Source organism: Wickerhamomyces ciferrii, contig 00090, assembly GCF_000313485.1.
Source record: "Wickerhamomyces ciferrii WGS project CAIF00000000 data, strain NRRL Y-1031 F-60-10, contig 00090, whole genome shotgun sequence".
In the NCBI taxonomy this organism is placed as follows: Eukaryota; Fungi; Ascomycota; class Saccharomycetes; order Phaffomycetales; family Wickerhamomycetaceae; genus Hansenula; species Hansenula ciferrii.
Window position 1 is genome coordinate 1 of NW_011887650.1, and position 119,121 is coordinate 119,121.

General features: G+C 30.7%; 46 protein-coding genes across 46 annotated transcripts; 25 read left to right on the forward strand and 21 right to left on the reverse strand.

The window, feature by feature from the left end:
• Positions 1-678: 678 nt before the first annotated feature.
• On the reverse strand, positions 679-2,358 carry LYP1 (amino acid permease; the record flags this gene model as incomplete). Its single annotated transcript, XM_011276008.1, has 1 exon — positions 679-2,358. One exon carries the CDS (start codon positions 2,356-2,358, stop codon positions 679-681), a length of 1,680 nt encoding a protein of 559 aa, XP_011274310.1.
• A 1,885-nt stretch (positions 2,359-4,243) lies between these two features.
• Positions 4,244-5,932, forward strand: CAN1 (amino acid permease; the record flags this gene model as incomplete). Its single annotated transcript, XM_011276009.1, has 1 exon — positions 4,244-5,932. One exon carries the CDS (start codon positions 4,244-4,246, stop codon positions 5,930-5,932), a length of 1,689 nt encoding a protein of 562 aa, XP_011274311.1.
• A 411-nt stretch (positions 5,933-6,343) lies between these two features.
• Positions 6,344-7,095, reverse strand: BN7_3344 (60S ribosomal protein eL19; the record flags this gene model as incomplete). The annotated part of the gene is made up of 2 exons (XM_011276010.1): positions 6,344-6,892; positions 7,090-7,095. 2 exons carry the CDS (start codon positions 7,093-7,095, stop codon positions 6,344-6,346), a joined length of 555 nt encoding a protein of 184 aa, XP_011274312.1.
• Positions 7,096-8,496: 1,401 nt separating this feature from the next.
• On the reverse strand, positions 8,497-9,432 carry BN7_3345 (C2H2-type zinc finger protein; the record flags this gene model as incomplete). The annotated part of the gene is made up of 1 exon (XM_011276011.1): positions 8,497-9,432. The coding sequence occupies one exon, from the start codon at positions 9,430-9,432 to the stop codon at positions 8,497-8,499; it is 936 nt and encodes a 311-aa protein (XP_011274313.1).
• A 448-nt stretch (positions 9,433-9,880) lies between these two features.
• Positions 9,881-11,143, reverse strand: BN7_3346 (uncharacterized protein; the record flags this gene model as incomplete). Its single annotated transcript, XM_011276012.1, has 1 exon — positions 9,881-11,143. The coding sequence occupies one exon, from the start codon at positions 11,141-11,143 to the stop codon at positions 9,881-9,883; it is 1,263 nt and encodes a 420-aa protein (XP_011274314.1).
• A 1,325-nt stretch (positions 11,144-12,468) lies between these two features.
• Positions 12,469-14,058, forward strand: RAX1 (Rax1p; the record flags this gene model as incomplete). Its single annotated transcript, XM_011276013.1, has 1 exon — positions 12,469-14,058. One exon carries the CDS (start codon positions 12,469-12,471, stop codon positions 14,056-14,058), a length of 1,590 nt encoding a protein of 529 aa, XP_011274315.1.
• Positions 14,059-14,246: 188 nt separating this feature from the next.
• Positions 14,247-15,404, reverse strand: BN7_3348 (uncharacterized protein; the record flags this gene model as incomplete). Its single annotated transcript, XM_011276014.1, has 1 exon — positions 14,247-15,404. One exon carries the CDS (start codon positions 15,402-15,404, stop codon positions 14,247-14,249), a length of 1,158 nt encoding a protein of 385 aa, XP_011274316.1.
• Positions 15,405-16,431: 1,027 nt separating this feature from the next.
• On the forward strand, positions 16,432-17,598 carry SVF1 (Svf1p; the record flags this gene model as incomplete). The annotated part of the gene is made up of 1 exon (XM_011276015.1): positions 16,432-17,598. One exon carries the CDS (start codon positions 16,432-16,434, stop codon positions 17,596-17,598), a length of 1,167 nt encoding a protein of 388 aa, XP_011274317.1.
• Positions 17,599-17,782: 184 nt separating this feature from the next.
• Positions 17,783-18,470, reverse strand: KEI1 (Kei1p; the record flags this gene model as incomplete). Its single annotated transcript, XM_011276016.1, has 2 exons — positions 17,783-18,342; positions 18,428-18,470. The coding sequence occupies 2 exons, from the start codon at positions 18,468-18,470 to the stop codon at positions 17,783-17,785; spliced, it is 603 nt and encodes a 200-aa protein (XP_011274318.1).
• A 229-nt stretch (positions 18,471-18,699) lies between these two features.
• RIO1 (protein kinase RIO1) lies at positions 18,700-20,166 on the forward strand (the record flags this gene model as incomplete). Its single annotated transcript, XM_011276017.1, has 1 exon — positions 18,700-20,166. The coding sequence occupies one exon, from the start codon at positions 18,700-18,702 to the stop codon at positions 20,164-20,166; it is 1,467 nt and encodes a 488-aa protein (XP_011274319.1).
• A 107-nt stretch (positions 20,167-20,273) lies between these two features.
• On the reverse strand, positions 20,274-21,983 carry RTC5 (Rtc5p; the record flags this gene model as incomplete). The annotated part of the gene is made up of 1 exon (XM_011276018.1): positions 20,274-21,983. One exon carries the CDS (start codon positions 21,981-21,983, stop codon positions 20,274-20,276), a length of 1,710 nt encoding a protein of 569 aa, XP_011274320.1.
• A 373-nt stretch (positions 21,984-22,356) lies between these two features.
• Positions 22,357-24,366, forward strand: ESF1 (pre-rRNA-processing protein ESF1; the record flags this gene model as incomplete). Its single annotated transcript, XM_011276019.1, has 1 exon — positions 22,357-24,366. The coding sequence occupies one exon, from the start codon at positions 22,357-22,359 to the stop codon at positions 24,364-24,366; it is 2,010 nt and encodes a 669-aa protein (XP_011274321.1).
• A 252-nt stretch (positions 24,367-24,618) lies between these two features.
• On the forward strand, positions 24,619-26,535 carry CTM1 (cytochrome c lysine N-methyltransferase; the record flags this gene model as incomplete). The annotated part of the gene is made up of 1 exon (XM_011276020.1): positions 24,619-26,535. One exon carries the CDS (start codon positions 24,619-24,621, stop codon positions 26,533-26,535), a length of 1,917 nt encoding a protein of 638 aa, XP_011274322.1.
• A 1,465-nt stretch (positions 26,536-28,000) lies between these two features.
• BN7_3355 (Cell surface glycoprotein) lies at positions 28,001-28,999 on the forward strand (the record flags this gene model as incomplete). The annotated part of the gene is made up of 1 exon (XM_011276021.1): positions 28,001-28,999. One exon carries the CDS (start codon positions 28,001-28,003, stop codon positions 28,997-28,999), a length of 999 nt encoding a protein of 332 aa, XP_011274323.1.
• A 480-nt stretch (positions 29,000-29,479) lies between these two features.
• ERP5 (Erp5p) lies at positions 29,480-30,039 on the forward strand (the record flags this gene model as incomplete). Its single annotated transcript, XM_011276022.1, has 2 exons — positions 29,480-29,695; positions 29,755-30,039. 2 exons carry the CDS (start codon positions 29,480-29,482, stop codon positions 30,037-30,039), a joined length of 501 nt encoding a protein of 166 aa, XP_011274324.1.
• Positions 30,040-30,554: 515 nt separating this feature from the next.
• Positions 30,555-31,844, forward strand: UBA4 (Uba4p; the record flags this gene model as incomplete). Its single annotated transcript, XM_011276023.1, has 1 exon — positions 30,555-31,844. The coding sequence occupies one exon, from the start codon at positions 30,555-30,557 to the stop codon at positions 31,842-31,844; it is 1,290 nt and encodes a 429-aa protein (XP_011274325.1).
• Positions 31,845-31,957: 113 nt separating this feature from the next.
• On the reverse strand, positions 31,958-33,727 carry TFC6 (transcription factor TFIIIC subunit TFC6; the record flags this gene model as incomplete). Its single annotated transcript, XM_011276024.1, has 1 exon — positions 31,958-33,727. One exon carries the CDS (start codon positions 33,725-33,727, stop codon positions 31,958-31,960), a length of 1,770 nt encoding a protein of 589 aa, XP_011274326.1.
• A 236-nt stretch (positions 33,728-33,963) lies between these two features.
• Positions 33,964-35,137, reverse strand: BN7_3359 (putative cystathionine beta-lyase; the record flags this gene model as incomplete). The annotated part of the gene is made up of 2 exons (XM_011276025.1): positions 33,964-35,036; positions 35,128-35,137. The coding sequence occupies 2 exons, from the start codon at positions 35,135-35,137 to the stop codon at positions 33,964-33,966; spliced, it is 1,083 nt and encodes a 360-aa protein (XP_011274327.1).
• Positions 35,138-35,505: 368 nt separating this feature from the next.
• Positions 35,506-37,827, forward strand: ESC2 (Esc2p; the record flags this gene model as incomplete). Its single annotated transcript, XM_011276026.1, has 1 exon — positions 35,506-37,827. One exon carries the CDS (start codon positions 35,506-35,508, stop codon positions 37,825-37,827), a length of 2,322 nt encoding a protein of 773 aa, XP_011274328.1.
• Positions 37,828-38,026: 199 nt separating this feature from the next.
• BIG1 (Big1p) lies at positions 38,027-39,079 on the forward strand (the record flags this gene model as incomplete). The annotated part of the gene is made up of 3 exons (XM_011276027.1): positions 38,027-38,124; positions 38,192-38,604; positions 38,664-39,079. The coding sequence occupies 3 exons, from the start codon at positions 38,027-38,029 to the stop codon at positions 39,077-39,079; spliced, it is 927 nt and encodes a 308-aa protein (XP_011274329.1).
• Positions 39,080-39,327: 248 nt separating this feature from the next.
• On the forward strand, positions 39,328-40,140 carry PEP12 (SNAP receptor PEP12; the record flags this gene model as incomplete). The annotated part of the gene is made up of 1 exon (XM_011276028.1): positions 39,328-40,140. One exon carries the CDS (start codon positions 39,328-39,330, stop codon positions 40,138-40,140), a length of 813 nt encoding a protein of 270 aa, XP_011274330.1.
• Positions 40,141-40,235: 95 nt separating this feature from the next.
• Positions 40,236-41,261, reverse strand: CIA1 (iron-sulfur cluster assembly protein CIA1; the record flags this gene model as incomplete). Its single annotated transcript, XM_011276029.1, has 1 exon — positions 40,236-41,261. One exon carries the CDS (start codon positions 41,259-41,261, stop codon positions 40,236-40,238), a length of 1,026 nt encoding a protein of 341 aa, XP_011274331.1.
• Positions 41,262-41,467: 206 nt separating this feature from the next.
• On the forward strand, positions 41,468-42,943 carry CYC2 (oxidoreductase; the record flags this gene model as incomplete). The annotated part of the gene is made up of 1 exon (XM_011276030.1): positions 41,468-42,943. One exon carries the CDS (start codon positions 41,468-41,470, stop codon positions 42,941-42,943), a length of 1,476 nt encoding a protein of 491 aa, XP_011274332.1.
• Positions 42,944-43,444: 501 nt separating this feature from the next.
• Positions 43,445-44,328, reverse strand: BN7_3365 (velvet factor family protein; the record flags this gene model as incomplete). Its single annotated transcript, XM_011276031.1, has 2 exons — positions 43,445-44,256; positions 44,322-44,328. 2 exons carry the CDS (start codon positions 44,326-44,328, stop codon positions 43,445-43,447), a joined length of 819 nt encoding a protein of 272 aa, XP_011274333.1.
• Positions 44,329-55,789: 11,461 nt separating this feature from the next.
• Positions 55,790-58,938, reverse strand: DSS1 (exoribonuclease II; the record flags this gene model as incomplete). Its single annotated transcript, XM_011276032.1, has 2 exons — positions 55,790-58,763; positions 58,829-58,938. 2 exons carry the CDS (start codon positions 58,936-58,938, stop codon positions 55,790-55,792), a joined length of 3,084 nt encoding a protein of 1,027 aa, XP_011274334.1.
• A 239-nt stretch (positions 58,939-59,177) lies between these two features.
• On the forward strand, positions 59,178-60,284 carry MSW1 (tryptophan--tRNA ligase MSW1; the record flags this gene model as incomplete). Its single annotated transcript, XM_011276033.1, has 1 exon — positions 59,178-60,284. The coding sequence occupies one exon, from the start codon at positions 59,178-59,180 to the stop codon at positions 60,282-60,284; it is 1,107 nt and encodes a 368-aa protein (XP_011274335.1).
• An 87-nt stretch (positions 60,285-60,371) lies between these two features.
• On the reverse strand, positions 60,372-62,954 carry HIR2 (Hir2p; the record flags this gene model as incomplete). The annotated part of the gene is made up of 1 exon (XM_011276034.1): positions 60,372-62,954. The coding sequence occupies one exon, from the start codon at positions 62,952-62,954 to the stop codon at positions 60,372-60,374; it is 2,583 nt and encodes an 860-aa protein (XP_011274336.1).
• A 295-nt stretch (positions 62,955-63,249) lies between these two features.
• Positions 63,250-64,005, forward strand: CKB2 (casein kinase 2 regulatory subunit CKB2; the record flags this gene model as incomplete). The annotated part of the gene is made up of 1 exon (XM_011276035.1): positions 63,250-64,005. One exon carries the CDS (start codon positions 63,250-63,252, stop codon positions 64,003-64,005), a length of 756 nt encoding a protein of 251 aa, XP_011274337.1.
• Positions 64,006-64,204: 199 nt separating this feature from the next.
• ATG32 (mitophagy protein ATG32) lies at positions 64,205-65,431 on the reverse strand (the record flags this gene model as incomplete). Its single annotated transcript, XM_011276036.1, has 1 exon — positions 64,205-65,431. The coding sequence occupies one exon, from the start codon at positions 65,429-65,431 to the stop codon at positions 64,205-64,207; it is 1,227 nt and encodes a 408-aa protein (XP_011274338.1).
• A 1,286-nt stretch (positions 65,432-66,717) lies between these two features.
• Positions 66,718-70,464, forward strand: SLN1 (histidine kinase; the record flags this gene model as incomplete). Its single annotated transcript, XM_011276037.1, has 1 exon — positions 66,718-70,464. The coding sequence occupies one exon, from the start codon at positions 66,718-66,720 to the stop codon at positions 70,462-70,464; it is 3,747 nt and encodes a 1,248-aa protein (XP_011274339.1).
• Positions 70,465-70,978: 514 nt separating this feature from the next.
• Positions 70,979-71,542, reverse strand: RPL40A (ubiquitin-60S ribosomal protein eL40 RPL40A fusion protein; the record flags this gene model as incomplete). The annotated part of the gene is made up of 2 exons (XM_011276038.1): positions 70,979-71,332; positions 71,525-71,542. The coding sequence occupies 2 exons, from the start codon at positions 71,540-71,542 to the stop codon at positions 70,979-70,981; spliced, it is 372 nt and encodes a 123-aa protein (XP_011274340.1).
• A 1,518-nt stretch (positions 71,543-73,060) lies between these two features.
• BN7_3373 (uncharacterized protein) lies at positions 73,061-78,826 on the forward strand (the record flags this gene model as incomplete). Its single annotated transcript, XM_011276039.1, has 1 exon — positions 73,061-78,826. The coding sequence occupies one exon, from the start codon at positions 73,061-73,063 to the stop codon at positions 78,824-78,826; it is 5,766 nt and encodes a 1,921-aa protein (XP_011274341.1).
• Positions 78,827-79,042: 216 nt separating this feature from the next.
• On the forward strand, positions 79,043-80,907 carry MCM10 (Mcm10p; the record flags this gene model as incomplete). The annotated part of the gene is made up of 2 exons (XM_011276040.1): positions 79,043-79,117; positions 79,207-80,907. 2 exons carry the CDS (start codon positions 79,043-79,045, stop codon positions 80,905-80,907), a joined length of 1,776 nt encoding a protein of 591 aa, XP_011274342.1.
• Positions 80,908-80,991: 84 nt separating this feature from the next.
• On the reverse strand, positions 80,992-82,200 carry BN7_3375 (putative lipid kinase; the record flags this gene model as incomplete). The annotated part of the gene is made up of 1 exon (XM_011276041.1): positions 80,992-82,200. One exon carries the CDS (start codon positions 82,198-82,200, stop codon positions 80,992-80,994), a length of 1,209 nt encoding a protein of 402 aa, XP_011274343.1.
• Positions 82,201-82,664: 464 nt separating this feature from the next.
• Positions 82,665-83,686, reverse strand: BN7_3376 (uncharacterized protein; the record flags this gene model as incomplete). The annotated part of the gene is made up of 2 exons (XM_011276042.1): positions 82,665-83,497; positions 83,581-83,686. The coding sequence occupies 2 exons, from the start codon at positions 83,684-83,686 to the stop codon at positions 82,665-82,667; spliced, it is 939 nt and encodes a 312-aa protein (XP_011274344.1).
• Positions 83,687-84,272: 586 nt separating this feature from the next.
• PCC1 (chromatin DNA-binding EKC/KEOPS complex subunit PCC1) lies at positions 84,273-84,581 on the forward strand (the record flags this gene model as incomplete). The annotated part of the gene is made up of 1 exon (XM_011276043.1): positions 84,273-84,581. One exon carries the CDS (start codon positions 84,273-84,275, stop codon positions 84,579-84,581), a length of 309 nt encoding a protein of 102 aa, XP_011274345.1.
• Positions 84,582-85,450: 869 nt separating this feature from the next.
• Positions 85,451-89,227, forward strand: BN7_3378 (uncharacterized protein; the record flags this gene model as incomplete). The annotated part of the gene is made up of 1 exon (XM_011276044.1): positions 85,451-89,227. The coding sequence occupies one exon, from the start codon at positions 85,451-85,453 to the stop codon at positions 89,225-89,227; it is 3,777 nt and encodes a 1,258-aa protein (XP_011274346.1).
• Positions 89,228-89,386: 159 nt separating this feature from the next.
• BN7_3379 (uncharacterized protein) lies at positions 89,387-90,301 on the reverse strand (the record flags this gene model as incomplete). The annotated part of the gene is made up of 1 exon (XM_011276045.1): positions 89,387-90,301. One exon carries the CDS (start codon positions 90,299-90,301, stop codon positions 89,387-89,389), a length of 915 nt encoding a protein of 304 aa, XP_011274347.1.
• A 3,456-nt stretch (positions 90,302-93,757) lies between these two features.
• Positions 93,758-95,878, forward strand: SFL1 (Sfl1p; the record flags this gene model as incomplete). Its single annotated transcript, XM_011276046.1, has 1 exon — positions 93,758-95,878. One exon carries the CDS (start codon positions 93,758-93,760, stop codon positions 95,876-95,878), a length of 2,121 nt encoding a protein of 706 aa, XP_011274348.1.
• Positions 95,879-97,195: 1,317 nt separating this feature from the next.
• ARP8 (Arp8p) lies at positions 97,196-99,481 on the reverse strand (the record flags this gene model as incomplete). Its single annotated transcript, XM_011276047.1, has 1 exon — positions 97,196-99,481. One exon carries the CDS (start codon positions 99,479-99,481, stop codon positions 97,196-97,198), a length of 2,286 nt encoding a protein of 761 aa, XP_011274349.1.
• A 630-nt stretch (positions 99,482-100,111) lies between these two features.
• Positions 100,112-100,354, reverse strand: BN7_3382 (uncharacterized protein; the record flags this gene model as incomplete). Its single annotated transcript, XM_011276048.1, has 1 exon — positions 100,112-100,354. The coding sequence occupies one exon, from the start codon at positions 100,352-100,354 to the stop codon at positions 100,112-100,114; it is 243 nt and encodes an 80-aa protein (XP_011274350.1).
• Positions 100,355-101,657: 1,303 nt separating this feature from the next.
• LSC1 (succinate--CoA ligase (GDP-forming) subunit alpha) lies at positions 101,658-102,629 on the forward strand (the record flags this gene model as incomplete). Its single annotated transcript, XM_011276049.1, has 1 exon — positions 101,658-102,629. One exon carries the CDS (start codon positions 101,658-101,660, stop codon positions 102,627-102,629), a length of 972 nt encoding a protein of 323 aa, XP_011274351.1.
• Positions 102,630-102,924: 295 nt separating this feature from the next.
• On the reverse strand, positions 102,925-103,719 carry PNO1 (Pno1p; the record flags this gene model as incomplete). The annotated part of the gene is made up of 1 exon (XM_011276050.1): positions 102,925-103,719. The coding sequence occupies one exon, from the start codon at positions 103,717-103,719 to the stop codon at positions 102,925-102,927; it is 795 nt and encodes a 264-aa protein (XP_011274352.1).
• Positions 103,720-104,486: 767 nt separating this feature from the next.
• MDM32 (Mdm32p) lies at positions 104,487-105,887 on the forward strand (the record flags this gene model as incomplete). The annotated part of the gene is made up of 1 exon (XM_011276051.1): positions 104,487-105,887. The coding sequence occupies one exon, from the start codon at positions 104,487-104,489 to the stop codon at positions 105,885-105,887; it is 1,401 nt and encodes a 466-aa protein (XP_011274353.1).
• A 384-nt stretch (positions 105,888-106,271) lies between these two features.
• FMP52 (Fmp52p) lies at positions 106,272-106,943 on the forward strand (the record flags this gene model as incomplete). Its single annotated transcript, XM_011276052.1, has 1 exon — positions 106,272-106,943. One exon carries the CDS (start codon positions 106,272-106,274, stop codon positions 106,941-106,943), a length of 672 nt encoding a protein of 223 aa, XP_011274354.1.
• A 213-nt stretch (positions 106,944-107,156) lies between these two features.
• On the forward strand, positions 107,157-108,830 carry BN7_3387 (alpha-mannosyltransferase; the record flags this gene model as incomplete). The annotated part of the gene is made up of 1 exon (XM_011276053.1): positions 107,157-108,830. The coding sequence occupies one exon, from the start codon at positions 107,157-107,159 to the stop codon at positions 108,828-108,830; it is 1,674 nt and encodes a 557-aa protein (XP_011274355.1).
• Between the last annotated feature and the right edge of the window lie 10,291 nt (positions 108,831-119,121).

Consider the following 119,121-nt stretch of genomic DNA (forward strand, 5'->3'; position numbering starts at 1 on the left):
AATAACACAACAAAGTGGTTGTATAGTGTAGTGGTTATCACCTTCGGTTTTGATCCGGATAACCCCGGTTCGAATCCGGGTACGACCTTTTTTTGGTGATTTTGACCAATTTCTCGTTTTTTTTTGCTTTAAATCAGCTAATTATGATCTCAAATTAATATTTTTTGATATTTGTTGAATACTGTTTCTCTGTGCTTCATTTTCCAGTATTTGATCTCTCTTTATGGCATTTTTGTTCTGTTGACGTAGCTGATTGATGGATAATTATCGAGCGCATATAAATTTGACTGGTCGCGGAAAACTTATCTCTATACGCTAGCTGGCTCTGAGTTCAACAACGTCATGGATTTGGTATATAATTAATTAAGGATGGATTATAGTTATTTCATCAAATCTTTAGCTGATATTATAACGCTGTACATACGTGGTAAATTGATATACTAATTATATTATAGATTACAATTATATAACAATTCTTAACTCTAAGAAAGTTTATGACAATAATTTATATATACATAACGACATTAAAAACACAAAGAATAGTTAGAGATAAATATCTATATGATAATCTCCCAAACTATTAAAAAAACCAAAATTAAATCAAAAAATTGAAAACAAATATTAATTAAAATTAATGCAAAATGAATGAATGAATAATATTAAACGCTTTAAAAGTTCTTAAGCAACATAAGCCCAAAATTTTTCCCATAAATTTTTTGGAGGTTCATCTTCCCAAACAATAGCATCAATTTCTCTTCTATCAGTATCAATATCAACATCTTCAGTCTTTAATAATAATGGACCTCTAAAGAAAATAAATTGGAAAAACATCCATAATGCAACAAATAAAATGACTGAAACATAAGCAGTAAAGAAATCTTCAACATGGAATCCACCAATAAAAGCAGGGAACCCATTAATGAAAATAATAACAATAACGAAAAATGCAGCATAATAAGCAGCCCATGGCATGAAATGTGCCTTATATGGTAATTCATCTCTTGAAATTCCACGTTTAGCTAAAGTATGCATGAATCTAATATGAGATAATGAAATAAATAACCATGCGAATAAACCAGCAATAGCAGTGATGTTTAATAACCAATCAAACACGGTGGATGCACCACTTGAAATTGCCATGAATCCTAAAAACCCAAATGCAGAAATCATCAAGACACTAACGTATGGAACACCATGTTTTGAAGTGATTTTAAACCATTTTGGTGCTAATCCGTTTTGTGCTAATGAATACAAGATACGTGAACCGATATAGACATTTGAATTACCAGCTGAAATAATTGTAAGTAAAACAACAGCATTGAAAATATCTGGTAAGATTGGTGTACCTGAGTTTTGAATTGCAATGATAAAAGGTGATGAAGAAACATAAGAATCTGTTGAAGTAAATTTTGGATCATTATAAGGAACTAATAAACCAACAAAGAATAATGAAAGAACATAAAAGAATAAAATTCTGAAAAAAACTTTGTTGATAGCTTTTGGTACAGTTCTTCTTGGATTCTTGGATTCACCTGCAGAAATACCAGTTAATTCAGTACCTTGATAAGTGAACGCAGCATTAACTAAAGAAGAAACCCAACCCAAGAATTTACCCTTTGCAGTACCTGGGAATAAATAACCTGGACCCCAAGCACCTGGATTTCTCCAATATCTAAAACCAATTGGACCATGTTTACCACCACCAACAACCATGATGAATGAATAAATAATGAAACCAACAATTGCCATAATTTTAACACTTGCAACCCAAAATTCCACTTCACCATAAAATTTAACAGGAAACATATTTGAAGAAACTAAAATAACCCAAAATATAGCAATCCAAGCTGCTAATGGGACAGCATCTGTCCAATATTGAATAATTTGACCCACAATTGATAATTCCAAGGCAAAAGTTATACACCATGTAAAACAATACATATAACCATTTGCAACACCTAAAGCTGGTGATAAAAATCTTTGAGTGAAAACGGTAAATGATGAAGTAACAGGTATAAAAGTAGCCATTTCACCTAAAGATTGTGTAACAGAATAAGCAATAGTAGCCATAAAAAGATAAGCAATTAATGAATTAACAGGACCAGCTTGAGAAATTGGAGTTGAAATACCAATAAATAACCCAGTACCAATAGTACCACCAAGGGCAATCATAGTGACATGACGAGGTTTTAAAGATCTTTTAACTTGAGTTTCCTTGACGGCACCTTCTGATTCTGATAAGTTTAATTCTTCATGATCATCACTTATATTTGTTAATTTAACATCATTCTTCATATCATGAGAAGTTTGATCTTTTGATGATGAGCCATTTTCTAAGTCTTTTAATTCAAAAGACATTGTGTGTGATTATAGATTTATATGAGAAATGGTTGGATTGATTTGAATGGATATGGAGATTTGGATGTATATATATATGAAATCTTTTGATGATATTCTTTAATCAATAGTTGATCTAAAAGTAACGACTGATTTAACTCAGCGGTATTTGATCTTATTCGCTTATTAAAACTGCGATAAAATGAAATATCTCCACACCAAAGTAAGTTTGATGATTGATGATCCTTGAATTGATGATCTTTGAAAAGAAATGAATTGATAATAGTAATAATTAAATGATCTTTGTTTGTTTGTTGTGCAGTTGAAACAGTTTATATAAAAGCAGTTTTGATGAGTCGAAAATTTTTGATAGTGGAAATAGAAAAAAAAATTTAAAATTTACGCACACGCCGTTTACAGATTGCAGCATGACATATAATAAACAACCATATATCATAAGAGTATAGTATAATGGGGTATAAAGGTATAAAGGAGTTGTTTAATGGAGATTTAAGGATGATATCTTATCTTATCACAATTCAGCGCACATATTATCATTTCAAAGCACTTCATTTGACCTAGTTTTAGGTGTGGGAGTGCTAATTGTGATGTTGTACCCTAAGTACTAGTTATAGCGTAGAAAAGGTCTTTAAGTACTGGTATTAGCGACAAGGGCACCAGTTAAACCACAAAACAACTGGTAACACGCCGTTTTTGCAATTTGATTATTGTAGAATCTAGGGATCTTTTACAAATTGAATGGTGTTATATTAAGCGAATAGTTGTTTTATACTCATGATGAGTTGATGATGATTATACCATCATCTTAAATTCAAACTTCATCAACAGTCACAATTTAACGCTGAAATATACTCTTCAAGCTCATGAATTCTCTCAGTGAGGATGGGTACCAGTGAAGTGAATCTCAGCGATATCACTATGTTTGCCTTGCAGTCTGGTTGGTTGATGGTGAATGCCTAAACGGCATTAAGTATAGTCTGAGAGGCATATATAATAACCTGGAAATCTCCTAGTACTCTATTCAGACCAACTGATAACGTATAAACAAAGTAGTCGATCTTACTGATAACAATATAAATTAAAACAAATTGGCTGCTTTTCATGTTTAACTTGTTATACAGCTTACTAGTTAGCTTTTCTTTAAGTTTAAGTTTCTTTTGGGATATGAAATTTTGACATTTTCAAGCAGAGTGGGAAGATAGGATGGAGTACAGAAAATCATTAAAGTACAACCACAACAACTTGAAAGTTAACACTATTGAAACTATGAGTAGAATGTCACACTACTCTTCAATCACCAGACCCTAAACTCTCACAGTCTTCAACTTCACTCTCTTAGTCTCTTCCTATGAATCTTCTCAGTCTTCTCCCTTCTCAGTAATTTCCTTTAAAAGTTCACTGTTCGCGACCCAAAAAGAAAGCCGTTTAAAAATTTAAATTTCTTTTTCTCGAGTGGCACATTTTTTATTTCAAGGACATCTCGAGACTTTTAAATTTGAGTATTTTGAGTTGAAAGAACTACAATTGTTTACTTAAAGTGGATAGATAAAAGATCGTATATGGTTAATTGAATACTTGGACAAGTTTATCATACATAACTACATAACCAGTCAATTCAATTCCAATTACATTCAATAAAGGGGTTGTTATATACTTAATTATAGAAGGTATAGAGTTGGTGAAGTTTGCGCGCACTTATACATACATTTTTTAAGAAAAGTAAAGTTTTTATTTCACCGTTTTACGGATCCCACCAATTTAAAACTTTTTTTTCAATCGAGTCATACAATTAAATATATTCATTCATTCTTATAAAACTAATCAATAATCATCAATATCATATCTAGTCAAATACCATCCATCACACATACACACATAACTCACAATGTCATTTGATAAATATCAAGATGTTGAAAAATCTATACCATTAAATGATGATATAGATCAAATAACACATCGTTCAATTCCAATAGATGATTATAATAGTTCTTCATCACCAAAAGAAAAATATGAAGCTGATGATATAGATCATGGTCATGTTAAAGAAACTCAAGTTAAAAGAGCTTTAAAACCTCGTCATGTTTCAATGATTGCCCTTGGTGGTACTATTGGCACTGGGTTATACGTTGGGATTGGTACTCCTTTATCATATGCCGGTCCTGTTAATGCTCTTATTGCTTATCTTTTCATGGGTAGTATTGTTTATCTTGTTACTCAATCATTAGGTGAAATGGCTACATTTATCCCAGTTACTTCTGCATTCACTGTTTTTAATGCAAGATTTTTATCACCAGCTTTAGGTGTTGCAAATGGTTATATGTATTGGTTTAATTGGGCAACTACTTATGCAGTGGAAATTTCAGTTATTGGACAAGTTATTGAATATTGGACTGATGCAGTTCCATTAGGTGCTTGGATTGCAATTTCTTGGTTTATAACAACAGTGGCAAATTTCTTCCCTGTTAAAGTTTATGGTGAAGTTGAATTTTGGGTTGCATTTTTAAAAGTTGTTGCAATTGTTGGATTTATCCTTTATGCATTCATTATGGTTTGTGGTGCTGGTGATATGGGTCCTGTTGGTTTCAGATATTGGAGAAATCCAGGTCCTTGGGGTCCAGGTATCTTGGTTGATAATGTTTCCACTGGTAGATTCTTAGGTTGGATTTCTTCTTTAATTAATGCTGCTTTTACTTATCAAGGTACAGAATTAGTTGCAATTTCTGCAGGTGAATCTAAAAATCCAAGAAGAACTGTGCCAAAAGCTATCAATAAAGTTTTTTTCAGAATTTTATTCTTTTATATCCTTTCATTATTCTTTGTTGGTTTATTAGTTCCATATAATGAACCACGTTTAAGTTCTGATGAATCAGTCATTGCTTCATCACCATTCATCATTGCCATTGAAAATTCAGGTACACCAGTTTTAAACCATTTATTTAATGCAGTTATCGTTATTACTGTTCTTTCAGCTGCTAATTCAAATGTTTATGTTGGTTCACGTATTCTTTATGGTTTAGGTATCGCAGGTAAAGCACCAAAACAATTCACATATGTTACAAAACAAGGTGTTCCATATCTTGGTGTTATTTGTACTTCAGTTATGGGATTCTTAGCATTTATGGTTTTATCAGATAATGCAAATGTTGGATTCAATTGGTTAATTAATATCTCTACAATTGCAGGATTATTTGCATGGTTCTTTATTTCATTATGTCATATTAGATTTATGCAATGTTTAAGAAGTCGTGGTATTTCAAGAGATGATTTACCTTTCAAAGCTCATTTCATGCCATGGGGTGCTTATTATGCATCAATTTGTATTGGTATTATTATATTAATTCAAGGTTATGATTCTTTTTTCAATTTCACTGCAACTAAATTCTTTACAGCTTATGTTTCAGTTATTTTAATGTTTGTTCTTTGGATTGTTTGTCAATTGATTTATAGAGGTCCATTATTTTTACCTTTAGATCAAATTGATATTGATACTGATAGAAGAGAAATTGATGCTATTGTTTGGGAAGATGAATTACCAAAAAATATTTGGGAAAAATTTTGGTTAGCTGTTGCTTAAACCCTTTGATAATAGAAGTAAAAAAGTTTATGTTTTGGTTTTAATATAATGTATAATAGTTATAATATTTAATTTAGAAGTCATATATATCATAATAATAATAATGAGTTGATGTCGTGCATAGAAAAATTTTCAAGTGTAGTTATTATAGCCAAAATGTACGATCTAGTGCTGTCTATATACAATACAGAGAAATCTATTATAACATAGGTCTTCACACATTAATGATCTCACCCACCAGGATAAGTTGAAATTCACAAATAGTACAACAATCGAAATATAAGAAAGAAACAATCAAAATTCTACAAATATATGACATTAGACCCAGATAATTTACTAGAAATTTTATATAAACATAAATTCAATTTAAATTTTACAATAGAAAACCCATTTAAATTTTGATTATAAAATTTAAGCAGATTCTTCTTTGAACAAAGCGTCTCTCTTTTCAGCAACTCTTTGTTGTCTTCTTTCTCTAGCAGAACGGTTCTTAGCTCTTCTAGCTTCAGCTTCATCTTTCAAAGCTTTTTCACGAGCAGCTTCAGCTTTAGCGGTAATGATATGTTCAACTAAAGCACGTTTATGTTTAAAAGTGTTACCTTTAGCAGATTTGTATAAAGTGTGGTATAAATGTTTATCAATTTTACCAGCATCTCTGTATTTAGCTAATAATCTTCTTAAAACACGTAATCTTCTAATCCAAATAACTTGAGATGGGAAACGAGCTTCTTTAGTACCTTTTCTTTTACCGTAACCAGTGTGACGACCAGCTTTTCTAGATTCGGCTAAACGACGAGCTGAAGCTCTTGAATGAACACGAACTGGTTTTTTAACAATGGTACCATTTTTGTATAATTTTCTAATGGCTTGACGAGAGTTAGCTTGAGCAATTTCTTCAGTTTCATTTGGATCTAACCAAATTTTTCTTTTACCAACACCAACAACAGATGCGGCAAGACGCTTTTGAGTTCTAAGGTTAGCCCTATTGGAATTTGTTAGTATATTAGTTCTTTTTAATGAAAGGTATATATAGATTTATACTGTGGAATCTTTTTCATTGAAATCTTTTGAATGAAAATTTATTGTATGACACTTATGTTTAATATATGGATATATTTGTTTTCAAATTACTAGTTGATCCATCTTCCACTTGATACTATCATTCAATATTGATTGTTATTGATCTTTTAATTCATTGATTCATGATACTTTTGTTTCTTTCAATAATCTTCTATATATAAAATCCCCCTTTTGATTTAAATAAAATTTCAAATTTAACAACAACGAAAACTAAATCTTATAGATTCTATTTCTTGTCCATCTATGAATCTCTATTCCACAGTACATCTCCTTATTATAATCTTCATCATCACTCACATTTTTGATATTGATTATACCTTTGTATTGCTATCTTAACAAAATAGTCAAAATATAACTTTTATTAATTTTGAATTTTTTTTCTATAGCTTGGACAAACCACACAATATTGGAAATTTCGCACTCAAAGCTACTAACAAAAAAAAATTCTTATTATGGATTATGTCATCCCCCTCCCACCAAAGCGTTGAATTTCGCGAAGGGGGAATTTGTTTTTGTTTATGTTTTTGTGAGATTTTGTGTTGCGAAGACCAGGTGGTGTGTGGGTGGTGTATTTAGTTGTGACTGGTGATATTTGTCACATCTGGACATCACTTAGGGCATATATCAGATGACTTTTGATAACGCTTCATGTGACTTTCATGAAGATAAAGCCCTCGATTACATCATCAGATTCTAAAATTTTCTTTTGTATAGAGATGAGATAAATAAATTAATAGTATTACACTATTTATCTTGATTTAGTATTCATTAATTATACGTTAAAACATGGGTTATTCATTACGTTCAAAGCAAAAATTAAGAGCTAAAGCTTTCAAAAGAGGTGGTGAATTTCAAAAAGCTGTTGATGAAAGAACAAAAAGATTACATGAAAAATCACAAGGTTAGTATAGATCAATATATTGTTAGTTTTAGTTTTTGAATACTAATTATTATTATAGAGGAACTTATTAAACAAAAGATAAAAGAACAAGAAGAAGCTAAAGCTAAGGGTGAAGAATCAAAAGAATCCAAAGATGAAGATGAAATGAATATTGATGAAGATAAAAAGAAAGTATCAACTTCAGGTTATAGAACTGCAAGACATCATGTTTATAAAAAAAATAATTCTAAAAAAAAAGGTAATAAAACTGCATTTAAAAATAGAAAATAGAATAATTAATCTTGGTTTTTAACTACTTGGATCTTATATGATCTTGTATATTATGAAATAAATTTGTATATTATTAATAAATTAACAATTTTGTATATTAATTGATATATTAAAATGTATGACATGTATGAAAATGTATGAAATGAATATGCAAATAATAGGTATTTTTAAATTAACTTGAAACCAATAAACCAAGACTAAACAAACTAAACAAAAAAACTAAAACTAAAACTAAGAACTGAAAACCAGAAAAACAAATAAATAAACCCACACCTTTTAAAACCAATAAATTTTAATTGATAATTTCACAATTTCATATTTTAGCTTCTTGATCTAATTTATATTTAGCAAATCCAGTACATTCATCAGTTTCAATATGTTCACTTAACCAAATATTATTATTTTCAAATTCTTTAAAACATCCAGCACATCTACCAGTGGAAGAATTTCTTTCATTTTTAGCAACACCAATTGGATAAATAAAATGAATACTTTTCAAATGAGCTTTAAAAGTATCCTTTCTTGAAAATTCTCCATTTAAATGATGACATTTTGATGATGATTCATTGAAAAAAGGACATTTAAAATCTTTTATAGAATCATGTTTTTTCAAATGACGTGATAAATATGATTTATTTTTGAATTGACGTTGACAAAATGGACATTTATGATAAGTTAATAAAGGTTTTGAAATTGAAGTTTTTGTAGTTAAATCACCTTTTGTATTAAAAGTTGATGTATAAAATTTATGAAATTGTTTTGATTGTTGTTCTAAATGAGATGGATGAGGTTGTAATGATAATGGTTGTTGTTGTTTTGAAGATTCATTTGAAATATCAACCTTTCTCATATAATCATGTTCAATATCACCACCAAATTCCTTAACTGAACCAACAGAAGATTCAACTTGATCATTACTGAAAACACTTGGAGTATAAGAATCTTCAGTTAAAGAACCATCTTCCAAATCATTCACAGTATTTTCATTTTCATTATTTTCATTATTCTCAAAATTATTAAAATCAATATCAAAATTAACATGATTTAAATTATTTAAATTATCATCAACTAATGGTACATAAGTATCCAAAAAACTAAAATCAATCTTGGAAATATCTTCATTCTTCACATCATTCAAATCACTATGATAAACTTGTTGTTGTGGATTAATAATTGGTTCTAAAGTACTATTTTCATTATTATTTGTTAATAATTGACGAAATACTGGATCCCTTAATAAATTATTCATTCTTTATATCTTGTATATCTTTGTATATCTTTGTAAATCTTCAAATGATCAATATCCGTAAATGTGGTATGCGCTTATCTATATCCCTAGCCTTAATGCTTGATATATTTGACACAATTAACCGTTATTGGGTATACGTTATTCTCTCCGTACGTTTAAATGGTGTTTTCTTTAATTTTTTTTTAGTGTCCTACTTTTTTTTGTTTTTATTTAAAAAAAATTCTCGAATTTACAAAAAATTAAAAAATGCTCATTTGAGAAAAAAGAAATGTTTTATTGTGATTATGTCAGAGATGCGTAATCACAATAACCATTTAAACTTGAATTTACTTGATATTTTACACTTTTGTTACACTTATTTCACATTTATTAAAGCATTATTCATTAGGGAGTGTATCTATTCATTACTATCATATTTCTATCTCTTCTTATTTCTTTATATCTATATCTATATCTCTTTAAACTCTTTTAACAATTTTATACAATTCTTTAAATCATCACAATTAATCATATCAACACCTATTTTCAATAAATCCATAGTTATCTCATCTCTTTGATTATTTTGATGATTTGGAATATCCCATATCCTTGTTTTGATCCCCATGGTTTGAGCCGTATGAAATTTATCTTCTAATATATCCAATTGTTCTTGGGTTAATCCATCATTATTTGGTTTAGATCTAATCAAATTTTTCAAAGATGATGATGTGAATATTGATAATTCATTATTATATTGTTTTTGGAATTCAGGGGAATCTAATTTAGAATCAATGAATGTATACCTTTTTTCTTGTGATTTAATTAATTCATAAGGAATATTACCACTTATATGAATAGTTAATGGACCAATTTCCCATTCCTTTGTTGTTGAGTCATAAAAAGTTAAATAATTTTTATCAATAAAAGGTTTTAATTGACTTAATACTTGATTAAAAGTTTCATTTGCATTAGTTTTAATATCAATAATTAAATTTAAAGTTTTTGATGAATTTTTTAAAACTCCATTGAATAAACCATTAGTTATATGTTGTTGATTTAATTCATCTAATAAAGTTTCTAAATTTGATAAATATAAAGAATCAAGTGTTTTATATTGAGATAATAATAATTTTTTATGACCAACGTATAATTCATTGGAGTTTATAGTTGGTAAATACCAAACATCAGCTTCAACTGAATTTATCCCCAATTCCAAGGCATTAAATAATGGGATTGATCTCCAATAATCATTATGGGAATGGATTGGATATGTTTCAGATGATGTTTCATTTGAATTTAAATGTGTTTTATAATTGATTAAATTATTCAGATTATTTGCCTTGAGGTTTTGTAATTGATTATTTGAATGTAAATAATCTTTCCAAAAGATTATTGGTTTTATTATTGGAGATGTTGATTTGATACTTATGATTATTGATATTATGAATAATATTATTAAGTTTAATCCCATTATTAAATATATGTAATTTGATTTTGATTTGGATGATGATGATGATGATTTTGAATTGAAAGTAACCAGATTTTTCAATCTTTGTAATCTTTGACAAGGGAAGCTAAAAGAAGATGAAGAAGAAGAATGTATAACTTCACTTTTAATTAACCCAATATTAGATTCTTCATCAGATGATTCAAATCCATTCAACTCATGTAACTCAATATTAATATCATTTTGTTTAAGATCTTGATCTTGATAAATATTTGAATTCCACATTATTAGTCAGAGATGTCCCAGATTGCACACCACGAAAGTTGAAACGTCAAATGATCAGCAACAATATAACTTCACAAAAGGATATCACCTGTATAAATATATCTAAGCTTCAACAAAAAACCGCTCAAGAGTCAAAACCGTTAAAACCTTTCCTTTATAATCAAAATTAATGGCTGCACGTATTACTAACTTCTAACCAAATAATGTACTATATGCGTACAAATCAGGTGCATTAAATTACCGGTTTTGTGGACTTTGAATATTAACGGCCGCTTTAACCAGTGATGGTATATCCAATACTATCCTTAAAGAGCTCATCATAATAATATATAGTAAATAATTATAAGGATGATATTTTAATGGCTCTGTATGTTTACTTATATGTCAAAGTTTAAAATTAATATTTTAGTTGATCAACACGTTGATTTCGCGTTTAAGAAAACGTTTTAGCACTAATTAATAATGGAACATGGTGCAAGGGAGGACTGATACGAGTAGAAGTATACTATGATTGTAAGAGTATGGGTTATAACTTATAAGAGTGAAGAGAGAGTGGTCTATTGTATTGTCTAATCTTTATGGGTGTCAGTTGTCAGTATTAAGCTCACGGGTATAGGACCGCGTACATAGTATAATATGGCTCACATAAATAACTCATACAACTCATAACCAACCAGTACAATCTATTATAGCTCACATGGGATTATGGGGGATGTAATTCATTTGTCATCTGTATAATAATAATATTCGTAATTATCATCCACCACTAAATATTTATTATTTATTAGCATTAACAGTACTTATTGTTACTATACATGATCGCTATACGAGTACTTAATCCTAGTACTGTGATTGGTTACGACTGTGGTGAGATAACTAATATAGCTATGTACGCCTTTTACCTCACTTATATCCTAATCTATTATCTCCAGTGTGTTTACTACTCTGTATATTACTCTGTTGATTATACTATACTCTATTACTATATCCATGTGTCTTTAATACCAGTTATCTATTTCCTTTCAAACGCAATCAATTAAAAAAAGATTTTCAATGCAAAAATAAAAAAGGTGACAAAATAAAAAACAATGAATTAAATATCAATGTTCCAATGTCAGGGTTCGAATGGAAGTATTCAACATCTGCCATTATTAACTATGCACATTTCACGTGTCACTAATCAAGGAAATTTGTAAACAATAAAATTCTCACTATATTATTTCAACATTCTCGTATATTTTTAATAATGAACTGATATAATAACTATCAATTGAAGTATCAAGTATCAACATCGATTGTTGCTTGTGTGGATATCAAGATAAACAATGGCTTCCCCTTATAAACCCACAACAAAGCAAACATTATTACCAAATTCAAATATTCATGAATTATTACCTGAAACCCATAATTTACCTTATGATTATGATGATGAAGATGATTTAAATATAGAAACTAAAAATTATCAACAAGATATTTATTCAAATCAACAACAACAGGTACCACATAGTACACTATCAAGACTACCAACACTTTATGAAGTTTTAAATAGAAAGACTCAACCACCAGTTGATCTTTGGAGTTTTTATATATTTATGAGAGATTATCAAAATTCTGTTGATTATTTAGATTTTTGGATTGATGTTATTACACATCTTAGACTTTGTAAAGATTATGTTAAAGGTCTTAGAGAAAGTTTATTATTAAGTGAAAAACATAAAAGTTCAAGTGGTGATGATCAAAAAAGAAATACTACATCATCATCAAATTATGAACAATTACAAGGACAAGGACAACAGGGAACACCAGGTCAACAACAAAGAACATCAGTTTCATCTTCATTGTTATTAGAAGCTTTATTAAGTGAAGGATTCTTAGATGATAATGATAATAAAAGAGTTTCATCTTTTTTACAAGGTAATGAATATATAAATACTTCAGATCCAAGAATTAATGCAATTTTAGGTATTAATACAATCCCCATTGAAGAAACCCAGGGTCAAGAACCAGAATTTGAAGAAGCTCCAATAATTCAATCCCAATCAAATATTCAACCTCAAACTCCATCAACCCCTAGATCTTCAAAATCTCCATTGTTAAATCAATATGAACCATTAACTTCACCTTCAAAGACTTATATTCGTGATTCACCAAAGAGAAATTCAGGTCAATCCTCAATAAACTTCCAGCAAAAGCAAACGATAACACCAAAAAGAAACTCCACAAGAATATTACCAGAAAATTTAGAAGCTTATACATCAAATATCAAGAATGGTAATATAACAAGATCAACATTAAAATCTTCATCAAAAAATTTATTAAACACATATTTCCAATCAAATTCATCACATAGATTAAACATACCAGATCGTATAATTCGTAAGATTAAACATGATGTTGAATTACAAGGTCGTGATGATCCTGAAGTGTTTGATGATGCTAAGAATTATGTTTATAATATAATGGAACGTGAATCATTTCCATTATTTTTACAACAGAATGCATTACATAATTTAAATAATAAATCTGTGTTGATTAGATTAATCTTGGGGTTGTTTTTGTTATTTGCAGGGTTTTGGATTAGTTATGTTTTGATTTTCATAAATATTAGACCTAAGTCCATAAGAGCAGTTATTATAGTCCCATTTTTATTAGGTGTTTATTTAGTTTTAACTTTTTTATATAAATTAGATCCTATTATGGTTTGGTTGGGGTTAAGTGATAATCAAGAATTATATCATCCAAAGATTCATGGTTCTAAAGGTTCCAATTTAAAGAAAAATTGGGTTAAGAATTTAAAAGAACCATTTATTAAAAAATTGTTGATTAAGAGATCTATTTGGATTGTTGGGTTAACTTTATTGATTTCTGCGGTTTTAAGTATTTTGTTTGGTTTGGTTCCAGGTCATAGATTATAACCTTTAACCGCCCTGTTTATATATGTTTTTTTTTTGGTGTTTTGAGTTTTTAGTTAGTGTTTTCTGTTTATTTATTTATAAATTACAAGGACCAAGTTAAATAAATGATTTCTTTTATTAAATGCAATTAAATGATAGCTAATAATCCCTTATTCACAGCGCTAAACCCCCCATAAAACACAGGGTTTTCATTGTTGAACACTTTTCCATAATTGTTTTTTCCATAATTCTAAATCTTTATGTAATTCAACTAATCTTTTTAATTCTTTATCAACATTACCTCCTTTTGATTTTTTCAAGATTTCAATTGTTTTATATAATTTTTTATATTCTTTATACTTGGATTTGAAACGTTGTGCTAAATTTTTATAATATTCTTCATCTTCTGATGTTGTTGGAGAATTTGATCGTTGTCTTTTTTGTGGTATTTCAGGTTTGTTAAATCTTTTCAATGGTTTAGGTTCTTCTCTTGGTACATCTTTTGTTAATTTTCTAATAGCTTTTGGTTCTTTTGGAATTTCTTTAACACCTGGTATCATTAATAACCTTGCAGGATGATTTGATGGATATTTCAGATAATCAAAAACTAATTTACAATTTTTTTGAATTAATTTTAAATCTTCATCTTGATAATTCCCAGGTTTTAATTCTTTATAATTTCCATAATTTAATACAAAATAACGATCTTGTTCATTAAATTGCTTTGGTGTCTTGGGGTATTCTTTTATTATGTATTGATTTGGTAATCTTGGTGTATATATCATTGATATTGATCTTAGGTTTGATTCTATATCAGATATGGAGAATTTTGTCTTTTGATGTAATTCATCAATTGTTATTGGACCTAATGATAAATAATAAATTAATTTTTTGGATATTAAATTTGAACTTTTGATGGTAGTTGAAGTAGAAGTTGTTGTGGATGATGATACTGTATTTGAACCATTTGATCTATTCCTTTGATGATTTGAGCCATGTGTTGAATTTGATGGTGGTGGTGATGGTTTTGTTGATTTAGTTTCCACAATTTCATTTTTAATAGGTACTTCTTGATTTATAACAGGATTTAATCTTGAATGTATAATTCCAATGTTTTTAAAAGTTGATGAAGAAAATTGTTTATATATATGAGTTTTACTTTGTTCTTTTAATTGATTAAGATAAATTAATTGATCATCATTTAATTTTAATTTTAATTCACCATTATTAACTATAATTTTCAATTTAATATTTGAATTTGATATAATTTTTTGTAATTCTTTTGAAATTGTTAAATTGAAAGCTATTGGAGTTGATGATTTATTTGAAGATGATGAAGTTAATGGTAATAGTTTTTGTGTGGACATTTGAATACTGATCCTTGATGTTGTATGAGTTATATTTGGCGGTAAGTATTAAACCCTTATATACTATGGAATTTCTTTTTGATCCACAATATCCAGATAAAGAAACTGAAAAGATTTATGAAATGATTGTGATGATGATTATAATGTGATGTGTATACTCTGAGTCAAGTGTTGGTGTATTATGAATAGAATAACGTATGGTTTAAAACAGTTTTCAAAAGGGAAAAGGAAATTAGAAATTGCTTATTACTCGAGAATAATTCAAACTAGTTTAAAATGAGAATTAGATCAATTTGAGATCCTTTGTGCTGATGTCAGCGAATGGTAATCGCAGGGGAAGTTGGAAGGAGTGGGAAGAGAGGGAAAAGAGGGTGAACTAAAGAAGGAGATAGAGAGTGATTGTTGGACTACATGTTGATACTGTGAGTTCCAGGATCATTGTGCAGTTTGAATCGTTTCAATACAACCAATAATGGATCCATGAGGTGAATTTGTACTGCATTGAACTATCACCAGATAACTAAAGTGAGAAGTGGGAAGACTAGAACATTGAGACACTGACTACTATTTATACCGTGTAGAAACACATCACCATCACTATCAAACACATTCTATACAAGTACACCAATACATCTACTCATTAATATTCATAACTATAATATTCCAGATAGAGGTAGTACTTCCTTTAAAATTGTTTCAAATTGTTTTAAATTTAGTCCTTCTTACTTTCCTAAAACAGTAAAATTAAAAATAAAAAATAAAAAATAAATTGAAAATTGGTGAGCGATTACGTAATGATTAGGTAATACATAGGTCACATGATCACTATTTTGATTACATCATCATGACATCATTTTGAATTTAAATTAAACTATCACGTTTTCAGTCACATGACAATATTTCCATCTGTCATTTCCATCGCGTGTCACTAAAATATTCCTAAATCAGCAAAAATTTGATCAAAATCCATCACCCTATTCAATAAACAATAACATCAAAACATCATATTACATATAATAATTATACAATGTTAAAGTGGGTTCAAGGTGGTCTTTCAGCTGTCACTGGTATTGCAGAACCAGAATACGGTCCAGAATATATCCATTCAATCACTGATACTGTTAAAGATAAACAACATTTCCAAATCGCCACTAAACAAGATTTTAAATGGCAATCACCAACTTCAACAAATGTTGAAACTCAAACTTTTTATTTTAATGATTTAACTACTGGAATCATTGGTTTTGCTCAAGTTATTCATTCAAATGTTGTAGGAATTCATACTACGGCTCAATTTACTTTTAAATTATTTAATACAAATACTAAGGAACAAATTTGGACTTCAACAAAATTAGAAGATTTTATTATAAAAGGTGAAAATTTTTATGCTTCAAATTTAAAAATTGAAATAAATGATGAAGGTAATGAATATCACTTAGTATCAAAAGTTAATCCAGAATCAATTGTTGATTTAAAATTTTCCAAAATTGCTCCATCTGTTAAAATTGGTAAAGATGGTGTTACAATTTATGGTGATGATGTGGAAAATCCTTGGGGTACAATGAGACATGTCTTTTGGCCAAGAAATAAAGTTGAGGGTTCAATTCAATCAACCAAGGAAGGTTCAACAGAAACTAAAAATTATGAAATTAATGGGTTTTCAATGTTTGTTATGGCTTTACAAGGTATGAAACCTCATCATGCTGCTGCAACTTGGAATTTTTTAAATTTCCATTCAAAATCTCTAAGTACTGTGGTAATGGAATTTACAACTCCAAAATCTTATGGTTCAACAAAAGTTTCTTTAGCTTTCTTGTCAAATGATGAAGGAATTATTGGTTCTTCAATTAATAATGAAGTTTTACATTTAAATCCTGAAATTGATGAAGTTGGTTGGCCAAAACCAACTTCATTAGAATTTAAAGGTCATGGTATTGATTCTAAAGCTAATGATGAACAAGTTCAATCAGGTTCAGCTAAACCTGTTGAATGGACTTTAAAAGGTGGTTTACAATTAGTTGAAAGAGTTGATGTTATGCATGAAATTCCAAATTTTGTTAAAAATTTAGTTAGTGGAGTTGCTGGAACAAAACCTTATATTTATCAATTTTGGGATAATATGACTATTGAATATAATGAAATTAAAGAAACTTCAATTGGTTATCTTGAAGCTACTTTTATTACAGAGTTATAATAACATAAACTACATTTTGCACATATAAACACATTATAATATTTTTTTACCCGTTCTTTTTGGCTACAGTTTGATTTTTAATATTTGGTTTCTATCTTCAATCATGACTAATGCGTATATCTAATTATTTTATTAAATTATGTAGTTATCATATTATGCTATATTAAATTATTCATAAAGTTCTTTATAAAGTTCTTTCTAAAAATTTATAAGATTCAATTTGAATTTTATAATTCCATCTTTGCCAAAAATATTTATTTTTTAAATTTAATTCATCACCTTCAATTTTTAAATAATCAATACCTTGAATCTTATTAAATTTAATTAATTTAATATAAAAACTTAATAAAATAAAATTAAAATAAAACCTTGATAAATTTATAACAAATGTCATTAAAAAAATCCATCCATATTCATAATTTTGTGATGCACTTTTACTATAATCTTCACCAGGTTTAATCTCAGCTGTAACATCTTCATTAATAAACCATTCTCCAGCAAACCATAAAATAAATCCTAAACTTGTTAAAGTATCAATACTATAAATTATTAAAATAACTGAATGTTCTAAAATTTTGGGGTTCCTAATATTTGAAGCACCCAAGAAATAATATGGTAACATCAAAAGACTTGTTATATATAATAACCATTGAATAAAATCTAATGGATGTCCTGTAAAGATTGATAAAATACCGAAAAGACCTGATAATTTATTTAATATTGCAATACCCAAGATTAATTCAACTCCTATATAAAGTGGTAAGATTCCTAGAAATTTCTGGAAAAAGTTAGTACAAACAATCTCAGAGCAAAGGACAACGATTAATACCTGGACATACATTTGGAAGTGGTATTTGGTTTAGAAAGGACATGATGCTTGGTATTTTGTCAAATAATTGGTTCAATTTTGTGTTTATTGTTTATGTTTTTGTTAAATCAAATCAATTTTTTTGGCGGGAATTTAAAATAATTTATATTTTCGCGGGTCCTTATATAAGGAAAAAAATTTATATGCGATGAGCTTTAAAACTTGAAAGGTATAATTTTATTGGATTTATTGGTATTTTATTAAGAATTTATAGCTGTTATTTGGTGATTAATATGAGTGATTTGGAAGAGAAAGTGGAACAACTAGACATTGTCGATTCAGGCTCTGATTCTGAGGATTCTGGGTTCTCTGATGAGGAAATTAGTACTAGTAATAATGGTTCATCAAATAATAATTCTTCATCAGTAACAACTTCAAAACAAACCGTTGATAAGGCTAAAATTTTACAAAAATATTCTGATAAAATTAAAACAGATGAGTTTTTATTCAAACAGAAACAACTTTCAAAAGATAAAGCTGATAGAGCTACTGTGGAGAATGTTTTAGATCCAAGAACTATTGGGTTCATTATTAAATTAATTAAAAAAGGTACAATTACCAAGATTAATGGATGTTTAAGTACTGGTAAAGAAGCTAATGTTTATCATGCAGTAAATGATCAAACTGAGAAAGAATATGCTGTCAAAATTTATAAAACTTCTATTTTAGTTTTCAAAGATAGAGAACGTTATGTTGATGGTGAGTTCCGTTTTAGAAATTCAAGATCTCAACATAATCCAAGAAAAATGATTAAAATTTGGGCTGAAAAAGAGTTTAGAAATTTGAAAAGATTATATACAATGGGGATGCAAAGTCCTGAACCGATTGATTTAAAATCTCATGTTCTTGTTATGGAATTTTTATCAAGAGGTGATGGGTTTCCTTCACCAAAATTAAGAGATTATAATTTTGCTGATTTAGATGAAATTACACATTTTTATTATTTAATGATTCATGATATAAGGTATATGTTTCAAAAATCTCGTTTAGTTCATGCTGATTTATCTGAATATAATTCTATTGTTCATCAGGGGAAATTATATATTTTTGATGTTTCTCAATCTGTTGAACCTGAACATCCAATGAGTTTAGATTTCTTAAGAATGGATATTAAGAATGTTAATGATTTCTTTATGAAAAAGGGAATTTATATAATACCTGAAAGATTAATTTTTAAATTTGTTATTGAAGATTTTAAAACTTTAGGATTAGATGGTGTTACTCATGATGATAAAGATGAAATTTTAGAATTTATTAAAAATATGCCAAAGAAAACTACTGAAGAAGAAGTTGAAAATGATGAAATTTTTAGATCTTTACATCTTGTTAGATCTTTAAATCATTTAGAAGAAAGAGATTTTGAAAAATTTAGATCTGGTGAAATTGATGTTTTGAAATCTTTAGATGCTGAAGGTGAAAAAGCTGATTCTGAAGATGATGAAGATGAAGATGAAGATGAAGACAGTGAAGAAGATGATGAAGATAGTGGTGACGACGAAGATGAAGAAGATGAAGAATCTGAATCTAAACCTAAGAAAAAATGGGTTGAAAGACCAGTTGAATTAAAAGGTAAAAAACATGAAGATAAAGATGATAAAAAATTAAGAAAACAACAGGCGAAAGAAGAAGCTAAAGAGAAAAGAAAAACTAAAATGAAGAAACACGTTAAAAAGAAACTCGTTAATAAAGGTAAGAAATAGAGCAATGGGGTTTTAATATACGTATGGATTCGAAAAATCAATAACAGTTCATTAAGTAGCATAATATGTAAACTAGTTATGTACAATAATATATAAATTTGAATAAGCTAAACAGAACCACCTGTTTGATGTTGTCCAACTAAACCAGCCATTTCCAATAATGCACGATCTTCACCGATACTTTTCAAATTAACTCCTTGTCTTCTTTGAGCCTCTTGTTGTTCCCATTCCCATCTCTTATTTTGTTCTTCTAATTCTTTTGCACCTCCACATCCCCATACTTCAACATCTCTGATTTGGAAAACATCTTCATATTCTTCCAATAAATCTTCATCATCAATTGATTTGAATTCCCCACCAAGTCCCAAGTTGCGGAACACTGCAAATTCTAATGTTGAATCAATAGTTAATGATACATTACCTGGATTATATCTCTTTATATTGTTTTTCAACGTTGGTTGTCTTGAACCGAATCCTAACCCACCACCAATTGTATTAAAATAGATAAAATTCTTAGCACTTATTGAAGGTTTAAAAATTTTTTGTATTGGTGATAATTGGAAAATTGTAGTTTGAGAATCTCCAAAACTATCTTTATTTGTAATTTTCCATGGTTGAGAAATATAAACACCATAAATTAATTCTTTACCTCCATTTTTTTGTGATGTAGTTAATTCCTTTTTAGCAAATGAAAAATCTTCTTCAAAATTTTTAAATCTTGGATTCTTGGTTTTATCATTATTTACACGACCACCTCTAATCAACAATATTGTTGGTGCATTCCATTTGAATACTTTTGATTCAAATGATCTCATTGAAAACCCAGAATCTGAACCAACATAAAGTTTCCGTATTTTGGAGTAAACAACTTCTTTAGGTAAAACAGTTGCTAGTTGTGATAAAAATTCATCATTAATTAATTTTGAAGTTGTTTTAACTTGTTTTTTCTCAACTTGATTTTCAAATTCTTTTGGATCTGTTATTGGTTCAAATAATAAAATTTCCAAAAGTGAAGATAACGGTTGTAATAAATTTGGTGTTATATATAACATTGTTTTTTGAAATTGATCAAATTTAACCCTTTGGTTTGAAATGTATTTACTTGATATATTTGGATTCATAGATCTCAAGATACTTAATGCATGTTTTTCATAACTTTCATATTTTTCAAAATGGGATTTATATATATCCAATGATTCTTGTGGTTCCAACCTAGTAATGATCAATAAAAAAGTAATAATCTCAAGTAGATCTTCAGCTTCAATATAGATCTCTGAAATATCAATGTTATCAAATGTTTTCACTGCATCTGTATCAGTCCATGAGATAACATTAGTACCACTATAACTAATGGTTTGAGTATCTGGTTGATTTTCAAATTTTTCAATGAACTTAGAGGCACTTTCAATACTAATTGCAAGGAAGATTAACTTCAAATAATCAAATTCCTTCTTTAATATTTTCCCATATCTATCTGTATTTAAAAGTACCATTGAATTCAGTAATCCATCAAAATTTATACCCGATATATCATGATTCATCAATGGGAAATTTGATAATGCCTTCACAGTATTATAGAGTAAATGTAATAATCTTGGCCTATTAGTTGGAAGATGTAGTAATTCTTGAAATTCCATTTCAGAAATCAGTTCATTCTTGTCCTTATCGTGGGCCTTCATATTTTTTTGAATTGACAAAAGTTCAATCGGTTTAAATTGTCTTCTGCATGCTTTGGAAAATAATGAGAGCAGCTCTTCATTTGTTACTGTTTTAGAGTAACTTGTACGTTCAGGTTCTGAACTAGCTGATTGACCCATACTTCACTACCGACTTGTACTTGACTTAATAAACCCTTTTAATTTGGTTGTTCCTGGTTTCCTAGCGAATTGGACTCATCAAACGCAGTAATAGCAACACTTTCCACTGAAAACCAATTGAGCACTGAGTTGAACAGAAACTAAACTATATCCCCTTGGATTTGAATACAGAAAACTCTCTAAAAGAGGCGAAAAACTGCAATTTATGTTTGTTTCTAATTGTTTTTATTAGCAAAAGCCATTCGCGAATTCAAGTATTATTTTGTGTTGGGCCACTCCCTCATCACTAAAAAAAAAATTTAAGCTCTGTTAAAAAGACATTAGATTAAACCAAATTTGATTAGATTTGTACACATTCCAACGATATTACAAGATGGCTAAAGGTTCTAAGAATTCAGGAAACCCAAAGAAATCAGTGGTTACTACTGATGAGCGTTTCAGTGCAATCCATAACGATCCACGTTTCAGATTGCCAAAAAGAGATGATATCAAAGTTGAATTGGATGATAGATTTAAAAAATCAGATCTAGAAGCTATTAAAAGAAAAGCAAAAATTGATAAGTATGGTAGAAAGATTAAAGAAAAGGATAATAATGAACCATTCAACAAGTATTACAAAACCAAAGATGATAAAAAATCCAAGAATGATGGATCTGATTCTGAAGAATCTGGTTCAGATGATGAAGAAGATGAAGAAGATGAAGATGAATCTAAATCAGATGAGGAAAGTGAAGAAAACAACTCCAGTGCTGATGAAACTGCAGATGCTGTTGCTAAAGTCGATCTTGCTCGTGGTGAAGGTTTACCTTCCGATGCTGAATCCTCAAGTGATGAATCAAGTTCTGATGAAGAATCATCTGAAGAAGAAGAAGAAGAAGATGATGACGATGAAAAACCAGAAGAAGGTGAGCCATCAAAGAGATTTGCTGTCGTTAATTTAGATTGGGATCATGTTAAATCTGTCGATCTTATGGCTACTTTCCAAAGTTTTGTTCCTGCAAGTGGTCATATTGATAATGTTTCAATTTTTCCAAGTGAATTTGGTAAAGAAAGAATGCAAAAAGAAGATATGGAAGGTCCACCAAAGGAATTATTCCAAAAAAAATCTAAGAAATCTCAACCAGAATCAGATGAAGAAGATGAGGAATCTGATTCTGATTCCGAATTAGAAGCTAAAGATTTATATGAAGAAGGAAACGGTGAAACTGATTATGATCATAAGAGTTTACGTCGCTATCAATTACAAAGATTAAGATATTATTACGCTGTTGTTACTTGTGACTCTGTACAAACTGCTAAAAATATTTATGATAATTGTGATGGTACAGAATATGAATCAACTGCCAATTTATTTGATTTAAGATATATTCCAGAAGAAATGGAATTTGATGATGAACCAAGAGATTCATGTAATAAAATACCGACAAATTATAAGCCACAAACATTTGTTACTGATGCATTACAACATTCAAAAGTGAAATTAACTTGGGATGAAACACCAGCTGAAAGAGTTAAATTAAGTTCCAAAGCATTCAGTCAAAGAGAATTAGATGATATGGATTTCAAGGCTTATTTAGCATCTGATAACAGTGATGAAGAAGAAAGTGATCATGAAGATTTGAAGAATAAATATAAAAATTTAGTTGGCCAAAGTACCAAGATTGGTAACAAGGATATTTTCAATCAAAATGATGATGATGAAGATGATGTTGATATGGAGATCACATTTACTCCAGGTCTTGATGAAAAGGCTGCTAATGGAGGTGAAAATAATGGACCAGCTGAAGGTCAAGAAGAATCAAGTATAGATAAATTGAAACGTAAAGCTAAAGAACGTCGTAAAGCTAGAAAAGATAAAATTAAAGAATTGAAAAAAGAAGCTGAAGACCAAAAAAGATCTGATAAACCAAATAAAGATAAAAAATCTAAAAAGAAGCAAAATAGAGATGAAGACGATGATGAAAAGAAAGCTGAATTAGAATTATTAATGCTTGATGAAAATAATAAGAAACAACAAGATCATTTCGATTTGAAAGAATTGATGAGATCTGAAAAGGAAAAATCAAAGAAATCTAAACACAGAAACAAAGATAAGATTATTGAAGATGATTTCAAACCAGATTTGAATGATCCTAGATTCAAAGAAATCTTTACCTCTCATGAATTTGCCATTGATCCATCTCAACCACAATTCAAGAAGACTGCTACTATGGCTAAGATCTTAGAAGAACGTAACAAACGTCGTGATGATGGTGAAACTGCATCGTCATCTTCTAAAAAATCATCAAAAGACACAAACTCTAAAAAGAGAAAAACTCCATCTTCTGAAAATGATGATGTCAATTCATTGGTGCAAAGAATCAAGCGTAAGAGTAAGAAATAGACAAGACTTAGTGCTCTTTGATTGTATATAAATTATCTCAATAAAATTTTGCATTTTTGTTAGAATTGTCCTGTAATTAATACGTAGATCTGATATCATCTATATGTATATGGAGGTGTCGGGATGTTGCTCCGAGAAACATTTTAGCAGTTGAAGATGAGCAAGGTAAAGACACCTTCAATTTGAACAATTCCTTTCCTTTCCAATCATATTAGGCCCAGACAGTTGAATAATTAAGAGAGTGGTACAGAAATGGGATTTGATACTGCTTACAGAGAGTCCTTTATCCAATGGGCTATAGACCAGGGAGTGGAAATCAACAAATTTGTCACTATAAAAGAGTCCCAAACTGGAGGTACTGGTGTTTTCTTCAAAGTGCAAGAATTTGTTCAAGAGAATGGTAAAATCGATGAGGATGATCAGATTGTGTTAATGAGAATACCTAAAAAGAACACGATGTCTTTGGATTCTATTGCTACAGATTTGTTAGAACCTCAATTGGCTTATGATGCGGATGCTCCAAAGGACTATATCAAACAATCTGATGTTTTTAAACAATTCTTAGCTGATTTAAGTAGGAATTTTCAAGAAGGTATTGATCCATATTTTAGAGGTGGTCTAAATGAAACAAATATTTTGGTTGGTGAAATACAGATATTGACTATCCTTAAAAAGCTCAGAGATCAATTGTATGAAGCTCCAAGTACAACGGAACATTACAAAGATTTTTTGAAAAAATCACCATTTGCAAAGTTTGATAGATATTTAGATTTACTTTATAAAACAGAAGTCAATTCATTGAAATTAGATACATACTATGAAGTTTACAAAACACAATTTAAATATAATCAAAGAGAATATAGATTTCTAATCGAAAAGGCTAAAAATTTGGCTATTTTCAGTTCATTGCTTTCAATTAAAGAAGATTTGGGCTTCAGCCTTGAAAACTATATTGATACTAAATTCTTACAAAAAATCGAAATCTCAGTTATTTCAAGAATCTTGGAAATACCGGAACCTTATGAAGATCAAGAGCATAATGCATCTCCAAGAGAAAATCGCTCAAATCCTTCATCTGAAGAATCTGAAGAAGCAGAAGTGCAACATGAATCCGATGGATATGTGGAAGATGATGAAGATGATGGTGAAGAACAATATGGCTTTTCAGTTGCCTCAACGATGGTTCCAATTATTGATTTTGTGAATCATAGTAACGATCAGGTTAATGCTAAATTTGACGTGGATGTCAAAAACGGAGATGTGTTATTGAAATATGATAATGAAGCTGAAATAACAGATGAAGAAATAGAATTGTTCATTACATATTCTGAATATGAAGATGTTTTCAATTTCATAAATGCTTATGGATTCATTCCTAAAAGTTCTAAAACTAATCCAGTTTATGAACATGCAATTGATAGAGATTATTTATCAAGTTATGAAATAGAAAATGAGGTTGATGGTGTTAACTATAAACACAATGTTGCAAACTTATTGAAATGGGTTGGTCAAGCTCCAAATATTCAATTCGTCTTGACTTATGATGGTGATGAAGTAAAAGATGTTAAATTGAATTTAGATCAAAATTTCATAATTTTTGGATTCTCTAAAGGTCTAACATACCATCCAGATAGAGCCTTAGAGATCATAAAAGAAACACATGGTGAAAATACCACAAATGATATTGCTAAAGAGATTTTGCAATTGGAAGAAAGTCCACATAGTGATTTAGTTGAATGTAATGGTCAAACACCATATACCCTCAGACAGGTTGATGAAAATGTTGATTTATGGACCATAATTGAAAACACACCAGATGAGGAAGTTGATGAGTTGATGATTGAATTTATTAAATTCTTGCTACCATATTTCAAATATCGTATAAAGGAATTGGATAATGGTTTGTTATTGAAAGCTAAAAATTTCAAATCAATTATTGTTCAATTTGCAGTTTTTGAAAGAGAGATCTTGAAGAAATTCCTTGAAATAGCCCAAGAAAAGGAAACTGAAGAAGATTTAATGGATTTTATTATTGGTGCTGATGAAATTGATACTGAATGGTTAAAGTATAGATTGAATCCAAGATACATTTCTCACTCAAAGAAATTGGAAATTCAAAATAGACATTTGGTATCAGCATTCCACCAATTGGGAGTCGATACAGATTAAATAACTTGTATATACATACCATATAGAGTTCAATGAATATAAAGGGGGAATTGAATGTTTGAACCATCATAATTAAATAAGATAACAACAACCAGCTTTGAATAAGGTTCATCCAATCAAAGAAGATATTAGTAGTTGAACAAGCACAAATACTTGCGAATGTCGAAATTCATGTAGCCATTCATAAAAATATTGATAAATTTTACTCAAACGTGTAACACGAACTTATTGGTCATAATTCAGGAGTCATAAGCCCAATCATACAGTATATAGAAGTTAGAACTTAGGATCTTAGGATGTCAAAATCAAGCGTTGATATATCGATGTTTAAGAATGACAAGCAGTCAAGAAACATATCATCTAAGCTTGAAATCATGATGCTACAAGTTTACAACACTAAAAGTTGTTAAGAGCCAAACAAATACTATGCAACTTCGAGTCTCGACTCTTGACTTACATGATGTTTCTCCATGACCATATATCTATTATTAGCGAACTGTTGATTTCAAATTTCAAGCGGATCTCTAGCATAATCAAAACTTTATCATCATTTCAATCTGATATCAAACACGAGCACGTCTGAACTTATAGACTTGGGTGTTTGGAAAACATGTTAAAGTTCAAATAGCGGCCCTGGGCCCTGGATAAATAGAAGTTATAACCTGATTTGGTACTCCACCATTCACACTTTGAGAGCTTAATTACTCAAAGGGGATATGACTCTTCTATTCTAGGACTGTGCCAATTATTATTATCTATCTTAAGATTCTTAACCGCATCTTCCAAGGCTCCTTGATCTAGGCTCTTTCCGAATATCTCTGTGTTTTTACGAGTTACTTGCAAACCCTTAAATTCAATTGTTGATGCGGGCGATGGAGGAAAACACATCTACTGAAACATAACGGAAATAAGATTTTGACACACCCTAATCTCTAAACATCAACAACAGTGTCGACAAAAAGACAGTATTCAACCGTATCAATACCTATTCATCCAGTTGAATTCTCAGTGCTATAACATACACTTTCCTTGGGTATCAGTATATTTACCTATGGAAGTTGTGATTCCCAATTCAGCTGATTTTTTTGATAAATACTCACTCTGCAGTTGAATGCATAGACTTTCACCTCTAAGAAAACTTTAACTTAGAAAAAACCACGATAACTCCATGAAGAAATAAATTTTGCCCATTGTGAAAATGAGATGATGATTGAAAACCGCTAATGTATGGTTGAAACTTGGGAAGTGGTGTTTAAAGAATTCCTAAAATGGATTGTTTGTACGTTTGTACAACCAAACATGCAGCATCAGTGGTGTTCTTGAACAGTCCTTTGGAATATGGGTAAATACAAATGAATTGGTATAAAAGGCATCCGGGGTCCCACATTCTTTATCACTAGAAAATCAATCGTTATTCTTTTGTTTTTAATAGATTATCTTCAAATCATTCCACTCGCTTTTCAAAATGAAATATCAAGTCTTAACCTCAATCATTGCTGCTGCTTCCTTAGTCAGTGCTAAAGCTGCTCCAGTTGCTGAAGCCTTACCATGGGCCAATGCTAATCCTCAAGCTGCTGCTGCTGCTGATGCTTACGCTGAAGCTTATGCTGAAGCCATTGCTATTGCTCACCCAGATCCAGAAGCTTATGCTTTAGCTGCTTCTGCTGATGATTGTGCCTCAATTGCTTGTCACGCTTCATGTGGTTTATTAATTATTGGTGGTCAAGCTTGTTCTACCAACAGTGAAAACAACTATAAAGGTCCATACAACACCTCTTGTTTATGTACCGAAGGTGGTGACTTCAAAAAATACTATGATCCATGTATGGAATGTGGTTGGACTTTATGGAAATATTATGGTGTCTATGTCGAAGAAGCTTTAGCTGCTTGTGATGGTTTATCAACTGAACCAACTGGTACTGCAAGATGTTCAACCACTTTGACTGATTCTTATACTCCAGATTATAACATTGATGGTTGTACTTACTTAGGTAACTGTCCAGAATCTACTAAAGCTCAAGAAGAATCATCATCAACTCAAGAAGCTTCAACCACTTCTCAAGAACAAACTTCAACCTCTGAACAACAACAAGCTTCTTCCTCCGCAGCACCAGAAGAAACTTCAACCTCTGAACAACAACAAGAATCATCAACCTCTGAACAACAACAAGAATCATCATCTCAACAACAACAAGAAACCTCTACTTCTGAACAACAACAAGAATCATCTGCTGCTGCTCCAGAATCATCTGCTGTTGAACAAACCACTGAACAAGCTTCATCTGCTGATCCATCATCTACTGCTCAACAATCATCAGCCGCTCCATCATCAGTTGCTGAACAAACCTCATCCGCTGCTGAAGCTTCAACTACTGCTGCTGTTTCCACTTTCGAAGGTGCTGCTGCTAAATTAGCTGGTGCCGGTTCAGCTGTCTTTGCTGTCTTAGTTTCATTCTTATTTTGAGAATTTATTAATCAATTTTTTATGATAACATATCTTTTATTCTAAGTATTGTTTGGTGAAGTGTTAATTACTTCCCATTTTTTGAATTCTTTATACCCTAATTTTTGGTGTATTCGTGTTATTTTGTTAATATGGTATAATGTATGGTAATAAAAACATTGGGTAACACCAGCATATGAAGTCGTAGAAACGCTAATTGAAAGCTGAAAATGAGCATTGAAACATCTTAGGCTGTAACATCACCATCTACCCTTACCGACAGCCAATACCGGCACTTTCTGTTATCCTGAAGGCCACCAATCCTGGTCAGTTTTAACTTTCTAGTAGTTTTCAGTTGTTGAAGTTGGCGAAGTTGTTGGCCCTCACAATTGTTTTTTATTGTTTTCGCGTCGCTGGCAAAAAACAAGTAAACAACTTTGACACAGAAATCAAAATCAATTAGATTTGAATCAGTCAATTTGATCAAGATTTATATTCAAAATGGCAAATATGTTAAAGCAAATTAGTGTGATTGTGCTTGTGCTCGTGCAATTGGTCAGCGGTCTACATTTTTACACTTCTCCAGGTGACACCAGATGTTTTTATGAAGAATTGCCAAAAGACCAAGTTGTTATTGGGAAATTTGATGCATATGTCAATTCAAGAGGTAATGAATTCGAATCAGATTCTAGATTGAAGCTATCAATAACAGTTGATGTATGTTGGATTTTTTTTTCTTTTTGCGCTATCTGATCTTATACTAACTCAATACACAGGAAACTTTTGATAATGACCATAGAGTTGTTTCACAAAAAAGTTCTTCAAGCGGTGATTTTACATTTTCAGCTTTAGATTCTGGTGAACATAAATTCTGTATTACACCAAGCTACTCTGATAAAACTACCAAGATCCGTGTGTTCTTTGATTTGGTTCAAGCCGCTGGTGAAACCATTGATAGTAAAAGAAAAGATGAAGTTTCAGTATTGACGAATAAAGTCAAACAATTGAATAACATGATACAAGAAATTCAAAACGAACAAAAATTAATGAGGGTAAGTTGACTTTTTAATATAGTATTATTTGAAGATTACATACTAACAAACTGCTTTATAGGAAAGAGAAGCTTCTTTCCGTGACCAAAGTGAAAGTACAAACTCCAAAGTTGTTCGTTGGTCCATCATCCAATTGATAGTTCTTGTCGGTACCTGTATTTGGCAGTTACAACACTTGAAAGGATTTTTCATCAAACAAAAAGTACTATAAGTTAAAAGAAATTCTGGACTTCAACGCTACCAACCTGTGCATCAAATATACAAATCATATAATCGTCCTTTGAACTCCGTGTAGCACCAGGTGTATCAGTATATATATCATGTATATTATTTCTAAACAAACCAACAACCTTTGAAATACCTTTTCACTAATCTCTTGTTAGTTTATTGAGAATGATTTGATCTGAATAATAGATTATGCGTCCCTTATCAAATCTGCTTATTATAGTGTCAAAAAAAAATTTATAAATGTAATCACCTTATCATAACATGAGCAGAAATTAACCCTTTATCTCACAAAAAAAATGGGTCAAGAAGATATAAAGAATGAGCTTGAGAAGCTTAGACTTGAGAATGAAAGGCTTAGAAAAGAATTAGCTTCGAAAGATTCTAATCAAATCAATGAAACTTATACTCCGAATTCATCAGATTTCACACTTGATGAATACAAGAGATATGGTAGACAAATGATTGTTCCACAAGTTACAATAGAGGGCCAAAAGAAGTTGAAGAATGCAAAAGTACTCGTCATCGGTGCTGGTGGTCTTGGATGTCCAGCGTTACTATATTTGGGAGGGGCCGGTATTGGTAAAATTGGTATAGTTGATGATGATACAGTTGATATTTCAAATTTACATAGACAAGTTTTACATACAACTGATAAAGTTGGTGAATTCAAATGTGAATCTGCTAAATCATATATAAACAAATTGAATCCGCATGTTGAGGTTCAAACTTATCCATTTAGATTATCAACATGTAATGCATTTGAAATATTTGAACAATATGATTTAGTCCTAGATTGTACAGATTCTCCATATTCAAGATATTTAATTTCAGATGTTGCTACCATTACAAAAATTCCTGTTGTTTCTGGTTCAGGTTTGAAAACTGAAGGTCAGTTATCTATATTAAATTTTGAAAATAAAGGGCCATGCTATAGATGTTTTTACCCTAAACCACCACCACCAAATAGTGTTACTTCATGTAAAGACGGTGGTGTTATTGGTCCAGTAATTGGTCTTATGGGTGTTATGATGGCTCTTGAAACTATTAAAGTTATTGTGGGTAGTTATTCAGATGGAAATTTCAAACCATTTTTATCAATATATTCTGGTTATGAACAACAAAGTATTAAAACATTCAAGATGAGAGGACGTAAAGCTGATTGTTTAACATGCAGTGGTCAAATCACAAAAGAAATAATAACAAAAGGTGATATAAATTATGCAGAATTTTGTGGTGTTGTTAATTATAATGTATTGAAACCTGAAGAAAGAATCTCAATTGAAGAATATCATAAATTAGTTGAATCTGATCACGTTCTTTTAGATGTTAGACCACCTGAACATTTTCAAATTATACATTTACCAAACTCTGTTAATATCCCATTAGACCGTTTGAAAAGAATTGAAAGCTTGGAGAATTTAGGTTTTGATTCAACCAAAAACATTTATACAATTTGTCGATTCGGTAATGATTCTCAATATGCTTCAAGATATCTTAATGATACTTTCGATTTGAAAACTAAAGATATAAGTGGTGGTCTTTTCCAATGGTCAAATAAAATAGATCCAAAATTCCCAACTTATTAATGAAATTAATGTCGCCAATTTTATATAAACCTATAATACATCAATTTTTAATCAATTGTCATATAATACAATTCATTTATTACTCGTAATCATCATAATTTTTCACACTATAATTAATTACCTAAACGTTCGATAATCACTAATCCAGATGTTGAAGCTGCTGCATACCATTTACCAGCATTTAAATTTTCATTCCATTTGATAGAGTTGAATGAAACTCCAGTCGGATATATATTTGTAATTGAATTATCAGATGTACTAATAGTGTCAGGTTGAAAGCTATCAACCAATCTATAAGTATCCTCTTTGGCGCCATATTGTAACTCCCATATACTAAGGATTTTATGACTTGCTAAACCTTGTTTTTGACCATTAAATAATCTTCTTGCTATATTTGTAATTTTGATCTTACCTTCTGCACCTCCTGATAGTAACATTGGGTGTAAATTTGATGTTGAAATTGATTCTGTTGATCCTTCATGCTTCACAATTGGTGTATTATAAAATAATGCACGAACAGGCTCTAATTCTGTCATGAAGTTACTTTCTAATTGAATAAATGAATATAGTTGAGGTGAATAGGTAACACTTTTAGTAATGACTCTATTTCTTGCTGTATAAGTTTTAGTGGAAACAATATCCTTTGTAGAAAACAAAGATGAATATCCATCTGAACAAGATGTAAAAACTGTAGTTTCATCATAGTTGGATAATGCAACTCTGGTAGAGAAAATATATCCTGTATGTAATTGATAGACATAAGACGGTATATTATCCAATAAGATAAATTCTGCAACTTCACCTTTATTAGTTCCACATATTATCTTATCATCAATCCAATCATAAGTTGAAATTAATCTATCTGGTATTGAATATTCAAATGAAGGCTCTATAATTTCTGAATTTGGATCAAGATTATTAGGATCTAATCTTAATAATTTGATAGTACCATCATTGAAAACAGCAGATAGCACACCCAACCCGTCGTGCTTTTTCCACTGAAGATCCCATGCGGATCCCCATTCATGAACAAATGATTTAAACAACTTCAAAGTTGAAGTTGATAAATCTAATTGATATATCAATATACCTGAACTAAATTTATTTCCACCATGAACTGCAAATTCTGGTGCGGCTGCATCATCTGTTATATCAGAGATAGCAATTGCAAGGTATTGATCACTCTTTTCATCTGTTTGATTAAGCCAGGCAAGATCTGTAACGACACCACCTGTGTTGAGAATATGTGCCCTTTCATTAGGTTTAATTCCACCAGGTGATATAACACTTGTTGGCGTATCTTTATATTGGAATTTTATCTCTCTATTAAGGTTTAATCTATCGTCTAAATCATTTTTGCTTAATTTCGTAGTTTTGATTATTGGTATATCTTTCAAAGTGACGGAAGTTCTATATTCTTTCAACAATTTTTCATCAAAATCGTAGATTGCACTTTCCCAATCTATTTTATATTCAAGTAGCTCAATTAATTTTTCTTTATTGTCACCGAACAATCTAAATAATTTATCTTTAACATTGGTAAGATCTCTTGCTTGAAATATTTCTTTTCTTTTACCACCGGTTCTTGGTGTAGTAGTTGGTTTAGGAGCTTTAGCATTTTTTCTAGGTTTCTTGGTAGCATTCTTCTTTGAAGATTTCAATGTCTCAATAACAACATCATCATCCAAAGTTTCTGGTTCTTCTGGTTCTTCTGGTTCGTTTTCTGAAGCAACATCAGCATCAAGATCATCATCATCACTATAACCAACTTCTGGAGGAACGACTTCATCATCCTTGTCATCATTGTTGTTATTGTCAACATAATCAACAGGGGCTTCGCGGTAACTCTTAGGCTTTGCTGTGCTTCTTCTTGGTCTTGCCATTGTATAATTATAGATTTCAGGTTTCTTGAATTGAATGTGATCGAAGTCTGTAAACTAAATCCTGTATTGTTTATATTTTATAAACTAAACGCGAAACTTATAACTTTTGAAACTAATTGTTATGGGACGCATAGGTATAGACTTCTACCTTCTACCAGAAAATCGGAGAACATCTTTCAATACAAAACTACTTTTGAAAATTTTATCTATTAAGATGTATGTATATAGTAGTATATTTAATCTCTGCTTAAGGAGGAAAATGCTTGATCTAAATCTTCAATCAAGTCTTGTGGATCTTCGGTACCAATAGAAACTCTTAATAATGTTTTCTCGACATATGGATCAGTAATAGCTCTCCATTCAATTAATGATTCAACACCACCTAATGAAGTAGCATGATGAAAATACTTCAATTTTGATGGTAAATGCTTTGCAGTTTCTTCACTATCGACATTTATAGCAAAAACTGGACCATACCCATTTGATAATTGTTCCTTGACGTATGGTTCTGTTTGTAATGATGAATGATGGATTTTAACTAAACTTTTAAATCTATGTTTGTTTTCGTTAAGAAAAGTAACCACTTTCAAAGCGTTTGAAGATTGTTTCAAAATTCTCAAATCAAATGATCTTAAGGATCTTAACAATAAGTAACTTTCCAAATTTGCGATGTTTGTACCCAAATAAATTCTGTCGTCAACCAATCTTCTCTTTACGTCCTTGCTTTTAACAGCTAAGACACCAGCTAATAAGTCAGAATGACCACCAAAATATTTAGTTGCAGAATGCATAATAATATCAGCACCAAATTTGAAAGGATCTTGTAAAGGTGGTGGAGCGAATGTTGCATCAACAGATAATAATGCACCTTTAGAATGTGCCTTTTCCGCAAAATATTTCAAATCATAGGAAGTACCAAATGGGTTAACAGGGGTTTCAATATGGATCAAATCACCTGGTTGTAATTTTTCCAAATCCTCTTCATTCAATGATAACTGTTTTAATCCACGGTTTCTTGTTTGTATATCTAAGATAGCATGAACTCCATGATAACATTGACCAAATGCGACTTGATTAGGATTGAAGTGAGTTATCAACCCATTAAAAGCACCAAGACCAGATGAATACACAACACTGTGACCACCAAGGATTTTATCGAAAACAGCCTCCACCTTTTCAGAGTTTGGATGTGATAATCTTGAATAGACAAATTCACCTTCTGGATAACCATTTGGTAAGTCTGCAATTGCAGTTAGAGTATTTGGGTCCTCATTATATCTGAATGTAGTTGACACATTTATTGGGGTTACTATGGAATATCACATTGTTAGTATTTCTCGAGCAAAACATGGACTTAAGATCAGGGGATTGATGCTAGTTATCTTTTCTATACCCAGTACTCACCCACATCAGGGACCCTATTATTGCTGTCATCAGCATGAATTAAGAGCGTTGATAATCTTTCTGACATATCTACTTCTCTTTAAGGGGCTTTTTTATTGAATATGAATAACAACTACTATAAATTGACCTTCGAAACCTTTTGAACAATGCCAAATTCCAACTGTATGCCACAATTTGTATTTATTAATCCCCGGTTATCGAGATAAAACCGGAATTACGTAACACGAGACGCGAAAAAAGTTGATTTTATTCTCTCTTATTTATTTTACATTTGATGAGCTTTGAGTTTTGTGAGGTTGAGTCTGAAAGAGCAGGGGAATCTACAGAGATAGGATTGGTATTGGAATAGAGAGAGAATACCGTACAATATAAACATGTCTGACTCTGATATCGAAATAGTGGACGAGAGACCGCTGGAAACGGTAATTTTATTAGACTCTGATAACGATTCTGATGATTTTGTCTATGAAGCTGATGAGAGACAAGAGGTGATTGAGCTAGACGAACCTTTGGGAAAATCAAGTAATGTCCCTAGTCCACAGTCCGATGATATCAATGATCATGATGAAGTCCTTGCAGTAACACAACAAGCTGCTAACGTTACCGCTGGTGGTGAATCAGGACAAAAAGCTGAAAAAGAGAGTATCACAAACATGAAAGTGCCTGAAATTTCAATAGACAAACCATTAAGCAGTCCTCAAAAGAAATCCAATGATAAAGAGTACTGGCTGAGCCTATCAAGTGAACCAAATACTGATAATGAAGCTGATGTTCATAATAAACCGTCATCTCAAGACGAGGGAAAGGGACCAGGAGAAAAAGAATTAATCAAACAATCAGAACAACCAGTAGAGTCACCAGAGAAAGCACCAAAAGAACCAGTGGAAAGCATCGACCTACATGCGAAACTTACAGAGGCCCCTGATCAAGAAGAACAAATCGTGCACAAAGATAGACAAGATGCTATTCTAAGAAGTGATGATTCATTGGGAACAGAAGGAGGAAGGGAATCGTCAAAGAAGGTACAGAAAGATGAAACATTTTCAGGATCACCATTGAAGCAAATCACTAATACTGATACTGTATCTACAAATGAACTTGTTCCTCAAGATGGGAACATTGATGAGGCAACACCAAAAGCTCAAGAATCTTCTAAAGAGAGTAGTGCTCAGCAATCACCAACTAAAGATTCACCTACAAAAGAACAAACAACTAGCTCAGTGCAACCACAATCAACAGCTCAACTTTCCCACGAACCAATTAATGACGAAAACTCACCACTCAAGTCCACTGATCAAAGTAATAATAAAACAAATTCCAAATCATCTGATAAATCACCTTCAAAGGAATCAACAGACACCTTAAAAACTTCGAAGCCACCAGTGAAAGAAGTACCCAAACGTGCAAAACCGAGTATACAAGATGATTTCTTTTCAATGAGTTTTTCTGCACCAATATTAGAACCTAAAAAGAAGAAAAAGAAGAAGCTCAAAAGAAAGCTTTCAGAAGAACCATCAACTGTTCCAGCCGAATCATCAAGTACAGTTACTCCTCAAGATCTACCAAAGCTGACAACTACTGGATCTACAAGCTCGGATCAAACATCAAAGGAGAATCAAAATGAGGGAACACCAAAGAAGAAGAAACGTCTTGCACGTCCACTTACACCACCTCCGATTGATGAAGATATTTTTAAGGAAGAGTTTGCCGCTAGAATGAATCAATTAAATAGACTTACAGGTGATGACGATCCTGCAGAAATGTTGTTTGATGAAGATGATCAATATAAACATAAATTAGCCCAGCTTGAAAAAATGAAAAAAAGTTTCGAAAGCGAGAAACATGTATCAGATTCAAATTCAAGAGAAGATTCTGAAGAACCTTCGAATCCAAATACCAAGTCAAGAAAATATATTTTGCATATTACTTCTTTCCTTCCTGGAAGTCAAAACAATGCATTAGATATTGATGTAAAAGGTAATAAGAAATTTCATGCTGTTATAAGTAAAACCTTGAGTTATCTTTTAAGTTTGGGAATAGTACCAGATGCGTTCAAAGTTCTATATCGTGTTGATCAAATTACGTTATTTTGGGATAAAGTAAAAATTCAAGATTTTATGAGACCTGATTCTCTCAGGCTTCCAGAACCATCATCAGGTGAATCTACCGTTATAGAATTAGGTCTTTATACTAAATCACAAGCTGAAGAAATTGAAAGATATAGATTATTGGAACGTGAAGAATTATATAGAAAATTGGCTCAAAAAGAAGCCATGGAAGCTGAAGCTGAAAGATTGGAAAAAGAAGAGAAAGAAAGAGAAGAGAGAGAGAAGTTGATGTTTGATAAAGAAGAAGAAGATCCTTTCAAAGATGATGAGTTGTTCAAAAATATTGAAGCTGATGTACCAACTAACGCATCAAGAGAGGCTACTTTACAACCAAATAATGAGAAAGAAGAAGAAGGGTTTTTCAAGATTGGTCTCAAAGGTGAAGATAATAAAAAAATTATTGTTAAGGTCCATGCAGAAACTCAAATTAATAAATTAGTTGAGCATTTCATTAACAAGAAAGGCCTTCCACCAACTACTAAATTGAAATTAGTTTTCGATGATGAAGATATTGACCTCGATGGTACCGTCGGTGATACTGAACTAGAAGAAGACTTCACTGTTGATGTTATAGTGATGAAGAAATAGACGTTTAATGACCTTTTTGAGAGACTTGTAGCATTGTTAGTGAATTTTTGTATGAGGTCTAAAATTAATAGTCGCGACTACTATTTTTTTTTGTCAAGTAATTTCTTGATTCTACGTGTATCTAAAATTCATGTCACAAACGGAATCAACGTGAAGAATCCAACAATTTCTAAGTTCTTAAAGTGAATTCAAGGCAAATATGTACTGGAAATCATTCATCGCTCAGATATTTGTTGTATCGCTTTGTTTCCAAAGCGCCTGCTGCTCTGTTCCTTTGATTGTCTATTCACATTTATTGTAGGTTAATGAGATCAAGGTCAAGACTATATTAAAATTTGAGACAACAGTACTAACCACTGGAAAGAGTTCCAAAATTACAAGCATATATAAATAACTTCAAGCACTTAGAATTCCCAATAGAAAGATTAAATGAAGTTACTAAAAAGGCAATTGAACCATGTACATCAGATGCTTATGTATTAGTGAATCATCCAGGTTTAACATTAGAAGATTTACAAGATCCAAGTTTATTTAAATTCTTAAGAACCTATATGTTAATGAGTTCTTCCCTTGGTGCAATTCCAAGAGCTGAAAAGCCTGTTGATTTTGATAAATTGGAAGATCTTGCAATTAGTAGATGTGGTGCTCATAAAATTGAAGTTGATGGGCTTGAAGAAGTGCCGACTTATATTGATTCAAGAACAAGAGTTATAAGAGTTAATTTCCCAAGACTTCCTGAAGATCCTGAAGAAAGAAAAGAAGCGCTTATAAAAGCTGGTATGTAAAATCATCTACATTTCTTTGAAAGTTTGATTACTAACAATTCTCCCATATAGATGAAGCATTAAGACATACATTAAGAAAGTTACCTTCTCCACATCATACCATGATTTATACAAATCAAGAACCAGGGGTTTTGAATAAATTGAAAGAACGTAAATACTCTAAGTTGGACATTTTTGAAGATATTACAAGAGAACCAACAAGACAGTATGAAGTTGAGAGAAACATCAAAGAAAAAAAAGTTGAACCTTACTTCCATGAAAAGAGAACAAATTTGATAGATAGAAAAGCATCTGAGCCACCAAAATTCTTTGATGCAGACTTCCTCATTGAAAACGAAGTTTTAGTACTGGGAATTGTTGGTATTACATTAGTTTTATTTATTCATCAAACTTTCTTGTTGCTCAAATTCTTGGTGAAAAGGGCATTCAGATCTAACAAGCAAGTAGAAGAGAAGAAAAATAAATGAATCCAATCCATTATTTATCACTAAAAGAACCAAAATATTCTATTTAATTTAAATATATATACCAAATGTCTAGAATTGCTTATGTATGTATTATGTAATCTGGTGGTTGCACCGATATGAGCGTGGCAGTAACAGACATTTTAGGACAATTGTACGTATTAAATTTAGGAGATGCCACTAAAAAGTGAAGAAGAAAGAACATTACAAGTACTTAAAGGTTAATAAAACGCAGTTAAAAAGCTATAAATATGTCATTCAGGGATTTGGATGTTGATTTGGAGTCTCAGAGACCATTTTCAGATCATCCAGAATTTGACAAGATCACAGATGAGATTTCTAATCTTTTATTAGATGTTAACAATAATCTTGTGACGTTAAAGAAATTTGTTAGCTCATTAGAAACTAGTAAGAATGATAAGAATAGATCTAACTTGAATCATAAATCCGTCAAATCCATAGACACCATAACAGATCTCTTTAAAAACTTGAGTCTCTTGAGTAGAAGAGTTAATGATTATGAAGAATTAAATCCATCACAAACATTCACAAAGGATAAAGTTACAAGAGAGATCAAAATTTCACTAGAAGAGTTCCAAGATTTACAAGCAAAGTTTACAACGATAACCAAAAGATTAAATGAAGAGGCTAAGGCCGCTTTGGATCAGGATTCTACAACAGCTGGTGGTGAAGTTGGCGGTGGTACAATTGGGAATCCACAACAAGAATTAATCATAGAAAGAGATGTAATCAATACTGAAGAATTCGATCATCAACAAAACTTAATAAGAGAAAGAGAAGAAGAAATAGAGAATATTGAACATGGTATCAATGAATTAAATGAGATATTTACGGATCTTGGTGCTATAGTTAGAGAACAAGGTACAATGGTTGATAATATTGAATCAAATATTTATGATATTTCAAACTCAACAAGATCAGCTGCTGGTGAATTGTCCAAAGCTTTACATTATCAGAGAAGATCTAGAGGTAAGACTTTCTGTTTATTAGTCATCTTAGTTATTATTTTAGTTGTTGTTATATTGGGTATTTTCTTAGGTTAAATCAAATTTTGTATATGTGTTAATGAGGTTTTGCTTTCTTTTACAGGGTGTATTTTAAATATTCCATTCAAAAAAATTTATTGTAGTTCTATATCTTAACGTAAGGGTATACCCCAGATGTTAACATGACCGTCATCACCACCTGTTATCAAATTCTCCACTGAACCATCTATAAAACTTTTTGTCCATTGAACACTATTAGCTTCAAAAACACCATGAGATAATTCTCTTTTAGCAATAATTTTCCATTGGCTCTCACTATCTTCGTTTTTTACTTCTTCATATATAACTAGTTTACCATCTGAACCTATACTTGCAATTCTACCAGATTGTTCACTCCAACTAACGGAATAAACAGCTCTTGTGTGTACTTCAGGTAATGTTGCTTCTAATTCCCAAACTTCAGTAGAATCACCTCTAAAAGACTCTTCGTCTTCACTTGAAACTCTTTTCCAAACTTTAACTGTACAATCATCACTCCCACTGACTAGTCTAATTGAATCTTCAGATTTTTCAAAGTCAGATGCCCAAACTGTTCCTTGGTGACCATTTAATTGTGCAACACATGTCCAGTCGTCGTCATCTTCTTTCCATAGCCTTATAGTATCATCATATGAAGATGAAGCTAATAAATCTTCATATGGATGCCAAATAACATGTTTAACATCTTGAGAATGTTCTTGTAAGACACTGATACATTCAAATTCTTCATTGGCATCATCAGCTTCCCAGATCCATATACTTTTATCTCTGGAACATGATGCAAGGAAATAACCATCTTTGGACCAACTTACACCTTTGACTTCGTTTTCATGACCTTCAATAACAGCTAAAAGAGACCATTCATCGTAATCTTCACCCCAAACTGATATAGTGGAGTCAAAAGAGCCACATGCTAATGATGGATCATCGCCTGTAGGTTTCCATGCAACAGATCTTATACTTCTCTTGTGTGTATCGTCAAGTTCTGCAATTTGTTCTAGTGATTGTAAGTCAAAAATCTTGCAAATCTTATCTGTGGATACAGTGGCCAACAAAGGCAACTTCTTGTGTGCAGCGACGGACCAGACCTTATCACCGTGTGCTTTGATAGATTTGACTAGTTCGATATCGATAGACATCTTTCTGACTTTCCTTTGGTGGCTCCAATTGCTTTTCCAACTAGTATAACCAAAGATGTTTAAATTGTAAGCAGAATCATCGGTACTAATAAACTTTTCTTTCGCGGTCGAGAAAAGTGCTGATTTTCTTCAAAGTGGTGTAAACAAAATAGCTTCAGATCTATGGAGATTAAAGGCTACAAAATAGAGAAAGCAATTGGTTGCTTATGTCGTTCGTTTTAAGGAGAAGCACAGTTTCGCTGGTGAGAAGGTATAGCTCAAGGGGGCCGTGGGGACCTAGCAAAGGAGGGCTCCCAAAGAAGCATGTTCAAGGTCCTAAGACAAACCCACTGAAAGCTGGGGCTAATCCAATGCCAGAATTAGAGAAAACAAAGGAACAAATTGCATTGAAACCAAATTATCAACCTCAAGAAAGTTACCAAAGAGTCAGCTTTGAGTATCCTACAGAGACTACTTCCACAAGCTCGTCCACTCCTCATAAATTGAAAAGATATCTACCTCATTTATTGCTAATCTTAGGTGGTGGTTGGGCATTATTCACAGTTAGATATTTCACTCAAGAGAGTATACCACAAGACTATCTGGATCCTGAAGAATTCATTCCGTTTATTGTTACACAAAAAGTTGATGTTGATAAAGATCATTATTTCATTGAATTGACTCCAAAATATAACCATTGGAAAAAAGAATTTATGAATCCAATCAAGGTATGGAATGGTCGTCGCATATGGAGTGTTGAAATCAAACAACCACAAATTATGGTTGTCAGAAAGTATACACCATTACCATTGACAATTTATAAGCCAAATAAAGATTCAACACCAGTAATAAATATCCAAAACAATGATATTAATAGTCCTGAATACGGGAAATTAGTCTTTTATATTAAGAAATACGATCAAGGTGAAGTTGCAAGATGGATTTCTAGAAAATCAATTGGTTCAGAGTTGGAACTTAGAGGTCCTTTCATTGAATTTGAATTCCCATCTTCACCAAATGATGTTAGTGAAAGACCTAAAATGGAAAATTTACCAAGTAAAGTTAATAATGATCCAGAATATAAGATTAAACCTGATAATTTAGCATTTTTCGGAGCAGGTACTGGTATTGCTCCAATATTGCAAGTTTTACTATCAGAAAATCCATATAAGGGATTTGTTAATGTTTTTTATTCAAGAAGAACAGAAGCAGAAACCCCAATTCCAAGATTACTTTATTTTTTGGAAAAATTAGATCGTGTTAAATTTCATCATTTTATTAATGAAAATAATTCAAGATTAAATTCAAAACCTATTCCAACTCCAATTGAACCACATTTTAAGGCATATGAAGATCAATTAATTAAGAATAGACAAGATGAAGAACAGAAAATTGCAGAAAAATTAAAAGAATTAAGAGGTGAAAGATCTTACACTAGGATTCCAGAGGTTCCAAAAGATCATTCTGCATCACTCGAATCTAAAACTCCATCTACTCAATCATCAAAATTTAAAACAATCTTAGAGAAAATTATTTCTGAAGGTAAATCATCGCATGAAAATCCTTCACTTGCATTAGTCTGTGGTCCTGATGGATTCGTTAGTTATGTTGCAGGCCCAAAACCATTCGAAGGACAAGGACCAGTTGGTGGATTATTAAAAGAGAAAGGATGGGATGAAACCAATGTTTTCAAGTTATCCTGAGACTCAATTTATTAAACATTTTGCACATTAAAATACATTTATTTATTAGATCTGAAATATTAATTTACAATTTATACCATAGAACATATATTTATTTTGACAAATTATTAATTAGATATAAACTTCCTGTATATATAACAAACAATCCATTATAGTACTTTTTAATAAAGAATACAGATATATTGAGAATGCAAATTGGTTTTTTAAAGCAGATATTGTAAATGATATTAGAATTAAATTCAATTTTTAAAGACAACTGGATTTTAGGTCCCAATTAATTTGAACTTTGAACAAAACGTAAAGATAACAGATGCAAACTTTAAATGATATTTATAACTGGAAAGCATACTTGTGCCAAGGTTAATCAAAAAAATTATGATCTAATGATAAGGATTAATGTGATAAGTATTTATAAGATTGTATTATATTATATGAAGTTGTCAAAACTGATAAACAGCTCCTCTATTATATGCTGAAAATGCTGAAAATGCTAAAACAAACTCAATTGTGATCTTTGGTATCTCTTCGTATTGGGATCTTAACACCTTGACTTGCAAAAACTCTACCCAGATGGCTACTATCAACAACACCAGGGAATTTTTTAGCACTGTAAACTTTGAAAGAATCACTAAATTTATAAATCATTTCATCAGTGTTAAGATCAACAAAAGATAATTTTAGTTTGAATTCACCTTCAATACGAACAGATAAATCATGCAAAATAAACCAGATACCTCTATTATTATGTTCATCAAATAATTTGAAAGCATTAGTTACTAAATTTCCAATCAAATTTCTTGTTGGAATATCACCAATACTTCCTTCGGATTCTGAACCACTTGAACTTCTTTGTTGACTTTGAACAGGTTGTGGATTTGGTTTTGGGTATGATCTAGAATGATCATCCATGGCGGTTGCTGAAATTGGGGTTGTTGAAGTTGTAGTGGTTGCAGTGGTATCATTATTCACGGCGGTTGTTGTGGTGAGTTCTGATGGTTTGGCATCATTCTGTATCATCGGTGGTTTATCTTGATCAACTGGTGAAGATGGATTTGAATCTTCTGTGATGATGTTTTGATTTAAACTCAAATCTTCCTTCTCATCAGGGGACCAAAGCTCAACAACAATAACAAATGAAGAAATGTCAACATCGTCAATATTGACTGGTTGGTTGCTATCTTTGTCAAATACCAATAACTTGACGAATGGAGGTGGCGATATTTGTCTTCTATCTTTATCACCAAGCCCACACATACGTGCACGGATAGGCTGCTGAGCTATATCAAGTTCAAATCTATATCTTCCTGTGGAGACTATGTTAGTTAAAATTCCCATTTGATCTCCAGAATGGTGGATTCGTTGATTATCTATAACTTACCTGTCATTGAAAGAGTTAATAGATATTCAAAATTGAATCTGAAATGTGTGTGAATGATTTGAATGCAATTATATTATATGACAAATTATATTATGACGTATTGATTGTTTATATTATAAATTAAAGAAATGGAAATGGAATGGAAAATCACCGTTCTAATTTTTTTAATCTTCTTGTGATAACAATCATCAATTGGGTTCTTGGATTAAAAATGTGTTGACTGTTGTAATATCTCTAATAATCACCAATGCTTCTTCTAATGGATTGATTTGATAGAAATAATATTGCTTATAATTCTTTGAAAGCAAACTAGTTTTCTTTTATAATATAAATGTGCTAGAAAATTCTAACCGCTAAGCTGAGAATTTAATGTAAATGTGATGATGAATAAATTAAGGCAGTTGATATAGCAAGACGAAATGTGGATACTAATATATATTTAAAATATGCCAACCTTTAATACATCAATATAATGTAAAATATATCTGAAACAAAATTGATCTGATAATGAAAAGTTTAATTTTTCAATTTTCAAATTCAAGATGACCTTTTCGTCTCAATTATAAACTTCGTCTAAATTGAATATGTTAAAGATTAATGGACCAATAGCCTTGCTTCACACCACTGAAAATTCTGGGATCTCAATGGGATTATATATCCACAAACAAGTGAAGTGGCTCACTTTGTTTTGAAATTTTAATCGGTCTTTCATCAGTTATAAATAAATTATTTTGTTAATTACAATAGGTGAAGGAACAATTCACATCCCATTTTCGATGCACAACAGATGAAAAGAAAGTGATTAACTGCAATCGACAACTTTAAAGCACAAAAAACGCTTTACGTATATCCCAGGGCGAAATAAAGTTGGAGGTCTAGGTGAAGATTCGTGCACTTGATGCACTTCTAAGCAGGCGTGTCTGAGGTTTTCTGCATGATCATAGACCGATGGGGAGCCTGGGCCCTGAATTGTACGGATTTTCGTAGACTAAACGGACTCTAAAACGGTCTTTCTCGTTTCTTTTGCAATGATTCAACGGGAAGTTATAGGCTGATATCATGATTTTTATGTAAAAAATATCAAAATCAGCTTGCACTTCTGTATTGTTTCTCAAATATCAAATGATTAATTGAAGCAGTTACTCATGTCATGTAAGTTTAGATTAATCAGTATATGACGTATATATTATATTCTTGATATACCACTGCTACAGCCCTGACTCCTGAGCCCACTCTAGTAACATCTACGTTGACGTTATTATAATTATGTAAGTATGCAAAGTCTTTATACAGTCGCTTAAGCTTAATATTATTATTACTAAATAAATAATATGATCACCATATTGATACAAGCTTTGCACGGTCAGCTATCGGTACTCGAATTAATCTTCATTAAAAACTAACTATTAATGAAAATTTATAGCATATTATTAAATCACACAGTAGTTTAATGAATAAGTAGAGTGTATCTTATCAACTTCTTATTCCATACGTTGATGTCATGGTATGGTTTTATGTCTTCTTTGTGATTAATAAACCTACTTATGTACTGATTCTTTAGTCAACAATATCGTATTCAACGTTCAAGCATAAGTGATGACTTCTAATATGTTGAAGTTTTATTCGTAATATGTAGTATGTACTAATGCTAATTTATAGTTGGGCGTATTATTCATGCTTTCCTTTTGAAAAGTACGTACGCTTAAACAAAATCTTTATAAACACATCATCCATCCTTTGGAGTAGTATAAACACTCAAATTAGAACTTTGGGCGGACAAGTCGTATATTACTAATTATAACTTATATCTATAGGTACGTCATATCGTCATATCTTAGTATTTGTTCATCATATTCAAGATGAAGTGAACAAAATCTTCATGAGAATCTTGAAAGTTGATCACCGCAGAAATTCTTTTCTATAAAATATTGGAATAAAGTTAGGTTCTAGCTCATTACATCGCAATACACTTAATTAGTGTACTCATCTATAGCCACACAACTGCTCGAATAGCCTATCAAATTAAACTTTCATATATAATACTCGTCCCTAGTTTGGTTATACGTATGATAAATAGATTAATTAATTGCATATTCGAAAGGTATGTTTAACTTTTAGACCAAATCAATCTAATTATAATTTGAAAATTGTAGATAGTGCCCGGTAGAAAGTACCCGGGTCCCGCTCTATATATATAAATTAAGGTGTTCAAGATTCAAAAGTGTATAATAATTTGTACTAGTATAAGTATTTATATATACAGCTACTTATAATATAGTACCTATGTAGTGCGCACTGCGTACCTACGTTATATAACTGTCGATATAAATTTTAGGTCTTAAAGTTAAGACTAGACTCTTTTGAAATTTAAATCGCATTTGACAGACTTGATCGTGCGTCAAAATTTAATTGTTGAACGAAAACATCGACGACGACGTAATAACAAAATCGAAAAATTATAAAAATTTATAAAAAATTTTCGATCGGCATTATTTTATAATATTTACTGAACACTGAACACTGAAGTGACTGAACACTGAACACTGAACACTGAATAAATTTATATTGCCGGATTGATCATGATATCATAATTAGTAAGCTTCAGGTAATTATAACAATTAATTACAGATATAAGCTGTAATTAGTCTTCGATCTAGGAGTTGACTGTTGGAGTGTTCTGGAAAATTACTTATTTGGGTTACGCGGTACTCCAAAACGATCGTCTTCGATCTTGAATTTTAATCCTAGTTCATAAATCTTAAATTAAATTGAACTGTTATCACCTCTATTTAATATTTGTATACAAAGTTAGCTGTCGATTGGTAAATTATTAATTAACCTTTTGTAAACTTTAATGATAATTATAGCTTGCATACTAAGCTATAGGTCCGCTACAGTTTACAGGAAGATTTTGTGCCTTTTCAAGTAATTAATCCCTTCGCGTACTTCTATTTGCCAGCACTCGTATACGTCGAGTCCAATTTTACTTCCAGAATCCAGATTAATCTCCGGAAGAATTTAAAACTGTACCTCATTCCAAAAGTGATAACTGATATCTAGTAAAATCCAAGATGGGTACTCTAAAAAGTTGTGCCATATATATTGATTTGCATACTGCTGTCATATATTTTTTATAAAAATGACAATATTATAATTTATAACCATGTTGATTTAATTGTGATAATTCATGGATGTATATAGTTTTTTCTAAGACTCAAGAGTCAAGAGTCAAGACTCAACAACCTGCACGCGCCTCTATTAATTTGATTGATTAATTGATCAATATTATTCTCCACAACTTTGATTAGATTGTTCAGAACTGGGTAAAATTGGGACACCTTCCGAAATTTAACCAAGTATACAAGTGAAGTTATACCTGGGCCCTGGGCACTGGCTGCTTCAAGTCAGATCATAAGTAAGGAATTTGAAAGATAATATTTAAGTTGATTTAAAATTCAAACAATTTTATTCACATGGTATCATTATCCATCCGCTTTCAATTTTCCAGATTTTCCAATCTTTTCATTTAAGTTAATTTATCGGTGTATACTTCACGGTAGAATTAGAGATATACGTTTTGACTTCCAGATTCCTTAAGTTGCATGAACACATCTAAGATCGACCTTAGTTAACTATATTTTATTTTTGAACCACGGCCCCAATTGTCATAATCAGTACTCAATATGCTCATTTACTTGATCACTGAAAGTTATTACTGAAACCTAAAAATTTGTTTCCTTGATCGAGTTGTAACTTGTAGAATACTGAATCGCCTCGACGCTGCTTACAGCTTACTTGCGAACGTGTAACTTGAAAGTTAAAAGTTGACAAAATTCAGTGAGGCGTCTATATCCGTAACTAAAATATATCTAGACGTATGACAAGAGCCATTTACTGATCGCTAAAGGATAGCTTACATGAACTTCCAGAATAGATTAAAAAATCTATCAAGTCGAAATATCAGAATCAGCAAGCATAATGCTCGATTATTTTGTGTTTGATCAAGACGTTTTTGAATCTATTATATTAATTGAATAAATTAAACGTTATGTAATATATTATGTAATACTTTAAAGCTAAGGTTAAAAATGCTAATTATTCAAGAACATTTGTACGTAAAGCTGGTCTTTTTTTTATTTGATAGTATAATAAAAACTCTTAAAAATTTACTCATTAGCTTAAAAGACTCTATAACCAAACTTTAAATCTGAAGAAAATGATATTTTTTAAGCAAAGGTCAACCTAAAAAATTTCAAATTCACTTTCAAATTTTTTTTTCTGAAAAAGTCCAAAAAATCATATGATGTTTTCGAAAGATTTGGGGTCATACTAGGGGAAATGATGTCCTAATAAATATCATGAAGTAAAAAAAAATTATTGTTGTCACTAAGTTTTACTGATTTTTGGTTTTATGTCTATTAGATAGAATATAATTTATTATATTATTATTAATCAGTTACATAATCCGAGCAAAATATTAAATATTTTTTGACAGCTTTAGCGGAGATAACGAAAAATAGTATTCATGATACCTTTTTTGGCTTGAAATTTGATCTGGATTTTAAATACATTGCACAGCATACACGTTATTACACATTGAAAAAATTCCACACGCAACTTACAACTTAGAAGTGCTCTAGCTGTACAGCTTGATGTTACTGCTCATGTCATTTTTGGGTCTTGACTCTTCTTGAGTTTTGAGCATTCAACTTGCAAGTTGCAAACGCACCAAATAGGATTTCATTTAAGCGGCAAGCATATTGTGTTGTGGAATGTAAAGTTGTAACTCAAAAGTTATAAGTAATTTGCATGATTTTAATCTAGTTTTCATGATCATGATAATGATCTCATAAATTGGCTAATAGTTAGAGCACCAATTTCCTTGGGAACTATATCGCAAAACTATTGTAAAATGATGACAGAGCAGCAGCTATTCAAACAATAATATTAGTACATTATCGGAATATAGGGAATGGTCCGTAAATATTGAACCTTGATCAGAGTATAGAAATACCTTTCATTTACACGGATACTGAGGGACTGAGTTACTGAAGTATACAAACTAGCAATTCTTAAATTGATTTCAGTTTATAATAATTTTGAAGCGTCTCATTTGCAAATTAGCACAATTAGCTAAGCTATACGCTGCAGTAAATTGTACATCGTACGAGGCTACGAGCCCATTTGAATTATGCTTAGTTGAATAAAGCTAAAGTAAATTCTACTTACCACAAGCAGAACCCTGTATGCATCTTAACCATTTGTTCAATTAATCAAGAAAGCTAAAGGGCCATCATTCTTACACCTAGATAGTTTACACTTTATCAAATCACGATTCACCACAAGAAACAATTTGTTGATACCTATTACCCAAGCTTCGAAGGCTGATTTAATTTAATGAAAGAACGCTTGAAGTTGAACGAATTATCTGGACTCAGTCCCTTTGAAAAATTTATCACAGTGCCCATTTCCCTAGGGTTCACAGATAAATATTGGTTTAATTGAAATTTGGAACGTTCGATGTAAGCTTTATGTTACAGCCTACAGGAAGCATAAATAACTCGATCTTAATTACTCAGGAGTCAGGAGTCAGGAGTTAGTGTCACGTACTGATAATTTTTGAAGGAATCCTAATAAATTAGCCGATTTGATCATTATCAAAAATCAATATTGAAGAGTTACTCAGTTCTAATTCTAAGTTCCAATTGAATGGTTTATAAATGTACATAACTAACAAGGCTCAAGGCTCAAGCACTGTATCACTTACATTTTTAGATTTAAAAGCTATAATCTGCAATGTATAGGCAGCGAACAGTGAGGAGCGAGCAGTGCAAACTTCAAAGTGAGCAGTGAGCACATCAGCGTATATATCTATATATCATCTAGCTGAGTGTACTAGTATCTAGTATCTAGTATCCCCATGTGAGGTGTAAGTACATCAAGCTTATACACTTTGTAATTTATCTTGACATTCAGGACTCAGGAGTCACAATTTAGAAGTCAGGAATCAAAGCTCAGTTGAACTCAAATATCGAATCTATATGTGTGGACATGAACCATTTTGTAGATAACCATTATCAAGCCAGTCACCTTTCTCTATCTTCGATACCATGGATTTCCAGTTACAACTTACAAGTGTGCAATTTGATAATTGTGGATTTTAATGAATACGCAACTTCTCATAGAGGTAAAGCGACGTATTTTTTTGGACGCCGGTATAGATTAGAGTTGCGGATGAAGGTGGTCAAGATCATGATATTCGTGTCATCATATTAAAACGAAAGCCTTGTTCTGAAGCTAATATGATCCAGCTATATCGAGAATTAGATTAATTATAATAAAAAGATTTAGCCCTCAAGAAATAAAACTTAGGGTGTGTTTCCAGGTATAATTTTCAAAGGATCAATCGAAAACTTAAGAGCGCCTATAGTTCACTATAATTCAAATCAAGCTAACTGAACACTTTAAAATATAATGTAGTAGTATATATACTTAACCATATATCAGAAATATTAATGATCAAGTCGTAGTCTTAAAAAAATTGAAAAATATCGAGAAGAATCAAGTAATAATCTTCACATATCGAATATATGGATCGCTTTTTCAGGGTCCAGATCTTCATTGAGCAAAACACATTTTGTTTAAAAAGTGCATGCTAATAATTATACTTGAAGTTGATGGCTCATAAATAGAAATATGTCGACTATTAATTGATTCTTGATCAATAAACTCGAATCATCATACTGATATGTAAATAGTGAATAGTAAATACCCATAATTCCTGTCGAGACTCGAGGTAGCATTATTATACATATATTATTTCAAGAACGATCTTCACCGACAAGTTCCGTGGCGTACTACTTACTACAATTTGTCACCTGCGTGTACTATAGTGTACTAAATTTTAATAAGTAGTATGGTGTACCTTTAATGAATTCATGATTAGATTATATAGACTGAGTTAAAAAATTGAAATACAAGCTTCGACCTTCGACCTTTACTGTAACATGTACAAGAAAAGCATTCCAATTATTACTCCCAAAAAGTTTTAGGACTTCAATGTGTTCTGATAATAGGCAGTTTTTAAGCTTATATGCTCGAGAGTCGATACACTTTAAACGTCTACGTATAATATTTGTTCGAGTGAAACATTATTGCACTAAAGAACTTATCTGTACGATATCCTGCAGCACTTTTTAGTCTTTAGACCCAAGCTACAACCGGCGTACACAAACATTACATTGCAGATCTCTGATCAGCTAATTTTAGACTTAAAGTTTAGGATTAAAATTTAAGCGCTTTAGTACTTTAGCGGCTAGCCTCAATTCTCTCGAGCAGAGCTTTTGGTGTATGGATGTGCAATAGATGGGACTACATACGTACATAAATACGAAAAAACTTGCGTTGCTCCTAGTCGAGTCTTTAGACATCTGGCATCACATCATGATCATTGATTCATAATATTAGTAGAAAATCATTATTTGAGCTTATATTCGTTGATTTGAATTTAATATGATAACTAATTAATAAGTACCGTACTAATTTATAAAGGTTAGAACTCAAAAAGATTCCAACATTCTGTAGCTTATCGGTCCAAACGCCAAGTTTTACATGTGTCAAATACCGAGTCAATTTATACTGCAATAGAATGATGAATCTCATGAACAGCTAGTAGCCACGTAGTACCAAAGTAACATCTAGAGAAAGTATTTATTGTTATAGTACTAATATAATATAGCTAGTGGGGACAGGTGGTCCACACCAGCGCAGGATTTCGAGTCACGTATATTGTAGATGGTAGACACTAAAGAGGCCGGATGTAGGCGTTACATACTAATATCTAATATGAATCAATATATTAATAGGCTATAATTTGAAGTGAATACGAAAAATGTAGTTGAACAATAAAAGTATACGCGTTTTACAATTTACGTTCTAGTATAATTATAAGTTCGTAAAACTGCAATACAAATCATGTTCCTGAGTAAATTTGTACCAAACCTACTTACTGTTTTAGTTTCTTTTAAGTCCCTTTTCAACCGATCAGCTTCACAGCTTAAGTATCCAAACTGTATTGTGTAAACTTAAGATATCTTTAATAGGAATGCTACGTGATACGAAAAGGACTTCGAAGCTTTTAGAAATTGGGTATAGTAACAAATTACATACTATATGTTCTAGAAATCCGTCAATTCACCTGAGCCCATCGAAAAGATCAATACTCCATCCACATATACCAGCTGGTTGAAATAATATTATAACTATAAGAGGGTACTATAAAATTTGTGTATAACGGAATTATATCATCTACTTGATGAGGTAGTATTTTTCGAATTACCATTCTTAGCTTTTGATTTGAGATAAACCACTTGTGACTTGGCCTAATAATAAATCTATGATCTCCTGACTCTGAGGCTAATTCCAACAAAAATTTCACCGAGCCGTTAATATAACTTATTGACCCTTACCTGACTGTAATCATAATCAACAAGTATTGGTTCCACTTTGGAAGTTGGAACCTGCAAAGTTTTCATGCAATGAAAATTTAAAGCAAAATATCTACGACTGTGAAGGGTGATTAAGACTTTATAAACATTGAAAATTGGTTTAGTTATAAATTATACTATAGCCACTAGTGGCCACATCATGTTAATAAAAATAGTATTTTGAGTTGATTTTACAAAACAACATCATGTCAAGCTGTTGAAATATAACATCTTTAAAATCAGGAGCTGGTTTGAAACTTGATCAGATAAATTATGAGACATTTGTGGAATTAATTATCGTACACCGACCACCTGGTTAATCCATGATCTTTTGAAAGTTACAACTTGCCACAGTCTTCAAATATTTTTGACTGTACTATAAGGTTCTTTCAGTTCGTGGCCCTTTTAGGTGAAGAATAATATTTTGATTCAATTCTTCGTAGCTTATTCGAAAATTTCAAGCTTTTCAATACTATGTTGATTATTAAGGTTCACCGTTTTTAAGTTTTAGCATCCTTTTAGCCTTTAAAGATAAAGTCACAGAAGTCTTTTTGATGAACCTAGAGGTACCTTTTGCTTTGCATATAATTAGCTGTTCAATTCTATTATAAGATTTTCAATAGGTTCTGCAACCCTATTCCGCTGGCTGCACTTGACGAATATGAAAAGTTCATAGTTACTCAAACTTGATCAAATGGTTATCAAGTACTCAAAACACCAATCCTTGAAAGTTGAGATCAAATCTATAAATTTTAATTGTACATTTGTAACTTTTCAATTTCCCTATTGAGTCTTCATACCTTATTTTACCCTCAAAGTTCAAAAAAATTCCAACCAATAAAAACATTAATGGTGTACTCGATACAGTACTTGAGATGCAAGCTATGGCGCTGGAACTTTGACCATTTAAAAATTAAAATGGAAGAATAGGTGCATTGAACTCTTTCCAGCTATTTGGCCGGATAAATTAATAAACAAAATTTCTCATCATAAATATATTGTGTTTTTTAATGATATTCTGCTCAAACTTCTTTGTTAAAACAATCACACAAAATTATTGATCACGTTGAGCATGAAGTCAAATAATTTCCAAAAGTTTAATGGATATACCTTTATTGACGATTTTTGGAGCTTACTGAGTTTTAAAATATTTTTTCATTAGCCGTGATATGTATTCAATCATTCAAATGGCTCTCAGACTCAAGCTTCATTCATGTCCAGGGATGATTCCTCAGATATCATAAAAATGCAAGTTGGTATAAAGGAAGTAAATGGGAAAGATTCATTTTAATGACGGTATAATGGACTTGATAAATGATTAGGTACTAAATGACTGAGACACAAGTAAGAGCGGCTGATGGTTTGTATGGTATCTGGCAAATCTAGCGTTCCAACTGATGATACGGTATCATAAATCAGGAAATGGGTGACATATAATAGTTTTAACATATTGAAAAATCATATTTGTGGCTTTATGTTATGGTTTGGTGTTTGGTGCTGATGATATTCTGTCTAGAACACAATGACGTTGAAAATTAAGAGCTGAAGAGGATTACTGGTTTCGTCCCCATTTGAATGAAAAGCAAGATATTGGAATATGAGAATCAATCATTTTAATGTGCATTCTTCAATTGTGTGTGTTGTGAAATGAAATTAATGTTGGTATTTATGAAAAGCCTAACAGCTCAAAAAATGATAATAAGCCGAACATTATTGATAACTTCCAAACCATTTTTGAATTAAATATTCATAGCTAGCTCCTTTTTGAAACCAATGTTGTGATCTGTGACTTTACTGATTTTATTGATGACCATTGAACCGTTTGATCTGATAATCAACATTGAACCATATTATAATATTACTTCTGCTGTTGTCATACCTGTTGATATATTAACCAGACCATTTTGAAGCCTATAAGGGATACATAACAACACTTCAAATAGTTTAATCTGAACATCAGATTGAATACCCACTTTTTAACCACATTGGTATATCATTTTTTTTGTTTGTTATGCTTTTTTTTGTCGTGTTTTATGATTTCAGTGAGCTGGATGGAGTACGATATTCATTATAATTATTGAATGGTGCAGATCATATGGTGATTTGTTGAATATTTCACACAATATTTTGTGAATAACAGTTATAACTTGATCCCTGTTGTTCAATATGATGCCAGCTTCTGCTAAAAAAAGGTCATTTATTGTTATGAGCTGTGGATTGTAAACTGTTGGAATTAGCTCGTTGAGCTTCGAGGCAGCAACAAGAACTTTAAAGAGCTATAAGAAATGTTCACTCTGAAGGAATTTTTATCAAAGCTTTTTATATTAAATGACCAACCGTGTTATTACTAGCTCATGGAAGAAAAATTTGATCCAGTCTTCTTCTTCAAATATTTTGATTAGTCCATCAGACATCAGACTCAAAGATGTACCGAAGACGTGTTGGGAAATGGTCTAAAAAATGGAAGGTTTTTTCAGAATATTCTTTCGCATACTACAAAGATTAGAAAATTTAACGGTACTTAGTCTTCAGATCTTCGATTTCTTCACTCACTTCATGATTGTTTTAACAGCTAAACTGTTGCAGAATGAGAGACAGGGCTTCTTAGGTTATTTTTGCTGGTTTAGATCACAAGGATCTAAAGATTTAGGTTTTTGGGATCTTTCATAGTAAGATCGGTGATTATAAAAATGTGTACTAGATAATCAGATTTTATGACTCGTCAGATTTTGGATTTTATTCGTTGCTTGACTGTAAAATTGAAGGCAGATATGGAAAGATGAGTACACCATTAATGGTATACAGAGTACATTTTCAAAGCCTTGTTGTTTATACAATATAAATAAAATTACACACCGCTTTCAACATATTTACACCATTATATTAATTTCTATTATATAAGTTTCTATATACACAGGAGAAGTAAATTTCTAACTTCTCAATTCATTAATCGTTTCAATAACTTATAACTTATTATTAGTTTTAAATTTGTTTCAATTCAATATCACCAGAAATAGGATCTAAACAATCAATTTCAAAATTTTTAATAACACTACCAACTTTTGGAGGACGTGAATCACGTTCAAGTTTCAATCTAGCGAAAAGACCAAATTCTGGAATTATACCACTAACATAACGACCATTTGGTCTTGACCAAGTGAAAAAACTCAAATCAAGTCTATTTCCCTTTTCAATTTGTTCACTAATATATTTAGTACAATAATAACTAACCGCTCTTCTGCTTGAATATTTCAAGATATCATTTCTAACTTCAATATGAAGAGTCATATAAAACATTTCAGCTTCAGTGAATCTTGATGGTTTAGCTCTTGCCATGTTATGGAATTGCCAATGGTTAACTAAATCACCAAATCTTCTCAATGGTGAAGTAGATGGAGCATATGTATCACAGGCAAGCATTAAATGTCTATTTGGTTGATGAGAATAAATGGCTGGAACGATGAATTTGATAGATCTGGCAATATCTTTCAACATTGGTAATGAACCTTCTTTAATCATCTTATTCATGTTATTGATAACTTCTGAAGCAGAACCAGTTGATTTGGTTTCTCTCATACCTTTATATATACCTGGATAACTATTCTCTTTCAAAACAGAACCACTAATAGTGTTGGCTAAGATCATAAGTTCAGAAACTAATAGTTGAGAATCAGTTGATTTTTGTTTACCAAAGACGATATTATAATCATCCATTGAAGAATCGACATATAATGAATCAGATTCTGCATCATTTTCACTTTTAGGGAGAACTTTAACATCAGTACCAAATGATTCACCAAAGATAACAGCACCTTGTTCAACTCTTGATTCACGTAATTTTTGTGCAATTTTGAAAAGATCATTTAAATCACGTTCTTCATCATTCAAACTTGAAGCATCTTGATATTTAGTTTTCAACAAAGTTTTATCCACAGTGTTATATGTATATTTTGGGAAGCTTGAAACATATGATGGTTGAACTTCAGCTTTTGATAAATCAACTTTACCAGTTTCAAAATTAAATGGAACGCTAAAAGTCATAACTCTTGTCTTTTGACCTTCAATACCTAAACCTGATAGATTGACTAATGACATTGGTAACATTGCTGAAATAGTTTCTGGTTGATAAGTTGTGAAAGCTCTTTCAAATGCAATTTTAGAAATTGAATTTTCTGGTGATAAATATGAAGCTGGATCAGCAATGTGGATATGAATATTTGCAGTTTTATCATCAATTCTTTCAATAGCAACACCATCGTCAATTTCATGTGCAGTTTCACTATCTATACAATAAACTTTCATATCACCAAAATCTTTTCTAATATCTTTTGAAATATCAAAATCTTTGTCTAATGTTTCATCTGACAGTTCATAAAAATCTCGTTCTCTATCAGCTTGTAATGAAACATCTTTGCCTGGCATACATAAATTATTTGAAAAATGAACAGGATTTGTTAATTTTGTATCAATATAACCAATTTCACTTAATAAATTATAAATTTTAGTTTTAGTAACATCTAAATCTAGTAGATTTTCAGGTAATTTAGTTAATTGACAAATAACACTTTCTGAAACAGGATCTGTGATATTACCAACAGAATATTCTTTTAAAAGAAATAATATATTCTCAAATTCTTTTGGAACATTTGTAAAATCTCTTTTTTCAATATAATCAGCAAAACTTTCCCTTAATTCTGAATCAGTTTTCAATGAATGAATTGCAGATTCAGCTCTATGAACGTATTCCAATGGATTGACAGTGACAGATAAGGGGAGCATAGCACTTCTTGAAGTGTATGATGTTGACCAAAGTGTATTTTGTTTTTTCAATGCTAAAGTTATACTATATAACAATGGGACATCGTATGCTGCTTCTGGGTCCAAAGAATTGATACTTTTCCCTAATCCTGAGTCTCCAAAGATATTAAAATCAGACCCAAGATGTTGAACTCTTTTATTTAATGCCTGATAGGAATCTACTCCAGTTATCGCACCACCCTTCATGTTTTTAAGAGGAATTTTTCTCACAGCATGATAAAGATGAAATAATGTGATTTGTTTAGGACCATTCCCTTGACATAAACGATGAATGACTTCTAGTTGTTGTGAAACATCAGGAAGCCAATCCCAAGCATCATTTGTGATTTGTAAAAGTGGACCAACTATAGTTCTTCTTGCTAATGGATTAACAGCATAAAGTTCATATTGATGATCCACAGTTGTTTTGACACTTCCATAACCTGATGATTCTAAATTTGTTCTTTCCACAATACCATTAATCCATTCTTTTGGAATCACTTTTGGAATTCTTAATTTAAAAGATGATTTTTCACAAAAATGTAAAGTACCTTTACGATCCATCACTGTATATCTTGGATCATCATCTCTTGAAGGTAGTTGTACAATGACACTCATGACTGATTGATCAAGGGTTTTAGAAAATTCAACAGCATCACCTACTTCTAAAGTATCAAATATTTCAGTAGCTTTAATGAAAAACTTAGGTTTACCATAATATTTTTCAAGTAGTGAAGTAAATGGTATGTTATCAATTTTTTCAACATCAAATTTATCTCTTAGATCTTGGTGAACTTTTTTCATCCAACGGAAAGTTGGACTTTTGAATTTTTTATCAAATCTTTCAACTTCTTCAGGTATAATTTCTTTTAAAGTTTTACTATCTATAGCTTGGGTTTTTTGTATTTTTTGAAAAAAATCAGATTGTAAAATATTATCAACAGATGAATAAATTTCTTCCCTATGGGACTTGTCATCCTTATTGTTATTACTAGATTGATTTGTTGTATGTTCTTTTCTTTTAAATGCATCATCAACTTTAGATCTAGTGATTGAATTTCCATCTTCTTCTGATAATTGTTGATCATTCAAATTTGAAACCACATTATCTAGTTGTTCCTTTACATATTTTGGGTCATCTGAAATTTCATTTCCAATTCTTTATAGAGTAACTATTAGTATTTATGAAATTTCAAGTTAATCAAATCATTTGAAAACACTTACATATTCTTTTTGGACTTATAATCTTGTTGCAGCAATCGTATGCTGGTACTGAAGCACCTGAGAGGCACTTTTTTAGCCACTGAAGATGTGGAGCAGTATAACCTCAGCATTCCACGATATTCTTCCCCTTTGAAACCTTTGAACTGTGTGAACTTCTTGTGTTTATTTGTTAATTTTAGCTGATGTTTATATTGAATTTTTTCATAAGCCCTCGGAGATGAGATATCTGGCCGGATCTCAATCAAGTCCTTTGAGAAAGCATAATCAATTAATACTCAACGGATATCCATGTTTGAAAAGTGACTTTGGAAGGAAGAAAAGATAGGTTAGAAGAATGCTTAGCTATAAAATGAAACCACAGGCCAGTATTATGGCTCATGCTGCCAGAAATTTGGGTCAAATACGGCTAAATTCCACCGTGAAAACCACTTCTTATGATCCAAGAAAGCAAGAGATCCCAGAACATTCAACTTTGTTCAGTATGATTCAACCTACTGGTATGTTCCATTTAGGTAACTATCTCGGTGCTGTTAGAGCTTGGAAGGATCTTACAGATTATGCTCCTGATTCCACAAAGTTGATCTTTGGTACTGCTGATTTACATGCTATTACTATTCCTAAACCGGCTAAAGATATAAGAAAATTTAGAAGTGAAGCTATTGCAAGTATATTAGCTTCAGGTGTTAATCATGAAAGGGCAATTATTTACCACCAAAGTGCACTACCTGAACATGCTGAATTGAATTGGATCTTATCAACTTTGGCTGGTACTGGCTATTTAAATAGAATGACACAATGGAAATCAAAATCTGAAGGTTTAGATAACTCAAGTTTAGGATTATTTGCTTATCCAGTATTACAAGCTGCAGATATCTTATTATTCAAATCTACACATGTTCCAGTTGGTGATGATCAAGTTCAACATTTGGAACTTTGTAGAACTCTAGCTGAATCTTTTAACAAACAATTTGGTAAAACTTTTAAATTACCAACAACATTATTAGCACCAACTAAAAAAATCTTAAGTTTGAGAGATCCATTGAAAAAAATGTCAAAATCTGATAAAGATCAAAATGCTACAATTTATATTAATGAGACATCTGATGAAATTGCTAAAAAAATTAAAAAAGCAGTTACAGATTCAACATCAACTCATTTTAATTATGATCCAGAAAATAGACCTGGTGTTTCAAACTTAATTAATATTATAAGTGGTATTCAAAGGAAATCAATTCAAGAAGTTGAATCTGATATTTCAGATTTTAAAGATCATAAAACTTTCAAAGATTATGTTTGTTATGTTATAAATGAAGAAATCAATGAACCAAGAAGAAAATTTGAAGAATTAGTTCAAAATTCAAACTACTTGAATAAAATTGTTCAAGAAGGTAATGAAAAAGCTAGAGCTATCGCAAGTGTTAATATTAAAGAATTTAAACAAAAAGTTGGCTTTTAATTGAAACTTTCAAACAATGCCTACATTAGATCATATATATAGTACATAAATTCATCATCATGTATATAATGCATATTTTAAACATACTCATAAAGTCATTTGATCCAATATACCTAAAGATGTAGCAAATTGAACCAAAATTCTTTGAACAGATCTTATATTTGCACATGCAAAGATAATTTCTTTCAATAATTCATGTTTATCAAAATTTAAAATTTTAGAATCCCATTTTTCTTGATTTTGTTGATTAATTTCTGGTCCATAAAGTTCTTTAAAAATTTCCACTAATTTTGCCTTAAATTCCATTTCACTTATTCTTTTACAATAAATAATTAAATAATTTTTAAATTCAGTTGATTCATTTAATTTTTTTGAAATTAAAATCCTATTCTCTAAATGTGCTAATGATACAATTTTTTCTAAATTTTCATAACCTTCCTTCATCAACATTGTTTTAGCCATTTTTTGTAAAAATTTACCCCTACCTCTTCTAACAATTTCATCATTAGTTTTCCTTTCTAATAAATTAACAATATTACCATTTGATTTATCATCTCTTGAATCCCAATATTGTGAACCAAAAGCCCACCATGAATCACTAACTAAAGTCCAAGTTTCCATATCTTTATCAAATAAATAACCATTCCCATTTGATATTGTCACTATAGGAGTTCCAGATGATGATATACCACATAATGTTAAATTTTCAGCTCTTGTTAATAAATCAGGATTTGAACGTGATAATATAGGATATAATGTAGTTGGATCAAATAATGATTTTTTAGCTTCAATATCCCATGCTAAAACTTCACCAATCGATGTAACAGCTAATAAATATTTCCCTTTACTTTCCAAAAAACTTAATGGAGTACCTAGGATTATAGGTGGGAAAATTCTTCTACCACTATCACTATATATATAAAGAACACCATCCATTGTTGAAACAGCCCAAAAATAACCTTCACCTCCAGCAACTAACCCAGCAAGTTTTGGAATGAAATCAGTGAATATGGTTCTTGTTTCATTTTTAAATAATGTAATTTTCGTGGGTTTTTGTTCATTACCATTCCCATTTCTTATTTCAAGCATTAATGAATCATCATTTATAGATTTAAATTGAATAAATGATCTTGCTTTTGGTGTTGATATTCTTACTTTGGAAAAAGAAGTTGAAGGATTTATTATAATTGAACCAATAAATTCTACAGCTTCAACTTCTCTTCTTTTTTTTTGTTGATCTGAATCAAATTCTTCTTTTCTTTTTAAATCTTTTGGTACAGAATATGAAGGTTCATCAAATTCCATTGTTGTATTATTATGATTATTATTATTATTATTTAGGATCCCATTTGTTGGTATTTGTGGAGTATTTGTAAATGTTGGTTTTGATCCATTAACTGTAGAGATTAAAGTTGGAGCTATACGTTTCTTACCATCTTTTGTCTTTGTTGTTAAAGGATGTTGTATTACTTGGGCATCTGATGATTTTGTTGGTTGTGGTGATGGTGAAGGTTTTAATGATTGAGGAGTTGGTTGTTTTGGTTGGTTTTGTTGTTGATTATTATTATCTTTATTATTAGAATCAATTATAGATTCTGGCTTTGGTTCTTTTGGTTTTAAAGGATCTGGAATATTAATTTTTTTCTTTAATTCAATTAATTTATCTTCATTTATAAGATCACCTAATTCACCATTATCAAATTGGAAAATTAAAATAGTATCAGTTGCCACGAAAAGTCCTAACCCATCTCCATTCCAAAGTAAATCATTTATAGTTTTCTCTGAAACATCCGTAGCTGTAAATATAGGTCTTTGATGAGTTGTATTCCATACCGCGATTGATTTATCAATCCCAGAAGATGCAATTATATTAAAAATTTGATTTTTGGAATCTTGATAAATATTTGGATTAAATTTAACAACATTACAATTATGACCATATAAAGAATAATTTGATTTCCATTGTTGTCTTGATACGATCCCTATTGAGGATACTTGAGGATCACAACCAAAATTTGGCACTGCAATTAAATCACCAATTGAATTCCAAGAATTTTTACAAATTTCATTAATTGATGATAAATTTTGATTACCAGTTGGTAATTTCTTGTATAAAATTTGATTTTGGAAATGAGTGAAATGATATATGGATAATTGACGATTAAAACCTATGGACATGAGATAAGAGTTTGTTGGATCCACTGAAATACTTTGAACATCAGATCTTGATGGTATTGAATCCATTTGTTTTGAAGTATCTAAATCAAATGATAAAATTTTATTTAAAGTCCCGAAGAATAAAACATTTGCAGAATTTGTTATATCATTTATAGCAGATGTTGATTCTAATAATAATGTAGATTTTAATGTTTTAATATTTGTTTTGAAAACTTTACCTTTTATATCACCACTAATTAACCATTCATTTATGAATTTTATACTTAGGATTTCTATACCATCATGAATATTTATTGAATCTTTTGGTTTCACTTTGGAGATATCTTCTTGAGTTGGAGATTCTAATGCAGTGACATCAATTAATGTTTTAGAATCCCATAATTGTATTATTCCATCATTAACAGCACTAGCTAAAGTATTTGAATCTTGATGGATAGATAATGAATTGATTTTAATCTTTCTATTAACAGATGGGACCCTAAGAATTCTCATGGTGAGCTAAGTTAACCAGACAGAAATACCAGCAGCAACAGAAACAACGACAGTAACCAAAAGAATGACTTTTAAAAGTATGGAAGAGTACAAAGATCACCACCCATTTCCTTTGTTTTTTGTTTACTTTGATTCAAGTTTTGATTTTTTGAACAATATTAACAAAATATTCGCGAATTTAAAAAAAGGATAGAAGTGCGAAAAAAATTAAAACTTCAATACGTTGATTTAACAAAATTTATAACTTTTCAATAAATCAAATACTTTGAACTTTTACTTTTAATTAATCTTTATCATGTCTAAAGAAGAAGAATATACCAGTGATTCAGGCTCAGATTTCACAGAATTTTGGATTGATTGGTTCTTAGGAACAAAAGGAAATGAATATTTTGTTGATATTGATGTTGAATATATAACTGATAAATTTAATTTAACAGGTCTTTATCAAGAAGTTGAAAAAATACCACAAGTTATTGATGTTATTACAGATGGATTAAAAATAGAAGAATTAACAGATGAAGAACGTGAAATTTTAGAATTTAATGCAAGATTATTATATGGATTAATTCATTCACGTTATATAATAACGGCAAGAGGTTTAACAAAGATGCTTGAAAAATATAAAAATGCAGATTTTGGTTATTGTTCAAGAGTTTTCTGTCAATTACAACATTTATTACCAGTAGGATTAAGTGATACTACTGGGGTAAGTGCAGTTAAATTATATTGTCCAAAATGTGAAGATTTATATAATCCAAAATCTTCAAGACATTCATTAATTGATGGTGCTTTTTTTGGTACAAGTTTCCCAGGAATGTTTTTACAAGCTTTTCCTCACTTGGTACCACAACATTCAACTGAAAGATATGTTCCAAAGATATTTGGATTTAATTTACATGATTATTCTAAAATTGCAAGATGGCAAGAATTACAAAGAATAAAATTAGAAACTAGTTTAATAAATAAAGGTATAAATACAAGAAATGTACCAAATGGGTTTAAAATTAATAATGAAGAAAATGAAATTGATGATGAAATTGATGGAAATTAAGATCCCCATATAATTAATTTAATTTGTATAATAGAATTTGAAACGTAATGAGAGATTTACATGTAAATTATGAAAACATATGTATTAAAACTAAACCTAGACTTATTCCTTATATCATTATTCCTTATTCCTTCTAAAACCTATTATACCCTATAATGTATACCCTTTTCCCTATATAATCCCTACTGACACACGGCCATCAAATAAACCAAATCAATCCATTAAAAACACCATGATTTCTTGACATTAAAGATTCCCAATAATCATTAAATTTATTAATCAAATCAAAACTTTTATTTAATGTTATTTTGGTTAATGATACAACATTTTTTTTCAAAAAAATTAAATTTGTCTTCCAATAATGTGATAATGCAGACATTGATGGATTTGTATCATGTTTTATTGATATTGTATTATTGTTGTTGCTTGGTTTCAAAAAAGTTATTGTTAATGCTGTAGTTATTCCAATTCCTATACCTATTGATAAACTTAAACCTAATAATAAAAATTTCTTGAATTTTAAATGTTTATGATTTAATTTTTTTGATTTATATTTATGATTGTGGTAAGGATGAATTGGGTGATGATTTATTTCATATGATTGATTTTTTAATATAATTTTCTTTGAAGAATATTCTTGATTAGTTTGAATAGTTGGATCAATTTTAATCAATTGATTGAAATTATGATTTGATTCAATTGGTATATTGTTTAATGAACCTAGTAATTGAAATGTATCTAATTCATTATAATGAATTGGTTCCATAATTAAATTAATATTATACTTGTTCAAGATATTATAAATTATATTTTGATTCAAATTTTGATAAATTGGAATACAATATGAATCTGGATGAAATTTTAACCAATTTAATACATTTCCAATTTTGATTAAACCATTAAATAAAATTATAACCATTCTATGATGTTCTTGTTGATTTAATGTGAAATGTGGTTTTAAATCATTTGATAAATTTTCATAAAATAAATGTTTTTTATAACCAATGATTAATATTTGTTCATTATTAATTGATTGATTCATATTTGGTAATATAAATGAAGGTGTATCAATTGATTGATTTAAATCAATTTCAATAGTTTTATCATCATCAATATCTTGATCAATATCATCATTAATATCTTGATCAATATCTTGATAATCTTCAATATCAGAAGAAGAAAGTACAGAACTTGTTGGTCTTGGGATATGATTCATTTGTAGGGATTGATATGAAGTAAAATCATAAGAATTTAAATCTAATGATTGATCTTGTTGATAATCATGTTCATTATTAAATTGTAAAGTTTCTAATATAGATAAATGGGGAGATAATAATCTATTAACTTTGGTATCAGTTGAATCAATATCACTAGTACCACCATCACTTTTCAATTTATTTGGTTTTGGATGATTAATAGCAGACATTTTCCAATGTTATGAATATTATCAACACGTCAATATGAAATAGGTAATAATAGCCCCAAGATCACTAACCAAGTATTAAGCACAGTAGAACACCAAACCCAAGCACACCAAGCACACCAAACAATCAAATAGCACACACACTAAACAATGAACTGAGCGGATGTCATAAAACAATTAGAATATCAAGTTATAACACTGTCAACACTGTCAAAGTAGCTTAATTTGCCACTAAACTATAACTTTATAGATTTAATACTGGTGATCAAATGGTCTTATCGCAAATTTAAAAATCAAATGGTGTCAAATAATTAAAGGGTAGACTTCCCAATATGGTAATGAAAGTGTTTATATAGTAATATTATTTAAAGCGGAGAAGAAATAAGATTTAACGATTACTTTTCTCGTAAGATTTAAATTTTAATTGTTTTTTTTGTTTGTTGATTGTTTGTTTTGTATATTAGTGGTATTAAAGTGTTGATATACTAGTATTTGTAGAATTGTATATAGATCTTGAATTAATGGTTATGGTTCAACGTACGATTATAGTGCATCTATTCATCTATTACACACACTACAAACTAAATTTAGATATGGTACTATACCACTATACCTAGCTATACTATACTATACTATACTATAATGCTCTGTCTACTGATTCTCTTATTGTACGTCTAATTGTGTTTCGAACTTCTATAATCTCTGTCTAGCAGCTTCTCTGTCTACTCTCTCTCTTTCTCTGTCTAAAGTTTAAACTCATGATTCTTCATTGCTTTCTGCCCAGATAATCAGCGGATCTGTAAAAATCATTTTTTAGTTGGAAAGAAATTTAAGAAATTTTAAAAAATAAAAATAAAAAAATAAAAAATCGAGAAATTAATTAACAAATGAAAATCAAAATTAAAGGAAATACACTATTAGTTATTAGATATACTAGACATACAACATATACAACACACTTCATTAGATCATATTCACAGGGACTATTAGCTATTCATTCAAAAGACATACACTTCATCACTAATATCCACTTCATTTCATTACCGCCTTGTTAATTAGTGTTTACTTTGTTTGTTTATTGATTGCCATTTATTAAGCTATTAAACAACAACAACAATACAACAACAACATCACAACAACAACACAGCGCTTAGTTTGAAATTTGCTTATACCACATAGTCATACCAACATCAATACCATTTACATTTATATTACCATTACCATTACCATTTCAATCATTTAATCCATTATTCCATGATATTAATATCACATCAAAATTATACATCACAATGAATATATTCCCAAAACAAAGAATTAAAATTGGTCTAAGACAACAACTATTAATACTAGTGGTAATATCAGTTTCATTATCTTTAATGGTATTAGCTATAATAACTGGTGTTTTTTTCAGTTATAATTTTAAAAATTCTCAAGCTAAAAATTTATCAGTTATATCTCAATTAAAATCTTCACAAATTGAACAAAATTTAATGAATTCTTATTTCCAAATTTATTGGGTAAGTCAAAGAGAACCAATTCAAAATTCTCTTATTTCTTATAGAGCTGGTAATACTTCTTCAACAAATTTTATTGATGCTCAAGATACTTTAGAACAATTCTTAGGGTCTTCAAATACTTTTAGTAATGTACGGCTTTATGATGCAAAATTTCGTCAAGTGGTTAATTCAACTGATTCAACACAGGGGAAATATACTCCTGATAATATATTGGATCAAGTTTTCCCATTTGATCAAAATATAACTGATTTCCCAAGTATAATGGAATATTTTGGTATTATAAATGGTCCTATTAAAAATTCTTCAACTTATATAATGTCAATGACTTTACCTGTATATGGTAGTGTTTCAATTATTTATGGTTCTTCAGATCTTGTTGGTTATATTACTGCAGTTATGAGTGCTGAAAGTTTAAGAGCAACTCAAAATGATAGTGTCCTAGATACAAATGTTCAAATTATTTCAACAAATTTATCAAATATAGATGATAATTCAACTTATCATTATGTATTACCTTCTTCTGATGTTCCCGATGATCTTGTGGGTCAAAATTTACCAATGAATAGTAATTCAGTTGCTGAACAAGTTTTAAGATATAATAAAACTGGTGTTGAATATTCAATTAAAATGGCTTCAAATAAAAAAGTTGCAGCTGCTTATTGTCCAATAGATTTCCCCATGGTTAAATGGGCTGCTATAGTGGAACAAAAAAGATCTGATTTCTTATATTCAACAAATCAATTAACAAAAATTATGATTATTGTTTCAATTGCCACGGCAGTTTTAATGTTTATATTAGCTATTCCATTGGCTCATTGGTCTGTTACACCAATCTTGAGATTACAAAAAGCAACAGAAACTATAGCTGCAGGTCGTGGGTTACAAACCTTAAGTTCAAAAAAACATAAACATCAAAGTTCAAAGGGTGGTTCTATGTCTTCATTTTTATCTGGACCAAAACCACCACCCCCTGCACCACCTGCACCACATAGTAACACCAACAATGATGACCAAGGTTATACTTCAGGTCAAGGATCTGGTTATAATAGTCATAGATCAAGTATTGGAAGTACTAGATCTTTTCATACAAATTCAGCTTATGGTTCAAATATAGGTGATACATCAAGATATCACAATAATCATAATAATTCATTAAGTGGGAATAATACTGATAATGAAAATGGTTCTTTATCTTCTGGAATTCAAGGTCATACAAGTTATATATCAGGTGCAAGAGTTCCAACTTATACAAGATTTTTCAGAGATGAATTAAGTAAATTAACTGAAACTTTTAATATAATGACTGATGAATTAGATCGTCAATATTCTCATTTAGAAGATAGAGTTAAGGCAAGAACCAAGCAATTAGAAGCTGCTAAAATTCAAGCTGAAGCTGCAAATGAAGCTAAAACTGTTTTCATTGCAAATATTTCTCATGAATTAAGAACTCCATTAAATGGTATATTGGGTATGACTGCTATTGCAATGGCTGAAGAAGAACCAAATAAGATTCAACAAAGTTTAAAATTAATTTTCAGATCTGGTGAATTATTATTACATATTTTAACTGAATTATTAACATTTAGTAAAAATTCATTAAAAAGATCAAATTTAGAAAATTCAGATTTTGGTGTATTAGATGTTGCATTACAAATTAAATCAATTTTTGGTAAATTAGCAAAAGATCAAAATGTTAATTTATCAATTAATTTAACTCCAAATAGTGCAAGAAAAATGGTTCTTTATGGTGATTCAAATAGAATAATTCAAGTTGTTATGAATTTAGTTAGTAATTCATTAAAATTTACTCCTGTTGATGGGAAAGTTACTGTATCAATTAAAAATTTAGGTGAATATGATGAAGAAAAAAGTTCATCTGAAGATTTTAAACAAGTTTATGTTAAATCAATTGAACAAATTAATAATGAAAAACAAGAGCAAATTAATAATAATGAAAAACAAGAAATTTTAAATACAACTACAACTACAACACCAAAAACTAATGAATATTCACAAAGTTCAAATGATACAACTAGTGATGATGATGAAAATGATTCAGATCAAAAATCAATTGTTACAATTTCAACAAGTTCTTATGATGATCAAGTTTTCCAAAATCAATTTAAAAAAATTGACACAAATAATAATGGTTTAAATGAAACAAAAGATCTTGATGAACAAAAAACTTGGGTTTTTGAATTTGAAGTTGAAGATACAGGTCCTGGTATTGATCAAACTTTACAACAATCTGTTTTTGAACCTTTTGTTCAAGGTGATCAAACTTTATCAAGACAATATGGTGGTACTGGATTAGGATTATCAATTTGTAGACAATTAGCAACAATGATGAAAGGTGTTATGGAATTAGAATCTACTGTTGGAGTTGGATCCAAATTTACATTTAGAGTTCCATTAATTCAAAGAAAAGAATTAATTATTAGTGAATCAAATGTATTAAATTTTTATGAAGATGAATTTAATATTAATTCTAAAAAAAATAGAAGAGTTAAAATTATTGAACCTGAAAAAGATACTTTATCACCAGATTCAAATTTAACTACATCAACAAGTATTGAACAATTAAATGAAAAATCTAATACAACAACAACAACAAATACAACAAATACAATTTCTGAAAATAATGAAAATTTAGCACCACCAAATATAACACCAACAACACCAGGAAATAAATCACCAAATTCATTAAATATATCAAGTAATGGAAAAGTTCGTACTCCAACAAGTTCAAATTATAATGATGGATTTGAATATTTTGATCGTCCAATTTTACAATCTACAGGTACAGCAAAAGGAAGTACAATAAATTTATTGGAACAAAATAATAATAATAATAATGGGATTGAATCAAGTCCAAAAAATGTAAATGGACAAGATGGTAAAAATTCAGATTCATCATCAATTCAATTAAAAATTTTAGTTGCAGAAGATAATATTGTTAATCAAGAAGTTATTAAAAGAATGTTAAGACTTGAAGGTTTTAATAATATAGAATTAGCAGTTGATGGTGAAGAAGCTATTGAATTAGTTCGTCAAAATGGTGGTGATGATTATTATGATATAATATTTATGGATGTTCAAATGCCAAAATGTGATGGATTAATGGCTACAAAAATTATTAGAAATGAATTAAAATTTAATAATCCTATAGTGGCATTAACTGCATTTGCTGATGAAAGTAATGTTAAAGAATGTTTAGATTCTGGTATGACTGGATTTTTATCAAAACCTATAAGAAGATTACAATTAAGACAAGTTTTAACAAAATTTTGTACAGTTATTTTAAAAGAAATGACTGGTACACCAGGTACACCAGGTACACCTGCAAGTGAAGATATTAAATCATTTCAAAAGGGGAATAATAATAATAGTCCAAGATCTACAAAAAGTTTAAAAAGTAATAAAAGTTCAGGTTCAACTATAAGTCCACCTGATGAAACTAGTGAAGCTACAATTTCAACACATAATTTACCAATTAATGAACAAAACAATAAGAAATAATAAGAATAAAATAAGAATAATGACAAGTAATGACATAATTATATAATATAAAATAAGGAAGAAGGTGAAGAAGAAGAAGAAGAAGAAGAAGAAGAAGAAGAAGGATTTTAAAGAATTGCATATAGATTTTAAAGAAAGATAGAGAATTAATAATTTTTTAATAAATTGTTAATAAAAGTATACTATAGAGTATACTGCACATATGGTTTTTTATTGATTTTTTATATGTATTATTTATAATGAAATTTAATTTTAATGATAATAAAAGTTTTAGATTATATTAACTTATTTGTAGCTATATTGTAATTTGATTGATACTGATAATAAATGATGGATATAATGTACTACAATTGTCTTCAAAATATACACTGGTCATTTATTTTAAAATTCAATTTTACCATTAAACAAATTTTTTAAAGTTATAATTTTATAAACATAAACTTGAATCCCCAAAATAAACAGATATAAACACTCTGTACATATAATAATGTAAAACCTTTGAGAGCGAAATAATCTATTTAAGTTTCTTTTTTGGACGTAATTGATTAGTGTGACCACATTTTCTCTTACGACAGTTGGTAGCTCTTGGTGGTAATCTAGCATAACATTTACGACAAATAGATTTTTCACAGTTGTATTTTGAAGCTAAAGCTTTTAAAGAAGGTTCAATAATACCACCTCTTAATCTCAAAACCAAATGTAAAGTTGATTCTTTTTGAATGTTGTAATCAGATAAAGTTCTACCATCTTCTAATTGTTTACCAGCAAAGATTAAACGTTGTTGATCAGGTGGAATACCTTCTTTGTCTTGAATTTTTGATTTGACATTGTCAATGGTATCAGAAGATTCAACTTCTAAGGTAATGGTCTTACCAGTTAAAGTTTTAACGAAACTATAATTATATGTTAGTTCTTTTGTTCTTTAGATATATTTGATATTTTAAAGGTCCGAGTTGGTCTTATTGGAAATTTGCTGGAAACTGTTTACTAATAATACTTTGGTGTTTTTTGGTCTTTGATATTTATGAAATACTTTAAATTATAATGAATCAAATCATACTCTTGAGATCTCTATCATTTACTTGTAATGATTCTACTACTTAATACTTCATATTCTTTATTCTATAGTTGTCTTTCCCAATATATCAAAATCTTAACTTTATAATCCTCAACCAATTTTAAAATAAATTAATCCAATGAATAAAACGTGAATCCAATAGTAACATGATAATATAACTGTTCCCAACTGTTTCCTTGATACTCTGACCTTATTATCATGAACTTACATTTGCATTTTGGTGTAATTTACGTTACCGTCTTTAATAACTAGTATTAATTGCAAAGGAATGAAATGATTTTTTAATGGTTTTCACTTTGGTTTTTCCAAAATCTTTGCGTACTCAAATTATTTGTTGCGCGTTACCGAAAAATTTCCCACCGTACTTAACAAACTACTGATTTAGCGCTTTCATACAATCAGACTCTTTCGCGAATTGCTTCATTTTTTGGAGTTTGTGAGTTTTTTAAAGTTTTGGTGAGTATTGTGCGATGTTGGACGTAACAAGTATCTGTGTAGTGGTGTAGGGGTGTTTGATATGAGGGCAGTCACGATCACATGACTGAAGTATGTGTATCACATGATATTATTAGGGCAGTTTATTTTGTGTCAAAAAGTAGTTCTTCTTTTTCTAAGATTATTTAGTGAAAGATAAAAAACATTCAGTCCACCCAGAACATAAGGGAAACTTGACAAATAAACCAAGAGGATTAACTAGCCCTCGAAGATGTTGAAATATACCTTCAGACATGCTATATCTAATCCATATTAGGAATTTGGCTGGTATAGCTTTACTGACCTTCAAGTTAAGTATACAATAATATAGAATAGAATCCAGCGCTATGAGTTTAGGTACAACGATTAGTTGAAACTTGAAAGCAAAAACGTCATTAACTCACGTCTATCTTTGTAATATGTATCAGCCACTTATGGGATAGTGGCTACATCAATGACACATGTATTTAAATCTATTTAGTATTTATCCCATCCAACTAGCTCGAGTTAGATGTTCTACTTTCTTTCTTGACGCGATGCGTGAAGTTCATCCATCTCGGTGCTTTGAATTTCTTTATATAGGCAAAACCAGGAACAATTTAAACATCAAGAACACAGATATGAATAATATTCAAGTACCTAGTACGATATCAACATGGTTTATAGAAGCCACATACCTACCATGTCAGTATAAGCTTCAAGGTTTTGCCAGCTAATAATTTGTATACTATATTAGCGCCTACCCGCGACTTTTACCCGGTGATGATAGAACATCTTTAGCGCTGATTGAAATATTAATTGGTTAGGCTTGATATGGAAGTAAACAAAACAATTAATCAAATTAATTACACAATCACCTTTAACTAAATTTCAAACCTTTAATCTTGGTCAATTTTGGTATCAAAATTAAGATCTGATATAAATTTGTCGTGTTCATTGAAGAATTGCTGCTGTTTTTGAACTACTAATTTATATTTAAATTGTCTTGTTTTGGACAATAGATCAAAATCAATATTGGATCTAAAAGGTTGGGTATCATAAAAAATGAGTGAACCTGATAATCATCAAGGTCAAGTGGATGAAAATCATGATTCTACTGTGCCGTCAACTGATTTCACCGCTGCTCCACAAGAAACTCCACAATCAATTGCAGAAGTAAACATCCCTTCAAATCAAGATGAACAACAAAACTCGAATGTTGTTGAATCACAAACTTTAGAAATCCCACAAGATCAATCAACCCAAGAGCCAAAGTCTCCTGTTAAAGCTTTCGAAGTTGCTAAGGACTCAATTACAGAAGAAGAACAACCAGAGATACAAACTAATCCTGTCAATACAACAACTGTATTACAAGATAAAACAGATACTATAGAAGGTATTGATATCAATGCAATTGCATCATTCTTGGAAGTCGATCAAAATGAGGTCAATCAAGTTGGTCCAATCGTGTTACAGAAACTTCAAGCTCGTGTTACTGAATTTACTGATCTTAAATCTGAAAAATTGGTACTTGAAGTCAATTTAGAGCAATCTACTCATTTAAGTAATAAACGTGTTGAACTTTTCAAAAATCAATTATCAAAAGCTACAAAAGAGGTCAACAGTTTAAGAGAATCTAGTTCAGCATTAGAAGCTTCAAAATTTGAATTAGAAAAGAAATTGACTGAATTGGAAAGTGAATATAAATCATCCACATCTACTTCACAATTGAATCAATCTAAAATTGATGAAATATTAGCTGATAAAAGAAGTACAGTTGAACTCTTAGAAAAGAAAAATAGAGAAATTGAAGATTATAAAAATGAATTAAATCAATTACAAGATTCTAATAGTAATCTTCGTAAAGAGTTGATTGAATTAGAAACTACAAATCAAACCACTGCTTCAAGTCTTACACATTCAAAATTTAAGATTCAATCAAATGAAACTCAAATTGATCTATTAACCAAGAGCAATGATTGGCTGAATAAAGAAATCAAAACTATTAGTGAAGATTTCTCAGAATATAGAAAACAAAAATCACATGAATTATCTACTTTACAATCTGATTATGATAATAAAGTTGCTGAATTTAATAGTCTGAAATCAAGATTTGATAATTTATCTTCAAGATTTGCTGAAACAAATACTAAATTAGATAATGCTCTGGTTGAGGTTAAGAAATTAAACGATGAAAAATCTGTTAGTCAAGAAGAATTTTTCAAAGAAATTTCATTAAAAGATCGTCTTGTTAAATTACTTACAAAATCAAATGATGATGCAAAAGCTAAAGTTACACACCTTGAAGAACTATTAGATAATTCAAAATCTGATGTTGCTAATGAATCTGGTGTTTTGAAAACAGAACTTGAAAAATATCAAAGATTAGTCGAACAAAACGAACTCAAAATTCAACAACTTGAAACAACTATTGATGATTTGACTCGTACAAATGTTTCAAGTGATCCTTCAACTCCAGTTTTAACACCTGCAGCTCAAGCAGCAGCAGCTAAATTTCCAGGTATATCATTAAGTCAATTATATTCTGATTTCTCATTACTGAAGAAACAATTGACACGTGAACGTCGTGCTAAGGAACGTATGCAACACCAAATTGATGCATTTGTAAATGAATTAGAACAAAAGGCACCATTAATTAATGCTACAAAGGAAAGAGTTGAAATTTTAGAAAATGAACTTACAAACTTATCTATTATCTTAGAAAATACTACAAATGAAAAAGAATCAATTGAAAAATCATACACTGAATTAAATAACAAATTACAAGCTTCATCTACACAAATTTCTACTTTGAATAAACAGAGGGTGGATTTAGCTCGTCAAGTACAAAGCTTGCTGGTTCAAGTCTCTATTCGTGGTGATTCTCAAGGTCCTTTAACTCCTGCTGAAAAGGCAGCTTTCAATAGAATTGCCAATGGTGATGAAGTTGTTAACCAAAGTGATACTGATAGATTAATTTCTGAAAGACTGGTTGTTTTCCAAAATGTTGTTGATTTACAAAACAAGAATCAAGAATTATTACGTATTACTAGAGAATTAGGATCAAGATTAGAACAAGAAGAACAAACTTCGAAATCAAGACTGGAAAGTTTAGAAAGCTCAGCTATTAGTGAAGCTAAAGATGCTATCATTACATTACAAGAAGAAATCAAATCTACTGAAACTAAATTAAATTCAGTTACAAGAGAACGTGATATGTTCAGATCAATGCTGTCAAATAAATCAACTCAAAATTATCAAAATATTCTTACAGGTGACTTATCCTCATCAGCTCCAAACAACACAGATGAATCAAGTAAACAACGTTTAGATCAATTAGAAAGAGAATTAAAACTTACTGAAGAACAATTGAAAGCTATCAGAGTTGAATCTGAAACCACAATCAATTTATTAAACAAACAGCTCAATGCATTATCATCAGAAAAATCAGAGCTTGCGATTAATCTTGCAAAGGAGAAATCATCAAACACTTTAGTTGAAGAAAGATATAAATCATTACAAGAAAACATCAAATATTCTAGATCAGAAAATGTCGAATTGCGTAAAAGAAGTGAATTATTACAAGAAAACTTAGCCAAACAAGATCAAAGAACTCAACAAGTTGCTGAAGAATTAATACAAACTAAATCAATGATTGAAAGTTTGAGATCAGAAACTTCCAATTTGAAAGCTGAAAAACAATTGTGGAAGTCCATTGAAAAGAGATTAACCGAAGAAAATATTTCCTTAATTGAAGAAAAATCAAAATTAAATAGCTTATTAGTTAACCTGCAAAGTTTGGAAAGAGAACGTGAATCTAATGCTTCTGAATCCCAAAAACGTTTGGTTGCTCAAACTGAAGCTTTAGAAAAAGAAGTTTCAAACTTGAGACAAAAGATCAATGATGGTGCTAATGAATTGAAAGATGTTTTAACTCGTAAAGAAGCTGATGGTCATGTTTATCAAGAAAAGATTGATGCTTTAAGATCTGAGATTGGTACTGCTAGAGAAGAATTGATAACAAAGAAAGCTGCTTTAGATCAAGTTCAAGCTCAAGTTGAAATTTTAACTTCCAAATTAGCATCGACTGAAACTAGATTAAGAGATTTGCAAAACATCACAAGTTCAGAAACTTCTGAATCAACATTGGTTCAGGAAACTTTACAATTGAGATCTGAATTAGAAGAAGCTAAAGCCAACTTAGAAGAATCAAGTAACAATGTTCTTGAATTTAAAAAGATTGCTAGTGCCGCCGAAGAAGCTTTGAAGAGCATGAATGAAACTTTTGATGATTACAAGACAAATACTGGTAATAAAGTTGCAAAAATAGAAAGTGAAAACAAGACACTCAATGAACAAGTTTCAGTTTTAAATGATCAAATTACATCTTTGAATAGTGAACTAATTCAACAAAAGGGTGCTTCTATCAAAGAATTGGATACTGCTAAAGAAGAACTTGAAACATTACGCTCAAAAGTTACTGATAGCTCTAAATTACAAGAAGAATATGATGCCAAAGTCGCTGTTATTGATAGTTCTTATAGACAACAAGTTGCAATTGCTACTGAGGCCCAACAAAACTATGAAAAAGAATTACAAAAACATGCTGAAGTTGCTAAAGCTGTTTCACTTTTGAGGGATGAATCAAATGGATTGAAAGAAACTATTCAAAAATTAAGTACAGAAGCTAAACAATCAAAAGAAGAATTAGAAAAGTCACGTTCAAGTTGGGAATTACAAAGATCAACATTAGAAGAAGAGTTGACTAATGCTAAAAATAGAGTTGAAGATCTTTCATCACAAAATCATATATTGTACAATCAAATTGAATCATTATCCGCAAAACAATCATCATATGAAGCAAGAGATGTTGAAGACGGGGATTTGAATTTGGATGATCCAAACAATGAGTTAAGGGAATTGATTGGGTTGTTGCGTCGTGAAAAGGAAATCTCAGATGCTCATTTAGAGGTTGCTAATAGGGATTTAAAACGTGTCAGTCAGAAATTAGATTTGGTCACCACTGAACTCGATAGATCAAGATTAGAATTAAACAAATTACAAAGTCGTGATGTTGATGCTGAACGTCTTGCTCAAGATCATCAAAAATTATTGGAAGAAATCAACCAATTGAACCTATTGAGAGAAAGTAATACAACATTGCGTAATGAACTTCATAATAACAGTGCTAGAGTTGTTGTACTTGAAAAGCAACTTTCAGAATCACAAGCAAAACTTGAACCTTTGGAAACAACTATTGTTAAGTTGAATGCTGAAATTACTCAAAAGGGACAAGAATTGAGACTCACAATTGAAGAAAAAGATCGCTGGAAACAAAGATCTCAAGATATTTTGAATAAATATGACCGTGTTGATCCTCAAGAACATGATAGAATAAAGGGAGAAATCAAGACACTCACAGCTAAGAATCAAGAATTGACCAAAGAGCTCGAAGAACAAAAGAAGAATGTTACTGATACAAGTGATAGATTAGATCGTTTGAAAAAAGAAGCTCAAGACAAATTGAAGCGTAGCAGTGCTCATGCCAAATTAGTATCATCTCAACTTCAAGAAGCTCAAAATGAATTAAAGACTTTGAAAGAATCAGGTAATACTGATAATGATAAGTTACAGAACCAAGTTAAAGATCTTGAATCAAAATTGGCTAATGCTTCTACAGCTGATAAATCAAAAGAAGCTGAACAAGAAGCTGAAAAGGCTAAAAAGGAGCTTGAAACTGTACGTGCATCTTTGAATGAAACCAAAGCTGATCTTGAAAAGTCTAGAGAATATGAAAAGAAGTTTAATGAATTATCTGCATTAAAAGTAGAATTGGAAAATAAAGTCAAATCATTAGAAAATGAGATTAAAGTTTTGAAAGAATCTTCAAATAGCACATCATCAAATGAGCCAAACACTGAGCCTTCAGCTGAGCTAAATACTTTACAAGAGCAGCTATCAGCCAAAAATCAAGAAATCGAAGAGGTTAAGAAACAGTTCGAAGCTGAAAAGGAAAAATATAAAACTGAGCTTGCTGCAAAAGCTGTATCATCACCAGCTCCACAAAATACATCTGAAGAAGCTTTGAAAGCACAAGAAGCCAAGTTACGTGCTGAATTTGAAACTGAATCCGCTAAAAAGGTTGAACTTGCTTTGGAAGATCTGAGAAGAAGACTTCGTGAACCAAGTGAAGCTAAGATTAAAGCAGTAATTGAATCAAGATCTGAAAAACTTAAAAAAGAAACTGAAGCCAAATTGAAAGAATCCACCACCAAACTGGAACAAGAATATAAGAAGAAATCTGAAGCTTTAGAGAAAGAATTTAAAGAAAAATTAAGTAAAGCAGGTGCTTCAAACGGCTCGGAATCCCCAGATGTTGCTAAAATCAAAGCAGAATATGACGAAAAAGCTGCAGAGTTGAAAAAAGAGTTAGAAGAAGTCAAAAAGAAGTCATTCAATGAGGGTCGTGAAGCTACTCTGAAGGAGACTGGTATGCGTACCAAATTATTACAAGGTAAAGTTGAGAAACTTACAAAGGAAAAGAAAGAACTGGAAGAAAAATTAAATGCTACCAAGTTACCATCTATTCCAGGAAAACCAAATATCCCACCTAATGTTAATCAGAATCGTGGCAACTCCAAAATACCAGTGAACCCTGGAAAACAACAAGGTAGAGTCTATCCTCACAATGTCCAACAACAACTTAAATCTCAAAATCAACAGCAAGGTCAAAACGCTGGTGGAAAGAATGAAAACTCAACACTAAAACGTCCTGCTGATCAACAACCAACAGCTGCTCCACAAGAAAAGAAAAGTAAAAATGACAATTAATGTCAACCCACAATTAGAATAATTGAATGTATTGATTAATGATAAATGTAAACTTTGTATATTAGAAATATGTATTGTAGTGGTAAATTCGCGCTTAGTATATTTTTTCAGTTTGGTAAGCGCAGGGCTTGGTTAATATTAATGACACTTTTTTTGATCTTTCACTTTCACTTTGAAAGCTGTCAATGCAGTGAAGAGAAGGAAGAATAGTTTGTGATGGAAGATCCTCGTGATATTAAGTCAGATGATGACGAGCTAGCTAAACTAACAGCCGATGAACAAGACTCAGTGGTAGAGAGTTCTGAAGATGAGTGTGAGTATTTATCGCGTATCGCGTTATGTGAAGAAGCTAACCAATATGAATAGCCCTTGAAGAACAGCTCAAGGCCATTGAAAAGCAAAAGCAAGAATTATTGGAGAAACACGAAGCCAAGAGAAGAAAAAGGGAAGCAAAACAGAAACAAGCTGCTATAAATGAGGTTCAAAGATCACCATCTCCTGTGAAATCAATACGATCAAATGACCAACAGCATTCAATCAAACCTAAAAATCTTAATCAAGATCTTCTGAAGGCGAACGATCCCCAATCTAGGAGTGATGCTTCATCAGAAGGAACTACATCATATTTCATCAACTCTTTAAATGAACATCAAAACAAAGTTCAAGATGATAGAGAGGAAGCCAGAAAATTAATGGCCTCAAGAATCTATACATTTGATTCAGATTTGGCATGTGAACCATTCACTGTTGATGAGAAAGAATACTTTTCAGGGAAACAAATATCTAAAAGATACTTAACTCATGATGCATTATCCAGATTTTTGGAAGATAAAAAAGTATTAAGAATACCCAAACTTTTCGCAAAAGTTTGTCCACCTACTTTTGAAGAACCTCGTTATCCAAATTGGATAATTATTGGTGTTCTCAGTAAAAAATCAGTTCCAAAAGGTACAAGTGATAAAAGAAGTAAATTCATGACTTTGACTTTAACTGATTTCAAAATGACTGTTGATATTCACATGTTTGGTGATTCAGTTGAAAAATATATTAAATTAAGAGTTGGTGATATAATAGCGGTCCTAAATCCTCAAATATACATTTGGAAACCTGATCAACAAGGTATTATAAGGTCATTCAGTTTATCAATCAAGCATTCATACGACTGTATAATGGAAATTGCTAGAGCAAGAGATTTTGGTACTTGTCAATCATTGAAAAAAGATGGTAACGTATGTGGTACACCAATTGATATATCGATAGAAGATTGTTGTTCATTTCATAAAGAGTTGAGAATAAGGAAAACAGCTGGTAAACGTATGGAATTGAATGGAAGTTTCAACATGAGATCACCTACTAAAAATGGTAGAAAACAGCAATTTTTAATGGGTGGTATGGATAATAAAGGAAATGTTAAAAATAGTACCATTATTGAAGATAGATATGCACCAAAAGTTGATAGACAATCCAAATCAATGGTTTATTTTAGTAATCCTAATGCAGGTAAGGCATTCTTTGATGATTCATTTCAAAATCCTGATATATTGAAAAATCTTGAAGAAAAGAAAAGAAAACGTCAAGAACAAAAGAAAGAACGTGAATTGAAAGCTAAGATGATGAGACTTGGTGAAAAACCAACTGTTGTTAAGGAATCAATGTCACAAGCCGATAAAGATTTGCTTTTAAAGAAAAAGGCATTGACTGGTACTGCATTCCCCGGTCAAAGTGTTAAGGCAATAGGTTATGATCCAACTTCTAAACCACATGTGAAAGGTATCCTAGGATCAGATGAATTATTTGATAAGAATGATGAAAGTTTGAATGAATTACTATCAATTACATCTAAGAAAACGATCAATCTTGGGTTATCTAAAGAAGAACGTGCTAAAAGAGCAGAACAAAAAGCACAAGCCACCAAGATGTGGAAAAGGTTACAAGAAAAGGAAAGAATCAGAAAAGAAAACATAGGTAAGATAGATTTAGATTCTGGTTCTAATTCATCAGATTCAGATTCAGATTTTGAAGTTAAAACTGATGGTAAAAAAGATGCATACTTAAAGTTCAAACAATCACAAAACAAATGAACAATATTTATATAACCACTTCTATATACTGTTTCTAATACATCAATATGATGTGAATATGAGAACTGAAAAGTTTATTTCTGCTCATGCTAATCCTACCAAATTCAATTTGTAGTTTAAATCATCAGAGCTTAAGAATCTAATTTTAACTTCTTTACCAAGTGCGTTTTTAACTTTAACAGAGATACCATCAGCACATATAACAGAACGCTCTTCATCTTCTTCATTTAATCTCAAAATAATTTCCCTTCCAGGTTGAACTGCTTCATAAATTGTCTTTTCATGATCAACATGAGCACGACCTTTATAAGGTTCATGTAATAATCCGATAAATTCTGGTAATGGAATATCACCAAATTCTAAAACGTGTAATTCACTTTTTTTCAATTGACTGTCTGGTGAAACATTATAATTTTTTTCAAGTCTTGGAACTGCTAATATAGATGAATATTTATGAATAGTTGATTCGGTGAATCTTTTCTCTTGACCGCCTTCAAGTATGACAATATCACAATTATAGTCTAATTTCCCTTTGAACATTTCAGCAGCTGCAATTTTGAAACGCTCAACACCTAGCGGTCTTAATTCTGGAGCTTCAGCTCTATAAACCATTTGTGCATGACAACCCCATGATATCACGATTGAAAATATCACTTTATCAATTGGACGATTGTTCAAATAAGGAGCATAAGAATCTTGAGGAAATTGAGCTTCATATAATGGGAATGATGATTTATCATGACTGAAAATATTTTTGATGGCATCAACTTCTGAAAAAACACCCGCTGAAGACACTAAAGCATTACCAGTTCCTAAAGGTATCAAAATCAAATTAAGATCATGTTTATCAGGGCCTTGTTCTTTAGGTAATCCATTGATCAGTTCAATAATAGAAGTATCACCAGAGATTAGCAATATTGTATGCTCTTTTGTCAAATCTAAAGTTTTAGCAAAATCTGTTATGGAATCTGAAGATGTTGTTTTCAAATATGTATGTTGTATATCTAATTGATCAAAGATTGGTTTAATAACACTTTGATAAATATCTCTATTTTTTCTTCCAATCCCTGAGTTTACAGAATCAATCACCACAATATCGATTCCATTTTTAAAATGTTCAGGTAGGTTATCCTTGTTGATAATTGTGCTTGAACTTTCTTCGCCATTGGGTTTGTTGACTAATTGGAAATTGATATTGGAAACCTCCGTCTTCTGATAGCTTAGAAAATAATGGAAAGTTTCATTTTCTTTTTGAATGGTGAACAATGGGTACTCTTCTCTTTCGTCAGACATTCTCTGGTATAATCTCTTCTCTTAAAGTGGCGTTGGATCTTTGGAATATAATAGTTATTGGTTTTACTTGGATATGTTGCCCACGGAAAGTCTGATCTGGGATTATAACCGCTATCGTATAAAGTTAAATTGAGGTCCTATATATTATGTAATCAGAGGTATTATATCGACGACGTCAAAATTATATCTAGTTAGATCAAAAATTAAACTAGATATAATAATTAGTTATCGATATATGTATCTACATGTACAACAGCTGGTCAAAGGTTCCTGTCAATAAATCCATCCTCTATTAATCCAAAACACATATAATGCAAACAATATTCCATCGTATATCCATATCGTATAAACCCACATAAACTAACCGTAAACTCAAAATCATGCATCTTAATTCAATCTTCACCTATATAAAAACAACTTCTCCAAAACATTACATAGCAAAAACACACCTCATCTCATAAAACTTATGCAACACTAAATCTTCTTCTTTTTCTGATTTCACTCTTCTTTCTGACAATTGGCGAAGAATTAAACAAAATTGTACTAGCATCTCCCAATGCAAGGTTACCATCTTGAACTTCAAAGTCCACAACAAGATCAATTGATCTCTTTCTTGGTGTTGTTGGGGTTCCCGAATATCCACTATACCACTTTTGTACTTCACCATAAATATTGAAAACAAATGAATTGAAATTTCCGCCAAAGTAATTAAATGATGTAGTATTATAAGTGGATCCAAAATAAACCTTACAAACATGTTCCAACTCATTGTTCAAATTTTCAAGGCATGTTGTAGCCCTTTCACCTTTCTTTCTCAATGGAAACAATTCATTATATTGTTGAACAAAATGAACAACATTTGAAATACTAGATTCATTTGGCCAATGTCTTGATTGATAATATTCTGAAGCTTCAGCCGAAGGTGAGGAACCATTGATTTGGTTCAGCAAATTTCCTAATTTGACAAGAGAATCTTTAACATCATTAATCTTTCTATATTTGATTTTTGATCCTGTTGTTTTCAATTGCTCAAGATGCACATGTGATTGATATAAAAGATCTTGAATAACATTATATGGAACTTCAAAAAGTAAAGATTTATCATAGTAATGATCATTTTTATGAAAGCTTTGAAGACATAGTGATGCTGTATAACTTTTAACTAATTGTGGAAACGATAATTCTCTATAATACATAAACTGATCTGCTGCTTTTAAAAAAGTTTCTAAAGACCAAAATGTAGGATCAATCTCATCTAATAATTGTAATGAAGTCTCATTGATATCTAATGATGTACCTAAATTGCTATCTTTAACAAAGATATGGTGTTAGTAAGTGAATAATCATACCATGGCAAAACAAAAACAGAATAAAACTTACTTCTTGGTATCTTCTCGTCTAATTTTGAGAATGGTGAATTATCATTGGAGTATAAATACTGACCAGAAACGCTATTAAACGAGTTGACTTGTTGAGTTGCTTGCATAGTTATTAATCTAATGTAAACCTGTAAATTAGCTATTGAAAAATATGATACTTAGTCTTACCTAATGAGCAAATGAAGCTAATAGTATCAAAAAAATAGTTAGATCTTATAAATAGCTGCAATCCAATTTTAGCTTATCAGTACTATAATCAACCCACGTTAGCTAATTAACTATTGACTTTTCCCTTTTGTATAAATAGCACACTGTTATTTTCAAAACCTTTCAAAAGTAAACCTGTGAATCTGATGATCTCAAATACAGAAATGTTTCCCATGACATATTATTCTCAGAAATTACACAAAATGCATTTTAAAACCACAAACCCCCCTATTTTTTTATCTTTTGATTTTGTTTTAGTTTTGTGACATGTTTTATCTTCTCATACAAAATACGAATACCGAGGGCCGAAACACGTGACTGGAAGCGAGTCGGATCTGGGATGTCAAATTTGAAATAATTTCATTAGATTTTTAGTGTCATTTTTTCTAGGAAATGGCTACAATTTACATATTGAAGTGATATTTTTCAGTACAAAACTACTAGTTTATAAACTCCCAAGATGTCATTTGATCACTCAGTGTAAGTATGAATCTCTTTTCTTTTTCTAATATTGAAGAAAGATCTGAAACTAACTGGTTTAGTGAATTAAAAATACCCTTTGAAACTGCTAAACAATCAAAAATTGCACAAAATACATTACAACCTGATCCTATACTGAGACCTGCTGATATAGATGTCAAATATAGCACTGAAGAAGAAATACTAGTGATCAAGTTTGACGCTGTGAGCGATCGTGTGCTTAGAGTTGCTATAAGTAGTGTGTTGGAATCATTGAAGACTGTTATAGAGACAATTGATGAGTTTGAAGGTAAATTTGATGAATATTTACAATGATCGTAACGATCATGACATGTCAAGGATTATATGGAGCTGATTTAGCTGTACAAAACTATGTGTTTGGATATTATTGTTGAGTTTTGAACATTGCGGCTAATAATAAGTGTGTAACTTCGGACTATGAATTATTAGACTTCGATTCATTCCGATATCTTATAACGTAAATCCAAGAAAGTATTGGATATCAATAACAACTTGTTATATATAATTTCACTCAATAAACACTTCCGAACATGATTATTCTATCTGTAGAGCTTCATTTTTGTGTGAATATCCGTTTAAAATGGTGGCACGATATCGGCGCTGCCACCTGACCCGGGCAAGGCAGATTTTACCGCTCGAAAAAAGGACAGCCAGGATTCATAAAATTATAAAGAGGTATACACCGATCAAATCAATCAACTCCTATCACATCATATACAGAATCATCAAAATCCATTAAAGAAATCAAATCATCTCATTTTAAGTCATCATATTCTGAGGATCAAGATAAGCATATATCACAGTACAGCGCTTAAACTAGAGACAAGATACAAGTATAAATCCACTTCAAAAAAGTCTCAAAACTAGTCATTTATCTCCACCATATTATTCATCACAAGAGATAATTATAAATTCTTTCAATCACCATCAGCACATTTCATCAATTGAATAGCAAGGCTCCAAATAATTTAAAAAAATACTATAGCATTTTATAGATAGGATCATAAATCATTCTTGTTGAGTTTGTCATTCAGTTTCATTTCTCTGTTTCATATCACCCGTTCTCGTTCAATTAAGAATCAGACTCTAAATTATCAACAGCAAACTTGAATAAACAACATATCAACAAAATTTACCTTCAAGAGGGCAAAGAATGAAGTGTGATGTCTAATCAAGATATATGGTATCAGAATACAAGGGCATCAAGTGATCAAGATGTCTCAATGAAAAGTCCCGCTACAATGACAAATAATCAGCAATCAGTCGAACCTCAAAGTGATCCAAAACTCATACCCACACCACCAACAAATCAACAAAAGAGACAAAATTCTAATTCGTTAGGGATGTCTGGAGCTATAAAGAGATCAGTCACCCAGCCAAACTCGCCATCAGTTCTCTTATCAGGACATGCTACTCCAAACATTCAACAACAACATCCCGTGGACTCAAGTCGTGCTACCGCTGGTACTTTAACGCCAGCTTTGACTTCGAATCATCAACCATATAACCAAGGCACTCATCATCTTCATAGTAATCATCAGCATTCAGCATCTAATTTAAGTTATCAGCATCAACCTCAATCAAATTATTATCCACAACAATCACAACCTCAACAACCTTTGAATTTTACTTCTCATCCCCAACAATATCAACCATTAGGACCACCACCTTCTTTCCAGCATCAAGTTCCACAACCTCAACAAGTTCAATATTCTCAACAACAGCAACAACAAATGGCACCTTTTAAAGCAACATTCAATATACCTTCACCAACTGCTCAAGTACCTGCAAAGAATAAGAAATTTAGTACAACTTTTGTTAATAGTACATATCAAAAGTCACGTACACCTGATGTACCAAACTCTCCAAATCTGTCTGTTAATAAACCAAAATTTGATACATCAAGTTATATAAATGATGATCATGCTGATGGTAATGATTTCAATGAAACAAATTCAATGGTCATGTCACAAACCGCTACAAAACAAGCACCATCTGCAACTGCTGCTGCTTCTTTCTTACAACCAAATGATGTTCAACAAGCCACTCCACAACCCCAAGTTCCTTCACTGAATCAAACCTACTATCCACCTGTTCCACAAGATTATCAACAACAACAACAGCAACAACAACAACAGCAGCAACAACAACTGGCTAGATCGATCTTAACAAAAGAAACTAATCCAGACTCACCAGGATCTACAGTTAGTGAAAATTCAACAACAGCACAACCATCTTCAAACACATCACTAGGAACTGTTGGAACTGCTCCAGCTCAAACAAGTAAATTATCTGAAGAAGAACAAGTTTTGATTTTGAAATTGCAAGATACTTATAAAAATATCATCAAATTAGAAAGTGATTTGCAAAGAAAATGTCAAAGTTTAAATTTACCACAAAGACTGGATATGACTGAGTTATGGGATATTTATAATACAAATATTACATTATTGAATTCATATTATGATTTCTTATTATATTCATTGAGCTCTGGCAAATCTGGGAAACAAATCATACAAGTTTACAGAGTTCCAAGAAGATTATGGGTCTATGGTATTGTTACATTTTTGGATGTTTTGAAAAATGTGGTTTCTATATTTATCGAGCATGATATTTGTTCGAGTTTCATAGGTTATTCCTTCAATATTTTAAGTGGATTAACTGAACTTGAAATGGATGGTTGGGTCAGTGAAAAACTAGGTGATCTTTCAAGAATGGCAATTGCACTTTATCCATCTCGTTATATTGATTGGAAATTAAGTTCTGAATATTGGTATACATGTGCTTTGAAAACTCAGTATGGATTTGGTAAGATTTATTACCATATTGCAACAGTCCAACAAGATAACTTAGATGCTTTGGTCAATATTGGTAAGAGTGTTTTCTGTAGAGATACATTTGTTCCAACTCCACAATATATGCGTATGGTTATTGATAATATAAATCAAAGAAATTTCGTTGATTTACCAGTTGTTGATTTTATAAAAGTTCATAAGATTTTATTATCTTCTGAATTCAATAGTGATTTAGAATTGATTAAATTGGTTAGTTATTATTCACAGAATATTGGGGTTGATCATAATAAAGTTGATTTCTTTGTTAGAGATAGTAATTCCACTGTCAATGAAGCTGTAACTACAACAACCTATAATTTAGATAATGATTATGAAAATAAATTGAACTTTTGGTTTCAAAGAGGTTCATCATTTGCATTGGTCAATATTTGTCAAATGGTTGGATTTGGTAACTCTGCAAATCCATTTTCTCATTTATTTGGTCTGGTTGAAGCTTTAAAAGAAAGGAAAGATAGAAAGGCTAAGAAGGACAAACGTAAGAAAAGTTCAACTTCAAAAGATAATTTGTCAGCTATGGAAACTGAAAATGATGACTCAATTACTAGTGCACAATTAAGTGTAAATGACTGGTTTCAAGCAAGTGATTATATCAATAAAAATGCCATAGAATTAGCTATGAGAATGTTTCAAGATTATTTGGATGGTCCAATAATTACATCAACACCACATGTTATTACATACTTATATTTTTTGATTTCTGTTTGTGAAGCATTAAAGACACGACCATCAGCTAGACCATTCTTTGAAGTTGTTTTCAGTTCTATCCTACCAAGAAATTCACTTTTAAATTATTTGAATGATCTATTGAGATACGTTCGCTCAAGTAAACCATCAATTATTGAAAAATTGAATAAATTAAAACCAGAATTTGAATCACATGGTGGATTTATCCAATATTTTAATCAAAATGAAAATTTAATTGAAGCATGGAAATGTTGGGGTACACTTTGGTTTGATAAAATTGAATTTAAAGAAGATTTTTCTGGTTGTAGAGAAGCAGGTATTGAAAGAGATAACTTTTTGGATGTTCCAATTGGTGGAGTCCGTTATGAAAAAGAGTTGAATGATGATAGATTCTTAAGAGTTATATTAATAGCATGTCATATTTCAGATGAATATGATTTTATTGGATTGAAGAGAGATGCTGATTATTTCAAATTTTCTGAGTATACTTATGATCAATCAATTGTGGAAAATCAACTCATCAATGGATCCTTCCATAGTTTCTTGAATGATGCTAGAATTCAAGGATTAACATCAAAACTTTCACCTGAAAAAATTATGACAACTGAATCATCTAGGGAAGATATTTATAGTTGGTTACAAAAAAAAGTTGATTTCAATCTAAATAGTTCAAATGAAGCCACTGTTTCTAGTGCATTATCATACACTGCCGAAGCTGATAATGAAGCAGATTATGAAGAAGATGAAGATGAACGTGAGCAAGCCTTGAATAATAATCTACCTGGCCATGATACAAAATTTCAAGGTAACATTGGATCTGGTATGGATTCATCAATTTGTTATTTCATTTTGGATACAAACATGTGGTTGAAACATTGTGGTATGATTTATAAATCTGTTAGAAGTGGTATTTTCAAGTTATCAGTTCCGTTAGTTGTTTTCCAAGAATTAAGATCTTTAAGACGTTCACCAGATGGGAACGTTTCAGATGCTGCTGTTAGGGCTGTTATTACCTTGAGACAATTAGCCTCAGAAGGATTGGTATCTGCTTTAAGATTGAATGGGACTGAAGCAAATTCACTAAATGATGTTAGAGATTTTGAAAATAATTCAACATGGATGAATACAATTGATGATGCAATTATAAATGCAGCAAGATCATTAGATGTGAATTTAAAAGCATATAATAATAATCCTGAGAAATTAAGTGCCATTATTTCAACATCAATTTCAAATAACGATCAACAACTGTTGAAAGCCAAATCAATGCATTGTACGATTTTGGTTACAGATGATAGAAATATGAGACTGAAGGCAAGAACTAAATTAGTACCAGCTTTTCAAGGTAAATGGTTTTTCCAAACATTGGATAAGTTAGCAGAAGGCAAGTGTAATAATTGAGATAGATAATAGAGAGCAAATACATTAATATAATTAAGCTATCTTCATTAAGTCATAAGCATCATGAATATATAAAATATATATAATAGGGTAATTTCTTTCATAATAAAAGAAAGTAACGTGTTTATAATATGCAATTTGTAGTATTAGTTGGTGTTGTTAATTTTGAATATTTATTAATAATTTCCAATTCTTGTAAACTTTAATACCTATAGGTGTGTTAAATCCTTCAAAGAGTAAGACTTTGGATCCTAATTGTATTTTTTCATTGATTTTAACTGTATCATCAATACTTTGTTTATGGTTCAATAAAAAGACCTTTCTTTCATCACCTACAACTTCATCATCACTGTGTACCTTTTGACATTTAGCAAAAATTAAATGATCATTAAATAATTCAAGATAGTTAATTGAGTATAAATATTCGTCTTTTTCAACTGTGTTAGAAGGATCTAAGATCTTATGTTCAGTGATTTTCATCCAATTGTTCAAGTTTATGAATGGTAACTGTGCTTGATGAACTAAAGAACCTTCTTCTGAATGGGATAAAACTCCTATATTATGAGTGAAATCTGCATTCACAGCGGGTATTGGATCTCTAAATGATTGATCTCTTGATGCAGCTTCCAGGAGTGACTTCAAAGATATTTTTTCAATTGCTTGAGGTGATTGTGTCACTGGTGATTGTATTGTATCAGGTTTTATGGTTGATATTGGAATCTTAGATGGTGTTTGATCTGAAGGTTGGTTATCATTATATATCTGAAATTTCAATTTTGATGGTGTAACTTTTGATATAGGTGTACGATTTATAATCGGGGAATTGGAGTTATCTTGTAATACAAAGTTTTTTCTGAAGAATCCTGGTGATTTAGCAGGTGTGTTAGGTTTAGATTTTGATTTTGAATTTGATTGATCTGATTTTGTTGAGTTATGGAAATTCCTCAGTATTTCTTTATTTATAGGATTCGATTGTGTATTTCTCTTGATATTGAATTCATTTTGACTTTTCGAAAACGGTTGTGGTGACGGTTTGGATCTTTTAGATGGCCTTGATGTTGTGTTTCCATCCATTCTCCATTGTATTCCCTAGTTTTGTGAGTGAAGGGAAACATCATTTAAAGTAGAACTTACTTATCTCATATCTCATATAAACAATAATAATATGGTAACTAGAGTGATTTTTGGTTCTGAAATATACACTTTCGCGAGCCTGCTTCAGCGTAATAATCAGTACCGGTCTTTCTAGAGTAAAATGATTTCAAAAGAGAATGTTCGAGCAAACTCACAAAGTTCGCTTGCAGGAAAAACAGCAGTTAACGATCAAGATGATGAACATCAATTTAATTTTAAGCTGATCTTTTTACCCATTTGCAGGATGAACCATTGAACAGGTGCCAAATTTCAATACCATGGGCCATCATGGGAACAAAGAATCAGTGCACTACGGAGCTCTAATTAATGTGGGAAATCCAATGCTGAAGTTAGCCTTAATTTGACGGGAGCCTGGTACTATTCTAGTGAAATAATGGTACTGTTAAATTCATTATTAACTAGTCTTCATGGTGACGAAAAGGGTAGGCGCTGATTCCCGATGAGACCTTAATGCTTATAAGATATTACGTACCAGCTTCCAAGTTTTAGCTTGTAGTATCAAGGATAAATATCGAAGATATATACTATATCCTATATATATGCAATGTTTCACATTAGATCATATAAATATTCGCACTAGCTTTCGAATTGTTTGCTAGTTAGGACGAACCAGGAATTTTATTGCAGCTTATATATGGATCAACAATGCTTAATGGCGCCCTAGTCGAACGATACTGCAGGTATGCTTTGAAGTCTGTAGTTTGAACTTTGAATTTGTTCACGATCTCTTTATAACGAGTACAGTCTAGAAGCAGTGAATCACGCTTTAAATTGTTCAAGTTGTTGACGGTACTAACATTGAATCAGGATTCAGAATCATCATGATTCATGGCGGAAGAGTTTTGCCCCGAGCAGCTTGAAAGATCTAACGAGCTGAGTGAGTGTACTATACTAGACTGGGGTCATTTAGGTCTGTTTCAACTCAACTAATTTTTTTAGTTCTTAAACAACAGATGCAAACGAATATTCAGTATCAACTTGGCCAAATTAGTTCAAACTTTAGGTACCGATTTTATGGTAGCGCCTATATCGATACACCTGGCAGCTAGGATCAAACCTAAAGCTTGGGCTCTAATGAAATCGACTATTAAACCAACGCTTAAAGCCTACCAGTAAGCATCCGTGCATTTCCGTCTAGTTTGATCTAATAAGTTCAGAAAGTATACCACAAGAGAAGTAGGAAGATCGTATTGGTGATGTTTACGCTGTGATTTCCTGTCTGTGTATCCATCATTTTGTTCATGAACATCGCTGCTTCTAAAGTTCTTTCGCTGTTGTATTAGAACGGAATCTACCGTTCTTTGAGGGCTTCTAGACCCTTCGCGAAGCTATCTTGGAGACTTTTTATGCGACAAAAATTCGCTCTTTTGTGGACTTGTTGATTTAATTTTGAACAGTTGAAATGAATTACACAGCTTGCAAAGATGAAATGAGATGAAATCTGCTTTCAATGTTCTAACTTCTAACGCTTCAACTCCCATTCGAAGTAAAACCCGTGTCTGTTATCTGAAATTAATCCATTACAAGTATATGCAATGGGTTAAAATTAGAAAGTATATATACAAGATGGGATATAGATGGTATGCAGCGTTCAAACCTCACTAGCTAGTGTCGTTCAAACTTCATATGTCATACAATTTCGATTTCAGTACATTTTACTCTCTTTCCAAATAAGGTACTATCGGCGTGTATATGTCATGGGTCATGGACGTATATGCTCCTGAAATATCATACCAATAACCAATAACACTCAAGAATCAAAATGTAAGATCGATTCAAGTATGGTCCTTAAAAGGCTTAAATTCACTTATAAGCTAGCTGATGTCCTAACGCCACGGTTAAAGTGGCTCAAATCCCTTTCCAATTGTTGGTTTATGGCCCTCTGGTGTGCATTGATTAAATCTTGACAGATTGATTCAGCTAGTTCATGATGATCCAGATTAGATCTATAGTTCCAAATTTGAAACTGGATCTATAAATCGACGACCGTCTAGTAGCCGAGGCCCATTAAAATTATACATGATATCAGTTTACAAAATGTTATTCGTCCATATATATAAGCAGTACCCCATTACATATATTACTTATATCAACTCAAATACACATATAAGGCGGATCAGATTGGATCTCCTATCAGCTCCAGAGTCCGTGGGTGAACGTTAAGTAATAACTCTTATAAGTAGCTCAAGTACCCCTAAACACAGGCCGTAAATTTTTCGTAAATTACAATAATATGTCGGTTGAGTTATATGAATATGAACTCTGCGCTAGTTGTGAATATAAAGTACTAGTTATTCCTAGTTGCAATTATATACGCTCTTTCAAGGAAAACAATATCGACATTCAGCATAGCTCTCATATTGTTGATCTATTAATTATCAGAAGCACTTTTTGTGGCAAGTTATATATAGCCATGGATCGATATGTAAATCTTAGTAATTTCCACTCTCTAGAACTCATGATTCATGATATTCAACATGAATTTTGAACTGGTGTTGCAGTTCATCCCAAAGCGATCATAATAGTTCCAAAAAGTGCAGCAATTTATAACCGATTAGTACAGCTTTTCAAATATTTATATATGGCGTCACTGGAAGCAGGTTGGGCCATATTCAAATGGATCGAGATTAGAGATACCTAGTACCTAGTACCTACGTATATTCAGTGAATCAGTGCTTCAATTTCACCTCCAAGTTTAAATTTCACAGAACTGTTTTATTGTTTGAAATTCTACCGCATACATAATTCAACTTTTCGGGACTAGTCTTCAAAATTGTGGTCTCGTTTTACGCTTTTTTCCTTTTTTCTCTCTCTCTTGGATGTTTTTTTCGCTTTCAAAAATTCGTCTCAAGAAGTTATCTATTAGTGAAAAGAATCAATTATTGACCACTTTCATTTCTATTCTTATATTATTTCATTTGTTTCCCTGTTATATTTCTTTCAAACCAATAGGTATTTGAACCTTTGTTACTTCAGGAGATTATTGCGTTGCTTTATCGCGTTCAAATTCAAATTCTTTAATTAAAGGAAATAATCCTGTTGTTTGAAATATAAAGTCTGTTCATATTGACTTATATTGAGTACTGCTATACAAATTTGCTGCTTAAAGAGATAGTTTTCATTATAGAACAAGTTCTGTTTTTGTGTTTTTTTTCAGTTCTTAGGTCTTTGGATTGTTTTCGAATCATTAGACTCCGTTATTTTAGTAAATATTAAGATATAACACCAATTTCATATTCAAGCGGTTAATTATCATTCTCTATTGAAATCTACTTTTGATCACATCAATTTGGGCTCTATCTAATTTTATCCATTGGAAAGTGCTTAATAGTCTCAAGGGGCAAGAATATTCCAAAAAAAATCTGCTGTACTCAAATGTCTTTGGGCCAACCACATAGCGTGGTCAATCCTCAAAATGGTGAATTACAAAGCAAAATAATTGAAGGTTCACAAGTCAAAGATGACAGTATAGAAAGCTCTCAAAAAGAGCATCAACCAGTGTCAAACGATCAAATGGATGTTGATAATAAACCTGAGCTTCAATCTGAGAAACCTAAAATAACACCAACTTCATCAAGTGAATCAACACAAACTTTAGACTTCAAAAACAAAAATGCAAGAGATGTTAAAAAAGATGTGACTATCTTACCGACAAATACAAAAGGTTTACATACCGTTTTTATACATAAATTATACAATATGTTGGAAGATGATGATTTAAAACATTTGATATGGTGGTCCTCAACTAATGAATCATTCGTTATTGCACCAGGTGAAGAGTTTAGTAAAGCTTTGGCACAATATTTCAAGCATACAAATGTTGCATCTTTTGTTCGTCAATTAAACATGTATGGATTCCATAAAGTTAGTGATGGTTCAACTTCTGATACAAATGATGTTACGTTATGGGAATTTCGTCATAGTTCAGGAAGTTTTAGAAAAGGTGATATCGATAGTTTAAAGTCTATTAAAAGAAGGTCATCAAAGCATACTTCAAAATCAATCACTTCTAATAATGAATACTCTGATAATGAAGGAATTCAATCAGAAAGAAGTAATTCTTTAGTCGATTCACAAGGTGAAACCCCTGTTGATCCAGTTTTAAATGTTAGACTCGCTGAACTTGGTCACAATTTGGCTGCTTTAAGACATGAACATGCTAGATTACAATTAAGATACGATACAGCTATAGATGACTTAAGAAAAACAAATCTAGATATGGTATATTTATTAGATCTTGTGCAAAAACTTGTACGTACTTCAAATGAGGAAAATCAATCAAAAGATACACAAACCAACTCATCTCAGTCAACACATAACCGTTTATCAAGTCCAGTAACGCATCAAATTAGAAAAATTGATGAAGACCCTTTACCATCACCAGGAACTGCGCCAAATGATCATCATTCTGATCAAGTTGATGAAATTGAGCATGATATTGCAAGATTCAGAGCTTCAATAATACAGAGAGCTGCTTCAAGAGATGTTGACCAGTATTCTGTTTCATTTGCACCATCTTATCAATTGAATCCAAGAACTTCACAACCCCATGTTCAACCCCCACCACCGCCACCACCAAGATCATCAACTCCTAGTGGTACGCAGGAGACTTATCCTTATCCATATCCACAAAATCAACCAGGAGCTGCTCCACAGCAACATCCAGGTCCACCACCATTTCACCAACCACCTCAACAGCATTTACCGCCTCATTTACAACAACAGAATCATCATCAATTACAAGTACCCGGCCCTCAAATAGTTCAAGATCCTTTCCATGCAGATAGAAAAGCATCGAATTCTTCATCCTCAAAATCAAGAAATATGTCAATCTTATATGATCCTTTGGCTCCTGCTGGGCCAGGTGGTGCTGCTATTTCGCCTGCAAGCCAAGGCTCTTACAATAGAAGTTCTGTGTCTGGACATCTTTCTAATACTGATACTAATATAACCTCACCAACAATTGCTCAGAATAGTTATTTCCCTGATTATAATACTTTGCAAAGATCACATTCACCACATCAAGTTGTTAGAGATCAAAGAGCTGGTTCTTTCCCAGGTATCGCACCAGGTATTCAAAATACAATGAGAGCAGATGGTTTAATGAGAAAAAGACATAGTTCTAATGATGCTACTGAATTTTCAAGAGTTCAAGAATTTAATTTCAACAATCCACCAAGAAGTATACCAATTTCAAGACCTGAAGATACTATTCATCAAAATAATGAGCCAAGAAAATCTGCAAGTGCTACAAGTTTAACTTCTCTTAGAACAAATCATAGTCATGAAAATTTGAAAAGTTTAGATAATAGTGGGGCTCCTTTCAATCCAAATAAGCCTCAACAACAACTACAACAACCATATTATCCATCACCTCAATTACATCAACAGCAGCAACAGCAGCAACAGCAAGGTACATCTGGATCAGGAGTATATGCCCTTCTTAATCCTAGTGACCAAGGAAGACCAATTCCAAAAAAATCAAGAAACGCTTGAAAATCATACAACTAATATTAACATATGAAAAAAAAAATTAAATAATGGATGTGGAAATTAATGACTAAAATGAAAATACTTTAATAATTACATGTTTATACACAGACACTTTTAACTTGTGTATTATTGCCAATTATGTGTTTAGCCTATTTATATTAATGTAATGTATCGTGTACTATATTTAATCAAGCTTGTTTGATCAAACGTAATACGTAATACATTCCTAGTGAACAAATTATTGAACTTAAACTTAATATTTATCGCTAGTACCATATATATATATAACATCATGCTATCTAAGTATCATACGGTAAATCTTCACCGATGGTATTAAGCGTTAGCAGAAAAAAATAAGAGTGTTAGTCGTTGATACTTATACTAACAAATTAACATATATTGACGAAGTTGAGCGCGAAGATACATACCTATATTTCACTGTAATATATTACATAATCCACCTGCGTGAGTTTTCCGCGAACACCAACTCAACATATGGAAATATTCTCATATTAATGAAACCTCTCAATTAAAACCCTCATTCTTGAATCAAACTCAAAGCATCATTCTGTCAGGATTGAACCAATGACTTCAAAACGTCCAACTGGCGTAGTTCCTACTGCACCAAAGCCACATTTCCTACCATTCCATTGAAATTGAACAAAATATGTTGTGTAATTGGGGTTACATAAGCAACATTTACACATCAATTAAACATAACATGTCCAATTATACAAGCATAGGAACATATTATGGAGATGAAAACTATATCAATGTTAATATTTTTATTTAATTATTTATTGAGTATCTTCTTATGGATTTCTGGTACCACTAGATGCTTATTACATCACAAAATAATCATCAAAAATTTTATCTGTCTGTCAATGCATTACGGTCAAATGTGTACGGTAAGGCCACGACATGGACCAGAATCACACAAACACCATATTTTTCAACATCAAAATCGCGACTCCGTGGCCAAGTTGGTTAAGGCGTGCGACTGTTAAAAAAAGCTCTTCGCTTTCAACAGGTTATCGCAAGATCGTCAGTTCAATCCTGACCGGGGTCGAACTTTATTTTTTTGCCAAATTTTCGGGCAATTTTGCCATTTTGTATTACTTTAAGCCAAAAGAGAATGATTTTTGTCATTGAAAGGTTAGGAAGTGTGTTTTTTTGGTCTCTACTGTGTTTGAAATGATTAGTTATCATGAATATCTGTTGTTCTACAATGTTTAAACGCTATAATCCCATGTTTTGTATATATCCGAAATCTATAAATCTTGATCTGATCTCTTAATGTTCATTCTAGTTTAGCATGATTTAATAATTGAATAAAACTTTATATTGTAAAGTTCTGCTACCTAATAGATCCCAATCATGATGAGTTATCCATAGTTCTTCAATTAATTTTAATCTTGAAAAAACTGAAGCACCTTTCCAAGTTAAAATTGATGGATCAATTTCTCTTGGTGCAGGTAAGACTTCAATTGGAATTACTTGATTATTAACAGTACTTAAGAACTCATTTAATTCTTTTTCAATAATTTCTAATAATTGATCTTGTAAAACTTGAACTTCCTCCTCAGATTGTAATTTTGATAATTCATGTTCTTTTTCAAAATTTGAACTTAATAATTCAATTTTTTTCAAAAAATCTGGTAAATTTAATAATGCTAAAATTTTTGGTCTCCAAATATTTATACGATCTGTTAATATGAAATCTAAAGATTCAATTTTTGAACCACCACCAACAATTAAAATATTTTCATAAAAATTTTTAGATTTTGTAAAATCATATCTTGAAGCATTTGCAATACTTTGAATAATAATTTTATCTAATGAAGCAATTGTTGGGAAATCATCTTCCTTTGTATCATCTAAAGTATCAGGATTAATTAAATCTTTTAAAATTTCAAAATCAATTTTATTTGCAAATAAATTATTATCAAATGCATTTTTTTGAGTTGTTGAAGTTGGATTATTTGAATTACCATTATAAACATCTAATGATTCTCTTTTAATACTTGATTCAGAATGGAATCCAATTGGTTTATTGAAAACTTTTGGGAAAAATAATCCCATTGGTGCTAATATAACTTCATCAAATACTTTAAATTCATATTTTTCAGATAATTGATTTGCATATCTTTTGGTAAAATTATATAATTGTACTGTAATATTTGCATCTTGAAATGTAATAAATTTTTCTTTTAATTGATTTAATTCAGCCCAATCAAATTCATTATTTAAATCATAATTTATTGGGAATTCTGAATTTTTTAATAATTTATAAAATAATCTTGTTATATCATCCCCACCATAATTTAAATTAACTCTACTATTTGGAATAATCATACCTTCATCAACACATGAAATTTTTGTTGACTTAGCACCAATATCAACCACTGTGGAAGAACTTACACCTGCACCATAAGTTGCAGCTAAAGATTCTTGAATTATTGCAACACTTTGAAATGACATTTTTAATAAAGAATCAATAAAATTTTCAACATAATTTTTATCATAAAGATCAGGTATAACTAAAACAACTTTATATTGATTAATTTTAGAAATTTGAAATTCTTTTTCTAATATAGTTTTAATAAATAATTGAATTTCACCTAAAATTTCTTCAAATGAATTATAATCTGATTCATTAAATTTCCCATTATTAATTAATGGATATCTTAATCTATAATCATCAGAATCAATTCTTAAAGCATCATTCCCAATATAAAAAGATTTATCATCATTATTAATTGGTTTTATATATTCTTGTTTATGAATATCATTATGTTCAGGTATAATTTCAGGTTTAATTTTTTTATTAAAATTTGTAACAACTTCATTTGAATTTGGTAAAATTCTTCTTTTATAATATCTCATTCTTTCTTTAAAATCTTTATTTAAATTTTTAAAATTTTCTTTTAAAATTTCATCATCATCATCATTATTAAATTCGGGAGTTTTAATAGGTGGTGTTGATTTTTTAGGTAATGCCAATACAAATGGGAAAGTTTTAGGGTAAACATCTGTCCCTAATCCAATCCTTATATTTTTAGAGCCTGGATGTAAAACAATAGTTTTAGAACCTAATTTATCTTCTTCAATTTCTTCAACTTCAGCTTCCGCTTCAGCTTCAACTTCTTCATCATCTAAATCATCTTCATCTTCATTTAATGGTGTAGAAACTGAAGGAGTATTTTCATTTTTCAATGAAGTATTTGTATTATTAGTTTTTGATTGAACTTTATTTAATCTAATTTGTTTCCTATCTCTTAATATAAATATTTGATCATCTTTTTTTAAATAATCAGTAAAATAATTTTTTTGATTAATTAAATTCCCACTTTCAAAAGTTGAAAATTTTAATGGATTTTCTCTTTTTTCAATACCAGATTTTTTAATTTTTTTTGCCATTGTTTCAGCAGCTTTTAATCTACCAACTCTTCTTCTTTCTAAAATTTCAGCACTAACTTTTTTCCCAGTTTGAGAGTTTTGTTTCTTGTTTTTGGAAGTTGAGGATGATCCTCCCCCAGGAGCAGGAGATCCATTAGCAGTAGGTGTTTCATTTGTTGGTGATAAAGGTTGTGGAGTTTCAGACATTTTATTTTGGAATTTTTTAGCACAATAATCAGCGGCTCAAATTATGCAGCAGCTATCAGCTATATGACCAATATATGAAATGTATAGCGCCCTGTTTAGCTCAATATAATAGTGTTGATGATCCAATTGATTGATGTTAATACGATCTGATTTGACAATATAGTTTTGTTGTTTAAACGCCAAAGATTTTAAAAAAAGTTGGTGAAGTCGTGCGCGGTTACAAAAATTAATACGTAACAACTTTGAAGAATATTTATGAAATTAACTATACAAAAGTTTGAGATTAATTGAATATTTTATTCAATTTGTTTGAATTTATTGGATTCATTAGATTGCAGAGATCATGGTTATTGTTTTTACTTAATTTATTATCATTTAGTCTTGATTGGATCTATGGGAGATAGTTATGTGTGATGTATAGTTCTCTATGTTTTCAATTGAGTTTCAAAGACTCATAATTGTACTTTGGTGTTGTACTATGGGAGCATGATAAATACTTATTAGTATATTGATATATTTATATGGTTATAGTCTATTCTTTATAATATTCATTTGTTCATTGAGACATAATTAAAATCAAGAGATAACCTTCCAATCATATCATTATAACCAGTATGATTCCTCTTGTATTTAATAATCCAATTCCTCTTTTGAATTCTCAATTGGATTACTATCTTTTGAATCAGCTTTAATTTTATTCTGATCATTTTTCAATTCATTTTCATTTCCTGTATCTTTAGTTTCTTCTTTTGTTTCAATATCTTCATTATTATAAATGTTTTTATAACCATCAATTATATTTTTCCAAGAGTTTACTAGTTCTAAATCATCAGTAACGCCGTTATCATGATTTTGGGGTTGTGAGTTTGACATAATGTATAATTATTGTTGTGAATAAAGGTGAACAAGATCAAGAGTAGGTTACGTAGAATAATGAATCTAATTAAATCTAAGATAGACCGCGAAATACATAAATACATTATGGTTTGTGGCACTGGTCATAGTTAAAGTGTACAATAATGGTTATAATTTATAAGCGATATACTATATACTATTCTCTTGCTCTGTTACATATATATATATATATCTATATTCAAGCAAATCTAATTGAACTATATATCAATTTTAATCAATAAATTAGCTATAGCTAGATGTTAATATGTTAATAGTTAATATAGCTAGTATCATCAAAATGTATGGGGGTTAAAGATCGCGATATTGTGAATATTTCAGTATCAACTTTCAAGTACTGATTCCTGAACAATTCAACAAGTACCATGATCTGAAGGTAAATGAATTGACCATTTAGATCATTTGAATGAAATCAATCCAGTGTACAATATATAATACCTGTCTATCCGATTCTTATAATCAGCTGGAGTATTCCCCTATAAATTATTCAACCTTTCTAACCAGAAATTAAACATCTCGTGGTGGTTCTTAAGATCTGGTTAGCGCCACGTAGAACTCGATTCCGATTAATTTACAATACAAATAGTATCATAGTTCAATACAATACGTTACTTTTAATCGGTTAATAGGATATTACTTTGTCAATGTTCTGCCTATACTCTCTGCTTATTCTCTGCCCATCTTCCACTCTCTCCCTATGATGTTCTGTCTACACTGGATCAATGGCCACTCGCTCCACTCGCTTCGGTTATCCGACTACAATTAAAATCTGTCCGGGGAATCTGACAATCCTTCCCAACTTCCTCCTAAAATCTCCCAGTCTCCCACTTTCCGGACTCCCCCTTTGACAGACTGCCTAAATAAAATCTTATTAAACACACCCAAATTTAAAATAATTCCTGTTTAATTCTGTTGTAATTCCTCCCCATAATTCCCATTAGACTTAGCCGTACTTTACACCTTGAAGTCAACTCGTGGGATGCCCTGTGTTGTCCACCCCCTAAATTCCCAATGTCTCCCTAATCTAATCTCTGTCTAATCTCTGTCTAGTTTATCTTTGTAGCCTCATCTTCCGGTTCAAACACACACAGGATTCCTATTTCCTCCCCCCGTGAAATCAAGATCCGTTGAATTAAAAAACCATTTGACGAAAGAAAAAAAAAACCTGTTTTTTAATATTTTGATTTCTACAAATTTAAAAACTTAACGTGTTAATAAACCTTCAATTGATATAGATCTCAATTAATATCAAAGTTTAACAACAATGTCATTCTTAAATCAAGCTAGAAGATTTTCAACTTCTTCAATTAGAAGAAATTATTCAGAAACTATTAAAAATTTAAAAATTAATAGTGATACAAAAGTTATTTATCAAGGTTTTACTGGTAAACAAGCAACTTTCCATGCTCAACAAGCTTTAGATTATGGTACTCAAGTTGTTGGTGGTACAAATCCTAAAAAAGCTGGTTCTTTACATTTAGGTCAACCTGTTTTCGCTTCTGTTAAAGAAGCTATTGAACAAACTGGTGCAACTGCAACTGGTATTTTCGTTCCTCCATCAATTGCCGCTAAAGCAATTGAAGAAGCTATTGAAGCTGAAATTTCTTTAGCTGTTGCAATTACTGAAGGTATTCCACAACATGATATGTTAAGAATTGCAAATATTTTGAAAACTCAAAATAAAACAAGATTAGTTGGTCCAAATTGTCCTGGTATTATTGCTCCAGAACAATGTAAAATTGGTATTATGCCTTCAAATATTCATAAAAGAGGTAAAATTGGTATTGTTTCAAGATCTGGTACTTTAACTTATGAAGCTGTTGATCAAACTACTAAAGCTGGTTTAGGTCAATCTTTAGTTATTGGTATTGGTGGTGATCCATTCCCAGGTACAAATTTCATTGATGCTTTATCATTATTTTTAAAAGATGAAGAAACTGAAGGTATTATTATGATTGGTGAAATTGGTGGTTCTGCTGAAGAAGAAGCTGCTGAATTCTTAAAACAATACAATTTAACAAGAGAAGTTCCAAAACCTGTTGTTTCATTTATTGCTGGTGTTTCATCTCCTCCAGGTAGAAGAATGGGTCATGCTGGTGCCATTGTTGCTGGTGGTAAAGGTGGTGCCCAAGATAAAATTAAAGCTTTAGAATTAGCTGGTGTTGGTGTTGAAGCTTCTCCTGCTAGATTAGGTGCTGGTTTATTAAGACAATTTAAAGAAAGAAATTTATTATAAAGTGAGAATAATTGATGTTTTCAACTCTTTTTAAATATTCTTTAATAATAATTTTAAACTTAGTATAAATATAGAATAAATTTTTGTCTAAATAAATCTTGGTTAATTATATATAAACATATATAATTTTTTAGAAATAACATGAAAAAAGGTCTATGACTTATGAATTTAAATATAAGATATAAGTAGCTACAACAATATTCATTATCCTATAACATGACATATTAATATACAATTTAAAAATCCCCATTTAAAACCAATATACATAAAAAATGAATTAGAAAAAACAATATATTTAATAACGTTCTTTCATTCTTGATGCAACAGTACGTAAATTACCATAAACTTTACCAGGAGGAGAACCAAGAATTAAAGAAACAACAGCTTCTCTTGCAATTCTAATATGAGTAAATCCACCAAGAATATGAATTTTAGAATCTGCAAGTACAATTCTTGTTCTTGTTGCATTTTCTATAGCAAATTTAGTTTTACCATCTTTACCAGCAATACGACCAATAGCTCTTGATAAATGATCACCTTGTAAAGTTTTAACATCTTTAATTTCAAAAGTTTCAATATATAAATCATCTAATCTTAAAAGGGCAATTGAATCATCTGTATCAAAACCTAAAGTAAATGCTTTTATAAAATCTGCACCTTTTTGTAAAGCACCAGGATCTACCGTGGCTTTATAAGTTCTTAATTCCACTGTCTTGGTTTTTAAATTCATTCTAACTTGTAATTTTAAATGATCAACTAATGGAGGATAAATTTTTGGCCATGAATTTTTTAATGGTGACATTCTATGAGGTGGTACTGCAATTTTTCTTGATTCAATTTTAACATGTTGACCAGATTTAGAAGCAGAACTGAAACGTGGTTTACCTTCAGCATCTAATACAACATCTTTAGTCTCCACTTTCTTATTTGTTTCTTCATTTTGTTCTTCTTGTTCTTGATCAATTTGACCTGATGCATCTATTAAAATTTCATCATCTTCATCTTGATTTACTGGTATTTGATGTGGTTTTCCTGTTGGTTCTTGTGATGGTGCCACTTGTGACTTCTTTAATGCAGTAGGAGCAGCCATTATTATATATCTCTTTAGTAGACTATCTATCTTCTCTCTTCTCTAATTATTTCTTTTATGTATATATATCTAAAATTTTTTTTTGGTTCCTGCAATGTTCGCGAATTAGTTTTTTGAGAAGAGATGAGTTACGTAATCAGCTGTCATTTTATTTACGGGTTTTTCTTTTTTGCTGGTTACATAATTTATTTTTCAAATTTTAATTTGTGGGTTTTGGAAAGGTTGGTATTAATATAGGAATATACTTGTGTTGAAGAAAGGAGAAGGTTATACTTGGTTTAAGTGTATTGATTGCTAGAGGAATACTGTGTTATTGGTTATACTGGTTTCTTGGTCTGTTTTGGTTTTGGTTTGTTTTTGGTTTAGTGGTTGAGAGCAAAGTGGGTACCTTAATTAGCAATTACTATTATATAAGGATTGCACCACAAAATTATATTTTAATTGATATTAATCACATTTAAACTTGATATAAACAGGGATATATGGTTTAGCATGAATATTAGCTTATGATGACACTAATAACTTTGAGACCTTTATCTCATATATCATATTATAAACCAATAGGATTAGTATCGAGAATATTATCAAAAAGATCTATTTGGTTACATCATTCAAATAAATTACAAATACATTCAACTTATGAAAGAAATAATAAATTAATACAACATAATAATAATATATATAAATCATATTTACATACTTCATCAATAAGGCAAAATGATGAAACATCGGGGAAAGATTTAATGAAATATAAATCACAATTACCAATGATTCCCCCAAAAAAATCTATAACTCCAAATAATATATTAACAAAAGAAGTTTTATTATCACAAGCTACATCATCATGGGAAAGATTTGTTATTAAATCAAAATGGTTTTTAATTAAAGGTTATAGACCTTTCAATATTGATGAAATTAGTGCATTTTTTTCTTGGTTTATCCTTAGTCATATTCTTTGGATTATATTAGGAACAACTACTTTTTTTTCATTATTATTTTATGGATTAAATTCATTATTTGCAAAAGAATTAGTTGGGAAAGTTATGGGGAAATTTATAACTTATTTAAATCCAAGTTTTGAAATTAAATTTAAAGATGCAGTTGTTCCCGAGTGGGAAGATGGTATGATTGATTTTAAAAAAGTTATTATTAAAACTGTTGATGATTCTGGATTAAAATTAGATTTAAAATTAGATCACTTAAAATTAACTTTATCTTTCAATAAATGGTATAATCAAAAAGGTATAATTGATAAAGTGGAAATTCATGGTATGACTGGAATTATTGATAGATCTGATTATTTAGAAGGTGATGATGGAAAAAATGAAATTGATTGGTTTAATAATGAAGATTATGAATTAAGTGGATTAAAAATTGTTGATTCATTTTTTAAAGTTTTACCAAAAGGTTTTACTTCAGAAAATAATATAAAACCATTAGAATTTGCCATATATAGTTGTGAAATCCCAAAAATTAGAATAAAATGGTTATTAGCTGATTTTTTCAATGCAAGTTCAATAACAGGTTCAGTTAATGATTCATTATTTGCCATACATAAAAGACAACATAAATATGCATATGTTAGTGATATTGAAGATGATTTAAATCCATGGAAACGTATAACAAGAATAAGATTAGATCCTTTAGATGTTGATGTTTTAGGTTTAACAAGTTCACAATTTAATTGGATTGTTGATGGTAAAGCTGATATAACATGTGATATTATGTCCCCCGTTGAGGAAGATGATGGTTCTTTATCATCAAATTATATTGTTATTGATTTTAAAATTCAATTTAATGATTTAAAAGCCAAGTATCCAATTGAAGAACCAATGACATCAAATGGAGAAAAATTAATTTCATTAAAAGATTTAAAACCAATTATATCATATGTTAATAATAAAAGATTAGAAAGTTTTGAAAAAATGGAAACAAATTTTGAATTACCATCATTAAATTTTAGAATTGTTAAAAAAATTAATGAATTAGAAAAAATTTCAACATTAAGTGAATCAAATTTTTTAGATTTAATTTCAAATGAAATTTATATTGATTGGTTAAAACATGTTCATGAATATGAAATTGAGCAAAGAAATAAAAGAATTGCACAATGGTCTAAATCATTTGCTTCACAATTATTAGTTGTTGGAATTGGAGCGATGGTATGAGATTTATATACAAAAGATTATCAAAAAGATTATAAAGATTACGAAATATTAATGACGTTACGGGTTAATTAAGTGGACTATAGATAGAACCTTGTATATATATAACTATCATAGAAGTTTTACTTAATATATTTATATGAAATGTTTACTCAGTTGTAGTTGAAATTATGTTATAAAAACGGTCATAAAAGGAATATTTAAATATTTAAAAGTTTATTATGGGTCTGCCCCTATCGATAATTCCGGTGTATTATATAATCAGTAACATTAGCATTACTAAGCGCGCTCAATTTTATATAAATAATTTTAAATTGCCATCCTTTAAATTTGTCACATAATTGAAATTAGAATTCAATTCAATTCAATTCAATTAATCTTCTCAAAATGACTGCTTTTATTGTTGGATCAAGTGGATTAGTTGGTAACTATATCTTGAAACACGCACCAGAATATTATTCAAATGTTGTTAGTTTAAGTAGATCTAAACCAGATAATAGTGAAAATGATCAAATAACCACAATATTAGAGAAAAACAGTGATGAATGGACTAAACAAATTGATAATTTCCAACTGAAAGAAGATAATACTGCTTTCTTTTCAGGATTAGGTACTACAAAAGCCGCTGCTGGTGGTATTGAAAATCAACGTTTAATTGATTATGATTTAAATTTAAATTTAGCTAAAGCTGCTAAGGCAAAAGGTTTTAAGAAATACATCTTGATTTCATCATATGGAGCTTCAAAAGATTCTAAATTTCCTTATTTAAAAATGAAAGGTGAATTAGAAGATGCAGTTAAAGATTTAGGATTTGAATCAACAATTATTTTACAACCAGGTGTATTATTAGGTGATAGAAAAATCAGTAAAGGATTTGGTAATAATTTGATGGTTAGTCTTACTTCATGGTCTACTGGAACTCCATTCTCTAAATACTTGTTTAATCCAATTCATGGTGAAGATGTTGCAAAAGCTGCGTTGAAATTGGCCCAAAAGGAGACTTCTGAGAAAGTTGTTGTTGTTGGTGGTTCTGAGCTTTATGACATTGCCAGATCATGATTACTTTGACCTTGTTTTGTTGATTTTGTTGATTTTGTATATTTTTGTTGATGTTTTTGTTGTTTTCATTTTGTAGTTTTGATTTTTTCATGAAACGCGCTTTAAAAAAATGAAATTTGTATTGGAAAATCAAAAATATTAGATCAAAAATTAGACCCTTTGGAAAACTCAGACCTTTGTGAAGGATCAAGACAAAAGAAGGGTTTGCACAAAATGGCCCTGACAAAGAGAATACAGAGGATAATCATAGTTATTGCAATCATAATAACTGTGATATATTTCTCAGCTTTTAAATCAACAAAAACCACATCATCAACATCAAGATCATCAACATCACAAGATAATTTTAAACCAAAAATTGCTGATTTCGGTGGGAATCCATTAGGTGAAGGTATTGTTAATGGTGAATCAAAAGATCAAAAGGGTTATAATTGGGTTTTCGAATTAATCAATGCAAACATTCCAAAAAATGTTGGTAAATTAACTGAATATAAGAATAATGAAATTGCAAAAGAAAAATTCGCTACAGATGATGATTTTGTATATTCAAGAGAATATTTATCAAATTTATTAATATTAAGTGATGAACAACTAGATATTCTAAAGAAAACTCATGAATCTTATAAATCTTCAATCTTAAAAGATCAACATAAAAGTTTCCATTCTGAAAATTCAAAACCAAATGGTAATGGTATTGTTTTCGTTGGTGGGATTAAATTTTCTTGGTTATCATTCATTGGAATTCAACAATTAAGAATTCTTGGTTGTAATTTACCAATAGAAGTTTTCATTGGTGATGAAAATGAATATGAAGAAGAATTTTGTGAAAATATTTTACCAAAATATAATGCTCGTTGTACAGTTTTACATAAAGAAATTGGTGATATTACCAAGAAATTAGATACCAAAATATCTGGATATCAATATAAAAATTTAGCATTTTTAGTTTCAAATTTTGAAAATATTTTATTTTTAGATGCTGATAATGTACCAATGAAAGATCCAACTCCTTTATTTAATTCAAAAGTTATGAATGATCATGGACTTGTTATATGGCCAGATGCTTGGGCAAGAACAACTCATCCAAAATATTTTGAAATTGCTGGTGTTGAAGTTAAAGATCAAATTATTAGAGGTCCTTATAAAGGTCAAGACGCAAATTCATTAAATTTAGAAAAAGATGTTTCTTTCCATGATTTAGAAAATACTTTACCAAATCCTTCAAGTGAAAGTGGTATGATTTTAATAAATAAAACAAAACATTCAAAAACTTTATTATTATCATTATATTATAATATTTTTGGTCCAAAACTTTATTATACTTTATTCTCTCAGGGTTCTGCAGGTGAAGGTGATAAAGAAACTTTTATTGCTGCTGCATTTGTACTTGGAAATAAATACTATCAAGTTTTACAACCTTTTAAATTTATTGGTTATCATTATGATGGAAATTTTAATAGTAAAGCACTCGGTCAAGCTGATCCAGTAACAGATTATGAAAATTTCTTAAAAGGTTCACATTTAGATGATTATAATAATTTAATTGATGCACCAAACTCAGTAAAACCTGATATTTTTTTTATGCATTTAAGTTATCCAAAATTAATTCCATTTGCTCTATTAAATGATGATGAAATTATCAAATCAAAAGATCAGAATAAACATATTAGAATGTATTTATCATCAACTGAAGCTGCTGGTTATGATTTTGAATTAAGAATTTTCCAAATTTTAACTGCTGCATTATGTGAAGATTATAAAGATTATTCACCAATTTCTGAAAGATTAATTGGATTAAAATTTAAAGAATATTGGGGTCAAGATCCTAAAACTTTTTGTCCACAATTAATTGATCATGTTAAATTTTTAAAAGAAAATCCTGAATAGAGTTGTATATATAATATATCTATATAGAAATTGTATGTTTTATCTAATTGTTTATACTGTATGGATTCAATTCAATTTTTTTCTAAAATTTGTAAAAGTATTTGCAAACCCAATAATTGCAAAAATTGGACCACTTAAAACACCAGTTGTTGAACTCCAATGATAACTTAATATTAAATCACAAATTAAATTGAAATTAATTTTAGTTAATGATAATTTATTTTTATTCAAATTTTTCAAAGATTCCACTAAATTATAAATAAACCAAATTCTACATGAATAAACATAATACCAATCTGATGTAGTTAAACTTTTATCATTTTTATGAGATTTCAATAATAAATGATTAAAATTATCATTAATAAAATCATGTGATAATAAAAAACCTAAATTTTCATAAATTGTATAAGTTGAAAATATAATAAACTCAAATAATTCTTGGAATTTTTCCCTTGATTTGAAACTTTTTTGTAAATTATCAATTGAATTATAATTTTTCAAAAATAATGAGATATATGGTATTATAGCAAATATCCCTTGTGCAATATTCATATCTGATATATAACCATATATTTTCCTTAATGTAACAGCATAATATTCTTGATTAACACTCAATTTAGATTCTTTTGGTTCTTTTAATGTTGATAAATATTCTTTATTTTGATCAGTATTTCCTATTAATGAATAATGTAAAATTTTAAATCTAAATAATAATTTTGAAAGTAAATATTTCACTTTTGGATAACTTTTTATACATTCTGATATTAAAATTGCAGTATATTGAATCAATGAAAATACTGAGTTTTTCTCTTTACCTATAAATGAATTTAATTTATCATAAACTTCTGGTTTTGTTAATAATGAAGCATTCTTAATCAAGAAATTAGTTGTATCAATATTTATCTTAGTTGTACGAGCTGACATTATTTAGCCTTCTATAAATGAGTGGAATGAGTTTGAACTCTTAAGTATCCTCTTTTTTTGGGTGGTTTAAATGTGATCAGTTGTTGGAAATATAAAGCACATGGAAATTTAATGCTCGGTTAATTGGACTTTAAATAATCTGTGACAGGTTTTCGCGTATCTCGGTCATCATGAACATGATTCACAAATTAAAATATCACAAAATTATAGAAAAAGAAGTGGTTTCGATGGTTGTTGGATATGATCTTAAAGGTGGTGCTTGTGATGATCTTGGTGATGATAAACATGGGAATCGGGTGGTTCAAGTGTTTAAATTGAAGGCTGATGGAAGATCTAGCCATGTTCATTCAATTCTCATTCGATTCAATGTCTATCATATGTCTGTTCACAGAATTCAATGACACACCAAGCCATTGAAATGAGGCTGATATGCTGACATATAGCATGTTCAGTTACGAATATGGTATTTAGTTGGTTTTCCATACTGATTCACACTTGTTCTTGCTTAGATCTATGTTGTTTAACTCTTTAAGTGCATGTCCTGGAACATTTATTACGCATTGTCAACTGCCCAAAGTTAAGGTTAATTTAGGTTTATCTATAATTGAGCCTTAAAGCTGTCTATGTTCGAAGACATGTACTAACTCTTATTATCCGTTTAGATACTTGATTATCGTCTGATACCAAGTAATTAATCGTTTAGCAAATATTGTCAATTTAGTTAAACATCAGCTTGTCGGTATTTGAAACATTAAATAAGTAACATGATATTCAGCCCATAAAGCAGACAAATAACATGAAATTAGTCCTAATATCCTTAATTTAATTCTGAAGCAAAATTTTATAGGAATTGCATGATTACCAAGTATTACTTATGTTTTTGAAAGTTTTCCTGTTCATGTAACTCTACGCATGTTTAAAATCTTGACATATACCCTTATCGGAACCTCCTATAGATGAGCAAAAACATAACAAAACCACAAAAAATGACTAACTATGAAGAGATAATTGACTTCTAAATCATTTAAAGTCAAAAATAATGAATAAAATAAACGATTTAGTATATTAAAGAGTCAAAAAAATTTAAAGGCAAAAAAAACAAGCTTTGCCTCCTGCCAGAATTGAACTAGCGACCTTTGCATTACAAGTGCAACGCTCTACCACTAAGCTAAGGGGGCTTTATTTGAGAAAAATTGACTTTTTTGCCACCCTGAGATAACGCTCACATTACATAAATGCTGACTAATCATTTAATTTCATTACTCATATTTCAACACTATAAAGTTAATTTAAATTTAAAGATCGATTCGATATATATTATTCAAAACTCAAGCTATGTCATCATTAAGTTAGATTTTAAATTAAAGCAAAAAAAAATTATGAAATTACAAATTTCAAAAAAATAATCAACCTCTTAATTTTTAATTTTACTTTAAAATTAATTTTATTTAATTTTGATAATTTTTTTTTGTGGATTTTTAGGCTAAAAATAGTCTCGTTATATATATTTGGGACTCCTCATTAATATATAGCTAATTTTTGGATATGTTTTCATACAAATATCTATTATAAAAATTTATTACATATTCTAAATTATTATAATTTTGATTATTAATGTATTACATAATACATATAAACAGTTTAATTTAGCGACAGCTAAATTAAACACCCTTTAAATGTATATAAACATCAGCAGCTGTATAACCGGATGATCTTTGATGATGTTGAATAAAAATGCTATAGAAACATAAAACGCAACACTATAGTACTACAGTACTAATCGACATTAGAATTTAGGGCGTGTAGAGTCCGGTTTTAATCTAGGTATAGGTATTTTATCAAATTTCAATACAAATTACAAGACAATGACGCTATGAGTTGTGCATATGAGGCCTACTGAATCCGAGAACGTTACACAGGTGTCGGTACTATATAATTTTTTAATACCGTGTAACGAAAGGATTAAAATTATGTAACATACTATCGGTTAAATGTTGAAAGTAATCCACCATAGTTTCGTATCAATGCTCCATTGATGAAGAAGCTACAATGGTAATTTAACTTTATATAAAAAATATTCAAATGGACTTTTAAGGGAATATATGTTGGGTTATACTTATTCCTGCACAGTGTATATACAACTATTTAGAAGCATTCAAAGGAACCATATATATTGGGTATTAAAGTTAATAAACAACTTCGTATGGGTTAAGGCGCAGGTATTTAACTTTTCTATACTATATACTATTTCGATTAATATATTTGGTTTATATGTTAAATTAGCTCGGATACTCACGCTTTTCTACTATAAGATTTGATCTGTTGAATCTATGTTAACAACAGTATAAGTAATCGGATCTGGGAAGTAATCCAGATTTTTGAATCTCTTTACCTTGTCTTCGATCTTAAAAAATCTAAAGCTCTGCTATTCTTGCCAGTTTCTCAAACCTTTTAAAGCTATAAAAGTGACGAAAATGTAACTTCCATGGCCTAACTAGTGATTAACATAGTTTGTGTACTTGATTTACCAGTTTTGAGGTGCCTGCCACAATATGTTCCGTCCTGCATAAACTATTCATAGTATACGTAAGTTCAAACCGGTCGTTTCAATATTATTCCGAGTTCCATAAACTTAAATGTTAAACATTGATACTCAATTTTTAGCTTGTTTCACTTCGTCTAAATGAAGTTAAACTTTGAGTAATAACGGTGGCTAGTCTATGATTATGCTGAATTCCTGGGAAATGCATTACTCACCGGCATTTCACGATTGACTAAGTAAAAGTTAGGAGGTACAGTGCATCCTGAAGTAGTCAATTCACAAAGAATCTAAGTATAACCGTCAATTTCAGAATACTTTATAATATATAGTTTATAGACGTAGTACAACTTATGAAAGCACTGAGCTGTGCAAATTGGACATTGATACTGTAAGCAATAATCCAGCTTCCAAGATTTGAGTTTACTTTACGAGGTATTGATATAAAACTATTACAGTTCTTTCTTTGTGACAAGATTTCAACACCAAGGTAAACTGGCCAAGACCTGAACTTTGAAGTTTAGTTGAGTTAATTTTTAACAATTTTTGATTACAATGTTCGAATCCACACTGTACAATGCACAGTGCACACGTTCATCAAAACCGAAATCCGAAATGGGATGGCCTTTGATCAATTTATGGATTTTATCGCCTCTTTAAATGGCATGCCCTGCAGTATTCCAATTTCCAAATAGCCATGTTTCAGCTTTCATTAATTAATGTTTAAACAGCCTAGTTATGGCATAAAATTGGTCGAAAATAGTAAGTTTAGATATGGAAGTTTAAACTGAATTCATAACAATATATTCTTACCTGGACTTTTCAAGTGGTAAAGAATCAAGATACACTAACAAATGAGGGCTGGTTGGAAATCCAAACCAAAAGAGAGATCACAGATCCCAGATACAGTACTTAAGGCTTTCATTTGTTTCATGACTCACAACAGAACTTAATTGCTTTAAGTGAACGTCTGATGGAATTCTAGCAAACCTGTATATTTGAGAAATAGAGATTTTATATCTTGCAAATTGAATTTTGTTGAAAGTCTCTGAGAGTACGGTAAATTCTTAAAGGTTTTGAAAATTTCAGATATATACTCAATTAGTTCTCCAGAGTAACAAATCTTCCATAAGATTCTTCAATTTCAGATTCGTTTATATATCAATAAGATCTTACTAAATTTCAATATTAAATCAATTTCATAGGAGGGTGCCATTGCCAGCATTTTCACCTAGTATGGTGTAGAAAGTCAAACATCTATCATAGCGCATCAAAAATTAGTTTTAATCATAATTCGAATGAATTATAACTCTTAAACTTATTCAAAAAGAAAAGAGCATTGGTTTTTTTCTTTCACTTTATTGAATATATGTAGAATCCTTTAGAAAATATAACTCACTAAGATAATATTAGTTTTAATTAAGGACTTAATAGTCGCTCAGATACACAGTTAATAGCAATTATATGGTACAATCTAAAATACAAATATCAATTATTCGAACATGGTACAATTTTAGGGAAAGGTAGCTTCAATTATATATACTGTATCTTATTGTGATCAAATTGCCATGCTTCGACATACACGAGAATTCATTTCTTGAATTCTTGAAAATCTAGTCGACACGCTCAAATTTCAAATTTTATGTACCTTTAATATATTGCTTCTAAGCTTTAGTAATTCAAAATCCCCGAGATGTAATTCTTTCCAATATTGAATTCAACAGCTCGATAGATGATATATAGCAGTTTGATATTCAGTTAAAACTTCACATCTGTGATTGATTTAAATCAAGTTCTAACCCGATGCCCTGATAATGTTCATCAGACATAACATAAGTTTAGAAATAAAGTTAGACTTTGGCAGTTGATGCGGTAGCCCCAGAAGATCAGTTTAAACTTGCATATGGTACTTTCTAAAGCTCGCTTAGCTGGAGTTCCGACTTCGATCAACAAGCTGTGTAGATAACATCTGAAAAACAATACCAAATTGGAAAGAGACCAACCATTTCAAGTAGTTACTATACTCTTTACAATTTTTTGACAGAGATTAGATTCACCTTTAGATAACCAAACGGGCAATTGTTGCTATCCAGAAATTGTCGAGTCTAAGATAGCATATAATTGTCGATAATGATTAATACCAGCTTCTTCCAGATCTTAGAGATTGACTGAATATTTTGAAGAGCTGGTAATAGCGATCCATGAAATTCGAAATCAAGTGCTAAGTTGAAAGTAATTTAAGAGCCAAAAACCTTTAGGTGCCAACTAGTATCATCTAATATTTTTTATATATCGTGATTCGTTACATATATTATCACGACAAGAAAGCTGCAAAATGATTGCTCTACTCACCAATATATCATGGAATATAAGTTGATACTGATACTAATTCATCCTTGAGGTTCTGAAGCTAACTCTAAAATTGTTCATATAGTACCACTGTAAAACATTCATCTTACACCTAAGAATATATACCCTTTTATCCTCTATCATTGCGATTGATCAATAATTTGAAATACAATTTAAATTTTTGATTCAACAAGAGTTTTTTGATGCACTTGTCAATCACTCACCAGTGCCTACAGTTTAAATACTTTATAGATTAAATTGGATATATAAAAATTGGCTTTAACAGTAAGACTTTTATAATTACATAGTGACAACGTGTTGTATTATTGTATATCTTAAAATTCGACTAACGTTACCAAAATGACGCTTAGAATCAGGTTTATACGTAAATACAATCACAGCTTAGTTTTTCAGTGTTGATTCTGATGAATGTTGTAAATTTCATGTGCATAATCACAAAATGCCTTAGTATAATTCGTAAACAATTCGACTTCATAGATAATGAAGTATCCGCCTTCGAATTATACTAGTAATATTATAACAAACTATAACTAGCCTTGGTGTTTGAATTGTAGCTGAAGAAATGATCTCCAATATGATTATTACATGTATAATCAACATTAGATAGGTTGTAATAATATACGACGTCTGTAAAAAATTACATGCAAGTTTACTTATCGAATACAATTTTCGATATTTCATTACAGAATTTTCTTCCATATACGATTCTAAACTAATAACGGCCATTTGGCGTCAACTAAGGCAATGGGCACCAGCTAACAAAGATCTTTCGATTACCAGATAATATGTTTATGAACAAGAAGTTTGATATTTTTAGTTAGCTTTCATCGAGACTGGGACATTATATTATGGCTATTTTGATATAATTAAGTACAATGTGGATCGGAATAATGCTCAGGCTTCTTTCATCAATATCAGAAGAAAAGCTGCAAATCCGGATCGATAGGCGTGTGGGAAAAGACGAGATTGATTAAGTTAAGTACCTTTGAAAGACGCGTATAACATAACTTTTCATAATCGATGAGCATTGGGTACTAAGTCTAATGATAGTCATAGTAATATTATATGTATTACTTTAATATCCTGTTACTTATATTATAACCGGACCTGAAAAGAAAGTTGTGCGTTGTGCAGCGTGCCTCTTCATTAATTTATACTTGACAGCTCCTGCACGTAGCGGCGATGCAAGTGTACATCCCGCATGATACCACTGGAAAATTCGGATGATACAGAAGTTCACAGACCGCTTTGATCCATCATACGTAAGTTTTCAAGAGTGCCAAAACTTGGTTCACCAAGGCCGGAGGTAGTACAAAATTCAGTTTGATGGATCGTACTTAGGCGTATGAGCGTAATTAAGCGTATGCCAGTGAAGTATTAAATACCACTTGATAGTCGTAGATCTATGATAAAAATCAAATAAACCCATTAAATATATACCATAGTATTTATATAGTATCATGATTAAAGTAAACCATCCCACTTTACCTATCCCTCTAGAAATAGTTATGCATAATGTTCAGTAAACCAAGCTAACCATTAAACTTTCTTTCATTTTCTCTTACAGTCGAGAAGTGAACCTCAAATGCTACTAGTTTGGTATCGCAGGTCCGCCTTTGAATATACGTATTAAGTAGTTAGTACTAACCAATAGTTTATAATATTTTGAAACCGAAAACATGACACCATGAGACCATGAGATATTGCATTGCCAAGGGCTAAATATTTACTACAACTGTATATTAACATTGAAGAATAGTTATACTTATATACTATGAATTCTAACATACAAACTTCAAAGGCTAAAATTGCACTCACGTTGACGCCCGCTGTGTTAGATCTTCATAGCTATTGTTAAGCTAAACAGTCAAAGCTCAAACTGTAGAGATTTTTAGGCTGGAGCTTGGGTTGATTGGTCAAAGATCCACCAGTTCTAAACCTTTATAAAACAGTACCAAATGTGACACGAAAACATATAATATGAACGACCTAATTATATATTGTTTTTGCCATCGACTTTTATGATATACAATGCCTCAAGAATCAACAGTCAATACATGTTGATTTAAAATTCAATGAGAGGACCAAAATATAAAGTTCATTTAATTCACAAATAGTCTTGATCCGGATTATTCACTGGGGGGATGGTTGGTTGCAACTTGCAAACTTGAAGATAAAAGGATAGAAACCTATAGAAATTTGATTACAGTTTAGTGTCGGATAAAACCTAACGTATATCCAACTCCTGTACTGAATCCTGATTAGTGATATCAGTCTTCTTCTGCGGATTTTCCTCTTAGTCTAACTAGTAACTAGTAACTATGGTGCTCATCATGGGGATCACAGTGTCTGAGCTGAATGATGGAAAATTAGACTACTATGTTTAAACTACTGCGTGTAAAACTGTTATAAATTTCAACCCGTGCTTTTTGGTCACCATAGCATCTGCAAGTACCGACTATATTTAATCAAATTAGTATCATATACTGGATTCAATTTCGAGTGATACCAACGTATGTACCAACGTATGTGTTTAGATATACATTTTAGCCATGATTATTTCTATTTTTTTCTCTATTATATACTCAGGAAAGATAGATACATCTCAATTTTTTAATATAGTAGAGCTGAAATTTGCTTCACTTACTCCAAACTCTTCAAAGAACTACGAACTGCTTAAAAAGGATAATATTAACTCATAGTTTGATGTGTTCTTGAGATTGCTTTCGCATAAAGTTGAATACTAGATCCTCAATACCTTTAAAGCCTATATAAACAGCTAACTATGATAAATAATAGATCTTACAAGTACCACTATGCCTCAATTTAAGTTAAGCCAAGTTAGGTATACTTCGTCTAGAAAGATTCTGCTTACTCTGTTGGGTTATAGTACGTATTTTGTCCTCGAATATGTCATTGATCCTGTAACATGTAACGTCAAATATGATTACACTAAGATCAATCAATTGCGATTATTAAGGCATGGTTTATACTATATTAAGATTGGATAAGTACAACAAAGTGGCCAAGTCCGTTATTATATAGCATTATACCTAAGTCACATCAAGTCATTTAATACTTCCCACATTAAATAATTATTCTTTCTTGTAATCAAATAACCCAAAGTGCATATTAAAGAAGCCATATAACGAATAATCAGCTTGTCATCTGTAATAAATTATTCTACAAATTAGCATCATTACTTAAATTTGACTAGATGAACATCTAAATCTCCACGTTAAGCTTAATATATCACCTCATACATTGATAATTCTTAGGTAACATTAATGTTGTTAACATACCTTGGTCCTCAAAAAGTTTAAAAGTAGCTTGACCGTTAGTAATTAATAGTAACTTGTGAACAAACTTCATATGGGCACAGAAGTTTCCATATTATTGTTCAGATGAAATTTTATCAACAAGCAATTCATATTATGAATTAATAATTGAGAGCAATGAAGTTAGCTTCAACTCCTTCAAACCTTTATTTTATCATTTAACTCTATATTCAGGTTTTAGCCACATGCTCATACAATTGCAGAGAACTGATGGTAGACAGCTCCGGAACGGAAGACTGACAAGAGCTGACAGCTCACTAAACACTGAACAGTACTCTTGGACAGGGCACGGGCAGAAAACAATACTATGACTACCAAAAGAGCTAGACAGGGACCGGGGGTAGGTGCAGCCGCCAGCGGCAGCGCAGTAAATAGGCTAGAAAGGAAAAATTTGAAGCTAAACGCGCATAATACTTACATCATACTTTGTGCCACATTTTTGACATAGAATCCTCAAATGGAAATTGATGGGTTGAAAGTTGAAACTTCAACGAATTACATGGATTATAGCTTTACATTACTGAACGTTAAGATATTTTCATTTCAGGGGTTAGAAACTCAGATCAATTAAAGAGGTACGTGATTAAAACATATTTATCGATCAACAATGCGCCTAATAAATCATTAATTAACCCTGTTCAAGATCAAATCGATCTATGAACTGTTGATAACTTGTAATATGTTAGGTACTTTTAACTTTATCAAGATACTCGAGATTTCATTTGCCATAAATAATCTACTAGCGAACATATTAATCTCGATCAGATTCAGATGTGAAATTTACAAATTCCCTCGCACTGGCTACGTGTAAGAACTTTGAGCTGATATACGCTGGAACGATTGCTGTTCCAAAATCCAGGTCACCAAGCACTATCACATGGTAGCTTTCATCTTTCAACTTTCAACATCAACGAAACATGAAACTTAAGTCAAATGGCAGTTGACAGCTGTGAGCGTAATTCGTAGGCTGATACGTATGTTTTTTAAGTGTAGCAGTAATTTCGAAAAAGTACGTACGTACTACTTGCGGTATAATCAATTTCTTCACTCGGAGGGACAGTTGCATAGAAAACTGAAACTTGCAATTGTGGAAGCTTTCATTACCTCATTGAGTGTCACC